This window comes from Macaca thibetana, chromosome X (genome assembly GCF_024542745.1).
Source record: "Macaca thibetana thibetana isolate TM-01 chromosome X, ASM2454274v1, whole genome shotgun sequence".
NCBI lineage: Eukaryota > Metazoa > Chordata > Mammalia > Primates > Cercopithecidae > Macaca > Macaca thibetana.
Window position 1 is genome coordinate 129,766,459 of NC_065598.1, and position 144,179 is coordinate 129,910,637.

General features: G+C 40.9%; 2 protein-coding genes and 2 non-coding genes across 21 annotated transcripts; 1 reads left to right on the plus strand and 3 right to left on the minus strand.

The window, feature by feature from the left end:
- Nucleotides 1-15,574: 15,574 nt before the first annotated feature.
- LOC126947090 (U4 spliceosomal RNA) lies at nucleotides 15,575-15,715 on the minus strand. Its single transcript, XR_007722924.1, has one exon. It is a non-coding gene; the product is annotated as a U4 spliceosomal RNA (small nuclear RNA).
- A 9,413-nt stretch (nucleotides 15,716-25,128) lies between these two features.
- On the minus strand, nucleotides 25,129-51,827 carry PABIR2 (PABIR family member 2). Of its 15 annotated transcripts, none has more exons than XM_050776723.1 (10): nucleotides 51,613-51,827; nucleotides 49,338-49,416; nucleotides 43,847-43,903; nucleotides 43,485-43,528; nucleotides 43,347-43,401; nucleotides 42,994-43,095; nucleotides 42,291-42,352; nucleotides 40,382-40,443; nucleotides 36,385-36,481; nucleotides 25,129-26,913 (listed from the first exon to the last, which is right to left on the minus strand). In XM_050776723.1, the coding sequence occupies exons 1-10, from the start codon at nucleotides 51,708-51,710 to the stop codon at nucleotides 26,844-26,846; spliced, it is 726 nt and encodes a 241-aa protein (XP_050632680.1). In that variant the 5' UTR covers nucleotides 51,711-51,827; the 3' UTR covers nucleotides 25,129-26,843. The 15 variants fall into 15 exon arrangements, with proteins under 15 accessions (XP_050632680.1, XP_050632673.1, XP_050632679.1 ...); XM_050776716.1 differs by having other exon boundaries at nucleotides 25,129-27,838; XM_050776722.1 differs by having other exon boundaries at nucleotides 40,382-40,446.
- Nucleotides 31,622-31,767, minus strand: LOC126947069 (small nucleolar RNA U109). The gene has a single exon (XR_007722913.1). It is a non-coding gene; the product is annotated as a small nucleolar RNA U109 (small nucleolar RNA).
- A 49-nt stretch (nucleotides 51,828-51,876) lies between the features above and the next one.
- PABIR3 (PABIR family member 3) lies at nucleotides 51,877-115,890 on the plus strand. Of its 4 annotated transcripts, XM_050776709.1 has the most exons (12): nucleotides 51,877-51,926; nucleotides 59,632-59,776; nucleotides 63,324-63,495; nucleotides 70,518-70,596; nucleotides 91,527-91,583; nucleotides 106,213-106,256; nucleotides 106,355-106,409; nucleotides 108,385-108,477; nucleotides 108,885-108,973; nucleotides 110,184-110,245; nucleotides 113,787-113,883; nucleotides 115,389-115,890. In XM_050776709.1, exons 2-12 carry the CDS (start codon nucleotides 59,728-59,730, stop codon nucleotides 115,513-115,515), a joined length of 924 nt encoding a protein of 307 aa, XP_050632666.1. In that variant the 5' UTR covers nucleotides 51,877-51,926; nucleotides 59,632-59,727; the 3' UTR covers nucleotides 115,516-115,890. The 4 variants fall into 4 exon arrangements, with proteins under 4 accessions (XP_050632666.1, XP_050632669.1, XP_050632667.1 ...); XM_050776710.1 differs by lacking the exons at nucleotides 51,877-51,926; nucleotides 59,632-59,776 and adding an exon at nucleotides 62,949-63,238 and having other exon boundaries at nucleotides 63,350-63,495; XM_050776711.1 differs by lacking the exons at nucleotides 51,877-51,926; nucleotides 59,632-59,776 and adding an exon at nucleotides 62,949-63,128.
- The last annotated feature ends 28,289 nt before the right edge of the window (nucleotides 115,891-144,179 follow it).

A 144,179-nucleotide genomic window follows, 5' to 3' on the forward strand; every position in this document is an offset into this window, starting at 1 on the left:
TTCCATCAGCATTCACTGAATGCTTACTATGGGCTCCACTTTCTGTATGGTGCTGTGGGGAATGTGTAGAAAGCAGAAAATACAGTCAATGCCTGAAAGAAACTTGTCCTTTTGTTGTCGGGGAGAGAAGACCTCCAAACATAAAACAATTAAAATAATTTAATTAGAAAATAAAGACGTAGTAAAGAACCAAAAGAAACATAAGTTACAGCAAAGATGTATGGTTCCGGCAAGAATGAATAATTAAACACCATAAAAATTCTGAAAACAGTAAGGAGAGGTCTGCAGGATGCAAATAAGGTAGACTCCTGGGATGTAGGGACAAGGCCAGCCAATGTCACTCTCTGAAAGAAGAAAAACTCCAGCCATTGATGCTATTAAGACTAGGGTACTATCTCAAAATCAGCAAGAGACTGAGTGGTTTCTAAAATCTCAACCATAAGGGATCAATTTAAAGGGCTAACCAATACGAAATCAGTTATCTTGATGTGGTTGTGACGAAAGTTTTTGGTAACCGAACGTGAATAGCGAATAAGGACATCTGGATTGTAAGACGTTCTCAGCAAGTGTGTGGCATTGTTTAAGGAAGAGGACGTAAGTTCTTTAGGCCATCAGAAAGATACATTTTGGGCCGGGCGCGGTGGCTCATGCCTGTAATCCCAGCACTTTGGGAGGCCGAGGCAGGTGGATCACCTGAGGACAGGAATTTGAGACCAGCCTCGCCAACATACTGAAATCCCGTCTCTACTAAAAATACAAAAATTAGCCGGGTGTGGCACACGCCTGTAATCCCAGCTACTAGGGAGGCTGAGGCAGGAGAATTGCTTGAACCAAGGGGGCGGAGGTTTCAGTGAACCAAGATCATGCCACTGCACTCCAGCCTGAGTAACATAGAGAGACTCCATCTTAAAAAATAATGAAAAAAAAAGGTATATTTTGGATGGGACCAGAGGAAACAACCTAAATGCTACTCTTCTCCCCGCTCCCTTGGTTATGATTCCTTAAAGAATAGTGGATACCCTAAAATCGTATCAGGTGACCCCGCCACTTATTACCCATGTAGCCTTGGGGATTGACTTCATTTCTCCAAGCCTCTGTTGCCACCGCTATAAAATGGGAATTATCGTAATACCTGTCCCCACTGGGTTATAGTGAGGATTCAATGAAGTAATACATGTTGAGTGCTTAGCACACGGCCAGTCACATAGCAAGGGCTCAGTATATTGTTTTTGTCAATCGGAATAACCTCCTGATTGTCACTAAAGGCTAGATAAACTACTTATGAGTTTTGGCTTTGGACTCAGATAGATCAAAGTCTACCTGTTGAGTCCCTGTGCTCTGCTGTTTATAAGCTACGTGACTTTGGGCAAACTAGGCTGTTGGTTATTATTACTTTTGCTGTTTGTTATTTTTTTACTACCAGCCTGGGTTCCTAGGTACCTTGATACTGGGATTGGAAGTTGGAGGACACAAGTATTTCAGGTCCTGGAAAGACACATCCTCCTTGTCATTGAATAAATCGGTGTTCCAGATTATAGTCTCTTCTGAGTCCAGTGTGTGTGTATCAGTCTCCCAGAGTCTCCACCGGGTGATCTGGGAGTTCCTGTCTCAGGGACAAGCCAGCCTCTCTTGTCACCATCTACCTTCCAAAATGAGGAAGCTACTGGCTCATAAAACTAGAAATCCAGAGGCACATGGCTTCAGGGCCGACATAATTCTGTGGCCTTGGTTCCTTTTCCCCACTCTTCTCTTTGTCCTGGCCTCCTACTCCAGTTGACTTTACCCTCAAGCTTGAGTGAGATGTCTGCAGCAGTTGCAGACCTCACACCCATGTATGACAACATATGGAGTGAGAGAGATCTCTTTTTTTTTTTTTTTTTTTTTTTGAGACGGAGTCTCGCTCTGTCGCCCAGGCGGGAGTGCAGTGGCCGGATCTCAGCTCACTGCAAGCTCCGCCTCCCGGGTTTACGCCATTCTCCTGCCTCAGCCTCCTGAGTAGCTGGGACTACAGGCGCCCGCCACCTCGCCCGGCTAGCTTTTTGTATTTTTTAGTAGAGACGGGGTTTCACCGTGCTAGCCAGGATGGTCTCGATCTCCTGACCTCGTGATCCGCCCGTCTCGGCCTCCCAAAGTGCTGGGATTACAGGCTTGAGCCACCGCGCCCGGCCGAGATCTCTTTCTTAACAATGAGGAAGCTTTCCTCAGAAACCCACTGCACACTTTCCTTCATCTGTCATTGATATGAATTTAGTCATATGCCCACTCCCAAGTCAATCGTTGTAGCAAGGTATAGCTGAAAAATCCAGGGACATGGCATTACCAAGATTGGCTCAGGCTAATCAGACTCCACCCACTGGAGCTGGAAGCAATCCCCAAAACTATACTTATATTAAACAATGTAAGAGGTAAAATGGATGGTGGGATATCAAACCACAATGGCTACCATCTTAAGTGTAGGAGATCTGTACTTCTTAATGTTACAGATAATGAAAAATAACCCTACCATAAAGAATTGGCCAGTCCCTGAAAGCCAGTTGAAGTTGAGGTCTATCTCAGTGACCTCTTTGGAACTATAGTCATATCCGCAGTAACAGGAATGTCACTGCCTGGAAAAACAGGGTCCTTTTCTAAAATGGGCTTTCCCTTCTGGCCAGACTCCTCGGTCCAGAACTGCAGTTGATAGGATCTTTGGGAGAGGTTTCCTTGGCCTTTTGTTTGAATATTGTGCCCCCTTTATGATTCTATACATGAAAAGGAAACCAGCCCTTTCCAGCTATGTCAGGACCCTGATTAATGCCTCAGTAGCAAGCACTACCCAAACCACAGTAAGTCCAGTTCCTTCCTTTCCCAGAAGGAAGCTAACATGCTCTCCCTTTGTTGCAAGGTGCTGGGTTAGAAAACACCAGCATTAGTTTCAGAGGGAGGTAAGTAATCCCTAAAATCTGTTCCCCTCCCCACCTCTCCCTTGTTTTTGTTGAATTTAAAATGAATCAGCTTGAGAATTGAAGATTCACCCATGCCAAGGTTGAGGATAACACACATTGACACAGGCAAAGCCAGATTACTTGCAGTGCTCAGTGTGACACTCTGTTCTGGAGGGTATACAATCAAAGGCCTGTGGCCTGAGGTTCAGTTCCCATCATCAGCTTCCTCCTTGACCTGTTTTTAATTTTTCAAAACTCCCACCCCTCTTGCAGAATAGTTTCACTTCCTTGCCTGACCTCTGCTTTGTCTTGCTGGGCAGGTTGCCTTGTTCTCCTTCAGCTGGCCAGGCTGGCTGGCTGCCTCATTGTCCCAAGAGACAGGAAGGCACCCTTTACATCTCTCTGCTGTTGGTCCATTTTTACTGCCTTTCTGGAGTTAACATCAAGGACTTTAAAAACATCTTGGTAAAGGCAGATGTAGAGGCTAGATAGGATTGTGGTCACCTTGGCCCTCATTTTTCTTGCTGCTTACAGAGTAGGAAAATTGAATGCTGTTTTTGGACTTGACCCAATACTTCTTCTGTCCAGAAAGCCCATAACTCACTCTCCAATGACTTGTTTGGCTCCACTGGCCATATCACGTATCATATATTATAGATGATATATCACAGTCATTGGCAAAGTTAACTGATGCCCAGGCTCCACTCACAGATCCCAGCGTCGAGACTGCCAGAGGTAACCATACATTAACATTAGTGAGACATGGTGGGCTGTTAAACCAATCTGTACAATTTGAGGTGAAAGGGTGGAAGTGAATAGACTTCCAAGTCTCTTGGATTAGTATCAGTATAATTTCTTTTGGACTGTAAATACTTCAAAAGATCGTATTTTCTACATTGCTTGGATTTTGTTTTTCAAATTATGTGAATATTGTTTACAGAACATTGTGCTCAATGTTCAAGGGGCTACAAGGGTTTCAGTAAGGGATACAGGCCACATGCTTTGGAAAAAATAAAAACAGCCCAAGGCAGTATATGCTAAGAGGAATGGTATAGAGTAGGCTATAAGGGTGACAGAAGCACAGAGGACTTTATCCTTAGTTGATGTGTAACAGCTTAAACTCATTTCTAAGCATTGCCCTTAGGCCTTCTCATTCAGGACAATGACATACTCTGGGAGAGGTGGGGTGGAACACCATCGACCACCTAGAGTTAAATGAAACCTCTCATTAACCCATGGCCAATCGGCACCAAGAGCAGCCTGTTTAGTTGCTTGTTTCCTGTGGCTAACGCGGGCCTATCCAGGAGGCCAAAAGAGCATATGCCCAAAGGTTTGTGTGGCAGCTTGCATTCTGATGGAGAAGAGAAGATAAATGAGGAGGGGGTGGGGAAAGTGGTGACCTGACCTCCCTGGGAAACACCCTGCTATATTTCGAGTCGCCCGGTCACTCAGCTTAATGATTTTAAAAGAAGACATTATTTTGTTCAGTGGCCTGTAGTGAAATTTGCACTCTGCCAAGGAAGAGAAAATAAATGTGTGTGGGAGTGGGGAAATAGTAGGGACCTCCTTGGGAAATTCTCTGCTAGTCACTCAGCTTATTAATTTTTAAAAGAGACATCATGGGATCAGAAAGAGAACCCTGGCCTGAGAGTCAGGAAACTTGCTGTGTGGTGGGCCTGTTAGCAGCTGCAGGGAGAATATCAGCCTCTCGGAACCCCAAAGAGGCATTCATAATGATGATAATGCCACCAACATTACAATGTACACTACTTAACACTTTTCAAAGCACTTTTGGATTCACTACCATAAAATCATAGAATATTAAGAGCCAGAAAAGGACTTTGAAATTATCCAGTATGGCTTCCCACCCTAGACAAGAAGCCCTGTGAGAAAGCCAGTTTAGCAAGTAGCACGATCTCCATTTTAAAGAAAAACAAACAGGATTTAGAGTTTAAGGCCAAGGTGATCCAGTCAGTTAGTGACAAAACTGGCCTTAGATACGCTAATCCCAGGTTCTCTCTATGCTATCACATGTCTAGGCAACATGATGAAACCCTTTCTCTACAAAAAATACAAAAAGTAGGCGGGCGTGGTGGCACCTGCCTGTAGTCCTAACTACTCGGGAGGCTGAGGCATAAGGATTGTTGAGCATGAGAGGTGGAGGCTGCAGTGAGCCAAGATCGTGACACTGCATTCCAGGCTGGGTAACAGTGTGAGACTCTGACTCAAAACAAAACAAAACAAACAAACAAAGATCAACAACAACAAACAGGCATGGTGACGTTTGCCTGTAGTCCCAGCTACTCGGGAGGCTGCAGTGGGAGGATCCCTTGAACCTGGGAGGTTGAGGCTACAGTAAGACATGTTCGTGCCACCGCACTCCAACCTGGGCGACAGAAGAAAACAAGAACCAAATGCCTACACAGAAATATCCACAGGACTGACGAGGTAGTCAAAGAGTGCACTTGTTTCTGAAGTTAAAAATTTGAGCTTGTTGAGATATTTCTATAAAAAAATCAAGATTTTAAATTGCTGCCTAATACCTGGATTTTAAAGAAAACTCTGTTCAGTTCATAATTAATTCTTTTTGTGTTATTAACATATAGAAAAATACTAGCTGATCAGTTTCCATTTCTATCTGCTCATTCCTTTAATTTTTCTCCTTTCCCACAAATAGAAGCTGTATTGCAATAAGCATATCTTGCCCCTGGCCTCCATTCCAAGAACATCTGGAAATAGTGTTAGTTAAATAGCAATGGGCTTACACAGAGCTATAATTTTTCTAGCTATAAGGAAGCCCCCACCATCCCCACTCCTATCACCAGAGAGGCGTGGGTGAGCTACCCCAAAGCTCTTTTGCTTGGAGAACAAGAGGAGAACAAGCAATGGAATCTTGCAGATAACCCTAACCAAACACCACCCAGGCAGAAGGGCCCTAACCTGTCGAGTGAGATTCCTCCAGATACATTTTATACTATCAAGGTTTAAATTCATCAGAAAAAAAACTAATGCAATTTATCAGAAAATGTTTAAGAGAGAGTAACAGAGCTGCTGGGATATACTCAAATATAACTTTCTAAGCCTAAATTGCATAATATCCTTTTTCCAGATCCTTTTAGTTTGTTTCTTATTCCAGAAAGAACCTTATATGGAACTGCACGCATTTGGCTCAGTACAAATTTGGCCCATGTTGAGCCTCTTAGACTTGGCCCACCACAAACTCATGCTGTCAACCACAGTTTGGTTCCCATCACTGCCCAGTTGTTCCTGATATACCGTATGCTGTGAATATCCCAATCTTTCTCCTCGGGCCCCCAAGTCTTCTTCCTCTCAACTCTCCCATTTTTAGTAGATGAGCTTGACAATTGGGTTGCTGAAAACATTTACGCTATGGGTCTGAACTCTCCTAGCTATTGGAGATGCGAGAGCATCTCTAATTAGATGAAGATTTTTCCTAAATACTAAGTTACTGCCTCCTACTCTGCTCTAGAATTCATTTCTTCCCACTTTCTCATTCCCACATTTATTTTCTTCTTTTAGACCTCTGCTGTTCTAGATAGTAACCTCTTGCCACGTGTGGCTATTTAAATGTAAATGAATTATGATTGGGTGCAGTGGCTGAAGCCTGTAATCCCAGCACTTTGGGGAGCCGAGGCAGGCGGATCACCTGAGGTCAGCAGTTCAAGACCAGCCTGGCCAACATGGTGAAACCCTGTCTCTAATAAAAATACAAAAAAAAAAAAAAATTGCCTGGTGTGGAGGTGCCACCTGTAGTCCCAGCTACTCAGGAGGGGGAGGCAGGAGAATCGCTTGAACCTAGGAGGCAGAGGTTACAGTGAGCCAAGACCATGCCACCGCACTCCAACCTGGGCAACACAGCAAGGCTATGTCTCAAAAAAAAAAAAAAAGAAAAGAAAAATATAAATGAATTATAATGAAATAAAACTAAAAATTTAGTTTATTGATTGTGCTAGCCACATTTCAAGTACTCAACAGCCACGTGGTGCTAGCGGCTGCTGAATGGGATGGTGCAAATGTATATAATTTCCATCGTCGTGGAAAGTTCTAGTGGACAGCACTGCTCACCAGGGACCTCTGATTTATTTCCTATCCCATGGGCTCTTCAATCTCATGCAGACAGCTGCATCACCATCAACAACAACAACATCAACAACTGCTCCACAAATGACCCTCCTACCCTTCCAGCTACCAGTCTCTAGAATGCCGCCAAACTTTTAGAATGAATGCTGCTTTCCTTTCTTGCTCCTCTGCAATCTGTCTTCTGACCTTCTCGACAGAAATAAAGCCACCAAAGACTTTTGGGGCATCTTCTACCATTTTATTTTCATTCATCACCCTCCTAAAAATGTCTCCTCTCTATCCTGTTCCTCCCATCTCTTGTCCCTGGCACGCTACCATTGCTGAAGAAGTGTTGGTTAAATAAGACAATAAGCTTCCCTCCTTGATCATTCACTCCTCCAGGATCCTTCATCCTACATCTCCCTTCTGTTGCAAAAGCCCGGTCCTCTGCTCTTCTTTTGTCAGCCCTTCTCTCATGAGCTCATCTTCTCTCACTTGCCTTTAACTATCTGCTCTGTATAAAAATGGGTCTCAGTTTCACAACTCAAGCTGTCAATTTCTCACTTCCATGACTAGCATTACTGGAGAGCACCAAGAATAAATGTTTGTATTATTAATGACTGCCCCCAGTGATGCAAGGAAATCTGCCCTCCAACCCAGTTAATTCCTATGTTCCTCGCAAAACTGTCAGGGCCAACTCTGTAAGAAGTTATCAGTGCTCTTCTGTGAGGCTGCATTGTGAGATTTCTGGGCTTGTGAAGAGTTAGGGACTCAAGGGGGCAGAAACAAAGGCTGTAAGATGAAAGACATGGGATGGCTCTGGCCAAAGGAACTTTGTCCATATAACAGTTCTGCCACAGTTTTTTCTCAGGACTAGTTTCAAAGTCTCGGGATGCTACAGAAGTTCGTTTTTCTTTTCATTTCTTCTTTTCCTTTTGTTTTATTTCAGAGGGGGAAGTAGGTTAGTGACCTCCACATTGCCTCTTCATTGAGAACTACATAATGCTGTAGATTAAAATGGAAAACCAGTCACTTTCAGAAGGGCAATATCATGCAATAAGCCTGCAGCAAATTATACCTTGGTGTTACATGAAGGAAGTTGACAGGACAACACTTTCTTTCGCTTCTCAAAATGAATGTAGAAAGTACACTGTAACCTTTACCAGCATATGATGTCTATAACTAACATGAAGGAAAGTCAGAACTTTTTTTTCTCCCCTTGGCTTTTTTTTTTTTCTTTCAACAGACACATTGCTTTGCTGATAAGAAAGCTAAGAAAGTGAGTAGGTAGAAATATACAGCTCATTCAACTAAATGAAAATTAATGTAATACAGACAACACAGTGCAGGCTGCTTGATTTTGTTACATTTAACTTAAAGACTACCAGGCCCTGACAAACATCCTTGAAATGTAAATTCAACATTCAAAACCCACAAGTCACACTAAGAGCACTGGGAAACAGGAGAAATATACACTGGACAGATGCAGGCAGTCCCAAGGCTCGGTGATCTTTTACAGCTAGAAGGTCAAGGCAGTTATTTCACAGTGATTTGTAGGAAAAGAAAAACAAATTGAAAAGAGGGCATTCATGTATATATGAGATAATTGACATGGCAAAAATAACCCCCAAAGTGAGCATTTACTAGGCAATTTAGGTTAAAATGGTATAAAAGGCAGATTGTTTGGGCCAGCACATCCGCCTTTCTTGCACTTAAAGATAATTTGTAGATGAAGAAACTGCTTTCTTTAAAAAAAGAAAGAAAGAAAAAGAAAATCCTCCTCCACAAAGCCTCCTTTCCCACAGCCTTCTCCCAAACAGATTATGTTGCTAGGTAAACATAAGCTACCAACAATTTCTGTACCAGTATATATAGCAAATTACACTTGAGAGGAAGCTTGCGAGCTTATGAAACAGATGGTAGATTTGTGTCGTGGCCCGAGAAACAATTGTGTTTTGGTAAAATGAGCCACTGCAAGTCTCCCTGACATTTTCCTAGCCTAATCGACATTGACTTTTCATGTCACGAAGTTGCATGAAAGAGCGGGATCATGTAGAAAAGCAGATAAGCATCAGAAGCAATGGCAAAGAGGATGCCCTTTTAGAGTTGGAATCATCAGTTTTAAACTTTGCGTTTAAATATACGATAACAGCAAAAAATAAACCAACACAGCTCCTAATGTATCACTCAGACCTGCCATCTGGGCTGAAGTCAAATTTAATAAGCCCAACGACATCAACTCTGCTTCTCCAACACTATAACTAATCTTAGAAAGGCTGGTTAAACAATCAAGGGCAGGAACGCGATGGTATAATCTTCTGTGAACTAGATGTAACCGGAAAATATATCCATGCTTATTTAGATTTTATAAAAAGAAATTTCAGAGACTTGAGGTCCTTACAGCTCACATTTCTCATCCAAACTAAACTGTTATTTGTTTAATAAGCAACTGGTTCACAACTGGACTTCAACTGTCCCACCACATCCTGGAACAAAGTGTTGAATCACACTCAGATCCACACTGACATCTGCAGGTAATTGAAACAGGACTTCTGTGAATTCGTTTCTCGACTCGGGAGTCTCAAACCATTCGCCACAGTAGTGTGCGAAACCATAAAACTTAAATACCCTGGATTACACAAAATATTTCTTTAAAAAATACTATCAATGTTTAAGTACTTTCACAGACTAAAATATTGCATATAGCATATGAGTTCCATCACATAGAAAACCCCACAAACGCATAGCTGTCTCTGCCTGGCGTAATTATGGTGTTTTTATTTTCACTTTAAACGTTTTTTTTCTATTTTTCATATATTCTCCAATGAGCATATGGTACTTTTACAATATGTTATGGCAAGGTTGCTACCTAAATTTTAACCTCAAACTTTCTGTTGTCCCTATCAATGTATATTCACATTAATCAAAACTTCAACAAAATCCGGCAGAATATTGTTTTATTGTAATAACTGCTGCCATGCAGCACACTTATTTATATAGGCTATCAAAACTCCTAAACATTCACAAGATAGGGAGTAGATTCAAGCTGCTTTAGTCTAATACATGCGATTCTTCTATAGTGCCTTTCCACTGAGCAAAATTTTAAAGTAACATTTATTGGATCGATCTATAATTACAGTTCTAGAAAAAAATGGAATCTGCTACCAAGAGACTCCTTCTACAATGACTGTCTGGGGGAAGCCTGTTTTTCTGGGCTTGTAAAAATCAAGTAACTCACTCAACTTCTGAGGTAAAAGTCAACACAGAAGGAAGGCTTTATTCTATATGTTGAAAATTAGATGTAATCGAAAAATCCATCAAGGATTTCTAGTGGTAGGAGAAAAAGGGGCAATTTCTTAAGGGCTCATTAACAAATTTAATCAACAAGCACTCATAAACATGCTGTCTTCCAATTTACAAATGCGCTACATTTCAAACATTTATTGTTTTATTTTATGTATTTATTTATTTTGGTGCCTACAATGCATTTTCTTGAAGAGACAAAATTATGCTGGTTAGAGTGCCAATTTGATTCACAAAAGTAAAGCTAAAATACTGTAGGTTTGCAACGAAACGGTAGGAAGCAGTTTTAGCAATAAGATAAATGTTGGAATGACTTTAACAATAAATTATTTTTCAGTTTTCTTATTTTGGTGCATGAGAAAATAATTATAGAAAGATAAGAAAGCAGGCCATTTTAAAGCACTTCAGATGCTAACATCCAATTTATCATGTAAATTTGCAACTTTTCTTATTTTTGATCTAGGCACACATTTTATGAGCATGGGCCGTGCTGAAGGTTTTACTTTAGCTAGCATGTGGAAATTAGACGGAAATTAGGGAGAAAAAAATAGGAGAGAGAGTTTGCCATGGAAAGTGGGCAAGAACTGAAAGAGAAGCAGGGAGCGAGAACTATAGAAAACAAAGATTTAGATTCAATTCCTTGCCTCCACGTTACTCATTCATTCATTCAACTATTAAGTGGTAGCTCTCATTGGTGAGTATAAGTACTCTGTAATTTGTTTGTTCGTTGATTTGACAAATGTTAATCGAGCATTTACTTTGTGCATGGAGCTGGGGATACCAGTGTGAACAAGATAGTCTGGTCACTATTCTTATACATTTGGTAACTAGTATGGAAGACAGACATTAAACAAACACTATAATTACAAGTCAGATAAGTGCCATAAAAGGTGAAGCCCAGGGAGATCAAGGAATGCCTAAACGGGAGAACTTAACCTAAGCTGGCATTGCTCCTCCTCTTCAAATAATCCAGATGGTCAAGTTGACTGTGTATTTTAAAGATATTTGCATCTCTTACTATGTGTGAAGTTGACTATCTTTTCATACACTTAAGGGTCATTTGTATACTTTCTTCTGTGAACTATGTATTCATGTTTTTGCCCATTTTCCTCCTGAGACTTTTTAGCCTTTTTTCTTTAGATTTTAAAAGTTCCTTATATGTTTGGGATATTGGCCCTTTATTTAGTATATGCATTATAAGTATTTAGGTACCTCTCGGTTTCATCTTTTTTTTTTTTTTTTTTTTTTTTTTGAGATGTAGTCTTGCTCTGTCACCAGTCTGGAGTGCTCTCGGCTTACTGCAACCTCTGGCTCCTGGGATCAAGTGATTCTTTTGTCTCAGCCTCCCAAGTAGCTGGGACTACAGGCGTCCGCCACCACACCTGGCTAATTTTTTATATTTTTAGTAGAGATGGGGTTTCACCGTGTTAGCCAGGATGGTCTCCATCTCCTGACCTCGAGATCCATCTGCCTTGGCCTCCCAAAGTGTTAGGATTACAGGTGTGAGCCACCGTACCTAGCCTTCGTCATCTTTCTTTTGACTTTGCCTATCTGATTTTTACCATGCAAAAAAAGGCTTTTACTTTAATTTTTATGTACTTGAAAATACTCATCATTTTATGGCATATGGATTTGGAGTCATATTTAAAAAGGCTTTCCCCACACCCAGATTATAAAGAAATTAATCCACGTTTTCTTCTAGTGCCTACATGGTTTTTTAAAAAAAATATTTGGACCAGCTGGTACATATATGGTTTTTTTTTTAATTTTATATGATAAGCTCCATTTGGAGCTTATTCTAGGGTACAATGTGAAGTATGGGACCAAATTACCTTTTTATCCAAATGGCTGTCCAGTTATGCCAATAGAATTTCTTTAAAAAGTCCATCTTTGCCCCAATAATTTGGATGTACCACGTTTATTAAAGATTACATTTTCATATATACTTGGGTCTATTTCTGGACTTTCTGCTTTGTTTTGTCAGTCTATTTAGACACGAGACCAATAATGGTAACAGGTTATAACACATTGATTAATTTTAAAAAAGAATTTGAAGTGACATGAAAAAAGAAGGGATTCAGCTTCCTTTACAGAAGAATGGATAGCTAATAAATGTGGAAGGAACAACAGAATTTGGAAAACATGCCTTTGTAGCCACGATGTTAAAAACTGATTCAGATAGGGATCATAATGAATGCTAAAACTATCAGATGAAAATTGCTGGGGAACAGAACATTTACACGGTCATACTTTAAAGATATTAATTGAATATTAATTACAAAGGAGGAGAATGTGCCTTTACAATGGAGAAATCTGGATTACACTACTTTGGCCAAGTGATCAAACTTGGCAATAGGACAAATTGACATTGTATACCTCCTGACGAGATGCAATGGAAACCACCTATGTGGTATCCTTGCCAAAAATGTTTAACCTGAATATATTCATGAGGGAACAATGTGACAAATCCAAATTATAGGCCATGATACAAGATAACTGCCCTAAAGTCTTTGAAATGAATATTTCATGAAAAATGAAAAAAGTGGGAAACTTTTATATGAAAGACTACTAGAGATATGACAAGTACATGAATTTGTATGACCTTTGATCCTGAATTTGGGATCCTTGATTGAAATAAACAAACAAACAAACAAAAGTTCTAAATGACATTATTGGGGCAATCGGGAAATTTGAATATGGGCTATGAATAAAATAATATTATTCTGTCAAAACTTTCTTGGGTGTGTTAACAAAATTATGATTATGTAGGTAAACATCCTTGTTTTTAGGCAATACAGGCTGAAGAAGTGTCTTGATATCTCCAAATTAATGTCAAATGGTTCATAAAATATGTATATATATATGTATGTGCTATGTAGCGTTATATATATGTATACACACAGAGAGAGAACAAATGTGGCAAAATGTTAACAAGTGTTTAATCTTCATGAAGGGTATATGGGTTTCTATTGTACTATTCTTTCAACTTTTCTGTAGGTTTGACTCTTTTAAAATAAAAAGTTGCAGGAAACAAAATCAATGTACAAAAATCATTAGCATTTCTATATGATGGCCAATAATGATCTAGCCATGAAAGAAAAGAAGGCAATCCCATTTACAATAGTTACAAAAATAAAATATGTAGGAATAATTTCAAACAAAGAGGTGAAAGATCTCTACAAGGAAAGCTACAAACACCGATAAAAGAAATTGAAGATGACATAGACAAATGGAAAAAAAAAAAACCCATGCTCATGGGTTGGAAGAATTAATCTAGTTAAAATGACCACATTGCCCAAAGCTATCTATAGATTCGATGCAGTCCTTATCAAAATACCAACATAATTCTTCACAGAACTAGAAAAAACAATCCTAAAATTCATACAAAACAAAAAAAAGAGCCCAAGTAGCCAAAACAATCCTGAGCAAAAAGAAAGCTGGAAGCATCACACATTACCTGACTTGAAAATATATTGCAAGGCTATCATAACCAAAACAGCATGGTGCTGGCAAAAAAAAACAGACACATATACCAATGGAACAGCATAGGGAACTCAGAAGTAAAGCCACATACACAGTCAACTGATTTTTGACAAAGCCAGCAAGAACTTACCTGAGGAAAGGACACTTTCTTCAACAGTGCTGGGAAAAATGAATAACCATATGCAGAATGAAATTGGACCCCTATCTCTTACCATATACAAAAATCAACTCAAAATGGATTAAACATAAGACTTGAAACTATAAAAACACTACAAGAAAACCTATGGAAAACTCTCCTGGACATTGATCTAGACAAAAAATTTATGACTAAGACCTCAAACGCACAGGCAACAAAAACAAAAATAGGCAAATTAAACTAAAAATCTTCTGCACAGTGAAAGAAACAATCAATAGAGTGAAGAAACAACCTGTTGAATGTGAGAAAATATTGTGAACTATTCATCTAATGGGGACTTAATAACCAGAATATACCAAGAACTCAGATAATAGGAAAACAACAAATATTCCCACTAAAAAATGGGAAAAGGACATGAATAGACATTTCTTAAAAGAAAACATACAAACAGCCAACAGGTATATGAAAAAATACTCTACATCACTAATCATCAGATAAATGCAGATCAAAATCACAATGAGATATCATCTTACCCCAGTCAGAATGGCTACTACTAAAAAGACAAAAAATAAGAGATGTTGGTGAGGATGCAGAGAAAAGGAACTCTTTTTTTTTTTTTTTTTTGAGACGGAGTCTTGCTCTGTCACCCAGGCTGGAGTGCGGTGGTGAGATCTGAGCTCGCTGCAACCTCCACCTCCTGAGTTCAGGTGATTCTCCTACCTCAGCCTCCTCAGTAGCTGGGACTACAGGTGTGTGCCACCACGCCTGGCTAATTTTTGTATTTTTAGTAGAGACAGGGTTTCACCATATTGGCCAGGCTGGTCTCGAACTCCTGACCTCATGATCCACCTGCCTAGGCCTCCCAAAGTGCTGGGATTACAGGCATAGCCACCACGCCCGGCCAGGAACTCTTATACATTGTTGGTGGGAATGTAAACTAGTATAGCCACTATGGAAAACAGTATGGAGATTTCTCAAAAAACTAAAAATAGAATTACCATTTGATCTAGCAGTCCCATGTATCTACCCAAAGGAAAAGAAATCAATATATCAAAGGGATACCTGCACTCCTATGTTTACTGCAACACTATTCACAATAGCAAAGATATGGAATCAACCTAAATGTCCATCAACAGATGAATGGATAAAGAAAATGTGGTACATATACACAATTGAATACTATATGGTTATACAAAAGAATGAAATCGTGTCATTTTCAGCAACATCGATGGAACTGGAAGTCGTATCTTAAGTGAAATAAGCCAGGCACAAAAAGACAAATATTGGATGTTCTCACTTATATGTGGGAGCTAAAAAACTTGATCATATGGAGATAGAGAGTGGACAGACAGATAACAGAGACTGGGAAGGGTGAGTCGGGAGTAGGGAGGAGGATGAAAAAAAGTGGGTTAAAGGGTACAAATACACAGTAAGACAGAAGGAATAAATAAGGTGTTTGACAGCACATTAGGTTGACTATACTTAACAAAAATATATTGTACTTGGGTTATGGACACCCTAAATACTATACATGTTACATTATATACATGTAACAAAATTTCACATATACCCCATCAACTTGTACAAAAAAAAATTTTTAATTATGAACTTCCATTTCTTTTTTTTTTCATTTCTATTTTTAGTTTAGTCTCCAAACAGACTGTCAAAAAATGCCGATGCCAACTATATTTCAAGCCATCATGGCGGGGTATTGGGAAAAGTTTTCAATTAGCAATAATCACTCCTTAGACAAACCTCACTGGCTCTGATGTTGCCACTGCACAAAACTGAACTTCTATTTCTTTAGAGTGGAAAAAAATTACAAAATTTTCAGTTTAATTTGGAATTCACTATCAAACATAATAAATACATATACCTTTTGACCTAGTAATTCCACCTCTAGGAATTTATCTGACATATGTTCAATGTTATTCATTGCAGCATTGTTAGGTAATAGCAAAAGACTGGAAGCAATATGTTTCCTTCAATAGGGGGCTGGCAAAATGAAATAGAATAAAAAACAAAGAAGCTCTTTGTAGACTAATATGAAGTCATTTCCAAGATACAGTGTTAGGTTAAAAAAAAAAAAAAGGTAAGGTACATAACAATACCTATAGTATTGTATTTGATAGAATAAATGGCCCCAGCTCTTCCCCTCCCTAAGCCCATACACCCTGCAATGTGACTTTGCAGCTCCTCATATTCCTTGAATCCAGGCTAGCTAGCCTGTGGGTTGCTTTGGTCGACAGAATAAGACAGTAGTTATGTTGTGCCAGAACCAAGTCTAGGCCTCCAGAGGCCTTCTGTGCTTCTGTTCTTGTGGAGTCCTGACACTACGATGAGAACAAGCCCAGACCAGACTGCTTATGGGTAAGAGACCTCATGAAGTAGAGCTGAACAAGACCAGCTGAAGCCATTCTAGACCAACCAATCCCCAACTGACCCATCAACTAACCAGCCACAATGATCTGAGCCTGGCCCTGAATAGTAAATACTCCCAGCTTACCCATAGGCTCATGAGAAAAAAACGAATAATTGTTTTAAGCCGCTTAGGTTTTTGAGGGGAAAAGGAGAGGGAGGTCATGTAGTAATCGCTCATACAAATATGCTACCATTTGTGTAAAATTTCAGAAAAAAAAAGACTATATAGATGGATTTGTTTACATATGCAAACTTTCTCCGTAAGGATGCACAAGAAACTGAAAACACAATTGCTCTAGGGGAAAGGAGCTATGGCAGCTAGGGGATGAAAGTGGGAGGCAGACGTTTTGTACCTTTTGAATTCTGAAGCACATTAATGTACTGCCAATGGATGAATGAATAAAACCTGTTCCTTTTTACTCAAATCTTTTCAGAACCCCTAAATTATCCCTGGGATCAGGGGAAAGGGAACTCTCAAATCCTATTGATGAGATTATAAATTGGTACAATCTTGATGGGGTGGTGGTAGGGCTTTAAGCAATGCCTATAACAATATGTAAATATATATGCAATGTACACACTATCTCTGTTAGAACCTGCCAGAAGCTGGTAACACTGGTTGCTTCTGAGAAAGGATCTGATGGAACTGGAGGTCAAGGGTTAAGAGGAAAACTGACTTTTCCCTATATGTCCTTTTTATTTGCTATTTCATTTTTTTACATTGAACTTGTCTTACCTTTCCAAAAAGAAAATAATAAAACGCACATGCCGTCTGACCCAACAATTTATCACTTCTAAGAATCTCTCCTGAAGAAATACATACAGAAGCAGACAAATTTAAATGAATAACAACATTTACTTGTGTATACTAATAAATTATAAAGAACCTCAATGATCATTTGAGGGTTAAATTATGGAATGTTCATACAATTGCTAAAAATGAACGCATAAACCATCACCTACCTCAGTGCAGAGCATTCGAGAATTTTTGAAGCGCCCTCTAATGCCCACTTCCAGTCATCCACTCTATGAATGATCACAAACGCAATCAACCCAAGTAACCATCACCCAGGTCCACAGAAAACATTCCAGAACTCTTGAGGTGCCCCACAATACCTACTTCCAGTCATTCACTCTATGAATGCTGAAAAAGTGAACCTAAGCAAACATCAGTCAGGTCACATAGAACATTCCAAAACTGTTGAGGCGCCCCCAAATGACCACTTCTAGTCATTCACTCTATGAATGATCACAAACTGAATCAACCCAAGTAACCATCACCCAGGTCCATAGAGAACATTCCAGAACTCTTGAGTTGCTCCCTACTGCTCATTTTCAGCCATTTACTCTGCAGGAATTATCACAAATGAATAAACCCATGTAACCATCACCCAGGTCACACAGAACATTCCCCCAGAATATCTAGTTTGTGATAGTTCATCAACCTGTACACTTTTTTGTATATACATTACATTTCAATAAAAAATGTAAAATATGCATGTGCATCTATTACAAATATGTTCACCTATGTATAGAAAAAGATAACTAGGGCCAGGCGCGGTGGCTCACACCTGTAATCCCAGCACTGTGGACTTTGGGAGGCTGAGGCGGGAGGATCACAAGGTCAGGAGTTCAAGACCAGCCTGGCCAACATGGTGAAACCCCGTCTCTACTAAAAATACAAAAATTAGCCGAGCACAGTGGCAGGCACCTGTAATCCCAGCTACTCGGGAGGCAGGAGAATCACTTGAAGCTGGGCGGCAGGGGTTGTGGTGAGCCGAGATCACGCCACTGCACTCCAGCCTGGGCGACAGAGTGAGGCACTATCTCAAAAAAAGAAAAAAAAAAAAAAAAAAAAAAAGAAAGAAAAGAAAAGAAAAAGATAATTAGGTACACAAATCAAACTATTACATTATAGATGAAAAGGCTGGAGGGGGAGTATTTTTTACTTTGCATACTTCTATGAGGTTTCAACTTATAATAAGCTTTTCTCCTCCATAATTCAAAAATAAATACAAATGAATAAAGATGACAAAACAAAGAAATTAAACCACTGTTATGAGATGTTAATTTTGTCTCTGAGGTAGAAATACACATGATGAAGATTACAAATTCTAGAATTCTTAACCCCTCACCTACAACAGCCACAGCCCCTCTTCCCTTCTTCCTCCCCACAACCCACAGGTCTCTGAGGGAGATGGATGCTTAGAGGGCAGATTCAAAGCGCTAGGGCTCTCACCCCAGACTACTTCAGTAGTCATCAGGGGAACTAGACTAAAAATTCCTTTTGGCCAAAGAAGGCAGGCCTCAGTGATCCAGACTAGAAGCTTCTTTCTCTGAGGGCTGCATGCTGACAGTAGCTCTGGAGTTCTAACCACTTTTTTAGTCAGAAGAGATAGGTAAGCAAACCAGGCCTGAAGTGCTCTTTAGCCCCACTTTACCTCAGCCACACTCCAGTTCCCCCTAGAAGCTGAAGGAGAGAGGTTCCTGACCTATCTTACCACACCTCACAGAAGAAGAAAAGTGCAGAATAGGCTGGGCGCGATGGCTTACGCCTGTAATCCCAGCACTTTGGGAGGCCGAGGGAGGGAGATCACCTGAGGTGAAGAGTTCGAGACCAGCCTGGCTAACATGGTGAAACCCTGTCTCTACTAAAAATACAAAAAATCAGCCGGGCGTGGTGACGGGTGCTTGTAATCCCAGCTACTCAGGAGGCTGAGGCAGGAGAATTGCTTGAACCCGGGAGGCGGAGGTTGCAGTGAGCCGAGACGGCGCCGCTGCACTCCAGCCCGGGCAACAAGAAAGAAACTCCGAAAAAAAAAAAAAAAAAAAGAAAGAAAGAGAAAAGAAAAGGGAAAGGAAAAGTGCAGAATCCCAAAAAAGAGGAAATCTATAAAGAACCCGGCAAGAGCATTCCACACAGATTCCACAGCTTCTAACTTCTTCATACAGACAGTTCCACACACCACTGTGACCCAATACTTTCCTGGATCAAAGTAATTATGTATATTTTAAGATTTGGGTCATATCTGGCTATGGATCATTCGTACTATCATTTACTCAAGATGTATTTAAATTATGTCACTTTTCCTTTACTATACGACTTGCCAAGTTTACTGTAATAAAAAGCTTCCTATCACTATAATAAATGGAACATCAGTATCACATGCCACAAACAGAAGGTACATATTAGGTATATATTAATAAAGATTACCAAAGGGTGGCACTCCTTGACAGACTCCTCGTGCAAGTTTTCCTCGGGAATGTCTGGAAGACAAGAAGCTTCACCCTCCTCCTAGAGGTGAGAGTGTGTGGTTAACACTTCCCCGGAGATTTACTTTCAGCTTCTCCTATAGGTTCATTCCCTAGTGATTTTCTTTCAGCTTCTCCTATAGGTTAACACTCCCTGTGGTTTTCTTTCAGCTCCCTCTATAGGTGAGAGTGACTTTCTTTTACTCCCTCTATAGGTTAGAGCGTGGGGTTACCTTGTTCAACAAAATTTTATTGAGTGACTATTCTGTTTCAGATAGGATAACGTGGGGTTACTTAGTTTAACAAAATTTTATTGAGTGACTGTTCTATTTCAGATAGGACAGCGTGGGGTTACTTAGTTCAACAAAATTTTATTGAGTGACTGTTCTATTTCAGATAGGATAGTGTGGGGTTACTTAGTTCAACAAAATTTTATTAAGTGACTGTTCTATTTCCGATAGGATAGCAAGGGGTTACTTAGTTCAACAGAATTTTATTGAGTGACTATTCCATTTCGGACAGGATGCTAGCTGCTGAGGATACAGAAGGAAAACGGGAGAGTTTGTATTATGATTGAGCAAGGGTTGGGAAAGAAAAGAAGGGAAAAAAGGAAGTTGGCAGATGGACATAGACTATAACATACCCTCCTGTCTCCATCTCCTAAGCCCCCGCTTATTTAAGCCACTGCAATTCAACTTTGGCTCCTTCAACCTCACTAACAGTACACTAATGAGAGCCTCCAGAGGATCTTCTAATTTTAAGATCTAATGGGAAAATTTCAGTCCTCATTTCAATTGACTCTGTAGACCACTCCCTCCTTATGGTTCACTGATATTGTTAGCTGCTTCATCTAGGCCATCCCTTATCTTCAGTCGGCCTCTTTTTTTTTTTTTTTTTTTTTGAGATAGAGTCTCACTCTGTCACCAGGCTGGAGTGAGGTGGCACAATCTCGGCTCACTGCAACCTCTGCCTCCCGGGTTCAAGCAATTCTCCTGCCTCAGCCTCCTGAGTAGCTGGGACTACAGGCGCACACCACCACGCCAAGCTAATCTTTGTATTTTTAATAGAGACAGGGTTTCACCATGTTGGCCAGGATGGTCTCGATCTCTTGACCTCGTGATCCGTCAGCTCTTAAATGCTGATGATTGTCAGGATTTTGTCCCTAACCTTCTTGTCTGGATGATCTCCCTGTTTACATCTACAGCTATAACTTCCACCTACATAAGCTAAAGACTCCCAAATCCCCAAAGAACAAGTAAGGTCTGTTTTCCTCTCCAGCCTCATCTCCTATATTAGCAAATTACTAGCATTTCTGTAATGGTGCTTTAGTGCTCTTCTCACCTGTATCTTATTTCCCTCTACCTAACTCCTTGACTCATGCCAAGTTTGTTCTTCAAGATTCAGCCTTAGTGTTCCCTCTTCTGGGAAGCATCGGGGGAGGGGGGGAGTTCGCCCTTGAAGCTCCCCAACACACTCTATCAGTGCTTCCAGTAATCAGTGTACCTGACTATTCTGCTCTACTGCTCTCCTTGAAGGCATGCTTTTTTTTTATTTTATTTTTTGAGACGGAGTCTCACTCTGTTGCCCAGGCTGGAGTGCAGTGGCATGATCTTGGCTCACTGCAACCTCCGCCTCCTGGGTTCCAACAATTCTCCTGCCTCAGCCTCCTGAGTAGCTGGGACTACAGGGGTATGCCACCACACCGAGCTAATTTTTGTATTTTTAGTAGTGACAGGGTTTTGCCATGTTGGCCAGGCTGGTCCCAAACTCCTGACCTCAGGTGATCCACCTACCTTAGCCTCCCAAAGTGCTGGGATTACAGGCATGAGACACTGTGCCCGGCCAAAGGCATGAAATTAATCTGCATTCGGCCGGGCGCGGTGGCTCAAGCCTGTAATCCCAGCACTTTGGGAGGCCGAGACGGGTGGATCACGAGGTCAGGAGATCAAGACCATCCTGGCTAACATGGTGAAACCCTGTCTCTACTAAAAAAATACAAAAAACTAGCCTGGCGAGGTGGCGGGCGCCTGTAGTCCCAGCTACTTGGGAGACTGAGGCTGGAGAATGGCATGAACCCGGGAGGCAGAGCTTGCAGTGAGCTGAGATCCGGCCACTGCACTCCAGCCCAGGCGGCAGAGCGAGACTCCGTCTCAAAAAAAAAAAAAAAAAGAAATTAATCTGCATTTACAGTTCACAGCACAGGGCTCAATAAATATTTGTTAAATTGATGAATGTAAGAAATTCCCAAGCTGTGAACAGTCAAGCACAGAAGATAAGGAGCTTGTGGTGGTTGGGGTGGGTGTGAACCAGGGATATTTAAAACTTGAGGACTTAGATCCTCTTTCCTTCCTTCCATCCAGGCAGCCAAGACTGGCAGACCATCAGGGTCAGAGCCAAGGAGATGGATGGGGCTGAGGAGGCAGGCTGGGTAGCCAGCTGGCAGGGTAGGAAATTGGTTACACACAGGAGAAAGGAGTAATTACACTGAGATAAACACTGGAATAAACCCTGTGGTATTGAATTGGAATCAGAGGTATAGTTTGAACTCAGAGGTATTGTTTGAACTAAACAAATATAGATGTGTATATACATTTACATGGCATATATACACGTGTGTTTTTCTCTGTGCTCTGAGGCCTTTAAACAATGATGCCCCAATAGCAATAATATACCTAGTTCCCCAACTTGATTTTTAAACACTGTTCTCTATTAAAAGGAATCAAGGGGCTACTTAGAGAAATGGCTGATCCCAGTGGCTGGGGCAAGGAAAGTATGAATCTGGGACATCTTGAGTCAGAAAAGTAAAAAACTGCTCAGAAACTGATAGGGATTTGTCCAAAGGACACAGGGATGAGTTGGAGGGGCCCTCATTTTCCAAATCTGAGGCAACTTGAATATCAAAACAATCATGGTAATGAATTAAAACTCACTAACTAAAGCGGGAGTCCATGAGTCCACACTGATGCAAAGTGGCGGAGGAGAGTGTGTTCTTCTTTACAGTAGAATGTCAACTAACAAATTAATGATGGAATTAGAGCCAGCATTAGGTAGTCATCATGATACTATCAGGCAGCCATCATGATACCATCAGACAAGAAAGATCAATGAATGCTAAAACTAGGGGGTCAAAGTTTAATGAGGAAACAGGATATTTGTAGTCTCGAAGTACACAAAATACTTTAATTTCAATGGGAAAAAGACAATAGACACCACCTTATCCAAGGGATCAAGGTTATCACTAGTAACAGGACAAAGTAACACCATGTGCCTCCTCCAGAAGAAACAGGGGTCTCTCCCCTACTGAAGTAGTCTGAATAAAATCTGTCTTGCTAACTATGTCTGGTATTGTTCCTCCTTGACAAGGGCAAGAAGATATATCTCAGAAACAGAATGAAGTCACGCTGAAGAATTACATGCAAGGAATGAAAGTAAGCAACAAGTCAAGGTTAACTCCTGGGTTCTTGGCTTGAGTAGCTGAGTGGGTGAGGGTGTCAATTACTAAGAAAGTCTCCTCCTCCTCTAGAAGAAGAAAAACTGATCTCTTCCCTTTTGCCAAAAACGGCATTATCACAACTATAGGCAAAAACTGAACGGGTCTGTAGATTAGAGGCAGTTTAAAAAAATCTTTCTATTTAAAAAAATATATAGATACAGGGTCTTGCTGTGTTGCCCAGGCTGGTCTCAAACTCATGGACTTAAGCGATCCTCTCACCTCAGCCTCCCAAAATGCTGGGATTACATGTGCGAGCCACTAATAAATGGCAGTTTTGTGTCAGTTCATTTTCTGGTTTTGATAGTTACAATGTGGTTATGTAGAATGTCTTTGTCTTTAAGAAATTTACGCTGAAGCATGTAAGGGCAATGGGGCATTGTAACTACAATTCATTCTCAGATGATTCAGAAAAAAAATGTGTGTGTGTGTGTATATATATATATACACATCCCCCCCACACAGAGACACACAGGGAGAAGCAGAATGATAGTGCATATATAGGAGAGAGACAGACAGACAAAGCAAATGTGATTAAATGTTAACAATTGAGGAAACTGGGTGAAGGATATATAGGAGTTATTTGAGCTACTCTTGCAAATTTTTTGTAAGTTTGAAATTATTTCAAATTTCAAAATGTAAAGTTGTTTTTCTTTTTGTTTGTTTTTTTGAGAGAGTCTTGCTCTGTCACCCAGGCTGGAGTGCAGTGGTGCGATCTCAGCTCACTGCAACCTCTGCCTTCCAGTTTCAAGCGTCAGCCTCCCAAGTAGCTGGGATTACAGGCGCATGCCACCATACCCAGCTAATTTTTGTAATTTTAGTAGACGAGGATTTGCCACGTTGCCCAGGCTGGTCTCAAACTCCTGGCCTGAAGCAATCCACCCGCTTTGGCCTCCCCAAGTGCTGGGATTGCATGTGTGAGCCACTGCGCCCGGCCCAAAATGTATTTTAAAATAAAGTAGTTCATGTATTTCTTAAAAACTGAAGATAGGGCCAGGCGTGGTGGCTCGCGCCTGTAATCCCAGCACCTTGGGAGGCCGAGGCAGGTAGATCACCTGAGGTCAGGAGTTTGAGACCAGCCTGGCCAATATGATGAAACCCCATCTCTACTAAAAAATACAAAAACTAGCCAAGCGTAGTGGCAGGGGCCTGTACTCCCAGCTACTCAGGAGGCTGAAGCAGGAAGAATTGCTTGAATCCAGGAGGCAGAGGTTGCAGTGGGCCAAGATTGTGCCACTGCGCTCCAGCCTGGGCAACAAGAGCAAAACTTTGCCTCAAAAAGAAATAAAAATAAAAAAGAAACTGAAGATAAAACTTAATAATCTGAATCATACATAAAAGGCTTTTTGCCTGTTTTTGTTTGTTTTTTGTTTTTTTGTTTGTTTTTTGTTTATTTTAAGACGGAGTCTCGCTCTGTCACCAGGCTGGAGTGTAGTGGCACAATCTTGACTCACTGCAACCTCAGCCTCCTGGATTCAAGCGATTCTCCTGCCTCAGCCTCCTGAGTAGCTAGGACTACAGGTGCACGCCACCATGCCCAGCTAATTTTTGTATTTTTAGTAGAGACGGGGTTTCACCATGTTGGCCAGGATGGTCTTGATCTCTTGACCTCATGATCTGCTCACCTCGGCCTCCCAAAGTGCTGGGATTACAGACGTGAGCCACCGTGCCCGGACCTTTTTGTCTGTTTATTCACCCCAATCTTGTTCTAAAAATAATTTATAGAGGCTTATCAATATGTAAAAAATTTAACAAGATAAACTAAATTGAAAACGAGGAAGAAAGATGTATGACCCTGGCAAGAACCTTCTAAATTGTCAAATTCTACAAAATACTCTTGAAAATTTGATTATGTGGAGAGGTTTCACTTCGTTTTGGCAAACAGCCCCAACTTCAACATAGCTATTAGTTCTTTTGTGTTTCTGATATCCTTTTATTCAAAGCTTGACCTGCAATTAGACACAGAGAATAAACTATTGGGATATAAGGGCAGAAAATGATTATTAATAAGAACAAAGGACAGATTTTTAAAACATTAGTAAATTTTATGCATGTATACACACTTTATTTATTCTAAGATATACACAAGACCAGCATTTCACAAAACTTCCTATTATTCCAAAAGCAGTAATCATGAAACAGTGATTATATAAGTCAATCAAGCAAAAAACATTATAGGGTTCCATCATATCATCTCTTATACCTGTTTTCAAATAGAAGCCTGAAATAAATGATATATATTAGAATAGGAAGAGAGAATTTTACTTTATAACAATCACTTTTCAAATATTAGACTTTATATAAAAATAAAGGGGTCTTATCAACAAAGTTCATCTGTGAGTTAGCATATCTCTTTATTTCAAAACAATCCCTGCAAAAACTTAACTTTCCAGTTCATTTAAACAACAAAAACTAAAAATGAAGCTTGGTTTAAATAATAAAGTGAATCATCTTGTCTCCTAGTTCTCACACCATTGGAACAATTTCCATTTCCTGACCTAATTCTATCCCACCATTGAATTTCAAAAATTAATGTAAGTACCATCATATTTCAGTTATTTCTTAACAGTGTTAAGTTCAAGTCTAAAAATGATGGCCAAGTGTCCCTTTAAGGCAAAGAAGACAGTAGGTGGATAAATCTCCTGAAAGACAAAACCATCTATTATCATTATAGAGGCAGAACATTTTGACATGATCCTTTACAAACAGAATAGATACACTGCATACCATCGAAGAATTTTTTCTTTATAATGGCATACTAGGGGACAAGCTTCATAATAGATATATTTGTTACGTTTGAAGAAGTAGACTTTTCCCAGATGAGAGCAATACAAGAAATAAAGCCATTAATGGCTGTTATGGTTACAATTTAAAATAAAGGACACATCAGATGCTATAATAGAACTACTGCACGCTAAGTGATACTCTCTTGTAATTGAAAGAGAATGGGTTTCCCTTCAAGCCATATGCTATTACTAGTCTCTGAGTGCCTTCAAAGCACATAATCTTCCTTTAAAATCCAAGGATCTTTGCCTTCAAAAGACACAAATGCAGTAGTTTTCATTTCTTACATTCACTTTAAAATGGATTATGATGATTCCAGCAGGCAAATCTGCATATTAAATATAGACAACCCAACCACAATATCTGAACATTAAAAGAAATCTATCACGACAGACATTTTACCTAGTTATAAGTAACGTAACAATAGATTACACTCAGATTTCTTAAACAGCTCACTCAGGAGTTTCCTCTTTTAAAAATTAAATAACTTATGGTACCTCACACTTACAGCATGTACACAGTTCACAGCTGAAACAGCTTCTTAAAAGCAGAACGCACAATCACATTGACTTCTTCAGCTCCTAAAAGCTTCTTTGTAGATATTAAACTGCCCTCACTACAAGGCAGCATGAACAAGAACTGGATTCTGATTCTGGCGGCAACACAATAACTATAAGGCAGTATGAACAAGAACTGGATTCTGATTCTGGCGGCAACACAATGAACTGAAACACCATTCACCACATGACAAAACAAACAAATCCAATGACAAAAAGGAATCGGAAAAAAAGCAGCAACACAAACAGTATGTGGCATTCATACACATAAGGCCCCTCTTCCACCATACCTTATGATATACATCCCTTATAGCATGACAATGTACCCCAAGGCACCTGAGGCCTCATAATGCCACCCGAGACACTGACAGCTCCATGGACGCTTTTGTACACAGTGGTTTGTGTGTAAATAACTATTCATTCATTTGTAGATGCTCCACACATCTGGTCAAGGCAGGAATTTCTTCTCCTTGATAACACCACCTAGAAATATCAACAATATTTTATATATTCCTTAGGGCAACAGGTTTGAGGAGAAATATATCAACTGTGGTAGCAAAGTCATAAGAACCTGTGGTGACTAATCCAAGCATCCTGTAAGTCCGTTTACGTTCTCAGCACTAAAATCAATGCTCACTTCACACACCCCAACAGCAAAGAAGCAATAAGGGTAATGAAAGCAACTACGTATTTCTTCCCCTCTGTGAGAAATGGCGTAAGCGGCTCAAACAGGAAAGGGAAACAAAATAATGTACTTTAAGCTGATGCAGAAAAATAAAAATTTAATATAATTAAAAGCAATTTATATATTATCATGAAATAGAGATTTGAAACTATGTAGTCAACAAAGAACAAAAAAAAAATCTCTCAAGCAAGAGAATTTCTGATCAAATCTGTCGTATCACTGCTGCGGAAAAGCACCATTAAAGGCAATACGTATCAGTGCCTTTCTTAAATGTATAAACTCAAAATAGGTGTTGAGGCACTAAGGAAAAAAGATTCCTCTAAGCAATCAAAAATGAGCAGTTGAGATTTAATCACTAAATCCAAAATGAGATCAGCAAAACCAGATTATTAGCTAAGGTCATTAGGCTCATAAAATTGAACTTTGGAGAAGAGAGATGCCAAAGAGTAATAATAGCATCAGAATGGGTGAAATCTGTAAAACTTTAATCCTCATTATGGATCAAAGTTCTCTGCGTTCCCCACTAAACATTTTATGTAGGAAACAGCAGTTAAAACGTTGAATCAGAAATGGTTAAGTCACTTGGGTGAGAGATCATCCATCAAGATGAACGAAGAGCATGAATTGGAGCATGCTACTGGAGACTCTGTGGTAGCGCTGCCTTTAGCCAGTGGGTCTGAGGATAAGCCACTGCTGCTACTACTGCCATCCAAAATATCTGAACTGAAGACAAAGCAAAAAGAATTATAAGCAAATGCAACTATCAGGGTAAACGTAACATGCAATGACACAGTTTCAAGAGCTCACAAATCAGTAGATCACTTGTAAATAATAAAAAAGCATAAAGCCACAGCAATGAACTACATAATATACTACATTATAAAGCCACAAAAATCCAAAGTAAGACTCTTCGAGGTCCTGTATCATTTGATTGTCCCCCCGGAGGCACCAGACCATCCAACCTACAATAAATGTTCCTCTTGACATGCCATGGTTTTTGGGAGGGAGGTTCCTTCACTTCACTTCAGCTCAAGAAATTTCTATCCTTATGTTTATCTTTTTATCTTCCCATCAGGCTTGAAGCAAGAGGAGTAGTTACTTACTGAGGTAACCATACTCGGACTATCAGAGGTGTTCGATCAAATACACTGCCTCATAGTTCCTCTACTCTAAAACAAAGTCGTTCAACTCCCTTAGAGTTGATCACTTCCCCACTCCCAAAGGGCCTTCAATTCAAACACATTTTTAAATGATTTCCCCCTCCAATTCTATGCCATTTATAATTCCTTACACTGTTTCCTTTCTTCTTGCTTTCAAAACCCAAAGGTCTATTTCTAGAAGAGTCCCTTTCTTTGATCCCTTTAGTTATTCTCCAGTTAAGCTTCTACAATGAATAATCTACACTCATGGTCTCAGTACCCATTGTCTGTTGCCTCTTTATCCTGACAACTGGCACCTGTTCCTATCGTTCCAGTAAAACTCCAGATCTGGACATCAAGAACCTCTATACCCAGCCCAGGGATTCCTTCCCTATCCAGCCCAGGGGCTCACTGTTCCCAACCATCAACCTGGCCTGACTCATGAATCTGGCTCCATACTTCAGCAGGGAAATGAGAGCTTTTACAGTCTGGCATCAAGCTGCCTTTCTGGCTTTGATTTCCATCAATCCAATAATAAGATCTATGCTTTATATTTGCCCTGAATTCAATCATTCACTTATTCTAATACTTACTGAGTGCCTGCCAAGTGCAGGAAGCACACTAGATATTAGAAATACAACAGTGCTTAAAACAGACGTGGTCCCAGCCCTCATTGAATTTACAGTATTGTGCAGGAGACAGACATTCAAATAACCATGCTAATAAATATGTAATTATAATTTGCAATAAAAGTGATAAAGGAAAGATACAAGGGGCTATGAGAATATACAACATGGGTAACCTAATCTAACTCGGAGGAATGAGAAAAGGTTCCCCAGAGATGATACTTGCTATCATCTGAAGGATGAGCAGGCATTAATTAGTTAAGATTTGGGAGGAAGCAAGGATAGTTCTAGGAACCAAACAAAAGCAGACTATTGTGGCTGGGGTATAGAGAGTGAAGAAAACACAGTGACAGACAAAGCGGGAGAGGTAATTGGGCAGTTTTAGAATTTACACACTTTTTATTTTTGAAAAGGAAAAAAGCACAGAATTGGAGAAGGAATTATGGAAATCAGGAAACACGGGTTCTAGTTTTAACTTTGGTCACTAACTCCTTTGAAAAAGCCCATTCCAGTCTAACATGCTGAGTCGAAAATGTTGGGAGTCTTTAATATTATCATTTTTCTGAATTTCCAAGTTAATGTATTTCTAGTGTTAAAAGTAACCTATGGTACATTAGAAAGCTTCTGGGCCCTGTACTACCCTCAATGAAATATATCACCCCCACCCTTGCTTCTCTACTCTTCTACTTTTCTTTGAAATGTCATTTCATTCTCTTGTTTGTGGACTGTTTTTAGGTGGAGACAAACTACAAATAGGCTTCAGAAAAGTAAAAGTAAAAATGGAAACAGTATATTCCACACTACTCCTACTCTACACTCACTGCTGTCAAATGCATCATTAATAATATCACTTTTAAGTAAGAAGTTTGGAAATTTTAGCTGGCTCCGATATTTTTTCAACCAAATGGCGAAATGGATCTAAAATATGAATTACTCAAACTACTGAAAGAAAGTTGCACAGATAATCCAAGACACTGGAAAATCAAAAGACCTTTCTATTTGCCTTTGGAACATATGCGATTTTTCCTCCTGCAGCTTTTTGCCTAGACTAATATTAAAATGAATTTACTTTCCTAAAGCACATATTGGCCGGGCAGCCGAAGGACACGCTCTATGCTACTTGGCAGGAAGAAATGGGCTTAGATTAACACTTGGCCACCAAGCAGATAATCTGAATATAAATAAAGAATTCTTTATTCCAACCACCAGACTTACGGTGAGTCCTGGGTTAAAAGATTCCATTTGTAATTAAGGCCTGCCTGCTTGGGTGAATCCTGTATTCATTCAAAAACACACAACAGGACTCATGCAGTGAAATTTGACTTCTAACACTGCTGATTACCTTAAGAGAAATAAGCTAATGGAGGATCAGAAAAAAAAAGCCCTGAACATTTCATTTCAGAATGTCTTCCCTATTATTAAAATATAAATGTATATAATTTTGTTCATTAACAGAAAATAGCACACTTACATTTAGTCTCCACTGCAATTTAGATTCAGAACTTGGTAAATCTTTAACCAGACATTTTCACTTAACTAAAATCTAGTTTCCGTTTGAATTAATCTGGCACAATTACTCATGGTCATGGAAGCAGAGACTTCACGTCACAAATCACTCATTGTTATTCTATCCATGTCAAGTAAGACTTACATGATTTTTTAACCCACAGCAACATCACTGCACAAAAGTAATTTTCGCAGAGTCTACTATTAACTCTTCTACCAGAGCTTCTAAAAGCAACGAGGTCTGGACTAATCTGAGTTCATCTCTTCTTTCTTTCCTAGCTTAAGCTCTGATGGAAGTGCTAATGAGCCTTACTTACACTAATGGCCGAAAGCCAGACAATAGTAAAAAAGGATCTAGACAATTCAAATTGGACACAGGAATCCCTGAATCAAAACTGAACGAATGCGTTCCAGCCACTGAATATACATATTGAGGCAATATTTGAACCACACAACCAAAAGTACTTATGACTTAAGGTAATGCCCTCTGTCTAGAAAACCTAAGGATGAAGTATGAGTGACTCATTAAAAGAGTCCAATGATAAAGTAATAACAAAGGTAGGATGTCCAGTGTGATTCATGCTATCACCCCATCTGGCTGAGCCACTTGGTGCCTTGTCTCGTCAATAAGCTGGGTCCTATCAGATTAATGACAGGCAGGTAAATGCGTTAGAAATGAGTCACAGTCCTATCAAGCCTAGCACAGATTTTGGTATAAGGTATGACTGTAGGGCATCCCCACACCCCTTGCTGTGGGTTAAACTGATATATATGGCATGTTCTCTGGTCTCTACTATCTTACCTTAAGGGTCCTAGTATCATCCTTCTGAATGACCTCTAAGTTTTTAAGATCACATATTTAAATATCAGTCCGCAGTCATGCTGAGGACAGGAGTGTTTTGTTTTGTTTTTAACTTGCTCATTTTTATGGTGAAGGTAGACAGGAGTTTTAAACTATCAGCACAGATGTCTAAGTTGCTCACATAAACATCTCTAAAGAGTGTGTGTGTGTGTGTGTATACATGTGTACTTTAGAGATGTGTACAGACATACACATTCCTATTAATGATTAAAACTTATTTTTTGTACTTGTCACATATTCATGAAATTTTGGCATGACACATATAACATTAAAAATAGTGTTAGAACCACTAAGACCCATTTAACAAAAAAACGTGTTAAAACTATCACATTAACACTGATGCACGGGGTAAGAAAATTCATAAGTTTTCCTTTCATAAAAAAGAAAGACACTATCATTTAATCGTCACTGTATGGCCAGCAGCCCTGAAAACTCCTTTATTTTATATAGTATGCTGCAGACACACACAGTCTCACTCCCAACAGAATGAAGAGCAGATTAAGAGCTCCCAACATGCAGAAAGAATCAAAGCACAGGCAAAGGTAGACTTCTGAGTGATGCTCAAATTTTGATGTCCATAAGGATTAAATGCAGAATGACATAACTCCTGCCTTATGGTTGATAATGTCCTCCAGATTTGGTTGGCAAAGATTTGGGAATTTTCATTTAGCAAAAAAAAAAAAAAGAAAGAAAAGAAAAGAAAAGAAAAGAAATAAAAAGTATGCCTAACTGGACACAAACTCCAAATGGGTCCACACTCAAATTTCAAACTTAATTTATGCTTCAAAAGATGTCAGATTTTTAAAGATTGTTATCTAGTGTATAAACTTTAAAGGCTATAAAAGCCATCTCTCCTTTTGTTGGGTGGGGCAGGGAATAAACTATAAATATTTAAATGACAAGATAACATCTAACGATCTGATCCTTTTTCTGCTCTCTAAAAGATAGAGGGCAGTTGTTTCCGTAGTTTCATTAAAATAGCAAATCATGAAAACCATCCAATGATAAAAGTAATCACAAAACTAAGATATTCGGTTTGATTCATGTTATCACCCCATCTGGCTGAACCACTGTGTGCCTTGTTCAGTCAATAAGCTGGGTTCTATCAGATTAATAGCAGGTAGGTAAATAAATAAAAAATTAGCCACAGCCCTATCAAGCCTAGCACAGATTCCTTAGTTTTGTTATCAAGTAGGTTGCCAACCTTGGTAGCAGAAACCAGAACACAGCCAGATTCCTATCTCTAGCCCCGTTTCTAAGAATATGAATGTCTGATTCTGATTAATAAAACTGCATTAAAGAGATAAAAGAGGCTGGGTGCAGTGGCTCATGCCTGTAATCCCAACACTTCGCGAGGCCAAGGCTTGCAGATCACTTGAGGGCAGTTCAAGACCAGCCTGGGCAACATGGCAAAACTCGGTCTCTACAAAAACAGAAAAATTAGCTGGGCGAGATGGTGCACACCTGTAGTCCCAGCTATTCGGGAGGTTGAGGTGGGTGGATGGCTTGAGCCCGGGAAACAGAGGTTGCAGTGAGCCATGATCACACTACTGTACTCCAGTCTGGGCAATAGACCAGATCTTGTATCAACAACAGAAAAAAAAGACCAGGTATGGTGGCTCACGCCTGTAATCCCAGCACTTTGGGAGGCCAAAGCGGGTGGATCACCTGGGGTTGGGAGTTCGACACCAGCCTGACCAACATGAAGAAACCCCATCTCTACTAAAAATACAAAATTAGCCGGGTGTGGTGGTGCATGCCTGTAATCCCAGCTACTCGGGAGGCTGAGGCAGGAGAATCATTTCAACCCGGGAGGCAGAGGTTGCAGTGAGTGGAGATTGCACCATTGCACTCCAGCCTGGGTAACAAGAGTAAGACTACGTCTCAAAAAAAAGTTTCCGCAAAAGCAGGATCCAGATTTTTTTTTTTTTTTTTTTTTGAGATGGAGTCTCGCTCTGTTGCCCAGGCTGGATGGAGTCCAGTGGTGCGATCCTGGCTCACTGCAACCTCTGCCTCTCGGGTTCAAGCAATTCTCCTGTCTCAGCCTCCAGAGTAGCTGGGATTGCAGGAATGCGCTACCACGCCCGGTTAGTTTTTGTGTTTTTAGTAGAGAAGGTGTTTCACCATGTCGTCCAGGCTGGTCTTGAACTCCCGACCTCAAGTGATCCGCCCACCTCGGCCTCCCAAAGTGTTGGAATTACAGGTGTGAGCCACCATGCCTGGCCAGGATCCAGTTTTTATATAAAAGAAATAAATCATATTTAAAAATCTCTTAATTATAGGCAAAAATGTCAGCACCATTAATATATAAGGTGTTCCCAAAGTCTCAGCACAATTTTAAGCTTTAATAACCTCAGAAGTACAATTGCTGCAAACTGACTAAAAACATCATCTGGAAGTTTAATTAATGACTTAACTATCTTTGACACTTAGTTTTGTGAATTTTGAGTAACAGATTTCTTTTGCAGATTACTTGAACCACACTTGGCTTGTTGACACTCTATGAGTGGCTGTGAATAAAGCAAGTGTCTCTTGTGTGAAGCAACAACTTTTTTTTTTTTTTTTTTTGAGACGGAGTCTCGCTTTGTCACCCAGGCTGGAGAGCAGTGGCGCGGTCTCCGCTCACTGCAAGATCCGCCTCCCGGGTTCACGCCATTCTCCTGCCTCAGCCTCCTGAGTGGCTGGGACTATAGACACCTGCCACCATGCCCGGCTAATTTTTTTGTATTTTTAGTAGAGACGAGGTTTCACCGTGTTAACCAGGATGGTCTTGATCTCCTGACCTCCTGATCTGCCTGCCTCGGCCTCCCAAAGTGCTGGGATTACAGGCATGAGCCACCGCACCACAACAGCTTTTTATGTTTAAGAATCAAAAGTTGGCCAGGCACAGTGGCTCACGCCTGTAATCCCAACACTTTGGGAGGCCAGGGTGGGTGGGTCACCTGAGGTCAGGAATTCAAGACCAACCTGGACAACATGGAGAAACTCCATATCTACTAAAAATACAAAAATTAGCCAGGTGTGGTGCACGTACCTGTAATCCAAGTTACTCAGGAGGCTGAGACAGAAGAATCGCTTGAACCCGGGAGGCGGAGGTTGCAGTGAGTCAAGATTGCACTGCTGCACTCCAGCCTGGGCAACAGAGCGAGACTCTGTCTCAAAACAATTAAAATAAAATAAAAGTTTCCTTCATCACCAATGTTGACGTTTCCAGGGCTCTCCTAGCCATTTATGGGTCTATGGGATAGGGGAGTAGTGACAAGGAAATAGAAGCCTCACAATAGCTACTGCTAGAGATGGTTTAGGTTGTGCTGCTCAGAGGAATAAATGTCTGGACAATGAGAGAAGACCCTTCGTAAATACTGCACCTTCTCTTTCCTTTCTTACTTACTTGCATGAACCTGTTTTACACATCCTGCACTGTCAGCCAAAGACAATATAAAAATAAGTCACCTCACCCTGTATGTTTTCAGCTTGGTAAAATGCTGTCATATATTTTACTTAACTTGGTCACTTGGTTAGTAACTAGGTAAGCAAACCTATTTATAGTCATGTGCCTATATTAAAACACTTTGCCATAAAAGTGATATGCACTTTCCACTAAGGATAGAGTTTCACCCAATAGTCCTCTTGACAAGCTTCAGAAGTTTTCTCTTTTCCATCATCTACATACCTGGAAAGGCACTCTGTACCAAAATTAGCACACTGAAGTAGCAAGGACATATAGAGATGAGAGGAAAAAAGAGACCATGGGGTTGAAAATAGCTAGAACAATTCTAAAAGGCATCTATCTGTTCCAAGGTTAGAATAGTACTGATCAAAAAGACTAACAAACTAGAATAATCTGTGACTTCTTGGTCAACTAGAAGTACAGGTTATTTCACATGGAACAATGAATAAGTGATTTGGGAAGAAGGGATCGTCCATCTTTATAGCTTACAAGTGGCTTATACACTTTTTCCATTTAGAGGGTATGATCTTGCTATTTTTAAAGTGAGTGCCCTCGTGGGCTTTTTAAAAAGACCTTCAGGCCAGGCACGGTGGCTTACACCTGTAATACCAGCACTTTGGGAGGCCGAGGTGAGGGGGATCACCTGAGGTCAGCAGTTCGAGACCAGCCTGGCCAACATGGCGAAACCCCATCTCCACTAAAAATACAAAAAAAAAAAAAAAAATAGCTAGGCATGGTGGCCCGTGCCTGTAGTCCCAGCTACTCGGGAGGCTGAGGCAGGAGAATCTCTTGAAGCTGGGAGGCAGAGGCTGCAGTGAGCCGAGATCACACCACTGCACTCCAGACTGGGCAACAGAGCAAGTCTATCTCAAAAAAAAAAAAAAAAAAAAATCCTCAGCTGTAAAACTCAGGGAACAAAACAAATTCTGAAAAACAGTACACAATTGATTACACAAGTATTCAGTGAGTTGATCAGAACATACTGAAAGATTTCAAAATATTACCTGGTCACTGCTACTTATTCCTTCCCCTTCCTTCCAACATGTACATAAGCACTCAAGTGCTCAACTTCAGGTATAGGAAAAGAAGTTAACGTTCTCATGAAAACACTGAAGGCCCTTAAAGACCTAAACTAGGATGAGTAAGATTTAAAAAACATGTGTGTGACTAGACCGTAGGAATCAGGAAATGTTATTATAAAAATGAAACCTTAGCACTGTGACAAAATATTTCATAATTTTCAAAAAGATAACAATGGATAATGCTAATCAGAGAATACTATGCTTAAGAGAATCCTACTATTCTCTGCTAAGCTGAAAGGACTGGATACAAAATGCAGGCAGAGCAGCTACAATCAGTACACATTACCCACAGCCACCCAGAGACTCTTTCTCACACCAGCCAGCAGTTGGCACTGCCACACCATTGGCAACTAATGACAGGCTGACCTAACAGGAGCTGGGAACGAAAGCGAAGGTGTCAGAAAGACATATACATTTCCAAACGAAATACTCTTGACTTTAAAATAATCTGTTTTTTCACATTATCCTCCACAGAGATTTCCCCTTCGTGGGAGCATGGATAAGAAGTTGAAAATATTTTAAATTATCCCAATATACTTTCCATGTGGCTCTTTTAAAATGGATTATACTCTAATATACTTTTCATTTTATTTCCTTTTTTACCATGAACTGAGATCAGACAATTGCGCGGCATCTGGAGATAACATATTGGTAGTGCCTTGGAAGAGTCTCTTGGGCTGACTTTCTGTCTCCATTTCACCTAAAACAGAAAGAGATGATGCTACTATAAAACAATTTTACAAATACAGGCGTGGTGCTAAAATAGGATGACCTTTGTTTAACCAAAGCTCAGAATACTTCTTCAAACCACTGCTTAAAACTATTTTCCCATGTGCTTTAACGTGGAAGAAATATGCTTCCACATAAACTCAACCAAAAAGTCGGCAGCCCTAAAAAGCTTCTCACTCATTATCCACAGCGTGCTATGGACATATTCACATTAATAGGACAGTAGAACACTGACTGCATCAGGCAAAATGAAGCAAGGCTGACCACAGTAGAGATAAAGAATTCCCAAATAGCGGACACTCACAGTGAATATTGTATGCTACATGGTTAGCAAGGCCTATTGGTTTTATACATTTTGATATCTGAACATTTCCTAAGATGGTGTCAAACTGGTTAAAAAATGATAAGTAGTGTATAAGTAAAAAGTTGCTTTCACACTATTTAATGAAAATGAAGATTAAAAAGATAAGTTTGAAAATACATCTGTAATCAAAAGCAAATCTTACTCAATTCACAAAATTTTTATTGTACTGACCACCTCAATCCTACAGATTTTCTCGGAATTGCTAATAGAAAAACTTTGCACCAACAGGGATACTGCCTAACATTTTGCTACCAGGAGTACAAAAAGTAAAACCCTAAGTTAGAATAATCTCCTTTAAAATCAGGCTCTGATGTTATTTAAAACATATATATTCCTTGGTTCTGAAGCTCTTCATCTGAGCTTGAAAACGGAATGTTCAAGACAATTTAATTCATGAGCCTGTCTATACTCCAGTAGAAAATTAGTAACTTTGAACTTAAAACTGTGTAAGATTCTTAGAATGAAAAAAGATTAAGCAAGAACAAACGCAACATTCATTTTGTCCATGTTATCAATTAGTTATCTTTCCTCTAGGACTATTCTGAAAATTGCTGAAAATCTGCAAAAGTTGTTATTTTCCATGCTTTAATATGCAGCTTTTAAAAGTTGCTGCTGGGCTTTTGAGTTTGCCTCACTAGTAAAAGCCTTTAGCTCTTTTGAGCAAAGAATTCCTCCATCTGCTGGTGTATTTTGGAATAGCTGTAAAACTAAACTACCATGCTAATTCCTTCAACTTCCTGCAACAAATTTTAAGTTAGTAATAATAACAACAATAATAGCTTTATTTCCAACTGTTATTTTCACTTACTAGCTACTGAGAACATTCCTAGGACTACAAATAACTCCCTACAAGATTGAGGAAAAACTGTTTATAAAGATAAAATGTATATATTAAATACAAATATTGTCACCATATCAGGAACTATTTTCCAGAGCACAAGATCTTTAAGTTGTTTGAAACGCAGCACTTTTGGAATCTGTATATGATCCTATGACTGGAAAGTTTTCAAAGCCACAAATACCTGTACCCCTAACATTAGAAAAGTTGGTCTGTTTATTGGCCCTGAAGGTGATCTGCACAAAGAAACCACTTGCTGAATTGCTTTTAAAAGTACAGTTGGCCAGGCGCGGTTGGCTCATGCTTGTAATCCCAGCATTTTGGGAAGCCGAAGCGGGTGGATCACCTAAAGTCAGGAGTTTGAGACCAGCCTGGCCAACATGGCAAAAACCCCATCTCTACTAAAAATACAAAAATTATCTGGGCGTGGTGGTGCACATCTGTAATCCCAGCTATTTGGGAGGCTGAGGCAGAAGAATAACTTGAACCCAGGAAGCGGAGGTTGCAGTGAGCCAAGATCGCACCACTGCACTCCAGCCTGGGTGACAAAGCAAGACTCCGTCTCAATTAAAAAAAAAAAAAAAAGTTATTGTTAATGGCTGGGCGTGGTGGCTCATACCTGTGTAATCCCTGCACTTTGGGAAGCCCAGGCAGGTGGATCACTTGAGACTAGGAGCTCAAGGAGAGCGTTGCCAACATGGCGAAACCCTGTCTCTACTAAAAATACAAAAATTAGCTGGGCATGGTGGCGCACTCCTGTAATCCCAGGTACTTGGGAGGCTGAGGCAGGAGAATCGCTTAAACCCAGGAGGCAGAGGTTGCGGTGAGCTGAGATCACACCACTGCACTCCAGCATGAGAGACAGAGCGAGATCTTGCCTCAAAAAAAAAAAAAAAAAAGTTATTGTTAAGACTCGTTTAAAATGACACCTGACACTTGCAATCGTGTAGTCATATCCCCAGGAATAATGAATAAACCTGTGTTGCCAGCTGGGTGTGGTGGGGTAATCCCAGCACTTTGGAAGGCCGAGGCAGGTGGATCACCTGAGGACAGGAGTTCAAGACCAGACTGGCCAATATGGTGAAACTCTGTCTCTATTAAAAATACAGAAAATTAGCCAGGCATGGTGGTGGGTACTTCTAGTCCCAGCTACTCGGGAGGCTGAGGCAGGAGAATCGCTGAGCCCAGGAGGTGGAGGTTGCAGTCAGCCAAGCTCACGCCACTACACTCCCGTCTGGGCAACAAGAGTGAAATTTGGTCTCAAAAAACAGACAAAAACCTGCGTTGCTTTTTTTTGAGACAGGGTATCACTCTGTGGCCCAGGCTGTGATCTCGACTCACTGCAACCTCTGCTTCCTGGGCTCAAGGAATTCTCCAGACTCAGCCTCCCAAGTAGCTGTGACAACAGGCACAAGCCACCAACGCCTGCTTAATTTCTGTATTTTTTGTAGAGATGTGGTTTTGTCATGTTGCCCAGGCTGATCTCAAACTCCTGAGCTCAAAGCAATTCACCTGCCTCAGCCTCCCAAAGTGCTGGGATTACAGACCTGTGTTGCCTTTTTAAAGAGATGCCATCAGGTGCCCTTTATAAGCATCTAGCACTAGTGTTGATTGATACTAAACTATTTTAGCCTACTGCTTTGTGGTTCAAAACAAGGTAACTGAGAGCACCCTGTTATACAAAAAACTACAGAATTGAATATAAGGCAATTCTTGCTTTGATGAGGCATAATTTGATGAGGGGGTAAACCTCACCTTATATTTGAGTATATAGCACATTTATGGATGTTTGATACAGCATTAGCATATATTTCTGCAGTTTATAAACTATGCATCTCTTTCATATTTAGATAACTGAGAGGCAATTTTTTGAATATATAATGATAATGAATATATGAATAAAACTTATGAAGTATAAGAAAATACAGATGTATCAAATAACTCATTTACAAAATTGAAAATCAGTAGAGCAAACATTCGGAAGAATACTTTTGAGTTTCCCTAAAACACAAGAGAGCAATGCTGTTAGCTCATTTCAGACGGGAGTTCTAGTTTTTAATTCAAGCTTGGCTAGGTTTAAGACCAGAAGCGTGATGCTTATCTTTTTCTTTTCCCCCCCGGCTTTACTGAGGTATAAATGACAAACAAATTTACATATATTCAAGGTATACAATGTGATGATCTGATGTATGTACATAATGTGAAATGATGATCACAGTCAAGGTTTTTTTGTTTTTTTTTTTGAGATGGAGTCTCACTCTGTTGCCCAGGCTGGAGTGCAGTGGCGCAGTATTAGCTGACCGCAACCTCCGCCTCCCAGGTTCAAGTGATTCTCCTGCCTCAGCCTCCTGAGTAGCTGGGATTACAGGTACCTACCACCACGCCCAGCAAATTTTTGTATTTTTAGTAGAGACAGGGTTTCGCCACATTGGCCAGGCCGGTCTTGAACTCCTGACCTGAGGTGATCCACCTGCTTTGGCCTCCCAAAGTATTGGGATTACAGGCATGAGCCACTGTGCCCAGCCCACAGTCAAGTTTTTAACACATCTTTTGCTTCACCTAGTTACCTTTTATATGTGTGTGGTAAAAACACTTAAGATCTACTTTCTTAGCAAATTTCAAGTATATGACACAGTAGCACTAACTATAGTCACCATGCTGCTACATACCTTTTCTTTTAAGAGGACCGAGAACACTGGGTCTAATGCACTTGACTGGACTCTGACTTCTCCTGCTTTGATGAAAAAACAAACAGGATAATGTGAAGAACATCCAAGATGCAAGATAAAACAGCAGTCCAGCCCAACAAATACATAAATAAAATGGACAATCATATCAATGACTGAAATGGAAAATTCTTGTGTAACTGAATAACTGAAATGCCAATACATGATTTCACCCAGCATATGGCAACCTGGAATAATACAACAGCATTTTAAGCCATTTAAAAAATATGCCATATGACAAAATACCCACAACAGTTTAAAGAAAAAAAGATACCTTATTTAAAAAGTATTTTGGGGCTGGGCGCCGTAACTCATGCCTGTAATCCCAGCACTTTGAGAGGCCGAGGTAAGCAGATCATCTGAGGTCAGGAGTTTGAGACCAGCCTGACCAACATGGTGAAACACTATCTCTATTAAAAACACAAAAAATTAGCCAAGTGTGGTGGTGCATGCCTGTGATCCCAGCTACCTAGGAGGCTGAGACAGAACAATCACTTGAACCCAGGAGGCAGAGGTTGCAGTGAGCTGAGATTGCACCACTGCACTCCAGCCTGGGAAACAGGAGCGAAACTGGATTTGACTGGTCTATGAACTTTAACATTTTTTCCTTATTCTTAAAAAGGATTATTGGCCGGGCGCGGTGGCTCAAGCCTGTAATCCCAGCACTTTGGGAGGCCGAGACGGGCGGATCACGAGTTCAGGAGATCGAGACCATCCTGGCTAACACGGTGAAACCCCGTCTCTACTAAAATACAAAAAAAATTAGCCGGGCGAGGTGGCGGGCGCCTGTACTCCCAGCTACTCGGGAGGCTGAGGCAGGAGAATGGCGTGAACCCGGGAGGCGGGGCTTGCAGTGAGCTGAGATCCGGCCATTGCACTCCAGCCTGGGCAACAGAGCTAGACTCCGTCTCAAAAAAAAAAAAAAAAAAAAAAAAGGATTATTGTGGTGTGCGTGCGTGCGTGTGTGTGTGTGTGTCCCCACTAAATATAAATCAGCATTAAATCCCCCCTAAAAAAAAAAACTCTGGGGCCAGGCGCTGTGGCTCATGTCTTTAATCCCAATACTTTGGGAGGCCAAGGCGGGCGGATCACGAGGTCAAGAGATTAAGACGATCCTGGCCAACATGGTGAAACCCCATCTCTACTAAAACAAAAATTAACCGAGTGTGGTGGTGCATGGCTGTAATCCCAGCTACTTGGGAGGCTGAGGCAGGAGAATTGCTTAAACCCGGGAGGCAGTGGTTTCAGTGAGCTGAGTTCGCGCTACTGCACTCTAGCCTGGTGACACAGCGAGATTCCGTCTCAAATTAAAAAGAAAAAAAAAAAGAAAAAACTCTGGTAAAATGTTAATGGTAGATTATAGGCAGTGGGTATATGGGTGTTCACTGTAGATTATAGGCAGTGGGTATATGGGTGTTCACTGTGAAATTCCTTCACTTTTGATGTCTGAAAATTTCACAGTGAAATATTGGGAAAAATAATTTTTTTTTTTTTTTTTTGAGACAATTTTTGCTCTGTTGCCCAGGCTGGAGTACAATGGTGCAATCTCAGCTCACTGCAACCTCTGCCTGCTTGGTTCAAGCGATTCTCCTGCCTCAGCCTCCCGAGTAACTGGGATTACAGGCGCCTGCCACCAGGCGCAGCTAATTTTTCTATTTTTAGTAGAGACGAGGTTTCACCATGTTGGCCAAGATGGTCTTGAACTCTGGACCTCAGGTGATCCACCAGCCTCAGCCTTCCAAAGTGCTAGGATTACAGGCATGAGTCATCGTGCCCAGCCACAAAAAGCTAATCTGAGAGATAAATGTAATGAATGGTACTTCAACCACATTTAAAATTCAAGTTTGCTTACCTTGAAAATCGTCTTGAACTGGGAACTGGACTTGGTGGCAACCCACTGCTGCTCACAAACATCTGTAAGAATGGTGAGAAACATTACTAGAAAAAAACATATTCAATATTAAAATAGTTCTAGCACTCCAGTTTTCTTTCTTCCTGTTTTTTTTTTTTTCTTAGAGACAGGGTCTCTTTTTTGCTCAAGCTGGAGTGCAGGGATGCGACCATAGCTTACTGCAGCCTCAAACTCCTGGGCTCAAGCCATCTTCCTGCTCCACCTTCCTGATGAGCTAGGACTATAGGTGTGCACCACCATGCCCGACTAATTTTTTTGTACCTTTTTTTTTTTTAAATGTAGAGATGAGGTCTCGCCATGGTGCCCAGGCTGCTCTTGACCTCCTGAGCTCAAGTGATCCTTCCGCCTTGGCCTCCCAAAGAATTGGGATTACAGGTACAAGCCACCATACCAGACCCACAGTCATTTTCAAAAGGTTCTTTTCAAAATGACAGAAACAATTTCCTTAGAATTGCTTGGCTGTTTGTGTGTCTCATAACTAAATTACATATATATATATGTATATTTTCCAAATTACTGCCATAGATTTTCATTGATTTTCCTTCAAGGCATTGGATACTTTAAAAGTGGTGTGATTTGTGTGCGTTTTAGAGTAAACAGCTCAGTTTGTGAAATAGACTTAATATCCTTTCAATTATCCTACCTTTCCAAATCCCCTGGTGGGTGAAGGTGCTGGAGAAACTGGAGTGAAGTCAATTCTCTTAGGAGAATATAATTTCTCCGGCTTGTCAAAATCACTGTCACTCTGTAAACATAGTGTCATATCCTCATAATAAATTCAGCACATCACAGCTCTTATTTACTACTATAACACACCCAGATTTTCCAAAGAGAAAGGTACAGACTCTAATATTCTGCTGGAAAAGCAGAGATCAAAAAACAAGTATCAATTTGGAAGCAGAAGGGGACAGAAGCGTGCGAAAAACTTAATGAAGCCAGTGAACAACATAAAAGTTTCTAGAAAATGAAAACCAAACAGACATGAGCAAACTTTACCAGGCTCAAGCTCTCATCCCATGATTGGCTTATCTGCATTGCCGTTTGCATTTCCCTAAAATAAACAAAGGGAAGGGCCATCAGTGTTTACAAACAAGACAGTTATTAGGCTAGGCCCTGCTCTTGCAAAGCACTAACCTTTCATGTGCAGTTTCTCTGTTCATCATATCCAGGCCTTCTTCCTGCAAAGACAAACATATGTGCTAAAAAGGTAGGATCACTGACAAAATATTAACTCTTCCACATACTGTAATTTTTATCCACATAGTTCTCGGCTTCAAATAAAATAAAAAGACTTTTCTACCTCATTGACATAATCACAGTAGAGTAGAATATTCATGCCGCTTGTATATTTTATCTGCACACTCCAGAAGAATTATAATCTGTCTCCAACTAACCAGAGTTGCATCCCAACTCATTTTAATATCTAAATCTTTAAAATAAAAATAAAAATGTAAAATCCAAAAAATTTCCAATCTGAGCTAGTAAGTAAAATTTACCCTTTTGATCTGATGCAGTCTGCTACTAGGAATACGATTAGGTGAGGATGACAGCAACTGGAAAGAAAAAGTAAACATTTACTATTTTCCGAATCACAAAGCAGCAGTCTGCTGTCAGTACTGGTGTACAACCTCTTCCAAGGTAAGTTTTCATATTCTTCTTCGAAATTTAGCTCTTTAGATCACTGAACATTCATGCACTAGAGGCAGTATATTTAGTCTTCAAAAAGTACACCAGGTGTCCGACCTCAAAGCACCATCTGTTGCTAGACAGACACTGACCTCAGCACTTTTCCCAAATGAATGTGAAGCTACGTAAATTTAGAGAAATAAAGACTATGGGCCTTAGACATATCCATTATCCCAGTTATCTAAAATAGAGAACTACATAAGAAGGGAAAGGAAAAAAAAACACCAAAGCTATTAATTCTTATTACCAATGCAGCAATGGGGGAAGAGAGGCTAATAAGTCTAGTACATAGTATTTTGTCTATGATTGATGTTTTTCAAAAACACTTTACAACTGCAATGAGGAGGCTTTGCTTTCACGATCCAAATCCATTCTAAAATCTCATCACATGCTATCACTACAAATCTTACTAGTTAACAAAAAACAATTTGGGGCTGGGCCCGGTGGCTCACGCCTGTAATCCCAGCACTTTGTAATCCACCACCGAGGCGGGCAGATCACGAGGTCAGGAGATCGAGACCATCCTGGCTAACACAGTGAAACCCTGTCTCTACTAAAATTACAAAAAATTAGCCGGGCGTGGTGGCAGGCGCCTATAGACCCAGCTACTCGGGAGGCTGAGGCAGGAGAATGGCGTGAACCTGGGAGGCGGAGCTTGCAGTGAGCCGAGATCACACCACTGCACTCCAGCCTGGGTGACAGAGTGAGAAGAGACTCCGTCTCAAAAAAAAAAAAAAAAAAAAAAAAACCAATTTGGAAAGACAAGGTGTATCTTTAAAATAACTGATGCTTTCCCTTAGATCATCATTTTTTTAATAACACAAAGCAGAAATGATTTGGAGGCCAAATTATGTTCCTTCACAATAATTACAAGCTGGTCACAAACTGTAAGACACAATTCATATCAACAGGTCTTAGAGAGTTCTAGTGGTCGTAATATAAACAACTACTGGCCGGGCGTGGTGGCTTACACCTGTAATCCCAGCACTTTGGGAGGCTGAGGCAGGCAGATCACGAGGTCAGGAAATCGAGACCATCCTGGCTAACACGGTGAAACCCCATCTCTACTAAAAATACAAAGTTAGCTGGGCGTGGTGGTGGGCGCATGTAGTCCCAGCTACTCGGGAGGCTGAGGCAGGAGAATGGCGTGAACCCGGGGGGTGGAGCTTGCAGTGAGCGGAGATCGCGCCACTGCACTCCAGTCTGGGAGACAGAGCAAGACTCCGTCTCAAAAACAAAAAACAAAAAACAAAAACTACTACTATTTATTCTATAACAAAATACAAATGAACTTGTAATACTATAAAACCAAATAACAATCACCCTGTTTAAGAGGCCCCATGCTATTAAAACTTTTTTGAATACTAATGCAGTGAGCAGTATAAAATAGTAATAAAATGCTCTAAGTTTCTTTTTATTTTTTTTGAGACAGAGTTTCGCTCTTGTTGCCAGGCTGGAGTGCAATGGCATGATCTCTGCTCACCGCAAGCTCCACCCCCCGGGTTCACGCCATTCTCCTGCCTCAGCCTCCCGAGTAGCTGGGACTACAGGCACACACCACCACGCCCAGCTAATTTTTACAACCATTAAGGGAGACTGGAGCATAAGATAAATGTATGTTAGTACAGACAGGGTTTCACCATGTTGGCTAGGATGATCTCGATCTTCTGACCTCGTGATCCACCCGTCTTGGCCCCCCAAAGTGGCTTACAGGTGTGAGCCACTGTGCCCGGCCACTGGCGAACTCTTAATAAGATCACTTAGAAAACAGTAAGCTACAAGGTGAGCAAATACAGCAGGAAGACTCTCCAACAGGAGACTGTGGAAGAGAGCACAGATGTGTCAGTTAGGGAAACCCAAGAAACTGAAGAAGCAGTGAAACGATCAGGAAAGCTGACATGAGGATGGCCAAAAACTAACTGGGGAGAAAGTCAGAAATTTACATGCTACATTTACATAATACACAACTTGACAATTTTAGACAAAACCGGAAAGTAGACCAGAAAGAACAGAGCAAAGTTGTGTGTAGTACCAGAAACAACAGGGCAATGTATCGGCTAAAAAAAAACACACACAAAAAGAGCCAGAACTCCAAGGAGGTGCTAGCTAACGGGGTTAAATAAAGCAAAGAGCTCAAGGGGGATAAGAAATGAGGCCCCTGACATTGGCAGTTAAGTGGGCACTGGTGACTTTTGCAAGAACAGTTTTTTAATGGAGTTGTGGTAGAAGCAGCATGATTACAAACTGGCCAGAAACGAGGAGACAAGGAATTAGAGGCAGTGGAGTGTAGATTATGCTTTGAAAGAGCTTGGAGAGGGGAAGGAAAAGGGAAGGAGAGACCTACGAAAAAGAAAACAGTTTGTTTTCCCCCATCAGATGCATGAGTCTGGAGAAGGTGGAAAGAAGAGAGCTCGTGAGGAATAGGGAAAAGATACAAGATAGAGAGGAGATGATAGACCGAGCAAAGCAACAGGAGAGTCAAAAGCATATGAACCATTGGGGAGAAATGCCATACATGAAGCTAAAGACATTTCAAGGCAAAGAAAGCTGACATTTACACAAGATAGGTGTCTGTCTTCTTTGTAAAGTAAGAAGGGTCATCTGCTCAAAGTAAAAAGTGGTGACACTGGAAGCAGACAGAATCTTTTTAAAAAGGGAGAATACTGCTTTGAAGAATATCATGGGGCCAGAGGCACCTTAAATCCAATTATGTCCCAAAGAATTCATCTTCTTCCCCTTCAAACTACCAATCATCTCAATTTCTCTACTCCTACGCAGCGCCAATCCCCGGTCACCAACACACAAAATTTCCATCACTTGGAGTCTTCCTTCTCTTAGTCCTTATATCTAATCAGCTGGTGAGCCATGAAGATCCTACATCTGCATATCCAGTCCATTTCATTTGTCAACACCTTACTCATCACAGGTTACCATGGGACACAGATAAATGTATTAAGATTTATAGCACATCCTGTGATAGAGTGTATATAGTGTAATTAATATTATGATAGTTGTGGAAGCCTGCCCAGAGGAGATATAAGGATTAAACTGAGTTTTGGAAGACCAAAATGCTAGAAAGGAGAGGGGCAGGAATGAAAAGATGCATCAGGATCAACAAAGAGCAGTGAGTCACCATGGCCCTTTCAGAAAACTAGGTATTTCAGTGAGAGAAGAACCTAGACCACTGTTGATAAGAATCTTCTCATCTTACAAAAGAGGTAAGTGAAGTGTAGAGAGGCAAATTCACTTTCCCTTCTTTGCTATGCTACTGTTATCAGGAGCATGGCTGTGTAACATGTATAAACATTTTTCATATATCCAGCAAAAATAAGTAATATTTTCCAGTATCCTCAGAGAAGAAGGTAAAATGAATCAAGCCTCCAGATAGCTAACATTTCCCCCTGTAAGTATTTTCAGTCATTTCAGTTGGAAATCTTTCTAAAATGTGTTCTAGTTCTCCCTTTCTTAAACAAATTATACCAAACAGAATGGCACTGGGAGATCTCTATTCTTTTTTTTTTTTTTTTTTTTGAGACGGAGTCTCCGTCTGTCGCCCAGGCTGGAGTGCAGTGGCCGGATCTCAGCTCACTGCAAGCTCCGCCTCCCGGGTTCACGCCATTCTCCTGCCTCAGCCTCCCGAGTAGCTGGGACTACAGGCGCCCGCCGCCTCGCCCGGCTAGTTTTTTGTATTTTTTAGTAGAGACGGGGTTTCACTGGGTTAGCCAGGATGGTCTTGATCTCCTGAACTCGTGATCCGCCGGTCTCGGCCTCCCAAAGTGCTGGGATTACAGGCTTGAGCCACCGCGCCCGGCCGGAGATCGCTATTCTATTCCCAGTTCTAACAGTTACTAATTGTGCGATTCTGAGCAAGTCACTTCTAACGTCTTGAGTTTTAGCTGCTGCTTCTTTTAATTGGGAAAAATATCTTTGCCCTCCCTAAATAGGGGTTGTTATGACAATTAAATATGTGAAAGTACTTTGTAATGGGTAAAATACTATACAAGTGTAGGTATTACTAGAATTTATGAATAAGTTAATGACCCAGGTATCCTTAAGAACATAAATTATTATATGATTCTACACCAATGACATGCTTGGGGTGTACTAACAGGCTCTTAGCCCTTATACTAATTAGCCACAAACAAATTTTTTTTTTTTTTTTTTTGAGACGGAGTCTAGCTCTGTTGCCCAGGCTGGAGTACAGTGGCCGGATCTCAGCTCACTGCAAGCCCCGCCTCCCGGGTTCACGCCATTCTCCTGCCTCAGCCTCCCGAGTAGCTGGGAGTACAGGCGCCCGCCACCTCGCCCGGCTAATTTTTTTTGTATTTTAGTAGAGACGGGGTTTCACCGTGTTAGCCAGGATGGTCTCGATCTCCTGAACTCGTGATCCGCCCGTCTCGGCCTCCCAAAGTGCTGGGATTACAGGCTTGAGCCACCGCGCCCAGCCACAAATTTTTTAAAAATGTCTGTTTTTCAGTTTTTCCCTCTCCTCCCTTGCTAGCAGCTATTAGTATACTTTTAACTAAAATGCATCCCTTCTAATTTGCTGCTTCTCACACACTATTGGATTGGAAGCTTATTATAATTGTGCATACATTTTAGATGATTCAGAGGTCAGAGGCTCTCCTATAAATAAACCGATGAACTTCTGCGCACAGACTATGGAAATCTAGTTCTGCCATTTAGGGATCTGTCTTCTTTCATTTCAGATGTCTTCCAGAGAATTGAAGCTGCTGGATAAGTGAGTTCCACATGTGAACTGCTACCATATAAAAAACCTCATCATAATTTATCCCAATGTGACCAACTAACAAAGCAATCCCTGACAGTTCTGGCTACAGAGATCAGTCACAATCAGTAACTCTTCAGAGAATATAAATACAAGCATTTTAAAAGGAGTCTTCATTTCGGAAAACCAGCATTGTTTAACAGGTACGTGTCAGAAACAAACACTCTGCTACCTTTAAGTGATGTGTGCATCCTAGGACAAATGAAGACCACTGTTCTCAGCTATAATTAGAAGTTAATCCTGACTTACCTCACAAGCCTGATGCAAGTAGTGACAAATAATAATGAACAATTTTAAAAAATACAAAGTCCCACAGCAAAGAAAAATTTTTAACCATGTATCCTTTTTGTACCAAAAGCTGAATGGCCATAGCATAAGCAGTAAACAAGATAGGTAAAATCAATCTTTTCTTTCTTAAAAAGTTGTGCATAGCACATCATTTTAAGAAAGAACTCCATTTCAAAGTATTTTCCCCAATCTAAATCACTTCAGATACTTACTTCTATACTTACCAGGCTGTGACGGCTCATAATTGTTGTACTATTCCTCCGAGTTCTAAGTGTGTAAGGTTGAAAAACCTGTGAAAGGTCACTGAAAAAAACAAAAACAAACAAAAAAACAAAATTAGTAATTTTTCTAATGGAAGATCTCTTTCAAATACATTAACATCAGTTCTCTAGTTAACAACGAAATCTTCCATGGCTCCTCATTTCATACAGAGAATGAACTCCTCGCCGTCCTCTCTGCAGAGCTTCCCAAGTGGTGTGCTGTGGATTACAGGTTTGCAGAGATACTGATCTCAGTGGTTGGGGGCAGCTGGGAGAAGTGGTGCAGGCGGAGCTCCAGACTGGTTGACTCTAGCTGCTTCTGGTCAGAGCTACGCCCCCAAACCGGTTACCACCAGACCTGAGCAGCCTCATCTGTTTACCCCAGAGAAGCAATGAGTACTGTTTTCTGTGTTTGCCATGATGCGAAAAGGGGCGAGGAGCATTGTTCTACAATACGAGGTGGATCAAGACATCTCCCCCTTCACCCTAAGCATGTGTCCTACCTTTGAACTCTGCTGTTGGATGGAATAAACATAGCAGAGATTGTTGCCCCTTCTGCCTCAAATGCTCCGCCTCCTGCCACCATCTATTAAAATCCTTCCTCTCCTTCCACATCCATCTTGAATGCCATACCCTTCAGTGAAGGCATGGCACAAACCTCTCTTCAATCCACAAACGGAATGCAATCACTCTCTCCTTTGAACCCAAAGAGTACACTGGGAGATGAGCTGCTTCTTGAGACACCTACTTTGTCTCTTAATAAAGAGAAATGTGGATGTGTCTTAAACCCACTGGTAGAGAGGTGTTTTATTCATGTTTTATAATATCCCTGCAGTGCCTAGCAGAGGGCAATGCCACAATAAGGATGAGAATTCCAGAAGGATTTTTCAGAAATGAACTGCACTGGGCTTTCGGGGCCCACTGAGATCACCTAATTCAGCTCTCTTAATTTTCAAATGAGAAAACAGACTCAGAAAGGTTAAATGACTCATTCATGATCATAGCTAGTTAGTGAAAACTGGGACCAGACCTGGTCTCCTCGCCCCTTCTTGTGTCACATCATGCTATGTTACTTAAATCATGATTCAAAAAACAGTATGTTTTTGCTACAATAGTCTAAATGCAGGTCAATAGAATTGCTGAAGTCCCTAGCAATTGCTTGCTTACGAGATTTCAAAAGACAATCAGAAAAAGACCAGTTTATTGTTATAGTAACCAAAATAAATTCAGGGCCAAGGACAGCAACAGGAAAGCAAAAAGTCACTCCTACATTCCCTCAGTTTCAAAATTATATTTAATAAATGAAAAAGTCAACCTGTTTTTTCCCCAAAATATGGATGTTATAATCAGTTCAACAGCAAGGATTATCTCTTTCTTTGCCTTCACTGTGCTTGATTAATATGTTTTTGGCTAATTGTACTCTCATCTCCTTTTTTGGACTAATGCCATTTCTACCGGGTCTCGCAAATTGGCTCTCTACCTAAGATGAATTGTCTCCTTATAAAAGTGAAATACAATAGGCTCAGGAGATGAACCAACCTAACCTTCACTATTACAAGATGCTACCTTAAAATAGACCCTCGATGACTTATTCACATTAAAACACAAGACCCTACCACCGAAATTGAAGAGTCGATTCTCTCCACCGTTTTCTAAAACGTGCCTTTTCACTGACCCTAAGCTACAGACCACCCTTCTTTTTTATTCACTGCAATGCATTTCAGGCAGTTTTGGAACCTGAAAACATTAGAGCAAATCCAAATCACGTACTGTGATGTGAACATACCACTTAATTACAAGTTATTAGATAAAGTGTGATTTATTAAAGTAAACCTCTGTTAATACCAGGATTCCTAAACTAAGCTTAGAAATAGCAGCTCTGAGAGACAGGTGTCAAGTTGCACATCTAGTTCCAGCGGTTTCGATCTGACATTCCCTGGTGTAAGTTAGTCGGGCAAGCAACCTGTCAGAAGAGCCAGAAGCTTTCTGCAGTTCCTTTTACAGTGGGACAACATGGCCCCAGGTGGAGGGGGAACCGTTTCCTCCACACTGCCCAAAGTTGGAGATTGAACTTTCACTCCACCTTGGGACCCAAGTCACTATCAAGCAAACGAGTCGCCACCCCCTCAGGTTGAAGAGCCCAAATGAGCTCAAACGTGCACTTTAAGGAAGGAAGATTGCTCGCACGGGGGCAAGGAGCCCCTGAACCCTGTACTCCATCCTCCCCAACCCTGCTCACCTGAGCCCATGGATTAGGGGAGCGCTGCTGGATCTCCTCAGGGTTCCCCCGTAAGATGTATCAGGCTCAAGGTCCAGCTCCATTTTCTCCTGAGCCATGTCAGACTTGCAGGCAGGCACAGCGGGCAGTGCTCAGCTCCTGGTGCTTAGCTATGGACTCCCAAGACTCTCACTGCAGGACTGAGCTGCTGGGGACTGGCAGCTGGGGGCGGGGGCTAAGGGGCGGAGGCTTGGGGACGAGGGCGGGGGCTGGGGGCGGAGAAAAGTAGGAGAGGAGGAGGGAAGGAGGATGATGATGAGGAAGGGAGGATGATGGTGAGGCGGGGAGGAGGATGCAGAGGTAGTGGTGGAAGGCGACAGAATGAAGGAAAAGGATGCAGGAAAGAAGAGGGATGGAGGGAAAACAAGGATGGAGGGAGGAAGGAAGAGGGAGGGAAAAGGATAGATGGAAAAGCAGGAGGACAGAGAGGATAAGAGGAGGAGGGCAGAGGGTGAAAAGGGAGAGGAAGAGGGCGGGGGAGGGAGGGGAAGGGAGAGGGCAGAGGGAAGGGAGGAGGACAGAGGGGAAGGGAAAAGAGGAGCGCAGGGGCGGGAAAGGAGGTGGTCTGGGGAAGAGGAGAGAGGACGGAGAAGAGGAGGGGGAGGAAACTAGGCAGCGGCGGAACTCATGCTGCTATCTTTCCGGCTGAGGACCACAAGCGGGGCCGGGCTACAGATGCTGCGGCTGCCCGGGCAGCGCTAGCACCGAGGACCTGACAGTCGGGTAGGACCCGGCCGGGCAGCCTTGGCGACTCCAGCTCCCCATGCTCGGGGACTCGGTCCAGCCCCCCATGCTCCCGGACCTGGTCCCGGAGGCTCCTCAGCCCTGGGATCGGTGCTTCTCCCCTCCCTGCCCCCCTCCCGCCTCGAGGACAGGTTGGGGGTTCGGCCTCAGCCGCCGCCGCGATGCCTCCTCTTCCTCTCTTGGGTTCTAATGGTCTGGGGGAACACGCTGGGGCCAAGACCAAAATCTACAACCTGCAGTCTCTTCCGCCTCCCACGCTTCAGAAGCGGGAACCTCCGCGGGGCCAGTTCTTCCGCGTCCGGGCACCCATCGGGTCCTGCGCACGCGTCCAGCGGCCACTCCAATGGGCCCGCGGGCACGGAGCGTGCGTGGCAGCCCCGCCTCGAAATCCTCCTCCAAAGGGGAGGAGCGTTTCCAGGGGGCCCGGCGCCTTCCTCGATGGCATTGGCCTGGGGACCCTGGCGCCCAATTTTGAAAAGAACCAATAGTTGGGAAATGCTGGAGCATCGGCTTTCAGGAGGAGTTTGGGCCAATATTCATGGGAAACAGAGAAAAACATGGGATTTCCACGTTATTTCACTCCTAATTTGTACGCTCCGACTTCTGTGATCCCCACTCATGCCTTAAATCCCTCGATTTTGTTGGTCTTTGTCTGGAGGGGCTGATTTCTTTTTCAGATCATCCATTTGGATGCACTAGACAAAAGAGAAGTGGGAAAACAAACGCAATGGATAAAAATAAAGCGAATATCATGACAGTTCGTATAGCTAATGAGAAACTCAGTTCCATTTTGCAAGCATCTTTAGATTCAACAAAACTGGGAAAAGTCCGAAGAACAGGTAGCAAGCAGAACCAAATGTTTTCTCTTACTAGGAATTACGGAGTCCCGAACAATCATGACTCAGCGTGTGTGAGATCTGGATTTTTTTTTTTTTTTAAAGAGTCTCGCTCTGTCGCCCAGGCTGGAGGGCAGTGGCGCGATCTTGGCTCACTGCAACCTCTGCCTCCCCTCCCGGGTTCAAGCGATTCTCCTGCCTCAGCCTCCTGAGTAGCTGGAATTACAAGCGCCCGCCACCACGCCTGGCTAACTTTTTTGTATTTTTAGTAGAGACAGGGTTTTGCCATGTTGGCTAGGCTGGTCTCGAACTCCTGGCCTCAGGTGATCCACCCGCCTCCGCCTCCCAAAGTGCTGGGATTACAGGCACGAGCCACCACGCCCAGCCGAGATTTGGATTTTTTATTTAACTAACACCTACATAAAACTTGTTATGTGCTAGGCACTATTCTAAGAGTTTTAGAAATATTAACTCTGTCTTGGTTGTGACTGGCCAGTGGTGCAGGTGCTAAAGAAATTTACGGAGACAGTCATAGGTAACGAAAGGCAGATTTGTTAGAGAAGATATGAAAATACGTTGCAAGGATGCAATGGGCAGCACTACAGAGGAGGAGCTGTCTGCAAAGAAGCAGGGACTGGAGGGAAGTTTTGTAGGGTCATGCTGGAGGGGGGTAAGTGCAGAAAGAGGTCATGCTGCTGGGGCCACTGTGTGGAAGGTGTGCCCTCTGGTTGTTTGTGCTCATTGTTCTTCCCCACCTGGGGCCCACCTGGCCCCTTTCTCATTGTTGCTTATTTCTCAGGACTCTGCATCCCACCCCCCCGTAACACCCCTCAGAACAACAATGACAAATCTTTGGAATTGGGGGTGAGGTCTCATCTTCCAACTGCTTCCTACTGACCAGGGGTATAGAGTTGACCCTATCTATGGTTGTTGGTCTGTCAGGAGACCCTGTGGGTCATTGTCCCAGACTGTGGGACCTAGGATATTGAATCTTGCTGGAGGAAGGGACTCATCACAGAGTGGGAGTATGTCAAGGCAAAACTGGTGACCAGCTGAATCCAGGGGAGACTCATAAAGGTAGCAGGCATCATCGGGGAGAGACTGATATCCCATTCACAGCATTACTTGAAAGTGAAACTGCTGAATTCTAGAAGATAAAAGTTTGTTTCTTAAGCCAGTTACTGAAAAGGCAAACAAAAAACCCCACAACCATTTGTAGTGTGACTGTTTTTCCTTATTGGAAGCCCATTTAGATAGCCTGGAAGTTAAACTCAAAGAAAAAGTGTTTAAATATAATTAGACACAAGAAGAGTGTATTCAGGGTTATGAGTATAGCAGGTGAATACATGACTCTTAGGAAAAGTGTGAAAAGGTTTTTTTAAATTACATTGATAATTTAGACATATTTTTTAAAAGGGCACAGAATTAAGTTATATTAGAGGAAAACATTGCTTCGTTGTTTTTTTTGTGTTTTTTTTTTTTCAAGATGAAACATTTTAGCATTAGGCCATAATAACAGAATTGGAGGAAAAAGTTACAGAAGCTGACAAAAAATGAAGGAGAGAGTTATTATCTTTGGCATTCTCCGGGGAGAAAAAGCTGAAAGCAGCAAGGCACAGCAAAAGTTGAACTGAGATATTATTCTGTGAAGCTTTAACTTCTTACAATTATATTAAGAGCAGATTAATATCTTAAGAAAATCTTGTTTTTAACATAGGGGACTGATGTTAGATTATCCTAAATTATTCCCTTTCAGTTATAACCAACTTAAACACATACAAAATTCCTTTCATAACTTCTCCTTTGTAAACCTTCTCACGACTTACACAGACTGTATGGACTTTCTGACTTGGACATCAGGGCTTTCTGACTTGTCCTAAACACCCCTTTCTTAAACAACAGGTCATTTTACTTTAGGACAAAAATTTGTCATAAAAGATCCTTTCTTGGCTGGGCGCAATGGCTCATGCCTGTAATCCCAGCAGTTTGGGAGGCCAAGGCAGGCAGATGACTTGAAGTCAGGAGTTCAAGACCAGTCTGGCCAACATAACATGGTGAAACCCTGTCTCTACTAAAAATACAGAAATTAGCCGGGTGTGGTGGTTGGCACCTGTAATCCCAGCTACTCCGAAGGCTGAGGCAGGAGAATCACTTGAAGCTGGGAGGCCGAGGTTGCAGTGAGCCGAGGTTGCACCACTGCACTCCAGCCTGGGCAGACTTGGTGTCAAAAACAAAAAAAAAAATCCTTTCTCATACAAAATTTTTATTTAAAACCTTCCTTACCGGCTGGTCGCAGTGACTCATGCCTGTAATCCCAGCACTTTGGGAGGCCGAGGTGGGCGGATCACGAGGTCAGGAGTTCGAGACCAGCCTGGTCAATATGGTGAAACCCTGTCTATACTAAAAATACAAAAAAAATTAGCTGGGCATGGTGGCAGGTGCCTGTAGTCCCAGCTACTCGGGGGGCTGAGGCAGGAGCATCGCTTGAACCCAGGAGGCAGAGGCGGAGGTTGCAGTGAGTTGAGATCATGCCACGGCACTCCAGCCTGGGCAACAGAGCAAGACTCCATCTCAAAAAAAAATAGCCGGGCATGGTGGCATGCGCCTGTAATCCCAGCTACTCTGGTGGCTGAGGTGGGAGAATTGTTTGAACCTGGGAGGCGGAGGTTGTAGTGAGAGATCATGCCACTGCACTCAGCCTGGGCAACAGAGTCAATATTTCTGGTTTTCGAACCTTTTACTAAAGGTAACCTCCTATGTGAAATTAAGAAGCGTTGGCTGGGCGTGGTGGCTCACACCTGTAATCCCAGCACTTTGGGAGGCCGAGGCGGGCGGATCACGAGTTCAAGAGATCGAGACCATCCTGGCCAACATGGTGAAACCCCATCTCTACTAAAAATGCAAAACTTAGCAGGGCATGGTGGCGCTCGCCTATAGTCCCAGCTACTCAGGAGGCTGAGGCAGGAGAATCGCTTGAACCTGGGAGGTGGAGGTTGTAGTGAGCCAAGAACACACCACTATACTCCAGCCTGGCGACAGAGCGAGACTCCGTCTGAAAAAATAAAAAAGAAGCCTTAACTGAGGGGATGATTTAAATATGAGGTGTCTCCAAAGAGATGGCAAGCCATTTATAAGATCTAGAACTGCTCCAAAGGTAACTCAGAGAAAAGAAAATTTCAAGACAGGAAATCAGAAGCTGTCCATGGAGGGAAAAATAATCAATACATGGCAAAAGTACCACAAGTATTAAACCACAAAGGAGTGACTTTCAAATCCAGGAATTCAACCCAGGTGCCATTGTGATAGGGCAAAGCCTTAGCAACTGACCTACAGCACAAGGTGACTACTGTTGTTTTACCACGAGTTCAGAGCATTTTCAAGCTTGCAAAAAGTTTTAACTGCTCAAGAGAATTTTCTAAGACTAGCTATGTTATTATTATGCATCCTTCTTTTAATGTAACCATTTTCTTTTCATGGTGTTCTCAATTCCAATAGTGACTCAATCTAAATAAAAGCCTGTTAAAGTCCAGATAGTAATTTTCCAGGTTTTTACCACATAAGCAAAAGGTATTTCCAGAAAGGGGTAGAGGAGGCATCTCCATGGCAGGCAGCTTTTTAAATCAAAAGGGAAGTTTATGATTTTACTTGCCACCTCCAGAGTTGCCCTTGGCTTTGTTTTATTGATGACTCATGTTTGATCTGGAAGCTAGCCAAAGCAGAAAGCCCCCCTTCAGTTTAAGGCCTGATGATCATCAAGGGTTGGGATTATGTCCCAGGGGCCCTTTGGCCCTCCAGGGCAGTCCCATTTCCGGTGGCCGAGCTTGTGGCAGAGGGGGCAAGCCATGCGGGGGTTTTTCGTCATTCATCCCATAGGACCAGTTTGCCTTCCAGTGGCCTGGGCTTCTGCACTGATGGCAGTTATCTGGAGGAGTATCCTTAGGGCAACCTGGAATGGAGGCTAGGGACTTGCAAAGCAGCCAACAGTTGACCCTGCTTCTTGTCCCTGCGTTCTTCTTTCTCCTTAGCCCTGTCCTTATCCTGCTCTTGGTTATAAAAGACTGAGGAGACTAATTTGAGGTTTTCTGCATAGAGGCCATGCTGTATTACAAAAGAAAATTGGACATTTTTCATTTTTTTTTTATTAATCTCAGGGTTACATTTGTCTCAACGTTTTGGGATGCAACCCAGAGGTTAGTCTGACGGAATAGAGGAAGTTTGTCCCACGGTGGGACTGGAAAACGATGAGCTGCTGGGGGCTAATGTCTGCTGCGGACATGAAGCACACTCTCTCGCCGCAAACCGCCCCCTCACTGCCCCACCGGGAAGAGGACTCAGCTCACATCTGCTGAGGAATTCCAGTGCACTTTTCTTTTCTTTTCTTTCTTTCTTTCTTTTTGTGTTTTTTTCTTTGAGATGCAGTCTCGTTTTGTCACCCAGGCTGGAGTGCAGTGGTGGGATCTTGGCTCACTGCAACCTCCACCTCCCAGGTTCAAGCAATTCTCCTCTCTTAGCCTCCCAAGTAGCTGGGGTTACAGGCATGCACCACTACGTCCAGCTAATTGTTTGCATTTTTAGTAGAGACGGAGTTTCCCCATGTTGGCCAGGCTGGTCTTGAACTCCTGACCTCAGGTGATCCTCCCACCTCGGCCTCCCAAAGTGCTGGGATTACAAGCATGAGCCACTGAGCCTGGCCTCGAGTGCACTTTCTAAAGGGGCATCCCACCTACTGGAAAGGACATCTCAGCGCTGGGGCCTTACGCTGGATGGTTAGCCCAGGTGCGAGGAAAAAGGGTAAAGGAAAAACTCAGCCTGGTCCCATCCCAGGAGAGAGGACCAGAATGGGGAGACTCACTGCTCTGAGGCTGCTTGCGATCACCTAATTTGGGAACGTCCAGAGCAGGAGGTCTGGCTGTTTTCGCAGGACTATTTCGAGTAAGAAAGAGGGGCTCTGAGCTCCCCAAAACATATGTGCCAATTGCACCACAAAGGGATTGTAGACCTTTTCGCCAGAAGGGATAGGAGGGGGCCTTCTTCCCTTCTGGGCAAGGCAGCCAAACCTGTTCACAACCCGCTGGCCTTCAGGCCACACCAGGAAATGGCCCTGACCAGTTGCCATCAATTGCCAGAGGGATACTAGAATTTGTCGGCTGGAAGACTGAAAAGTAAAGCAAATTCTGAACTCTCACGGGATCGTGGGGCAGCAGTCTGATGTCTTTCCACCGGGACCTCCTGGTTCCCTGGGGAGCAGCCCTGGCCAGGGACTTTAAATTATCTCAGGGTTTTGACGCTGTCCAACGAGAGGTTGGAATTGGAGGAAAGGAAGAGAGTAGGGGAGAGGCCCATACGGGCCACCAAAATGTTGCACGTGCAACTGGCCAGTGGCGCGGGTGGTAAAGGAATTTACCAAGACAGTCATAGGTAAAGAAAGGCAGATTTATTAGAGAAGTCATGAAAAATATGTTGCAAGGAGGCAAAGGACAGCACTGCAGAGGAGGAGCTATCTGCAAAGAGGCAGGCGCTGGAGGGAGCTGGAGGGGGCTGCATGTGGAAACGAGTCATGCTGCTGGACCCACACGTGGAACGAGGTCGTTGTGCCCTAGGTCTCTCTGAACAATTTTGCATCGTTCTTCCCCACCTGGGGCGCTTTGCTCATTGTTTCTTACTTATCTTATCAGGACTCCGGGAACTCTTAATCCTCACCACTTGAATGGCCCTGGGGAAGAGAAGGCCATTGCATTGAAATGTAATAGTTATGAAATTGCTTTCAAAATTCAGCCAGAAATAATAATTTTGCCTGCCTCTTTTCAATTATCCCATACTAAACTTGCCAAGGCCAATTGTCATTATATTCCTCACTGTTTATGCTTTCTGCCTGCAGTATGAGGGATTTGTAAGTACTTTTAGATGGTTTCCTTTAAATTGCCTGTATTTTTCTCCCAGCTAGATTAGAAACAACAACCTCTGTTTTTGAGCAACTTAGGTATCTCTTTTTATCTCAAGGTCTCAGCAACCCTTTAGGCCAGCCCCACCTCCTACTCCCTGCTCAAAAGAAATTATAATACATTCTTTTGTTCACAATAGCTACTAAACAATCATTTGTTGAGGAGGCACATGCACTGACCCCAGGAGCTTAACAATTTAGGAGAACAAGACGAGAAGAATGCTACTTTGGCTATCATTTCTAGGTTTTATTCACATCATTCTTGCCTGCTAGTTTTTTTTTTACCTTTCATGTAAATCTTTTGGGAAGGTTTGGGGTGTTTGTGATTTGTAGATTTGGGTTCCACTTGTATTTGACTTGCTCTTGTGGTAACTAAAGGTTACAACGTAGCTTCAAGGTTGTCATGACAACTGGTAAAATAAAGAGCTGATTATCACGTTTGTTACTTCCCTTTTATAGGTGAGGGCCTGGGACACAGGGCAGCAGACTGGGATATGCAGAGAAGAGTAGCCTAATTGTCAAGTCTAGATCTAACAAAAACAGTGTCCCAAGATCATGGCATATTTCCCTGGAACTGGAAGAACTGATCAAGAAACACAGCTAGGTTGGTATAATAATGTGTGGGTAGAAATGGGGAGAAGTGAAAACAATTTCTTTAATGTTGTGTTTGCCATTGTAGCATATAGAATTCTTGCTGTTTTTGTATTACTTGTTCCTTTTGATGTTCCAATTTGTGTATGTACTATGAGTCCTATTTATATCTTTACAGGTTTGGGGTTCCTGACATGTAGCTGTTCTTTAGTAAAAGAGAGCTCTTTCTCTTTGATAATAGCTGTAAATTTACTACCATCTCATATATTTAGTTATTTCATATTACTAACTCCTTTTCTTAGAAACACAATCCATTAGTCACTCTTTCCTTGTCATTTTATTATACCTGTTTTCTTAGTGTTGTACTTATTTAAAAATTAGATACTTGTAAGGCTTAGGCAGGATGAAATTTTGTCTATTTATTCCAAATATACATATGAAATCTTATTACCTGCCAAGAATACTAGCAAACGTTGAAAATTAAAATGAACAGAATGGAGGTAAGATTCCCTTGTTCACTGGCCTGCTTCATATTTTTCTGTTATTCAGGCAATTTGTTTTTTTACTCTGTTCTGTCTTTAATCACTGCTTCTGCATTCACCCTGAATTTACTCAGCTTTAACCACCATCTTTTATAAACTTTCAGGTACCCTGCGAATTTTAACAGTGGCTTTTAGGACATCTTGATACTAGCCTGAATTCTGCTGCTATCTAATTATGTGCCATTAATCTCTTTGGAATTTTATCCAACTGTAAAACAGAAATGATTTACCTACTTTACAAGATAACTATGAAAGATAGGCTATTTAAACCTGCATTTATTCATAAAATAATTTCATAAGTATTTATCAAGTGCTTATGAGTACAGAAATTGTGTCCAGGGAGATATTCTGAGGCACCTCATTTTTTTTTTTACTTAAACAGAAGGGCAGAGGAATCTTGGCTTTGCCACTTAGTAGTTGTAACTTGAGTAACCCCTCTGGGCTTTGGTTTCCCCCTGTGAAAAATGGGCATTGTGATGGTGCCTACCTCAAAGAATTATTGTAAACTTTAAATGCAATCACCTATTTAAAGTGATTAGGACAGTACCTGGCACATAGTAAGTGTCCAAGAAACAGTAGCTATTATTAATCTGTCTTATATCAGGAATGGGGACTCCACATCATCTTCATGTCTGGGATTTAAGTAATCTGATTCTGCCTAATATAATCAAGTTTGTCTTATTCTATTCCCAGAATGAACAAAATACATATTTATTATCTTACATGTCATAACTTGTCACGAACTATCTCAAGACTGTCCCATTATTTTAAGTTCACCACTGGGTAGCTGAGCAGGGTTAATGATTGAACCAATCCAGATAAGTATGTAAAAACAGGCCGGGCGCGGTGGCTCAAGCCTGTAATCCCAGCACTTTGGGAGGCCGAGACGGGCGGATCACGAGGTCAGGAGATCGAGACCATCCTGGCTAACATGGTGAAACCCCGTCTCTACTAAAAAATACAAAAAACTAGCCGGGCGAGGTGGCAGGCGCCTGTAGTCCCAGCTACGCGGGAGGCTGAGCCAGGAGAATGGCGTGAACCTGGGAGGCGGAGCTTGCAGTGAGCTGAGATCCGGCCACTGCACTCTAGCCTGGGTGACAAAGCAAGACTCCGTCTCAAAAAAAAAAAAAGTATGTAAAAACATTTTGTAGGCCAGGTGCAGAGGCTCACACCTGTAATCCCAGCACTTTGGGAGGCCGAGGCGGGTGGATCACCTGAGGTCGGGAGTTGGAGACCAGAATGACCAACACGGAGAAACCCCATCTCTACTAAAAATACAAAATTAGCTGGGAGTGGTGGCACATGCCTGTAATCCCAGCTACTCTGGAGGCTGAGTCAGGAGAATAGCTTGAACCCGGGAGGTGGAGGTTGCGATGAGCCAAGATTGCGCCATTGCACTCCAACCTGGGCAACAAGAGCAAAACTCTGTCTCAAAAAAAAAAAAAAAATTGTTATCTATAAAGTGTTATGATTATTTTAATTAACAACTCCCATTTCACTAGGTTTATTTGCCTTCTCAGCCAGTTCTCTATATGGTTACTAAAATGTGTGGTTTTACAAAATTATTAGCATGGAGTTAAGATTTTAGTACTTAGTGTGGCTCATTAAGTGATGGTTAAAATTTCTAAAACAGCAGTTCTTAAAATGATATGAGCCATGGCAGCATTCTTAGAATGTATGTAGCTTCTAATACTACCTGAAATGAAAACACTGATTTGCATAGATACTAAATTCTGAGATATTTGTTTTTTAAAAAGCCTCACTGCTTTAACTCAAATCTTTGTAAATTAGTTGAGGTCTTTTTTATATGAATAGCTGTGAGGAGCCAGATTATATATAATGTAAAAACACACACCGAGGCAGGCGCGGTGGCTCACGCCTGTAATCCCAGCACTTTGGGAGGACGAGGCAGGCGGATCACCTTCGGTCCAGGAGTTCGAGACCGGCCTGGCCAACATGGTGAAACCCCATCTCTACTAAAATACAAAAATTAGCCAGGCGTGGTGGCGAGCGCCTGTAATCCCAGCTACTCGGGAGGCTGAGGCAGGAGAATCGCTTGAACCTGGGAGGTGGAGGCTGCAGTGAGCCGAGATCACAGCCAGAGCGAAATTCCATCTCAAAAAACAAAAAAACTGTACAATTATGGTTTAAAATAGAAAGAAACCACACTGAAAACAGTAATTCATTTGCCAAATGAACTCAGTTAGGTTAGCACCTTAGCAAGACCCTTTGGGAACAAGTGGCCTCTAAGTACTTCGGTAGCAGTATCTTTTTTTTTTTCTTTTCAGACTTTTGCTTTTCTAAAATTACAAAGGTGTAGTGTGTCTGCTGTTACAGGATGGAAAATGATCATAGGAGGTTGGAAGCTTGTTGGCCTCAGTCATAAAGGGATAAGAAAATTGAGAATTAGGCATAGGGCAGAAAGGACCTCACCCCTCCCAACGCTTTCATTTCTAAATAATGCTTAAGGAAACCATGCCAGGGTTTGTAAAAGAGTAGAGGCACAACCACGGGGAGTGGGCACTGGGGAAGGAGGAAGGAGGTGACGACGTGGGGATAAAGCGGCTTCTTAACTGCGCCTGCGCCCCTGGCAAAGCTGACAGAGGAGCGTGAAGTGACGTCATTGCCTGCGTCACAATACGCGTCGTCTGACTGGAAGCGTATCGCAGGCTCTGAGGGGCGGAACCCAACGGATGGTCAAAGGCGGCAGATTGTAGTTTTTGTTTTGGCCGGAAAGGCTTACCATGAGTTGCCAGGGCTGAGATGGAGAAGGATTCGCGGCGGTGACAGATTAAATTCCCCAGTTACATTATAGACTTGGAGGTGGGGGATCTTCTCATCGTTAGAGGCCCCGATCATGGGAGATAGGCGGTTCGGAGCCAGTCCTGCCTAACTTTGTGTTCACTGATGTTAGGGATGCTAGGGCTGCAAAGGTGGGCACCCCTACTCGTCTAAGAGCTTTCTCCTCTCTTCTCTTTTTCCCCTTTGCCTCTCTCCTTACATCACCTGCCCACTAAGTCGACTTGTCCTTGTGTGAACGGCAGCCGGAAAGCCTTGAGAACTTATTCCTCGACCCGGACATGGCACAGGAGAAAATGGAAGTAGGTTTCGAATCGCTGCCGAGTTCCACTACCGCAGACAGCAACATTCCGAGAAGAGTCAACAGTGCCCCTTTGATCAATGGACTTGGGTGAGCCAGGTTGAGATACTGAAGGAGGCAAGCGGGTGGGGAGGAGGTGTTCGGGAAAGTGATTTCCTATAGAATTCCCGTCCCTTTATTTGTTGAGGTTCTGCAGGTATCTCCCTTGTTCCTGGTGTCCTGAGATCCCACCCTCAACCTTGGGTGGGGGTAGTGGGACGGGCTGACCTGAGGGAGAGCGCGCACCCACCCTGAGGTTGACAGACATCTGAATCTGAACATCCTCCCCTGATAGTCCACCCGGACCCGAATGCAGCAGCCAATTGGTGTGGAGCACGGCTTTTTTCTAACTTCACCCCATTTCTTACCCATTCCTTTGAAGAAACTTAGCATCCTCCCCCACTCACCCCCAGATCTTCTGCCATGACTGTAATATTTGTCATTTCAGCTGCTTTATCACCTCTGACCTTCACCTCCAGCCACTTGAATGGAAATGGTTGTCAAGCAAATAAACTTTGGACTTTTTTTACACCTTTTTTTTTTTTTTTTTTTTTTTTTTTTTTGAAACAGAGTCTTGCTCTGTCGCCCAGGCTGGAGTGCAGTGGCACGATCTCAGCTTACTGTAACCTCCGCCTCCTGGGTTCAAGCAATTCTCGTGCCTCAGCCTCCCTGGTAGCTGGGATTACAGGCGCCTGCCACCACACCCGGTAATTTTTTGTATTTTTAGTAGAGACGGTTTCACCATGTTGGCCAGGCTGGTCTCGAACTCCTGGCCTCAGGTGATCCGCCCGCCTCAGCCTACCAAAGTGCTGGGATTACAGATGTGAGCCACTGCTCCTGTCCTACACCTATTTTTTGTTGGCGCAAAAAGTTTTGGTACCACAGAAGCTTGATCTCCTAAATTACACATTCTCACTGGGTGATACTTCCCCCAAGTGGGGAGAAAATAGTTCTTAGGGGAGTGTGAAAAATTTTTACTCTTTTTATGTATAAAGCACAGATATACATACAGTCTGTACACAGATATATAGTATATATGTGTTATTAAAATTTCACGGAGGGGAAGCAATTAGGGGAAAAAAGGTCTAAAAAGGCTTTTTAGAGGGTCAATAATGAAAAAATAATTTAGAAACACTGCACTAAATGATGGTTAACTGTATTTCTGAAGATCTGGGATTACTAAATCTTGTTTCCTTTTTTTGTTTTTTAAGACGGAGTCTCACTGTGTCGCCCAGGCTGGAGTGCAGTGGCGTGATCTCGGCTCACTGCAACCTCCGCCTCCCGGGTTCAAGCGATTCTCCTGCCTCAGCCTACCGAGTAGCTGGGACTTCAGGCACCCGCCACCACGCCCGCCTAATTTTTTGTATTTTTAGTGGAGACGGGGTTTCACCGTGTTAGCCAGGATGGTCTCGATCTCCTGACCTTGTGATCTGCCCGCCTCGGCCTCCCAAAGTGTTGGGATTACAGGCATGAGCCATCGCGCCCGGCCTAAATCTTACTTAAATTAGACTTTTAAAATGATATTTTGGATCTCACATTTCAGTATTATAAGGTTTTCTAGATATCATAAAAATGTCTGAAAAATGCATTCACTACATACATTGCTAACTTTGCTCCTCACCTTTTGTGGCATACTGATTGATAGTTGTAATTCACAGTACTATAGACTTCTCAGGAAGGGATTCAGAGACCAGCTTTACCCTCCTTGTTTAACATATGAGGAAACTGAGGCCCATAAATCTCCAAAATGACATGTTTAGTGGCAGAGCCAGTACTAGGAACCTCTGTTTCCTGACTCCTAAATGACTGTTCTGGCCACTACTAATGAATAACTAAGTTGATTAACTAAATAAATGCAGCTTTTGGGTCATTTGAGGTAGGAGAGAATATACTGTTCACAAAATGAAAAGCAAACTAAGATTGACCAAAAAAAAAAAAAAAAAATACATTACCTTTTTAAAATAGGCAGGTAGAAAAACATAGAAGGGGGACTCTGCATGTTGTGCTGAGAACAAGAACATTTTATTCACTCAGGATTTTGCTCTAATCCTGTTGTGGAAATAAAGGAATTATGGGACCCACTCTACTAGTAGAAGAGAGCAGTAGGGAGAATGTTGGGTTTATTGAAGACAATATAAAAAGAAGAAATAGACTGCAAATAGACGATGGAGGATGTGTACTTGAAAGAACCTGTGGATCCTCTTTAATGTATTAAATATGCCAGAGAAGGAGTGGACCCTTCCCTAATCCTCAAAGCCTTGGAAACAGAGAGATCTCAGTTATCCCTTCATATCTTGCTTTGTTCTGCAAAGGATTTTTTTTGTTTTGTTTGTTTTTTGCTTTTATCATATTAGAGCATAGCTATAGTGTTAAATTCCATAGCTAAAGATCCTAATGCATGAAGTAAAATTTTTACAGAAAGGTAAGGGTCACTAGCATATTTCTCTAGTAGGAGTTTAAAGATATAGAAACCACAAAGTGGACGGAGTCCAGGGACTCTAGTCCATCAGAAAGAAGTAACATAGGAATGATGTGTGACATCCCTGAGATTGGGGAACTTGCCTAGATGATCTGAGGGCATATTTTGTGCTGTTGTAGAAAATGTAGGGCATGGTCAGAGAAGTTATTCTGAAGCAAGAAAAATTTAGAGTAAGATTACACTGAGCCTTAGTTGAATTCATTTTCACCTCATTTCTTATTTGCATATGCATACTGCTCACTTTTCTCCTTTTTTTTTTCTTCCTTGGCCCTCTAATACTTGTGTACTTCCCCTTTCTAAACTATACCTGGCAGTAAAGCATTCTCTTCAGAAAGTGAGAATCACTAGCATATTTCTTTAGTAGGAGTTATAGAAACCACAAAGTGGACAGAGTTCACGGACTCCGGTCCATCAGAAAGAAGTAACATAGGAATGATGTGTGACATGCCTGAGGTCAGGGAACTTGCCCAAATGATCTGAGGGGATGTTTTGTGCTGTTGTAGAGAATATTTAGCTTGGTAAACATTGTTGCACCTCTTTCAAGTCATTTTCGAACTTTGCTCCATGTTTCTTCTATATAAAGACCCTCTTGCACCAGCATTTGCAGAATTAAATTCCTTACATTGGTTTCTTTTATATCAATTCTTTAATACAGTATTACTGTTTTAAAGAAGTATCTGCACTGTTTTATGTATATCTTGAACTAATAAAAATTCCAACGTCAAAAGTTTTGAACCTCTTGGTTCTTTATACTCTTTATCCCTGTAGTTGGCTGACTTTATTACTAGTGTCAATAACTATGTTTAAAGCTAGGAGTTTTTTTCTTCTCATTCTCTGACCCTTATGCAAAGACTCAGAGATTAGGTTCTTGTATTCCTGCCAGTGCCTCCCTACCTTAAAAACCTCTACCTTGACCCTGCATTTAAACTGTTACTGCCTCAATTATTATTATTATTTTCCTGAGATGGAGTCTTGAGGCTGGAGTGCAGTGGTTCAATCTTGGCTTACTGCAACCTCTGCCTCCTGGGCTCAAGCGATTCTCCTGCCTCAGCCTCCCGAGTAGCTGGGACTACAGGCATGCACCACCATGCCTGGCTAATTTTTGTATTTTTAGTAGAGACGGGTTTCACTATGTTGGCCAGGCTGGTCTCGAACTCCTGACCTCATGATCTGCCCACCTTGGCCTCCCAAAGTGCTGCTATTACAGGCATGAGCCACTGCCCCTGACCCTCAATTCTATTTGAAAGGCAAATTACTGCCCCAGACCCAAATGCAGCCCACCACCTGGATTTGCAAATAAAATTTTATTGGAATGGAACCATCCCCATTTGTTTAGTTATTTTCTATGGCTACTTTCCCACTGCAGTGGCAGAACTGAGGAGTTGCAACAGATACTGTATGGCCCACAAATCCTCAAATGTTTACTCTCTGGCCCTTTGCAGAAAAAGTTTGCCCATCCTCTGGTTTATTGAACTCTTACGAACGTGGAAGAATAGCAGCCATGAAAAATGATTACTTTGGGAATATAAGTGACATAAATCTATTATAGTTTAGACAGAGCTGTTATTGATCATTTGATGTGGAACATTGAACTTCATCCAGTTATACTACCTTTGCTTTTTCCGAGTTAGAAGTAGCACTTAACTCAGTTCAGATATCACCTAGGGTTTTATAAATTCATGTTGAATAATGCATATCAGTTGAAGTATATATTGCCTGAATTCTTTCTTTCAGTTATAGTCTTACTAAAATTGGCGAACAAATTTAGGGTAGAATATATCATTGCTAGCCCTAAGAATTAAGCCCCCTACACATGTAAACAAAAAAGAGTGGAAAGAAATAGCCCATTAGTGTCCCTCCAATTTTCTTATAAGTGACTGCCAGAACATATTCCTATTCTCACAAAGAAAATGACTGGGAAAGGAAGTAAACTTAGATACATCCATATACCTTCCATTCATAAAATAGTAAGTTACCACCTGTTATATGCAAATTATGATGTTGCAAAGACATATCTCAGGGCTCAATAAACTTTAATAGGGACTGTAAATACTTGAAGGACTTAAATGTGTGGTAGAGTAAGATAAGTGCGTAGGGAGCTAAAGAAAGTGCTAGGGGAATTCAAAGAAGGAAGGGAGAAATTACAGCGGGACTGGTGAGGGAGAAGGACAAGTTTATGAAGAAGGTGACAATTGAGATGGGCCTTCATGGATTGATAGGATACACCCTGGAAAAGAGGGAGACCAATGCTTGGGATTGTATTTTAAGTATTATATACAGAACAGACTTGAAGGCAGAAAAGCATAGATGTATTCCAGAGAACTGAATGGTCCACTTTGCCTGAACCCCTGACTCCCAAATGTTCATCTGCCGATCAGTGCTGATCTCAGGTGAAGTTTTTACCAATCCATGCCTTTAAAAAAGTTAAGTACAGCATAATTAAAGATGTCATTATGTAGTTGCTAATTATCCTTCCTGGGCAGGACTGTACTGTACTCTGAGATTTGTTATTCTCTTATTTTCTTAATACCAAAGTATCATTTTACAAATGAAATGATGGTGTTGGTCAATGGTGGGATTTTTTAAAAAATGACTTATTGGCCAGGCGCGGTGGCTCAAGCCTGTAATCCCAGCACTTTGGGAGGCCGAGGCGGGTGGATCACGAGGTCAGGAGATCGAGACTATCCTGGCTAACATGGTGAAACCCCGTCTCTACTAAAAATACAAAAAACTAGCCGGGCGTGGTGGCGGGCGCCTGTAGTCTCAGCTACTTGGGAGGCTGAGGCGGGAGAATGGCGTGAACCCGGGAGGCGGAGCTTGCAGTGAGCCGAGATCACGCCACTGCACTCCAGCCTGGGAGACACAGGGAGACTCCGTCTCAAAAAAAAAAAAAAAAAAAAAAAAATGACTTGACTTGGTAAAAGAAAGAGGTGGCAACTATGTTTCTGCCTAGATTTTGTTTTGAAATTGTACTAGTCCATGAAATTGAAGAGTCTGGAGCCAAACTGTGGAGGGCTTTGAATGTCATAGTAAAGAACATAACTGAATTTGACAGGCACTGAAGAGAGTCATTGAAAGTTGTGAGCAAACTGTTCTTTAGGAAGGTGCCCCTGGTAGTCTGTTAGATAGCCTAGAGAAGGGAAAGAAGAGAGGCAAGGAGCCCAGTTAGACTATGGCAGTCTGTGGAAAAGGAAAAAGACCTTGAATTAGTTTTTGGCAAGGAGCATGAAAAGAATCGGGTGGATATCAGAGAGAGAGAGTATAGAGGTAAAATCTAAAATACTGGCAGTTGACTGGATATAGGCAGCTAAAACAAAAGTGTTATAGATGATTTCTCACATTGGAGGAACCTGGATGAAGGGTACATGCGAACCATCTGTATTCTTTTTGCAACTTCTGGTGAGTCTTAAACCGTTTCAAAATAAGAAGTTATAATAAAAAGGAAAACATGCCAGACACAGCTGGGATCTGTAGTCCTAGCTATTTGAGAGGCTGAGGCAGGAGCATCGTTGAGCCTAGGAGTTTGAGGGCAGCCTAGGCAACATATAGCGGGGCTGACCACATCTCTGAAAAAACAATGAAATGATTTCTTCAGGATTACAAGGTCAAATAGGACCGAGTTCACTTGGTGGGCAACCATCAAAGCTGAGGACACAGACCTAACTTCAGTGGGCAGCAGCTGCACAACTTCAGTCCATTGTTATCATGGGAATGTGGCCCAGTGTTGCAAAATCTTGCAACTTTTCAATAGAAGCCAGAAAGTTGGAATCTGGGTGTTGTTTTTTTTTGTTTGTTTGTTTTTGTTTTTTTTAATGTGAAATCTCACAGTGTACAAAACAAATTCAAAAACATTGTTGACACTGTGTAGGCCAAACCAAACACATCTGTGGAAAATCCGAGTTCCATCAACCCCTGCTATTGTTATTCCTCTTATTCATGTGAAACTTTGGGAAAATTGAGAGGGAATTGATATTTGCACCTTGTAGCTCTGATCATAAATTTAAATCATTTACAGGTTTAAACTGAAAATGATGTATTTCCAAGTTCACAATAAATTATATTCATTCTCCGTAGCATAATTAGGAGTAAAGTAGGGTGCTTGAGAATTCCTTACCTTATATGGAGACTTGTTTAGGCTCAGCCAACCAAGGCTGTATGTGTGTGTGTGTTTTAATTTCTACCTTTGCACAGCTTGCCTTTACCCTTGCTGTTTAGGTATTTGAAATCTTCTTTAAAAGAATTTTGTGGCCGGGCATGGTGGCTCACGCCTGTAATCCCAGCACTTTGAGGGGGACAAGGCGGGTGGATCACCTGAGGTCAGGAGTTCGAGACCAGCCAGACCAACATGGTGAAACCTCGTCTCTACTAAAAACACAAAAATCAGCTGGGCATAGTGGTGCATGCCTGTAATCGCAGCTACTAGGGGGGCTGAGGTAGGAGGATTGCTTGAACCTGGGAGGCAGAGGTCGCAGTGAGCTGAGATCGTGCCACTGCACTCCAGCCTGGGCAACAGAACAGAGCGAGACTCTGTCTCAAAAAAAAATTTTTTTTTTGTAATGGATTTTATAACAAATGTTTTTCTTTTTCTTTTTAGTTTTAATTCACAGGTGTTGCAAGCTGACATGTTAAGAATTAGGACAAACAGAGCAACGTTTAAGAATCGACGCTGTCTGGTAAGAAAATGCTTATAATGGCCTCCCTGTCCAACACTTGTGCTTATTGGTCTTAACCAATGGTCTTCAAACTTGAGCATTCACAGGGAGGGCTTATTAAAACACAGATGGCCAGCGGGAGTCTCACCCCCAGGGTTTCTGATTAAGTAGATGGGGGTGGAGCATGAGAATTTGCATTTCTAACAAGTTCCCACTTTGAGAAACACTGCTCTAAACATTACTGAAGGAAAAATAAACACATTGACTACAGTTATGATTGCTGCAGCTGCAACAGAATTAATTTTTAAATCCCATATGGATTTAATATTGAGATTTTATGTATAAGACCATCTGGTTTCCAATTTTTTTTTTAAAGAAAATTGTAACTTTGAGAGGAAAATTTGCAGACTCTCCTAAAAGTAATTTTTAGGCTTTTAGTTAGACTTTTATCTCACATTTATCTTGAATTATAAATAAGATTTGCTTTTCATGGTATTATCATGCAATCTCTAAATTATAACTCTTTTCTACTAATTATCCTGTAAACATAGAGAATATACTTGTAGATCAGTAAGCCAAGGTGAATACATGATTCATTATATGATTTTTTTATTGAGATGAAATTCACATAACATTCAATTAACTATTTTAAAGTATACAGTTCAATAGCATTTAGTGCATTCACAATGTTGTTCAACCACTACCGCTCTCTAGTTTCTTTTTTTTTTTTTTATTGTGCTTTAAGTTCTAGGGTACATGTGCACAACGTGCAGGTTTGTTACATATGTATACATGTGCCATGTTGGTGTGCTGCACCCGCTAACTCATCGTTTACATTAGGTATATCTCCTAATGCTATCCCTCCTCTCTCCCCCCTCCCCACAATGGGACCCAATGTGTGATGTTCCCCTTCCCGAGTCCAAGTGATCTCATTGTTCAGTTCCCACCTATGAGTGAGAACATGCGGTGTTTGGTTTTCTGTTCTTGTGATAGTTTGCTAAGAATGATGGTTTCCAGCTGCATCCATGTCCCTACAAAGGACACAAACTCATCCTTTTTTATGGCTGCATAGTATTCCATGGTGTATATGTGCCACATTTTCTTAATCCGGTCTGTCACTGATGGACATTTGGGTTGATTCCAAGTCTTTGCTATTGTGAATAGTGCCGCAATAAACATACGTGTGCATGTGTCTTTATAGCAGCATGACTTATAATCCTTTGGGTATATACCCAGTAATGGGATGGCTGGGTCATATGGTACGTCTAGTTCTAGATCCTTGAGGAATCGCCATACTGTTTTCCATAATGGTTGAACTAGTTTACAATCCCACCAACAGTGTAAAAGTGTTCCTATTTCTCCACATCCTCTCCAGCACCTGTTGTTTCCTGACTTTTTAATGATCGCCATTCTAAGGCTACAGTAACCAAAACAGCATGGTACTGGTACCAAAACAGAGATATAGACCAATGGAACAGAACAGAGTCCTCAGAAATAATACCACACATCTACAGCCATCTGATCTTTGACAAACCTGAGAGAAACAAGAAATGGGGAAAGGATTCCCTATTTAATAAATGGTGCTGGGAAAATTGGCTAGCCATAAGTAGAAAGCTGAAACTGGATCCTTTCCTTACTCCTTATACAAAAATTAATTCAAGATGGATTAGAGACTTAAATGTTAGACCTAATACCATAAAAACCCTAGAGGAAAACCTAGGTAGTACCATTCAGGACATAGGCATGGGCAAAGACTTCATGTCTAAAACACCAAAAGCAGCAGCAGCAAAAGCCAAAATTGACAAATGGGATCTAATCAAACTAAAGAGCTTCTGCACAGCAAAAGAAACTACCATCAGAGTGAACAGGCAACCTACAGAATGGGAGAAAATTTTTGCAATCTACTCATCTGACAAAGGGCTAATATCCAGAACCTACAAAGAACTCAAACAAATTTACAAGAAAAAAACAAACAACCCCATCAAAAAGTGGGCAAAGGATATGAACAGACATTTCTCAAAAGAAGACATTCATACAGCCAACAGACACATGAAAAAATGCTCATCATCACTGGCCATCAGAGAAATGCAAATCAAAACCACAATGTGATGGTAGTTTCTTTTGCTGTGCAGAAGCTCTTTAGTTTAATTAGATCCCATTTGCCAATTTTGGCTTTTGTTGCCGTTGCTTTTGGTGTTTTAGACATGAAGTCCTTGCCCATGCCTATGTCCTGAATGGTATTACCTAGGTTTTCTTCTAGAGTTTTTATGGTTTTAGGTCTAACATTTAAGTCTCTAATCCATCTTGAATTAATTTTCGTATAAGGAGTAAGGAAAGGATCCAGTTTCAGCTTTCTACTTATGGCTAGCCAATTTTCCCAGCACCATTCATTAAATAGGGAATCCTTTCCCCATTTCTGGTTTTTGTCAGGTTTGTCAAAGATCAGATGGCTGTAGATGTGTGGTATTATTTCTGAGGGCTCTGTTCTGTTCCATTGGTCTGTATCTCTGTTTTGGTACCAGTACTCTGCTGTTTTGGTTACTGTAGCCTTGTAGTATAGTTTGAAGTCGGGTAGCGTGATGCCTCCATCTTTGTTCTTTTGGCTAAGGATTGTCTTGGCAATGTGGGGTCTTTTTTGGTTCCATATGAGCTTTAAAGTAGTTTTTTCCAATTCTGTGAAGAAAGTCATTGGTAGCTTAATGGAGATGGCATTGAATCTATAAATTACCTTGGGCAGTATGGCCATTTTCACAATATTGATTCTTCCTATCCATGAGCATGGTATGTTCTTCCATTTGTTTGTGTCCTCTTTTATTTCACTGAGCAGTGGTTTGTAGTTCTCCTTGAAGAAGTCCTTTACATCCCTTGTAAGTTGGATTCCTAGGTATTTTATTCTCTTTGAAGCTATTGCGAATTGGAGTTCATTCATGATTTGGCTCTCTGTTACTGGTGTATAAGAATGCTTGTGATATTTGCACATTGATTTTGTATCCTGAGACTCTGCTGAAGTTGCTTATCAGCTTAAAGAGATTTTGGGCTGAGACAATGGGGTTTTCTAAATATACAATCATGTCATCTGCAAACAGGGACAATTTGACTTCTTCTTTTCCTAACTGAATACCTTGATTTCTTTCTCTTGCCTGATTGCCCTAGCCAGAATTTCCAACACTATGTTGAATAGGAGTGGTGAGAGAGGGCATCCCTGTCTTGTGCCAGTTTTCAAAGGGAATGCTTCCAGTTTTTGCCCATTCAGTATGATATTGGCTGTGGGTTTGTCATAAATAGCTCTTATTATTTTGAGAAACGTTCCATTAATACCGAATTTATTGAGAGTTTTTAGCATGAAGGGCTGCTGAATTTTGTCAAAGGCCTTTTCTGCACTCTATTGAGATAATCATGTGGTTTTTGTCTTTGGTTCTGTTTATATGATGGATTACGTTTATTGATTTGCCTATGTTGAACCAGCCTTGCATCCCAGGGATGAAGCCCACTTGATCATGGTGGATAAGCTTTTTGATGTGCTGCTGGATTCGGTTTGCCAGTATTTTATTGAAGATTTTTACATCGATGTTCATCAGGGATATTGGCCTAAAATTCTCTTTTTTTGTTGTATCTCTGCCAGGCTTTGGTATCAGGATGATGTTGGCCTCGTAAAATGAGTTAGGGAGGATTCCCTCTTTTTCTATTGATTGGAATAGTTTCAGAAGGAATGGTACCAGCTCCTCCTTGTACCTCTGGTAGAGTTCGGCTGTGAATCCCTCCGGTCCTGGACTTTTTTTGGTTGGTAGGCTATTAATTATTGCCTCAATTTCAGAGCCTACTATTGGTCTATTCAGGGATTCAACTTCTTCCTGGTTAAGTCTTGGGAGAGTGTAAGTGTCCAGGAAATTATCCATTTCTTCTAGGTTTTCTAGTTTATTTGCATACAGGTGTTTATAGTATTCTCTGATGGTAGTTTGTATTTCTGTGGGGTCGGTGGTGATATCCCCCTTATCATTTTTTATTACATCTATTTGATTCTTCTCTCTTTTCTTCTTTATTAGTCTTGCTAGCAGTCTATCAATTTTGTTGATCTTTTCAAAAAACCAGATCCTGGATTCATTGATTTTTTTGGAGGGTTTTTTGTGTCTCTATCTCCTTCAGTTCTGCTCTGATCTTAGTTATTTCTTACCTCCTGCTAGCTTTTGAATGCGTTTGCTCTTGCTTCTCTAGTTCTTTTAATTGTGATGTTAGGGTGTCAATTTTAGATCTTTCCTGCTTTCTTTTGTGGGCATTTAGTGCTATAAATTTCCCTCTACACACTGCTTTAAATGTGTCCCAGAGATTCTGGTATGTTGTGTCTTTGTTCTCCTTGGTTTCAAAGAACATCTTGATTTCTGCCTTCATTTTGTTATGTACCCAGTAGTCATTCAGGAGCAGGTTGTTCAGTTTCCATGTAGTTGAGTGGTTTTGATTGAGTTTCTTAGTCCTGAGTTCTAGTTTGATTGCACTGTGGTCTGAGAGACAGTTTATTATAATTTCTGTTCTTTTACATTTGCTGAGGAGTACTTTACTTCCAACTATGTGGTCAATTTTGGAATAAGTGTGATGTGGTGCTGAGAAGAATGTATATTCTGTTGATTTGGGGTGGAGAGTTCTGTAGATGTCTATTAGGTCCGCTTGATGCAGAGTTGCGTTCAATTCCTGGATATCCTTGTTAACTTTCTGTCTTGTTGATCTGTCTAATGTTGACAGTGGGGTGTTAAAGTCTCCGATTATTATTGTATGGGAGTCTAAGTCTTTTTGTAAGTCTCTAAGGACTTGCTTTATGAATCTGGGTGCTCCTGTATTGGGCGCATATATATTTAGGATAGTTAGCTCTTCCTGATGAATTGATCGCTTTACCGTTATGTAATGGCCTTCTTTGTCTCTTTTGATCTTTGGTGGTTTAAAGTCTGTTTTATCAGAGACTAGGATTGCAACCCCAGCTTTTTTTTTGTTTTCCATTTGCTTGGTAGATCTTCTTCCATCCCTTTATTTTGAGCCTATGTGTGTCTCTGCATGTGAGATGGGTCTCCTGAATACAGCATACTGATGGGTCTTGACTCTTTATCCAATTTGCCAGTCTGTGTCTTTTAATTGCAGCATTTAGTCCATTTACATTTAAGGTTAATATTGTTATGTGTGAACTTGATCCTGTCATTATGATATTAGCTGATTATTTTGCTCGCTAGTTGATGCAGTTTCTTCCTAGCATTGATGGACTTTACATTTTGACATGTTTTTGCAATGGCTGGTACCAGTTGTTCCTTTCCATGTTTAGTGCTTCCTTCAGGATCTCTTGTAGGGCAGGCCTGGTGGTGACAAAATCTCTAAGCATTTGCTTGTCTGTAAAGGATTTTATTTCTCCTTCACTTATGAAACTTAGTTTGGCTGGATATGAAATTCTGGGTTGAAATTATTTTCTTTAAGAATGTTGAATATTGGCCCCCACTCTCTTCTGGCTTGGAGAGTTTCTGCCGAGAGAGCTGCTGTTAGTCTGATGGGCTTCCCTTTGTGTGTATCCCGACCTTTCTCTCTGGCTGCCCTTAACATATTTTCCTTCATTTCAACTTTGGTGAATCTGACAATTATGTGTCTTGGAGTTGCTCTTCTTGAGGAGTATCTTTGTGGCGTTCTCTGTATTTCCTGAATTTGAATGTTGGCCTGCCTTACTAGGTTGGGGAAGTTCTCCTGGATGATATCCTGAAGAGTGTTTTCCAACTTGGTTCCATTTTCCCCGTCACTTTCAGGCACTCCAATCAGACATAGATTTGGTACTCTTTCTTCCAGTTGATCGAGTCAGTTACTAAAGCTTGTGCATTTGTCACGTAGTTCTCGTGTTATGGTTTTCAGCTCTTATCAATTCTTTTAAGGACTTCTCTACATTGGTTATTCTAGTTAGCCATTCGTCAAATCTTTTTTCAAGGTTTTTAGTTTGTTTGCGCTGGTTACGTAGGTCCTCCCTTAGCTCTGAGAAGTTTGATTGACCGAAGCCGCCTTCTCTCGACTCGTCAAAGTCATTCTCCATCCAGCTTTGTTCCGTTGCTGGCGATGAGCTGCGTTCCTTTGGAGGGGAAGATGCGCTCTGATTTTTTGAATTTCCAGCTTTTCTGCACTGCTTTTTCCCCATCTTTGGGTTTTTATCTGCCTTTGGTCTTTGATGATGGTGACGTGCTGATGGGGTTTTGGTGTGGGTGTCCTTTCTGTTTGTTAGTTTTCCTTCTAACGGTCAGGACCCTCAGCTGTAGGTCTGTTGGAGTTTGCTCGAGGTCCTCTCCAGACCCTGTTTGCCTGGGTATCAGCAGCAGAGGCTGCAGAAGATAGAATATTGCTGAACAGCGAGTGTTGCTGTCCGATTCTTGCTCTGGAAGGTTCGTCTCAGGGGTGTACCCCACTGTGTGTGGTGTGAGGTGTCAGTCTGCCCCTAGTGGGGGATGTCTCCCAGTTAGGCTGCTAATTGGGTCAGGGACCCACTTGAGCAGGCAGTCTGTCCGTTCTCAGATCTCAACCTCCGTGCTGGGAGATCCACTGCTCTCTTCAAAGCTGTCAGACAGGGGCGTTTACCTCTGCTGAGGTTTCTGCTGCTTTCTGTTTAGCTATCCGCTCTCTAGTTTCTTAATTGTATACATATCCTTGTCTTGTTCCTCATCTAAGTGGGGAAGCTTTCAGTCCTTCACCATTGAATATGACTTTAGCTGTGAGTTTTTGGTAAATGTCCTTTATCATGTCAAGGAAATTTCCTTCTACTCCTACTTGCTGAGTATTTTTCTTTTTTTTTTTCTTTTTTTTTTCTTTTTGAGACAGAGTCTCACTTTGTCACCCAGGCTGGAGTGCAGTGACATGATCTCAGCTTGGTGCAACCTCCACCTCCTGGGTTCAAGCTATTCTCCTGCCTCAGCCTCCAGAGTAGCTGGGATTACAGGCACACACCACCACGCCCAGCTAATGTTTTTTGTATTTTTAGTAGAGACGGGGTTTCACCATGTTGACCAGGCTGGTCTCGAACTCTTGACCTCAAGTGATCCGCCCACCTCCACCTCCCAAAGTGCTGGGATTACAGGTGTGAGCCACCGAACCCAGCCTTATTGAGTATTTTTATCATGAAAGTGTGTTGAATTGTTTCAAGTGCTTTTTCTGCATCTCTTGGGATGATCATGTGTTTCCCCACCTTGGTAGATTCATATGGTATATTACGTTTATTTTTTCCATGTTGAACTACCCTTGCATTCCTGTGATAAATCTTTTTGCATGTGTATTCATGAGATATTGGCCTGTTGTTTTCTTGTGGTATCTTTTGCTAGCTTTGGTATCAGGGTAATGCTGGCCTCATAGAATGTATTAGGAGGTATTCCTTCATCTTCCACTTTTGGAAGAGTTTGAGTAGGATTTTATGTTGATTCTTGTTTTTTGTTTGTTTGTTTTTGTCTTTGTCTTTTTGAGATGGAGTTTTGCTCTTGTTGCCCAGGCTGGAGCACAGTGGCACGATCTTGACTCACTGCAATCTCTGCCTCCCGGGTTCAAGCGATTCTCCTGCCTCAGCCTCCTGAGTAGCTGGTATTACAGGCACCCGCCACCACGCCCAGCTAATTTTCTGTATTTTTAGTAGAGACAGGGTTTCATCATGCTGGCCAGGCTAGTCTCAAACTTCTGACCTCAGATGATCCACCTGCCTCGGCCTCCCAAAGTGCAGGGATTACAGGTGTGAGCCACTGTTCCTGGCCTGGTGTTGTTAATTCTTTGAATATTTGGTAGAGTTCAGCGTTGAAACCATCTGGTCCTGGATGTTTCTTTGTTGGGAGGTTTTTGATTACAAATTCTATCTCTTGTTATAGGTTTGTTGAGATTTTCTTTTTCTTCTTGAATCAGTTTGATAATTTATGTGTTATGTGTTGTGTATTATAGATTTCTCTTATAATATGATTTTTAATGTGATAGAATCTATAGAATACATTTTAGTGAAATGTTATAGCTTGATACCAATTTAAAAATATTGCTTGTGGCCAGGCGTGGTGGCTTACACCTGTAATCCTAACACTCTGGGAGGCCGAGGCAGGAGGATCATGTGAGGTCAGGAGTTCGAGACCAGCCTGGCCAACATGGTGAAACCCCATCTCTACCAAAAATACAAAATTAGTCGGTTGTGGTGGTGCATGCCTGTAATCCCAGCTACTGGGGAGGCTGAGCCAGGAGAATCGCTTGAACCCAGGAGTTGGAGGTTGTGGTGAGACGAGATCACGCCACTGCACTCCAGCCTGGCGACAGAGTGAGACTCTCTCTCAAAACAAAAAACAAACAAACAAACAAAAAATATTGCTTGCTAATCTTAAAAGTGGACATTTTCCTCCTCATAGAATGATATTCAATATTATTCCCACAATATAGTGGGAGAAATTATAACTCTTCATTAAATAAATATTTCTTCTTTCCACTCATTTACTCATTCATTCAATGATATTTATTGAGCACCTGTTTGCCTCTCAAAGCCTTCCATACCTATCCAGTCTTCTACTCAGCAAAACCAACGTAGTGGTTTAGGACCCACTACGTATTAGGCCCTGATCTAGTTGCCAGGGTTGATCTAACCGAGTTTGGGGAGGAGATAACATCTTAGTTGAGATCTTACTGATGTGAGGGGGTTAGCTAGTTTGGGATATTGATGACAGGGGTAGACAATATTCCTTGTAGAAAACAGTATGCTTGAAGTCCTGGAAAAGGAAGTATGCTGTATAGATAAAAGAGTGTGTATAAAATTTGAAAGAAGTGCATATTAGCTACAGTGAAAGTAAATATACAGTAGTGAGAGATGTGGTTGAAGAAGTAGACTAGTGCAAGATCTTGTAGGGCCTTCAAGTCATGTTAAGTATTTTGCACTTTATCCTAGGGTCAATGAGAAGCCATTGAAGAGTTTTGAGCCAATGATTGACATGATCAGATTTGTTAAAAGATTGCCCTGGCTGCAGAGTGGAAAGTGGATTGGAAGAGGGCAAACGTATATGCAAGAAGATCAGATAGGCTACTGCAATCACCCTGGCAAAGAGCTGATGGTAGCTTGGACTAGTGTGATGGTAGTGGAAATGGAGAAAAGTTCCAGATTCAGAAGAAATTTCAAAGATGGAATCAATGGATGTTGGGAAACAGTGGAGGCAAACATGACTCCTAGGTCTCTAGCTTGGGCAGCTGATGGGATGGTGGTGCCACAGAATAAGAAGGGACCACTGCAAGAAGAGTAGATTTACAAAGGAGGATGAGTTTAGCTTTGCACATGTTACATTTGAGGTTCTCTTGGACATGTAAACTAGTGATGTTCGATGTACTAGTTTGAAGCTCAGGAGTGAGATCTGGGCTAGAGATAACCATTTGGGAATCATCAGTAGATTGTTATTTAAAGCTGTGGGAATGAATGATATTACCTACAAAGAGAGTATAGAAAGAGCAGAGAAGAAGTTGCAGGACAAAACTTTAAAAATCACCAACACTTAAAAATCAATCAGAAGAGGAGTGATGGACTAAGTAGAGAGGCAGGAGGAGGCTTCAGAAGAGAGTAGTATCATGAAAAAACAAGGAAAAGTTGTAAGTCATATGCTGTCAAGCAGTCAAACAGACTGAAAAGTGTCCTTTAAATTATCAAAATAGAGATTACTCATGAATTCTTACATTTGAGAGCACTTTCCATAGAAGGAGGAGTGGGGTAAGATGAAGCCAGATTTGATTTTGAAGAATAACTGAGAGCCAAGGACCTATAAATGACACTGTACATCCAAGCTCAGTTATTTGGGGGGCGGGGGGGCAAATTCCTCATCTGTAAAATGGGAATGTAAGAGTAACTGCTTTATAGGTTTGTTGTGGATTACCTTGATCAGTATAAAGCACTCAGCACAGCACTGACACATACTAAATGCTCAATAAATATGTGGTTTTTTAAAATCAGTAATAGTACATATAGTCAGCAACCAGTGTACCTGGCTTTTTAAAAATTATAATTTTAAAATCTTTTTTTCTAGTACCAAACACTTAAAGGATACTTTTCCTTTATTTATTTATTTATTTTTGAGATGGATCTCTTGCCCAGGCTGGAGTGCAGTGACGTGATCTTGGCTCACTGCAACCTCCGCCTCCCAGGTTCAAGCGATTCTTCTGCCTCAGCCTCCTGAGTAGCTGGGACTACAGGCGTGCGCCACCACACTTGGCTAATGTGCACATTTTTAGTAGAGATGGGATTTCACCATATTGGCCAGGCTGGTCTCAAACTCTTGACATCGTGATCCACCTGCCTTGCCCTCCCAAAGTGCTGGGATTATAGGCGTAAGCCACTGTGCCCGGCAATACTTGGCATTTTAAAAATGCATAACATTCCTTAGGAATTCTAGGCTCTTAATTTGCATAATGTTCAGTTTAATATAATGTATATTTAAAATAAACCATCTTATATAACAGATTGTGTTTGGCAGAATTGAAGTCATTTTAACTTATTGGATGATGGGGATTTCAAGGCTTGTTGGTTTAGCTTGCTATAACAATACTATGCATATGGTTTTATTGTGTCAAAGTATCACTTCATTATTATTATAAGACATATGTAAGTATATACTTACCTTTAGTATAGAACTGCTGAATTATCTAGGAGAATGACATGAATTAGAATGCTTTTGGCAAAAGCAGTAAAATCTAATTCGAAGAGACTTAAACAGCCTGGGCAAAGTGGCTTATGCCTGTAATCCCAGCACTTTGGGAGGCCAAGGTGGGCAGATCACCTGAGGTTGGGAGTTCAGGACCAGCCTGGCCAACATGGTAAAATCCCGTCTCTCCTAAAAATACAAAAATTAGCCAGGCATGATGGCATGCGCCTGTAATCCCAGCTACTCAGTAGGCTGAGGCAGGAAAATCGCTTGAACCCGGGAGGTGGAGTTTGCAGTGAGCCGAGATCACGCCACTGCACTCCAACCTGGGTGACAGAGTAAGACTCTGTCTCAAAAAAAACACAAACAAACAAACAAAAAACAGAGAGACTTAAACAATAAGGAACATTTATTATCTCAAATAATAAGAAACCCCAAGAAAAGGAGGTTCTAGGCCGGGTTAGTTCAGTGGCCAAATGACATCATCAGAGACTCAGGTTCCTTCTATCTCTCCACCCTACCATCTTCAGCAGCCACAGTTAATTATGTACCTAGTAATTAGACCCAGGGTTCAAAATCAATGGATAGCAAGCTCTTATATATATTTACAGATGTCGAGAAGGATATCTATCAACCTATCTTTAGTATATATCTCTGGAGCCTGGCGTTATAGGCAGAATTTTATTTTTACTTTATGCATTTCTATACTAGTTGGGTGTTTTTCACAAAGCATGAGCAATACCGGTGTTTTCATTTCTAATAGATATTATATTACAAAATGGAAACATTATTCTTGAAAAAATACAAATATTATTGAATGATATCATAAACTATAAGTTTAATGGTTATATCCTATACTGGCCTATCCTTAAAATTGGTGCCACAGGCATCTAAAGTAGCCAAATTCAAAGAGACAGAAGGTAGAATGGTGGTTGCTAGGGTCTGGGAGGAGGAAGGAATGGGGAGTTGTAGTTTAAAGGATACAGTTTTGCAAGGGTACAGTTTTAAAGGGTTTCAGTTTTGCATGATGAAAAGAGTCTAGAGATTGGCTGCACAACGATGTGAATGTACGTAATACTGCTGAACTGTATGCTTCAAAATGGTTGAGATGGTAAGTTTCATGTTAGTGTATTTTACCATTATTTTAAAAATTGGTGCTACTTTTCATGTATTTAAATATAAGTAAAACAGGCTGGGCGCAGTAGCTCACACCTGTAATCCCAGCACTTTCAGAGGCCCAGGCGGGCGGATTACTTGAGGTCAGGAGTTTGAGACTAGCCTGGCCAACATAGTGAAATCCCATCTCTACTAAAAATACAAAAAATTAGCCAGGTGTGGTGGCACGTGCCTGTAATCCCTGTTACTTGGGAGGCTGAGGCAGGAGAATCTCTTGAACCCAGGGGGTGGAGCTTGCAGTGAGCCAAGATCCCACCACTGCACTCCAGCCTGGGCGACAGAGACAGACTCCATATGAAAAAATATATATATATATACACACACACACACACACACCATATATACCATATATACATATATATGGTGTGTATATATATATGGGGGGTGTGTGTATACATACATATATAGGTAAAACTGTTTTAGAAACAAATCACTGTGACAGAGGGCATTGAAGAGCCATGGGTTTCATTCAACACAAAAATAAAGATGTATATTTTCCAAGCATTGTATAAAAAAAAAAAAAAAAAAAAAGCTGTTCCCTCACAATTATTTTGTTTAATTAAGTGCGAATATTTTCTTCACTTCTCTCGGGAAATCACTTCACCCACTTCTGTTGAATAGAAGCCCGAAGACCTCTTCTGACATTGAGACTATGCCTTCTCCCAAATCACCTCTTTGCTTTATCTCCTAAGAACTCTGAAGTTGACATGCCTGTGCCTTTCTCTCCCACCAGGAATTCTGGCCCTTCTCAATCTGGGTGTCACTGCGTCACTTCTCCATCCCCACCCCCTCCTCTTCCAAAGGAAGCAGGGGAAATGTCTCATCTTCCTAAGAGAAAAGGTTGTGCTTTTCTTGAGCAATTCCTCTGTTCTAATTTTAGGCCTACTGACATCTGTCTCATTAGGTTTTGCTTTTCATATTGGCAACCACAAACCCCAAATCTAGTGTATGGCCCACAAAGTCGCAAGCATGTAATACATTCCTGATCCTACTTTATGCCCTGTGCATCTAGCCCATGTTCAGTTCATGTTGAGTAGCATTATAAACCATCTTAAATCATTTCTGAAACTAAGCAGAGACATTTATAAACATAGTGTACAACCCTCTGTTTAGGATTTTCTGAGCATTTTATCTGTAGTTACTATAGTAGGAAATGGCTTAAAAACAGCAAACCTAGGAAAATGAAACATAATTTTTAAAAATCTTAATGTCTTTACAATATTAATTTTCTGTGATCTCTCTTAAATGGAACTAAGCTTGGTTTTTCCTCCTATCTTAATCCCGTCACTGGAAATAATTCTTAGGAATTAGCTTCACCCAGCACCCTCCCTAACCTCCCCCTACTTCTACTCCCAGCCACCTTCACACCATGACATCATTCCTTGGTGCTGATACTCTTGGTTCCTTCCAAGGACTTTTTTCCTGGAACGTGAGAAAAAGGCACAGTGGGAAATTTACACAGAAGATACCAGTGATGTTTATTACATCTCAGTAAACTCATTATTTCTATTTTAATACTTTGTTTCATGTGGAAAAATTATCCAAGGTAATTCCTTTGCAAACACCACTTGTAGTACTTAATTTGGGGAGAATTCTCTTCCAGAAGCCTTGTTTTCTGCAATTAATTTCTCACATTATTACTAAAAGAATCAGCCAATACAATATTTGATCCACATTTTGTCCAATTAAAACATTCTTGTAGCTTATGATTCTGTAGCTCAAGTTCAAATCCTACCTACCTCAGACATTTCACACTATCTCCCTGCTGGTGTCAACAATTTCAGTCAATCTTCTCATGATTTCCTGGATAAAGTTTTTCAATGGGAAATCCTAAGCCTTTACCTGAACCTAAACTGGTTCCTTCCCATTCCTTACATATAAATTAAAAATAATCTCTTCTAGGAAGTCTTCCATCATTATTTTATGAAACAAATTTGCCATACCATGTTTTCTCACTTATAAGTGGGAGCTAAATGATAAAAACTTATGAACATAAGGAAACAACAGACACTAGGGTCTACTTGAGCGGGGAGGATATGAGGAGGGAAGCAGAAAAGATAACTAGTAGGTACTGGGCTTACTACCTGGATGATGAAATTGTATGTACAACAGGCCAGGGACGGTGGCTCACACCTGTAATCCCAGCACTTTGGGAGGCCAAGGCAGGCAGATCACCTGAGGTCAGGAGTTTGAGACCAGCCTGGTCAACATGGTGAAACCCCATTTCTACTAAAAATACAAAAAAATTAGCCGGGCATAATGGTACGTGCCTGTAGTCCCAACTATTTAGGAGGCTAAGACAGGAGAATTGCTTGAACCTGGGAGATGGAGGTTGCAGTGAGCCGAGATTGCACCACTGCACCCCAGCCTGGGTGACAGAGCGAGACTCCATCTCAAAAAAAAAAAAAAAAGAAAAAGAAAGAAAAAAAGAAAAGGAATAATATGTACAACAAATCCTAGTGACACGTGTTTACCTATGTAACAAACCTTCACATGTAACCCCAAACCTAAAATAAAAGTTAAATAAATAAAAAATTAATAAAAAGTAATTGTCGGCCGGGCGCGGTGGCTCAAGCCTGTAATCCCAGCACTTTGGGAGGCCGAGGCGGGCGGATCACGAGGTCAGGAGATCGAGACCATCCTGGCTGACACGGTGAAACCCCGTCTCTACTAAAAAATACAAAAAAAAACTAGCCGGGCGAGGTGACGGGCGCCTGTAGTCCCAGCTACTGGGGAGGCTGAGGCAGTAGAATGGCGTGAACCCGGGAGGCGGAGCTTGCAGTGAGCTGAGATCCGGCCACTGCACTCCAGCCTGGGCGGCAGAGCGAGACTCCGTCTCAAAAAAAAAAAAAAAAAAAAAAAAAGTAATTGTCTTATTTATGACATGTAATTTTAATATAGCCAAAGTGTCACAATTTCTATAGAAAATATATGTATACATTTAAGTTCAGGTTATATATCTTTTTCATTAGATTATAAACTTTATAAACCATAGTGTTTCATGTTATATATTGTGAATTTTCTGGGCATTTGATCAATGAAGATGTGAACCTTAGTAGCATGAATTAAATGTATTAAAATTCTACTTCTTCAAAGGTGTGTGTGTTTGTGTGTATGTATATGTGTGTATATGTATGTATATTTGTATACATGTATTCTATGTACATGTATACATATATACATACATGTATACATGTATATGCATATACACAATATATACATGCACACATATATATCCATGTATAGATGAGATTTTTTTCAGAAAAACCTTAATTTTTCGGATTCTGTTCATGCCACTGCACAACTTCTCAATTAGTGTTACTAAAGGGAAATACTGAGGAAGAATCTCCCAAACGGTATAAATCACAGTGTTTTCTGCTTGCTTTGAAAATTTGATTATTTTTATAGTATGCCTTAAGAATGGGAATGTAAATATTTTTAAAATTAGCAATATTAGGGGTTCAAGTAAAAAAGAAAAAAGGTCACAGTATCTAATGTTGAGAGGGTACAAGGAAATAGGTATTCTAATACACTACTGGGAAATAAATTTGCGTAAGTTTTCTGGAGGGCAGCTTGGCGATCTGTATCAACAACCTTGCAACCCAGAAATTCCAGCTCTATGAACTGATCCTAAAGAATTAAGGATGTGCACAAACATTAGCTTAAAAGATATTATTACAACATTATTTACAAGAGCTAGCAAAAAATATGGCAGCAGTCTGAATGTCTAACAACAGGGAATAGGTCAATCGAAAGAGCCTTCATTACCTGTATTTGAATTCCAGTTCTAGCAATGACTGAATAACTCCTTGGGCAAGTTACTTAATCACTGTAGCCCTCAATTTTTCTGAGGCAAAATGGGGGTGATAATAATGCATACCTCATGGGGTTGCTGTGAGAATTGAATGAGATAAAACATGTGTGGCACATAATAAAAGTGCTGCTTATTATTATGGTACATCCTTACAGTATAATACTCAGCACTTAAAATGGCGTTGCAGATGAATTTTAACATGGAAAGACTCAGAATGTATAAAATTATATATATTAAATATATATGCTTTATAATGAGAAAAAAATGTGAGCCAATTTCTGTTAAAAACGAAAAGATCAGGGACAGGCCTGGTGGCTCATGCCTGTAATCCCAGCACTTTGGGAGGCCAAGGTGGGTGGATCACTTGAAGCCAGGAGTTCGAGATCAGCCTGGCCAACATGGAGAAATCCTGTCTCTACTAAAAATATAAAAATTAGCCGGGCATGGTGGCCCACGCCCATAATCCCAGCTACTCGGAAGGCTGAGGCAGGAGAATTGCTTAAACTCAGGAGGTGGAGGTTGCAGTGAGCCAAGATTGGGCCACTGCACTTTAGCCTGGGTGATAGACTGAGACTCCTTCTCAAAAAAAAAAAAAAAAGAAGACGGAGAAGGAGAAGGGGAGAAGGAGAAGAAGAAGAAAACAGATCAGGACAAACGGCAGAGCATAGAGGAATTTTAGGGCAGTGAAACTACTCTGTAGCATACTATAATGATGGATGCATGTCATACAAAACCCTTAGCATATCCAACACCAGGAGTGAACCTAAATGTAAACTATGAACTTTGGGTGGTAATGATGTGCCAATGTGGCTTCATTGGTTGTAAAAAATGCACCATTCTGGTGAGGGATGTTGATAGTGGGAGAGGCTGCACCTGTGTGAGGGCTGGGGGGTATGTGGGAACTCTTTATAATTTCTGTTCAATTTCACTGTGAACCGAAGAGTGCTCTAAAAAATAAAATCTGTTAAAAATAAATAAATAAAAGATCAAATAGGAAAAGACTGGAAACTGCTGGGTAACAGGGGACAGATAGCCTAGTTTTATAAATACTCAGCATATAATCCAAATTGTTTATGTATCATTAAATGATGTATTTTAGGGTGTTTGACGATGATAGTAATAATGGTGGTAGTAGTAATAGTTACCATTTATTTAGCACATACTGTGTGCCAGGTGCTGTGCTAAACACATTACATGCATTATCACCATTATCACATTTAATATAAGTAGATGCTTGAAACGGCAACTCTGGCATGTTGTTCTTAACACTATTGCCTATAGCAACAAATTATATATTCAATGTATCCCTTTAATATAAGTTTTATCCAGAAAAGATTTCTGACTTTTGTTAGAAGGGGCAACTAATAGCATTATTGGTTTGAATTACAAATTTCCTTAGAATATCAACCCTGGAACATGATTAATACAGACCAGTCTGAGTTACGCACCAGTCAAGAGTCCACAACTGTCAGATTTTTATTATTATTATTATTATTATTTGAGTCAGTCTTGCTCTGTCATCCAGGCTGGAGTGCAGTGGTGCGATCTTGGCTGGCTGCAACCTCCGCCTCCCAGGTTCAAGTGATTTCTCCTGTGGCAGCCTCCAGAGTAGCTGAGATTATAGGCGCCTGCCACCACACCTGGCTTTTTTTTTTTTTTTTTTGTAGAGATAGGGTTTCACCATGTTGGCCAGGCTAGTCTTGAACTCCTGACCTCAAGTGATCTGCCCGCCTTGGCCTCCCAAAGTGCTAGGATTACAGGTGTGAGCCACCACGTGCAGCGTGACATGTTTATACCCATTCTCTGGATAGCAATAGAACCAGGCTCAGGGCTGATGATATCTGAGTATGTCTATTCCAAAGTTAAATAGATGGTGCCATTAGGTGTAACCTGCTCTTCTCCTATGTATAACAGAGTAGATCATTTTTCCACAGTTCAAACTCTTTGAGCATGACATTTAAAGCTTTCTAGCATCTTCACGCTTTTGGCCTCAGAGTCCTTTCTCCCTCCATGAACTCTTGGTGTTCCACTCACACAGGGCCAATATCCCATCTTAACACATGCCAAGCACTTTCACTTTTCTGTTGCTTTTGCTGGCAAACTCCTTGTCCTAAAGGTCCAACTGAAATACCACCTTATGCCTTTCTTATTTGTCTTCCACCTCCCACCCCCTACACACACCCACTTCATCTTTGCTTTTTATTCCCACCCTACTTTGCTTTCATTTGACGTGCACTTCCTTGTCTCTTATATAAAATCTGCTTCCAAGACTGGTTTCTTCAGTGGATTGTAAGGTCTCTGAGTAATAACTGAGAGTAATAGCAACAGCTTATTAGCTGTCTTTTTTTTTTTTTTAAAGAAAACAATTCTCTCATTCCCCTCTGAGCAGAAAAATAGCTCATTAAACATAGCAAGTATTCAAAAAATAGTGAAATACTTAACAGCTAGCCATATTTTGACAATAGCGAATTAGTGTGGTGAAGTAGTTGTTGCTAATTGTCAAATAAAATTTATTTGTAGTAAATTTTCAGTTACCCACATACCAATTTTCTATTGTTATTTTTACAACCTTGGCTGTTTCTTCTACTTCATAGCAAATGATTTGAAAAAAAACAAACTGATTTTAATACTTTAAGCAACATATAATGAGTGAGGTAATATATTCCTTAAAAAGCAATATGATACATTTTAAAACCCAACAAAAATTCAGACTATGTGCTTCATAGAAACATTTATTTATCCAACACATACTTTATTTTAATTAATTAATTAATTTATTTAGAGATGGGGTCTTGCTCTGTTGCCTAGGCTGGAGTGCAGTGGCACAATCTCAGCTCACTGTAAGCTCTGCCTCCTGGGTTCAAGCGATTCTTCTGCCTCAGCCTCCTGAGTAGCTGGGGTTCCAGTCACCTGCCACCATGCCTGGCTAATTTTTGTATTTTTGGGAGAGACAGGGTTTCACTATATTGACCAGGCTGGTCTCGAACTCCTGACCTCAAGTGATCCACCCGCCTCCACCTCCTCCTCCCAAAGTGCTGGAATTACAGGCATGAGCCACCACACCTGGCCCAACACATACTTTTTGAACACTCATCTTGCCTCCACTCACTCACTCACTCCTCTTACTGCCTTTCATGGCCACACTCCATCTGTTGGTTTCTACTGGGAACCTTAGCAACCTCTTCTTCAGCCTTCTGGTCATTTCTCTAATCTACCTCCTTCTCTTCACTCTCCGTTTTTCATTTAGACCCTCGCCATCTGTGACCTGGCCTGTGACCCTGCGTCTAGTCCGTCTTCCATCCACCATCAATGTGTTCTGCATGATGTTGCTCGGGTTACCTTTCTAAAGTAGATATGATCTTGTTTAAACAACCTTTGAGGTTTAAGAACTCAGAGGAATCTATGCTCTGGGTTTCCTATTGTGCTCAAAGGCTAAAGTCCAAAAACTACAATCTGATTTTAGTCTAATTTCCCTAAATTTGTTTCCTGCTGCACCCTCGCAAGTACTAAGTTTCAGCCACCCTGAACCTCTCTGTTCCCTGAACATTCCTCTCTGCCTGAGTGTTTCCTCTCACTCCTTGAAATGTCCTCCCTCCTCTTCTCTATCTAATGAATTGCTACTCCTCTGTGAAGACTTCTCCAAGACCCACACAGAGTTCTCTGTCCTTTGAACTCTGTCTCTTGAACCCAAATCATAACTCTGTTCTGCCATTTGACTGTGACCTAGTTTCCCCTAATTAGACTTTGACTTGCTCAAGGACAGGAAAATGTCTTATTTATCTTTGGATCTTCAGGGCCTAGCTCAGTGCGCTCTCTCTCTCTTTCTCTCTCTCTCTCTCTCTCTCTCTCTATATATATATATATAAACACACACACACACACTCTCCAGCCTAGGCAACACAGCAAGACACCATCTCTAAAAAAATAAATAAATAAAAAAAATAAAGTATGTGTTAGATAAATAAATGTTTCTATGAAGCAGATAGTCTGAATTTCTATTGAGTTTTAAAATGTATCATATTGCTTTTTAAGGAATATATTACCTCACTCATTATATGTTGCTTAAAGTATTAATATATATTATATACACTATATATATGTACACTATACTATGTACACTATATATATACTATATACACCATACACACACATACACACACACACACACACACACATATGTGGGTTTTTGCCATCTTGTGCAGGCTGGTCTTGAACTCCTGGCCTCAAGTGATCCTCTCAAAGTGCCAGGATAATAGGCATGAGTCCCCCGTGCCTGGCCTCCAGGTCCTTTCTTTTCTTTTTCTTAAAAATCCCAAGTAGCTGGGATTAGAGGCATGTGCCACCACGCTCGGCTAATTTTTGTATTTTTAGTAGAGACGGGGTTTCACCATGTTGGCCAGGCTGGTCTCGAACTCCTGGCCTCAAGTGATCTGCCTGCTTTGGCCTCCCAAATTGCTGGGAATACAGGCATGAGCCACCGCGCCCGACTTCATTCAATATTTTGAATGTACAACTCAATGTGCTCTTAAGATAGAATTTGAAACTAAGATATGGTAAACACATTATCTGGCATTTTAAGAAATAACCACGGTACAGAAAGAGTTTACAAATGAATTCTGAAGACAATTTTCAAGCCTCATTTTCACACTTAGCTTTAAATGCCTCCATTCTTTCATTCCCCTCTTGTGTGGGTCCTCATAAGCTTTGAGAGAAGACTGAAAAGGAAAAAGTAGCCCCAAAAAAGAGAAAGGACCTAGACAAGAAGTATCTGAGCAACCAAGAGTAAAATATGCTAAATGACTTGAAAGTGATTACCTTAAAGTCATTCCATATTATGAAAGTTTGGTTTCCCAGCTAGATTCCAGGATATTTGATGTAGTTATTCTGTTTATGATTTTTGGGCAGTATGCTTGGCAAGCTAGCTACTGATTCAATGACTGTTTCAGCTTTTTGTTCTGGGTAATACCTCTCACTAAGCTTTAATGATGGGCTAAAACTGGCAAGAAAAATGAGGCAATTTTAAGATCTAGTGCTTTAGGAAAGAAAAGGTAGCGACAAACAAAATCCTCTATTGATGTTCTGCTCTGTATTTATTATGATAACAGTTATTTTCTTCTGTTTTGGAAAGTGTTGATTTTTGATTAGTATAATTTTCAGTCAAGATTCAGTTGGATCTTTTTTTAACTTTGAACCTAACTGATACTGTTGCTGGCATGCGTAAGACACTAAATAATTATTTTAGGTAATTCAACATTGACTTAATGTTTAGATATAATTAATCAGAAACGTTAAAGCAAGCTTGACATCTACATTTTAAATTTCAGTTGTTGCCACCTTCTCCCTTTCATGGTTCCATCAGCCGCCTTCATCAAATCAAACAGGTAAGAAGACTTTCCAAACTGACAACTGGTCATTTAAAAAAGTAAATTTTATTTTTCTTTGTGAAAATACTTATGTTTCAGTAATTCTAAGTGAGGTCACATGTAATTAAGTTTTTATTTCTAGGAATGATTTCTTTAAAAAAAGACAAAACAAAGAAGCCCTTTATTTGGCTTATTAACTGTTTTAATTAATAATTTCTGGAAATACTACATACTCTTATACCTTGAGTCTAGCTTCGTTCTTCCAGGGATCTGAAAGTGGAATGTTATACACAAAAATTAATTTTCAGCTTCATAATAACTGTAGTTATCATTATTTTTTTAACCCTCAGATGAGTTTTTTGACAGATAAAATGGGCTTCATGCTATTGTTTTGTGTTAACTTCTTAGTGATCTGAGTTCAGGGACACATTGTACCTCACTGGTTTATATTTTGTGCCCGTGTACACGCATGCGCATCTCTGTGTGCGTGTGTGTTTGTGTTTGTGTGTGTGGTTGGGAGGGTGTATGAGGGTGGGTGAGTGTGCACTCATGTGCACATGCATGCTTAATAGCACAAGCATAATACAGAATTCAACCTTTTAATTATCCAAGGATTAGCCACAGAACTCAAAAGATCAAATCACCACTATGCCACAGGTGATATTTTTTTTTTGACCCAGTTACAAGCAGACATTTTTCCCCCCAAGAGAGGCTTATTATTCACTTAGCACTAATAGGTACTTTCCATTTGTGGTCTCATTTTATCTTGCAACAACTTTATAAGGTCAGAAACTAAAAAGGGGAGAAATTTAGCAATTTACCCAATGTCCAGAGTTGGTGAATGTCAGAGCCAAGATTTGGCCCCAAATTACTGGATTATTTTCCAGCTCCCCTTTCCCTGTTTCAGTGCACAAAGCCCATAATACCGTCTTGTAATCCTAGTTGTTAGTCCTCCAACTCTTGCTTCCTTTCCCTCTCTCCCTTCCACCCCTGTGACATGGCTTCCCTAAGGTCAGCTTATCCACTAGCAGGAAAGTATGGTAAAAACGGTTTTTTTTTTTTTTTTTTTTTTTTTTTTTTTTGAGACAGAGTTTTGCTCTGTTGCACAGACTGGAGTGCAGTGGCTCCATCTTGGCTCACTGCAACCTCCACCTCCCGGGTTCAAGTGATTCTCCTGCCTAAGCCTCCCGAGTAGCTGGGATTACAGGCGCCTGCCACCATGCCCGGCTAATTTTTGTATTTTTAGTAGAGACAGGGTTTCATCATGTTGGCCAGACTGGTCTCAAACTCCTGACCTCAGGTGATCTGACCACCTCGGCCTCCCAAATTGCAGGGATTACAGGTGTGAGCCAACGCGCCAGGCCTTTTTTTTACTTTTTAGTAGGTAAAAGTTGCTTTTACTCCTGTCTTTCTTTGTAGCCATTTTAGAAATTCTTAAGGAATGAAACAAGTTCAAAGAAGTAGTAAAGCGACCTCTGGTTTATCTGTGCAATATGTTTCTTTGCTTTTCCTAAATCAAACCAAATATTTGAAAATGGGTTACGTGTTGCTATTTGCTGACGAAGCTTGATATAAATACTAATTTACACTGGTTAGGAATATAAGTTTAATGCAGTTTATTTCCCTAGTAACATAATATATATTATAAACATTTAAAAATGAAATATAAGTAGAAAATGAATGAGATGGGAAAACAGAAAAACATTAATTTTCAATCTGGATACTGATTGAATGGAAAATTAAGACTTATTTTCAGCAGTTTAATGGTCTGATAGATATCTTAAGTTGCATATTTCTTTTTTTTTCTTTTTTTTTTTTGAGACGGAGTCTTACTCTGTCGCCCAGGTGGGAGTGCAGTGGCACTATCTCAGCTCACTACAATCTCCACCTCCTGGGTTCAAGGGATTCTCCTGCCTCAGCCTCCCGAGTAGCTGGGATCACAGGTGCATGCCACCACACCCGGCTAATTTTTTTGTATTTTTAGTAGAGATGGGATTTCACCATGTTGGTCAGGCTGGTCTCGAACTTCTGACCTCAAGTGATCTGCCCACCTCAGCCTCCAGCCTCCCAAAGTACTGGGATTACAGGGGTGAGCCACTGTGCCTGGCATAGGTTGCATATTTCTTTACATGCATTCTTTGACTGACTTCTTTGTCCCTATTAAACTTAACCCTTTAAGTGCAAAACGGAAATGTGTGGTTCTCTCCCCATTACCTTCTGAACTTTCACTTTAACAACATTAATAAGGGCATTGATTTTATCAAAACGGGGGGAATAATATTGGCTATCTCATAGAATCGTTTTTGAGGATGAAAAGAATTACAACTGACCCTTCAACAACCTGGGTTTTTAAAAAGTAATTAATTTAATTTTTATGGGTGCCACGGGGTACATGAGATACTTTGATATAGGCATGCAACATGTAATAATCACATCAGGGTAAATGGAGTATCCATCCCTTCAAGCATTTATCCTTTGTGTTACAAACAATTCAACTATACTTTTAGTTATGTTTAAATGTACAATTAAATTATTATTGACTAGAGTCACCCTGTTGTGCTAGCAAATACTGAGTCTTACTTGTTCTTTCTAACTATATTTTTGTACCCATTAACCATCCCACTTCCTCGCCACCCCTCATTTACCCTTCCCAGCCTTGTAACCATCCTTCTAATCTCTATCTCCATGAGTTCAAGTGTTTTAATTTTTACCTCCCACAAATAAGCAAGAACATGAGGCTGGGCGCGGTGGCTCACGCCTGTAATTCCAGCACTTTGGGAGGCTGAGGGGGGCAGATCACTTGAGGTCAGGAGTTCAAGACCAGCCTGGCCAACATGGTGAAACCCGTCTCTACTAAAAATACAAAAATTAGCCATGTGTGGTGGTGGGCGCCTGTCATCTCAGCTATTCAGGAGGCTGAGACTAGAGAATCACTTGAACCTGGCAGGTGGAGGTTGCAGTGAGCTGAGATCATGCCACTGCACTCCAGCCTAGGTGACAGAGTGAGACTCCGTCTCAAAAAACAGAAAAAAGAAGATAAGTTAAAACAGGAGATGTTTGTCTTTCTGTGCCTGGCTTATTTCACTTAACATAATGACCTCCAGTTTCATCCATGTTGCTGCAAATGACTGGATCTCCTTTTTTTTTTTTTTTTTTTTTTTTTTTTTGAGACAGTCTCGTTCTATCACCCAGGCTGGAGTACAGTGGCGCCATCTCAGCTCACTGCAACCTCTGCCTCCCAGGTTCAAGTGATTCTCCTGCCTCAGCCTCCTGAGTAGCTGGGATTATAGGCCCACGCCACTGCGACAGACTAATTTTTGTATTTTTTGTAGAGACAGGGTTTTGCCATGTTGCCCAGGCTAGTCTCAAACTCCTGACCTCAGGTGATCCTGCCTGCCTCGGTCTCCCAAAGTGCTGGGATTATAGGTGTGAGCCACCGTGCCCAGCCTGGATCTCATTCTTTTTATGGCTGAATAGTACTCCACTGTTCATATGTACCACATTTTCTTTATCCATTCATCTGTTGATGAACACTTAGGCTGCTTCCAATTCTTAGCTATTGTAAACAGTGCTGCAATAAACATGGGAGTGTAGATATTTCTTCCATATACTGATTTCCTTTTTGGTGGGTGATATACCTTGGAGTGAGATTGCTGGATCATATGGTAACTCTATTTTTCATTTTTTGAGGAACTTCCAAACTTGAACAACATGGATTTGAATGGCGTGGGTGCACTTATACACAGATAATGGAGATCAAAAATACAGTATTGTTGTGATGTGAAACCCTCCTATATGTATGGCTGACTTTTTGTATCCTTGGGTTCCAGAAGGCCCCCTGTGGACTTGAGGATGTGTGGATTTTGGTATATGCCGGGGGGTGGCGGGGTGAGGGGTGGTGCTGGAACCAATTCCCTACATATACCAAAGGACGACTGTAAGTAATTATGCGTAGTGCCAAGAGTACTGCATTAAAAAAATCTTTTTAAATGGAAAATTTAAAACATAGAATGTAGAATCTCCATATACCTAACACACAGCTTTAACAATTATCCACATTTTGTATATCCTTTTTCATCTATCTGCTTCTCTTTTAGGGGTGGGAGAGAGTGCTTTAAAGTAAATTTCTGACATATCTTTTTACCCAAGTTTATGGGCATGAGAAGGACTTTTTTTCCCCATAATCACAATGCCATAATTATGCGTAACAAATTATCTTATTCCGTAATGTCATCTAAATCCACATTATATTTTTCCTAATTCTCAAAAATGCACTTTTAACTGATCCAAACAATCCAAATATGACATTTAGTTGATATATATTGATATATATCTCTTAGATCTCTTTTATTTAAAAAAGCATTTTTATTTTATTTTATTTTATTTTATTTTACTTAAGTTCCAAGATACATGGGCAGAATGTGCAGGTTTGTTACATAGGTATACGTGTGCCATGGTGGTTTGCTGCACCTATTGATCTGTCATCTAGGTTCCCTCCCCTCGCCACCCACCCCCCCAACAGGCCCTGATGTGTGTTGTTCCCCTCCCTGTGTCCATGTGTTCTCATTGTTCAACTCCCACTTATGAGTGAGAACATGCAGTGTTTGGTTTTCTGTTCCTGTGTTAGTTTGCTGAGGATGATGGCTTCCAGCTTCATCCATGTCCCTGAAAAGGATATGCTCTCATTCCTTTTTATGGCTGCATAGTATTCCATGGTGTATATGTACCAAATTTTCTTTATCCAGTCTATCATTGATGGGCATTCAGGTTGGTTCCATGTCTTTGCTATTGTAAATAGTGCTGCAGTAAGCATGCATGTGCATGTGTCTATAGTAGAATGATTTATATTCCTTTGGATATATACTCAGTAATGGGATTTCTGGGTCAAATGATATTTCTGGTTCTAGATCCTTGAGGAATTGCCACACCGTCTTCCACAATGGTTGAACTAATTTGCATTCCCACCAACAGTATAAAAGCATTCCTATTTCTCCACAGCCTTGCCAGCATCTATTGTTTCTTGACTTTTTAATCATCGCCATTCTGACTGGCATGAGATGGTATGTCATTGTGGTTTTGATTTGCATTTCTCTAATGATCAGTGATGTTGAACTTTTTTTTGTATGTTTGTTGGCCATATAAATGTCTTCTTTTGAGAAGTGTCTGTTCATATCTTTTGCCCACTTTTTGATGGGGTTGTTTTTTCTTGTTTCAGTTCCTTGTAGATTCTGGATATTAGACCTTTGTCAGATGGGTGGATTGCAAAACTTATCTCCTATGCTGTAGGTTGCCTGTTCACTCTGATGATAATTTCTTTTGCTGTGCAGAAGTTCTTTAGTTTAATTAGATCCTATTTGTCAATTTTCGCTTTTGTTGGAATTGCTTTTGGCATTTTTGTCATGAAGTCTTTGCCCATGCCTATGTCCTGAATGGTATTGCCTAGGTTTTCTTCTAGGGTTTTTATGGTTTTGGGTTTTACATTTAAATCTTTAATCCATCTTGAGTTAATTTTTGTGTAAAGTACAAGGAAGGGTCCAGTTTCAGTTTTCTGCATATGGCTAGTCAGTTTTCCCAGCACCATTTATTGAATAGGAAATCCTTTCCCTATTGCTTGTTTTGTCAGGTTTGTTGAAGAGCAGATGGTTGTAGATGTGTGATGTTATTTCTGAGGTCTCTGTTCTGTTCCATTGGTCTATATGTCTGTTTTGGTACCAGTACCATGCTGTAAAACAGCATTTTCTGCCTGTTTTTTGTTCCATGCCTCTTATTTATTGAACAAACCAGGGAGGCCATTTGTCCTGTATAATGTCCCACATTCTGATTTTGCTTCCATGTGGTGTTAATATGTTCTTTTATCCTCTGTATTTCCTGTAAAATAGTGTTTTTTTTTTGTTTTTGTTTTTAGACAGAGTCTTACTCTGTCGCCCAGGCTGGAGTGCAGTGGTGCAATCTCGGCTCACTGCAACGTCTGCCTCCCTGGTTCAAGCGATTCTCTAGCCTCAGCCTCCCGAGTAGCTGGGATTACAGGCGCCCACTACCCCACCCAGCTATTTTTTTTTTTTTAAAGTAGACAGGGGGTTTCACCATGTTGGCCAGGCTGGTCTCAAACTCCTGACCTCAAGTGATCCGCCCATCTTGGCCTCTCAAAGTGCTGGGATTACAGGCATGAGCCACCACACCTGGCCTCCTGTAAAATAGTATGATGAAATTTGCTTTTAATTTTAAATGAGCACACAGCCCCAAGTCAATGTTAGGTTCTGGGCCAATATTTGGTTTATGTTACACCTTTCTTATTAAGCAATTAGGACAATTTCTTCTCAACTGTTATTATTAGCTGCTTTCTAAGTATTAAAGAGACTGAGACCATCAAGCTAGAAGTTAATTTTCTAAACACAGTTATTATTCCTAAATAGGAATTATTTTGTGTAATTTTCCTTTCCTAATAAAAATTTTATTTTATTTATTTTTTAGACAGGGTCTTGCTCTGTTGCCTAGACTGGAGTATAGTGACATGATCATAGCTCACTGCAGCCTCGAACTACTGGGTTAAAGTGATCCTCTTGCCTTAGCCTCCCGACTAGCTAGGACTACAGGTGCACACCACCATGCCTGGATAATTTTTTATTTTATTTATTTATTTATTTATTTATTGAGACAGAGTCTCGCTGTGTCGTCTAGGCTGGAGTGCAGTGGCATGATCTTGGCTCACTGCAACCTTTGCCTCCCAGGTTCAAGCAATTCTCCTGTCTCAGTCTCCCGACTAGCTGGGACTACAGGCACCCACCACCACGCCTGGCTAACTTTTGTATTTTTAGTAGAGATGGGATTTCACCATATTGGTCTGACTGGAGTCACCACCACGCCTGGCTAACTTTTATATTTTTAGTAGAGATGGGATTTCACCATATTGGTCTGACTGGTCTAGAACTCCTGACCTCAGGTGATCCACCCGCCTCAGCATCCCAAAGTGCTGGGATTACAGGCGTAAGCCAACACGCCTGGCCAATTTTTTAAATTTTTTGTAGAGATGACATCTCCCTGTGGTGCCCTGGCTGGTCCTGAAATCCTGGCCTCAAGTGGTACTCCTGCATCAGTCTCCCGAGGTACTGGCATTACAGGCGTGAGCCACCACGTGTGGCCCCTAATAAAAATTGAGCTCGTATTCCAAAAGATCTGAATGCATTCAGTCTGTAGTTCCCTGTTTCCCAAAGCTCTAAACATAAATAAGTGCCATGCAGAAACAGTTTGTATATTAGTTTGCTCAGGCTGCCATAACAAAGTATCACAAACTGGGTGGCTTAAACAACAGAAATATATTGTTTCACATTTCTTAGGGCTAGAAGTCTGAGATAAAGGTGTCAGGAGGGTTGATTCCTTCTGAGGTCTGTGAGGGAGGATCTGCTCCAGGCCTCTGCCCTTGGCTTGTTGATGGCTATCTTCATGTTCACATAGTGTTCTCCTTGCACATGTGTTTGTTTCTAAGTTTCTCCTTTTCATGAAGGACGGCAGTCATATTGGATTAGGGCCCACCCTAATGACCTCATCCTAACCTGCTTGCTTCTGAAAATATTCTGTCTCTAAATAAGGTCACATCCTGAGGCACTGGGGATTAGGACTTCAACATAGGAATTTGTTGGGACACAATTCAACCCATAACAGTTTGCTCACAGTTTTTTATTATATAGCTTTATATTTAATTCCTGATTTGTTAAACAGGGTATGAGTCATTGGCACCCAATAACAACTTGACTTTCTCTATAGTGTCTTAAGTAAAAATCAATAAAAAGAAATTGAGCTGGGCGTGGTGGCTCGTGCCTGTAATTTCAGTGACTTGAGAGGCCGAAGCAGGAGGATCACTTGAGGCCAGGAGTTCAAGACCAGCCTGGGCAACATAACAAGACTCCGTCTTTTAAAAAAAATTTTTTTTAACTTGCTGGCCAGGCACGGTGGCTCATGCCTGTAATCCCAGCACTTTGGAAGGCCGAGGCAGGTGGATCACCTGAGGTCGGGAGTTCGAGATCAGCCTGATCAACATGGAGAAACCGGCGGGCGCGGTGGCTCAAGCCTGTAATCCCAGCACTTTGGGAGGCCGAGACGGGCGGATCACGAGGTCAGGAGATCGAGACCATCCTGGCTAACACGGTGAAACCCCGTCTCTACTAAAAAAATACAAAAACTAGCCGGGCGAGGTGGCGGGCGCCTGTAGTCCCAGCTACTCTGGAGGCTGAGGCAGGAGAATGGCGTGAACCCGGGAGGCGGAGCTTGCAGTGAGCTGAGATCCGGCCACTGCACTCCAGCCTGGGCGACAGAGCGAGACTCCGTCTCAAAAAAAACCCTGTCTCTACTAAATATATAAAAATTAGCCAGGCCTGGTGAGGCACACCTGTAATCCCAGTTGCTTGGGAGGCTGAGGCAGAAGAATCACTTGAACCCGGGAGCCAGAGGTTGCAGTGAGCTGAGATTGTACCATGCACTCACTCCAGCCTGGGTGACAAAGTGAGACTCCTTTTCAAAAAAAAAAAAGAAAAAAATTTAATTTGATCTTAGTTTACAGATTGTTTCATTCTTTCAACAAGCCTTCATTGGGTACTGTGCAGGCACTCAGCAACTAAAATCTTTCAGATGTTGTCTCCTCGGAGAGCAAAAGTTGGTAACTTACAGTTCCCATTTTTACCATGTATCCTGAAAAATGGAAAGCTAACTTTAACATCCAAGTATAATAACTGTCCTTAAACTAGATTTCCAGTATACTGTACTCTGCTTCTTACAGTTATAATGCATGGCTCTTGACCTTTTATACTTACTTTAACAATCTTATTTTATTATAAGCCATCACAAATCCATTTTGGAAATAGGCAAGACGTAAATGAAAAAAAGTCAACACTCTTCTCCTAACAGCCTTCAATAGCTGATTTTGGCTAATGCTCCAGCTTTCAGTGGGAGGAATATTAAGTAGAATTCTATCTCAATTTCACAGAACTACCTGCTCTTTACTTGTTGACCGAATGAACTACCAAATACTTTGAGCTTCACACTAGAGGAGAATATCTATATAATATTAAATCGAAGAACTATACTAACAGTTACATTTTGCTGAGTTTACTGTTATTCCATTGTTTTTAAAAGACTAATTATCTTCTTAAATTACCTTCTCCAATCCACTCATTTTCTGTACCTCATTGTATGGTATCAAAATAGTCACAGTTTTAAGACTCAAAGCTCTCAATTTGATACCTCATTGTATAGTATCAAAATAGTCACAGTTTTAAGACTTGAAGCTCTTGATTTATCTTCACTTCTTCCTTATTTTTCTACCGTATCCAATTAGGCCTCTAATCCTACGAATTCTTCCTTGACAATGTCCTCTTTGTTGTCACTGCCACTTCCTTCTTCTGTCCCTCGGGTCTAGATTACTGAAATAATATCCCAATAGATTTTTCTGTCTCTCCCAGTTGAATCCAACTTCCACAATCAAGACCAAGATAAATTTTTATTTTTTTGAGACAGAGTCTCACTCTGTCGCCCAGGCTGGAGTGCAGTGGCACGATCTCGGCTCACTGCAACCTCTGCCTTCCAGGTTCACGCCATTCTCCTGCCTTAGCCTCCCGAGTAGCTGGGACTACAGGCACCCGCCACCACGTCCGGCTACTTTTTGTATTTTTAGTAGAAACGGGGTTTCACCATGTTAGCCAGGATGGTCTCAATCTCCTGACCTCGTGATCCACCCACCTCAGCCTCCCAAAGTGCTGGGATTACAGGCATGAGCCTCTGCACCTGGCCAACTTTTTTTTTTTTTTTTTAAATATCATTTTCACTTTCTTCCCCTCATACAAAATGTCACAATGGCTTCCCATTACCTATTGAATAATAGTAAAAATAGCTAATATGTCTTAAGCACTGAACTGTTTGCCAGGCAGTGTGGTGAGAACTGTACAGCCACCTCATCATCCTCATTCTTATGGTCATCTTCATATGGATGAAGAAACTGACGCTCAGGTGACGTCACCTGCCTAAGTTTGCACAGGTAGTAGGTTATAGAGCTGGGATTTGACTCAGTTCTGTTTGTCTCCAAAGCCTGTGGTCCTGACAACAACGTGATTCTGGCCAAATTCTTTAAATTCAAACTCTTTGATTATTTAAGAACCTGTAAATCTGGCCCTGTCTTACCTCTCCTGTTTTCTGTCTTATTACTTTGTAGCACAAACTCAGTTTCAGCCAAGGTAGTCTCACTATCTCTAAATCTGTTGTATTTTTTCCCTCTCCTAAACTTTTGTTCATATGGGTTCTTCTGCTTGGAATACCCTTCCCTCTACTCACTGCTTGTTCGTATTTTATACATCTTTGAAGGACTAGGTCAAATCTTTATTTATGTATATATTTGTTTATTGAGACAGAGTCTCATATTATTCCAGGCTGGAGTGCAGTGGCACAATTGTGGCTCACTGCAGCCTCAATCTCCCAGGCTCAAGAGATCCTCCCACTTCAGCCTCCTGAGTAGCTAGGTCTACTGACATGAGTACCACATGTGCCCGGCTAATTTTTTTTTCTTTTAGTAGAAATGAGGTCTTGTTATATTACCCAGGCTGATCTCAAACTCGTGAGCTCAAGGATTCCTCCTGCCTTGGCCTCCCAAAGTTCTGGGATTACAGGCATGAGCCACCGTGTGTGGCCAAATTTTAATTCTTTCACACAACTCACACCACTCCTCTATTATGGACTACCCCAAACATGTATTATTTATACTATAGACAACAATCTTTAAACTCTTTCGATCACATATCACATCAGGAGAAAATGTTTGAGCACATGCCTCCAACATAAGTATACTGCATTTACTTATACATTTTGGACATATACCACTTTACTATTATATATCATGTGAATCATAGAATATATATATAAAGTAGAAATATAAAAAAAGGATGAGATAAGAATGAAATGATGTTTTTAGAAAATTTAAAAATTTGGCCCGGTGCAGTGGCCTGTAATCCCAGCACTTTGGGAGGCCGAGGTGGGTGGATCATCTGAGGTCAAGAGTTCGAGACCAGCTGGCCAGCATGGTGAAACCCCATCTCTACTAAAAATACAAAAATTAACTGAGTGTGGTGGCATGCACCTGTAATTCCAGCTACTCAAGAGGCTGAGGCAGTAGAATTGCTTGAACCTGGGAGGCAGAGGTTGTACTGAGACAAGATTGTGCCACTGCACCCCAGCCTGGGCAACAGAGTGAGACTCTGTCACAAATTTAAATAAATAAATAAATAAATAAATAAATAAATAAATAATAAAAAACCCAGTTACTTAGGAAACTGAGACACAAGAATTACTTAAACCTGAGAGGCAGAGGTTTCAGTGAGCTGAGATTGCATCACTGCACTCCAGCCTGTGTGACAGAGTGAGATCTTGTCTCAAAAAATAAATAAATAAATAAATAAATAAATAACTATCCTAATGGGGGGAAAGTGGCATCTCATTGTGGTTTTGGTTTGCATTTCCATAATGACAAATGATGTTGAGCATCTTTTCGTGTACTTTTTGGTCATTTGTAGGTATTCTTTGGAGAAACATTCAGTCTCTTTACTCATATTTTAATTGGGTTGGTTTTTGTTGTCACTGTGTTGTAGGAGTTTTGTATATATTTTGGATATTCATTCCTTTTCAGATATGTGATTTGCAAGCATATTATCCAATTCTCCAGTTGTCTTTTCACACTCTTGATAGTGTCATTTGATGCACAAAAGTTTTTTTAATTTTGCTGGGTGCGGTGGCTCACCCCTGCAATCCCAGCATTTTCGGAGGCTGAGGCAGGCGGATCACTAAGTCAGGAGATCGAGACCATCCTGGCTAACATGGTGAAACCCCGTCTCTACTAAAAATACAAAAAATTAGCCAGGCGTGGTGGTGGACACCTGTAGTCCCAGCTACTCGGGAGGCTGAGGCAGGAGAATGGCGTGAACCCAGGAGGTGGGGCTTGCAGTGAGCCGAGATGGCGCCGCTGCATTCCAGCCTAGGCAACAGAGGGGAGACTCCATCTCAAAAAAAAAAAAAAAAAAAAAAACGAGTGCAGTGGCTCAGCCTGTAATCCCAGCACTTTGGGAGGCTGAGGCGGGAGTTCAAAACTAGCCTGGCCAACATGGTGAAACCCCGTCTCTACTTAAAATACAAAAATTAGCTGGGTGTGGTGGCAGGTGCCTGTAATCCCAGCTGCTCAGGAGGCTGAGGCAGGAGAATCGCTTGAACCCAGGAGGTGGAAGTTGCAGTGAGCTGAGATCGTGCCATTGCACTCCAGCCTGGGCAATAGGAGCAAAACTCTGTCTCAAAAAAATAAATAAATAAAATAAAAAGCATTAATTTGGCCAGGCGCAGTGGCTCACGCCTGTAATCTCAGCACTTTGGGAGGCCAAGGCAGGCGGATCACGAGGTCAGGAGTTCAAGACCATCCTGACCAACATGATGAAACCCCATCTCTACTAAAAATACAAAAATTAGCTGGGCCTGGTGGTGTGTGCCTGTAATCCTAGCTACTCGGGATGCTGAGACAGGAGAATTGCTTGAACACAGGAGGCGGAGGTTGTAGGAGCTGAGATTGCGCCATTGCACTCCAGCCTGGGCAACAGAGTGAGACTCCATCTTAAAAAAAAAAAAAAAAAAAAGTTTTTTAATTTTGATGAAGACCAGTTTATCTATTTTTTTCTCTTGTTGCCTGTGCCTTTGGTATCATATCCAAGAAATCATTGTGAAATCCAGTGTCATGAAGATTGACCCTCATGTTGTCTTCTAAGAGATTTAGAGTTTTATCTTTTAAGTTAAAGTCTTTAATTCATTTCGAGTGAATTTTTACATAGGGTAAAAAAAAAGGATTAAACTTCATTCTTTTGCATGTAGAGCTCCAGTTTTCTCAACATCATTTGTTGAAAAGATTGTCCTTTCCCCATTGAATGGTCTTGACATCACTTTGAAAATCATTTGACCATATATTATGTGAGGGCTTATTTCTGTGCTCTCTATTCTGTTCCATTGCTATATGAATGTTATTTTTATTTTATTTTTTTTTAGACAGAATCTTGCTCTCTGTCATTCAGGCTGTAGTGCAGTGGTGCAGTTTCAGCTCACTGCAACCTTTCCCTCCAGGGTTCAAGCAATTCTTGTGCCTCAGCCCCCTGAGTAGCTGGGATTACAGGCGTGTGCCAGCACACCCAGCTACATTTTGTAGTTTTGGTAGAGACAAGGTTTCACCGTGTTTGCCAGGCTGGTCTCAAACTCCCGACCTCAGGTGATCCGCCCACCTCGGACTCACAAAGTGCTGGTATGCATCTGTTCTTATGCCAGAACTACACTGTTTTGACTATGTAGTTTTGTAGGAAGTTTTGAAATCAGGAAGTATGAGTCCTCCGGCTTTGTTCTTCTTTTCAAAGATTGCTTTGGCTATTTGGGGTCCTTTGATATTCCATATGAATTTTCAGATGGATTTTTCTGTTTCTGTATAAAACGTGATAGGGACTTTGGTAAGGGTCGCATTGCATCTGTAGATCATTTTGGGTAGAATTGTCATCTAAACATTGTCCCAATCCATGAACATGGATGTCTTTCTATAGGTGGGTTATTTAAAAAAAACAAAACTACTTATGTGAAAATGATACTTGCATATTAATAAAAAGTCAAATAATATAGTAATGTGCAAAGGAAGAAAGAACACATTACTGCAGATCTCACTACTCACTGATAACCACTGTTAAGTTTCTGGTGAACATCTTTCTGAGCACCTCTGTTACAATTTTATATAAATAGGATCCATTTGTCTCCCATTTAATATGTAATAGTTGTTTTTTGATGTCAACGACTAGATTTAAATTATGTTTGTCTCATCATTTACTTAAGCAAACTTATCCTGATAGGCATTTAATTTGTTGTCTGTGTACTGTGAGTAATTTTTATTAATATCATTGTATTAATGGCTATCCATAGCTATTGTGGACTAGTTTCTTCTCTGTCCTAGTAGACCTTTAAAAAGTTCAGAGAAAGCTGTAAATTTTGAATGCTTAATGTTTTTGCTTTTGAATAAAGAAAAGTACAAAGTTTTGACTGGGCGTGGTGGCTCACGCCTGTAATCCCAGCACTTTGGAAGGCCGAGGCGGGTGGATCACGAGGTCAGGAGATCAAGACCATCCTGGCTAACACGGTGAAACCCTGTCTCTACTAAAAATACAAAAAATTAGCCCGGCGTGGTGGCGGGCGCCTGTAGTCCCAGCTACTTGGGAGACTGAGGCAGGATAATGGCGTGAACCCGGGAGGCGGAGCTTGCAGTGAGCAGAAATCGTGCCATTGCACTCCAGCCTGGGCGACAGACCGAGACTCCATCTCAAAAAAAAAAAAAAATAAATAAATAGAAAAAAGAAAAATACAAAGTTTTTCATCTAATCAGTTCCTGCATATCTGATGTACTGTAATGCACAAGTAATAGATCTTTGGTGTGATAATTTGTGACGCAATAAAGGGTAGAGAACCAGATACTTGTTTAGAGATTTGTTTATTCTCTAGTTCTTCTATAGCCCAGTGAATAAAAATAATGGTGCATCCAGATGAAATCAAATTTTATAAAACCATAGGAATGGGTATTCAGTTTATTCTCATTTTCCTACCTTTACAGGAAGAAGCCATGAATTTAATAACTAGAGAAACAATGTATGAATGGTGAGTACTGTACTTTGAATTACTATTCTCATAATTTGTGTATTTAATTATATCTTTTATTTCAGATAGGCAAACTGCAGTTTTTATTTCTTTTGTAGGAAAATACAAACTGAGATACAGATAAGTCAATCTTGGGAAAAAGGCTTGAAACTGGTATGGTATTATAACTTCAGTTTTGTAGAAAATTTCAAATTTTTACTGACTTGCGGTGTTGGCATATCTAGTTTTGCTGTAATTTCTAGAAATCTAAGCTCTAGTTTGAAACAAAAATTGTATCTGTTGCATAAATAATTTTTGAGTGCTCTTTTTAATTTTTTTTTTTTGTTTTGAGACAAGTTCTCACTATGCTGTCCAGGCTGGTCTTGAACTCCTGAGCTCAATGGATCCTCCTGCCTCAGCCTCCCAAAATGCTAGGATTACAGGCTTGAGCCATTGCACCTAGCCCTTGATTGCTCTTGAGAAATACTTCATGATTTACTCATAAAAATAGCAACCATTATTTGAAAGTGGAGTTCAAAGTAAACAGTTTTGTGACACAAAACCATAGCTGCTGTGGACCAGTTTCTTCTCTGTCCTAGCAGGCCAAAAAAAAGTTCAGTCGCACTAGTTAAAGTGCTTAGATAACAAAACAATAAAAGATTTCACTCCCTTCTCAATAATTTATGAACTATATATTAGAGACCACAGACAATAGACTTACTAGAAAAATATTGCATTTTTATGCCTGTGTATTAGTCCGTTCTCACGTTGCTATAACGAAATACCCGAGACTGTGTAATTTATAAAGGAAAGAGGTTTAATTGACTCACAGTTTTGCATGGCTGAGGAGGCCTCAGGAAATTTACGATTATGGCAGAAGGCACTTCTTCACAGGGTGGCAGGAGACAGAATGAGTGCCAGCAGGGGAAATTCCAGATGCTTATAAAGCCATCAGATCTCGTGAGAACTCACTCACTATCACGAGAACAGCACTGGGGAATTCACCCCCATGATTCAATTACCTCCTACCAGGTTCCTCCCACAACACGTGGGGATTATGGGGATTACAGTTCAAGATGAGATTTGAATGGGGACATAGCCACACCATATCAGCCTGTAACACATTCTCCCACTACCATTTTAATATAAAACCTTTAATTTAAACATACTTAGAATTTAGTTTCATCTCTTGTTAACATTTTTAAATGTCTGTGTGCACATTGTGGTTACCTAGTTGTGGTAGCTGAATGATATTTAGTGTTCTTTTCTATGGACATCCCAGATAGTGACAAAACAAGTACTGAGCTGAAATTTGAATAGGAGAGATTCTAACTAATGTCAATCTTCAGATTTGGGAGTTATTCGATACAGAAATGGATTGTCAACAGAAGCAATGGCATCTTATTTTCCTTTGAGCCCTGAGTACCTTACATGGGCAGTTATCCCTGATTTTGGAGTAGGTCTGGGAGAATGAGTAGATAATCTCTGGAGCCTGTCACTGTTCATGTTTTGGTGCTAATACAATGGATTGATACTGCTGGAGTCCTTTGGCCCAATTCTAATTACTTTAGGTACTGGCATGGATGAGTAAGAGAATCTGTAAGTGTGTTAGGAAGAGGAAGGGTACATGCAATACACACTTGGCTTGTTTTAGAAAGAAAAGGGCAGATTTTAAAATCCTGAATTATGAAGTACTGATTTTGTCTATGCAAAATCTAGAGACAGTTTCCATAAATGTAGTTATTCCTGCTGTCTCATTTGCATCTTAGTTCCAGTCAAAACCTTTTTGGTCCTTTCCTGGACGTAGCATTACAGTTTTCAATAACAAAGCACAGGTCGAAGCAAAGAGAAGAGCTTAAATTTAGGATTTGTGTTTATAGTATTGAGCACTCACATTCTAGGACTTTCTGGCATGCTGGGAAGCCCCTCAATCACCATATAGCTCTCATTCCCAAAAGAGAAAAGGGTACCTTTGCTTATTGAAGTGAATTTTGGGTTCCCTGATTGCTTTAGGATGGTGAGAGCTCTTTACCATGGTGCAGCCAGTGACTCAGTAGTAAGGACTCACTTCCCTGTGCAACAGGTATCTCAAGTATTTGGTTAATAAACAATTGGTGCTACAATTGTACACTGCTTTCTGCTTACACAGAATGACAATGGCTCACAGAAATCATCCTCTCTAAAGTGCATTGATTTAACACCAGTATCCTCAATGGCTTCTTCCATCAAGAAGACTGGGAAGGTAAGAAAGGAATACCTAAAAGTCTATGTCCCTTGAAATATTTAGGAAATATTTAGGAACATTAATGGTCACCAACAAAAATCTTTTGGGAGATATATTTTGTCACAGTACATCTGATTCTAACTAACAGTTTTCCCTCCTTTTTCATTTCTTCAAATATTACTTATATGTAATAAAATTCACCAACTTTAAAGTATAGGGTTAGATTAATTTTGGTAATTGTGTACAATCCTGTAGCCACAACCATAATCAAGATATCAAACAGTTCCCACCCTCAAAACAATTTCCTAATGATCTTTTGTACCCCAGTCTCCCTCCCCACCATCCCTGCCCCTCCCTAGGAAACCAATGATCTGCTTTCTGAGAAAAGTGGCAGTTTTAAAACCTCTGTTCCAATTTGATTTTAGCAGTGTTTCTCTCCATCATTACAAACTTGTGTGAGTTGCACTGGTTCTCCTTCAAGTCACATTCCCAGTCCTACGCAACAATACATCATGTAAGTTTATGTTGTATGAAAATACCAAATTGCTTATAAAACAAGAATTATAGAAACTTAAAAGAAAGAATAGCTCCAAGTTTTGTGCCAACCAAAGAAGTGACTTCTTTTTAGGGAAATTAAAATGTCATTGTTTCGGCCGGGCACGGTGGCTCATGCCTGTAATCCTAGCACTTTGGGAGGCCAAGGCGGGCGGATTACCTGAGGTCAGGAGTTCAAGACCAGCCTGAGCAACATGGAGAAACCCCGTCTCTACTAAAAATACAAAATTAGCCGGGCGTGGTGGCTCATGTCTGTAATCCCAGCTACTCGGGAGGCTGAGGCAGGAGAATTGCTTGAACCCAGGAGGCAGAGGTTTGCGGTGAGCCAAGATCACACCATTGCACTCCAGCCTGGGCAACAAGAGCAAAACTCCATCTCAAAAACAAACAAACAAAAAAAAAGTCACTGTTTCAGTTTATCATTTTGTATATTGAAAAAGTCAGGTGACTAAGAACATAAGAAGAATTTAGTAATTCCTTCACCCTGCTAATGCATAATCTTTCTCTAACCAAGTTTGTTAATAAGGATCAGAGCTATCTTTAGAACTTTAAACAACTTCAACCGTGATTCTCACCTTCATTCAAGGCAAGTCCCAGCCAGGACTGTAGGTTTTTGTAGACTCTAGGATTCAAAATCCTGAATCCTTGAGAATTAGAAGATAGTTTGCTCCTAAGGCATTCCTGTTTTTACCCATATGTAAAGAAAAGCAGTAAAATGGCTGGGCGTGGTGGCTCATACCTGTAATCCCAACATTTTGGAAGGCCTAGGTGGGTGGATCACCAAAGGTCAGGAGTTCGATACCAGCCTGGCCAACATGGTGAAACCCCGTGTCTACTAAAACAATACAAAATTAGCTGAGTGTGGTGGTGCATGCCTGTAATCCCAGCTACTTGGGAGGCTGAGGCAGGACAATCACTTGAACCCAGGAGGCGGAGGCTGCAGTGAGCTGAGATTGCACCACTTCTCTCCAGCCTGGGTGATAAGAGCGAAACTCCATCTCAGGAAAAAAATAAAAATAAAAAACAAAGAAAAGCAGTAAAATGATGTAATGCCATGTCCTATACAGAGTCCCGTTTTTGTGTATGTCCTTAGATCTGTTATAATGAAATAGTCATGCTGATTTTGTTAAAAAATATTTCTTATAATGATCATGATGATTTTATTTTAGAAGAAGTCAAAATCCTACCAACATTATTAGACCAACTATCCTTGGACCATTAAAAAGAAAAGGTACTTTTATCTACCAGCAGAAATAAATATAAGTTATTTTATAAAATATCTAAAATAAAATGTTATACAAAAATTTATTTTTAAAGGCTTTATTTATTTAAAATATATTTAATAAGCTATTAGAGGCCTTTCATTTTATGCAACTAGAAATATGTATAAGGATATTTTGAAAACTCTAAAATGCTACATAAATGTGAAGTGAGAAATTTAATTCCAATTTAGTTGGCTATTATGATTTTCAATATAATTCACCAAGCTAGCTATCTTCATTACTTTCTAAAACAAGGTAGAGAATAAATGGAAGAATGAACAAATAGAGTGAGTCAGTCATCAAGTATTTTGCTGAATGTCAACCCCTGCCTCACTGCCACACACACACACATTGCTATCATATGAATAAGTTGACACAAATTAGATCCACTTACAACACTAAAAATATATATGAAGGTGTATGTTCTTTGGTGTTTAGTTTCTTTATGGGAGTTATTTTTGGTTAAATATATGGAAAGTGACCCACCTACTCAGTAATAAAAGGGCAGTGGAAAGAACAGAAGGGTTTTTTAAAAACTCCTACGATCCTGGATCCCACTTCTCAATGGTACCTCACTAAATTATGCTCTTCTTCCTTTTTTTTCTTTTTTTTTTTTTCTTGAGACAGAGTCTTGCTCTGTCACCTGGGCTAAAGTGCAGTGGCACAGTGTTGGCTCACTGCAACCTCATCCTCCCGAGTTCAAGCAATTCACCTGCCTCAGCCTCACCAGTAGCTGGGATTACAGGTGCCTGCCACCATACCCGGCTATTTTTTTTTTTTGTATTTTTAGTAGAGACAGGGTTTCACCATGTTGGCCAGGCTAGTCTCGAACTCCTGACCTCAGGTGATCTGCCCACCTCGGCCTGCCAAAGTGCTGGGATTACAAGCATAAGCCTGTATATTTAGTACAATGTTTAACTACCATGGGGAGGGGAAATGGTTTTGTGAAAAATCTATTAAGAAAGAGGAGTAAGAAGAATAAGAATAGGAAAGAAACTGAAATATGCTTTAATGTCCTTTGTGTATTTTGGATTAATTAATGGCAGTCTTCCTAACAACACAACATAACTAACTCAGCATGTACTTTTTGTATTCTAAGATCAAGGGCTAGATAAATTCTGGAAAACACTCTTTTCCAAAGTAAGCACATTGTTTTATGAAGATGCTTCAGTTACTAAGCTTAGGGGTCTTTTACCTGTGCTGTGAAATTTGGGCTAGTGTTGAAAAAGTATTCAAATATATCAGGAGTTTAAGAGCTGTTAGAAGTCGAGGGTCAATTGAGTATTTAAAATAAAGTACGCTTAAATTGAGGAATGTTTTACCAGATTAAAATAGTTCTCCTTTTGAGACATGTATACATAAATATGTTATCACATGAAAAGCATCTGGAGTTTTCTTAGAATTTATGATTTAAAAATGATTTTTATAGATCAATTTTGACATAAAAGATGTGGTTTCTGCCCAGTGTCTTCGGAGATGTGACCTGTCTCACACTTGGTTTTCAGCTGCTCTGAAAGAGGACTGCCTTATTTCTTTGAGGTATCCCTGACGGAACTCCAAAGCGAATTCTGTATATACCACCTAGTCCATATTTTAAGTCATACCCCACCCTCCAAAGCATGCCCTATACAAATGTGCTGAAAATTCATTTGGCCATTTTTGGCCAGATACAATAACAGATAAACAGAAATTGAAATTTATTCATATATTTTGGAATATGCATATTCATTTGGGAAACAACAAACTATATCCTATTTGGACCCCATTAATACAAATGAAATGTAGGAGAAAGATAGCATAAAAATAAAAGAGGTCCTGAGGCAGGGGGCGGGGGAACTAAAAAGAATGAGGATTCTGTGAAGTGAGATCAAGATTAGCATCTCCAAAGCATATGAAGTCATATTTTATGGTGAGAAGCAGCAGTTACTTCCATCAGGAATAAGCGAGAACATGGGCCGGGCGCAGTGGCTTATGCCTGTAATCCCAGCACTTTGGGAGGCTGAGGCGGGAGGATGACTTGAGGTCGGGAATTCAAGACCAGCCTGGCCAACATGACAAAACCCTGTGTCTACTAAAAATACAAAAATTAGCCGAGGGTGGTGGTGCGTGCCTGTAATCCCAGCTACTCAGGAGACTGAGGCAGGAGAATCGCCTGAATCCAGGAGGCAGAGGTTGCAGTGAGCCGAGATCACACCACTGCACTCCAGCCTGGACAACAGAGTAAGACTCTGTCTGAGAAAAAAAAAGGAATAAGCGAGAGTAAATAAGCCTTCATATCGGAATACTGCAGAAATTGGGCAGCTATAAATATCGTTTGACAAGTAATGCTGGTTTTAGCAAAGAAAGACCTAATTTTCTTTTACGAGGAATTTGTTTTGATTTGTCATGTTTTCAATGTTAAACCAAAAAGGAGAGCTGAGTAGTTTTTCTATAGTGACATAAGTGTAATCTGGCAAGGCACAGGACACCAGACTTCTTTTAAACTTTATGAGCCATAATTACACTTCTGTGGAAGGTCTATGCAATATCTTAATGGTGACCTTAGTGTTTTATCATTCCAATAGAAGTTATGGGCTTAAATGTCAGTTTTGCTCAGGTCCAGAAATGGTTATCATATGAATGTGAAACACTGTGCAGATTTTAGCATTTACTTCAAGGCAAAGATTACAGAAATGCAGTTTTTTTTTGTTTTTTTTGTTTTGCGATTAGATGTTCTACCTTAGTCTCTAAAGATACACTTATTTTGTTCCTTGTGTGCTATAAAAGAACTTACCTATTTACTTCATTGTGTACATTTAGCAAAATAAAGATAGCAACAATCTAAAGTTTTAAAATAAGGAATGACATTAAACTCATTAAACAGCCTTACTACATAGCTATATCAAATCATCTTGCAGGGCCGGGCACAGTGGCTCACGCCTGTAATCCCAGCATTTTGGGAGGCTGAGGTGGGTGGATCACTTGAGGCCAGGAATTTGAGACCAGCCTGCCAACATGGTGAAACCCCATATCTACTAAAAATATAAAAATTAGCTGGGCATGGTGGTTTGCGCCTGTAATCCCAGCTGTTCTGGAGGCGGAGGCACAAGAACCACTGGAACCTGGGAGGCGGAGGTTGAAGTGAGCCCAGATCGTGCCACTGCACTTCAGCCTGGGTGACAGAGCGACTTCTTCTCAAAATAATAATAATAATAATAATTAATAATATCATCTTATAGAATTTAGTTAATAATATAATAAAATTATAATCACTGAAAACAAAAAGTAAATCTAAAAATATTATATACAGTACAAACCCAATTTTATTTAAAAAACAATCGTGTATACAACGTATTCAAAAATTACTAAAGAATGGTTATGTCTGAACAATGGTTACTTAAAATTGTTTTCTTTGTGCTTTTCTGTATTTTATAAATTAATTGCAGTGAATAACTATTACTTTTGCAATTAAAATCATAATAAACATGTTAAATACAACATAATCTACCTTGATCTACTATATTGTCATAGGTGAAATGGCATTTCAATATCAACCAAAAAGGATTTTCCAAGGCACAACCAACATACTTTCTTCTGATACTTCCCAACTGTCAGAAAATAATGGGTGGTAAGTACTAACATGAGATTTTAAACATTCATTGACCATTTTTACTTGTTTTTTAAGTCTACTTTGGCTATTGTATGTATTCAGAAGTATGGTATATTATTAACTATTCTTAGAAGTTTTAAAACTAATATTCCAGGCCAGGCGCAGTGGCTCACGCCTGTAATCCCAGCACTTTGGGAGGCCAAGGCGGGTGGATCATGAGGTCAGGAGATCGAGACTATCCTGGCCAACATGGTAAAACCCCGTCTCTACTAAAAATACAAAAATTAGCTGGGCGTGGTGGTGTGTGCCTGTAATCCCAGCTACTCGGGAGGCTGAGGCAGGAGAATCGCTTGAACCAGGGAGGCAGAGGTTGCAGTGAACGGAAATTGTGCCACTGCACTCTAGCCTGGCGACAAAGTGAGACTCTGTCTCGAAAAACAAACAAACAAACAAACAAAACTAATATTCCAAATGGATGCTATAAACTTGAGTTATTTTATTTTCTTTTTTTCTTTTTCTGAGACAGGGTCTCACTCTGTCACCCAAGCTGGGAGTGCAGTGGCACAATCTTGGCTCACTGCAACCTCCCCCTCCCAGGCTCAAGCAGTCCTCCCACCTCAGCCTCCTGAATAGCTGGGACCACAGGTGTGCACCACCATGCCTAGCTAATTTTTGTATTTTTTATAGAGATAGGGTTTTTCCATGTTGCCCAGGCTGGTCTCAAGCTCCTGAACTCAAGCAATCCACCTGCCTTGACCTCCTAAAGCGCTGGGATTACAGGTGTGAGTCACGTTACCTGGCGGAGTGTTTTTCTTATGAGATGTATGTGATACTAATATATGGTGGATACATTTTTAGAAGTGAGATTTTGGCATTAGATGAAGAGATACTAGAGAAATACATAAAAATGCATCATTGGAAAAAGTCATCTGCCTGTCTTTTCTTCCTTGGATTTTTGTCTACCTTGTTGGGTTGAGAGTATTATTGAAAAGCATGCCTAAGAAAGCATGTTTTAGTGATAAAAACAGGAAATACCAGAATGGATTTCTTTTTCTTTCCTTTTTTTTTTTTTTTAGACGGAGTCTCGCTCTGTCTCCTAGGCTGGAGTGCAATGGTGCCATCTCAGTTTACTGCAACCTCCACCTCCTGGGTTCAAGCGATTCTCCTGCCTTAGCCTCCTGAGTAGCTGGGACTACAGGTGTGTGCCACCACACCTAGGTAATTTTTGTATTTTTAGTAGAGACCGGGTTTCACCCTATTGGTCAGGACAGTCTTGAACTCCTGATCTTGTGATCCACCTGCCTTGCCCTCCCAAAGTGCTTGGATTACAGGCATGAGCCACCGCACCTGGCCATGGATTTCCATTTATTGTTACTGGTGGTTTCATTGTATGACTCTTACAGAACTTTGCCTGTGACAAGTGCCAGTTGTTAGTCATGTATTTTGCACTCATGTGTAGAAAAAGCAGAGTATGCAGACAGATCTCTTGAGTTCTGCTATCAACGAGTGGCATTTTCTTCTAGTCTATTTCCAGCTACTTTTGATGGAAACAACAGCAATGCTGGGTCTTTTGGTAATTCATCAACTGAAATCGGCACTGTCACAAACTCTCCTTTGTCACCTTCTGATACTGGTTCTCATTTGTTCTAGTAGTTGAACTTTCAACTAAATGGTTCACCCATCCCAAGACTTTCTCACCAATGGAGAAACACACACATCAAGCAAACCAAGTCAGAGCAATGAGAATTGTACTTTATAATTTAAACTATCTCCTATTTATCTTTTTTCCTCAATTTCCTAAAATTCTATTTATCTACAGAACTTGTGTGTACAATTTTTGTGTATGTCCTTAAATTCAATGTAATAATATTTTCAAAGATGTTTTCCAAATAAGAACTACATTGAAGATACAAGCATAAATTGTTATGCTGCTATTGTCTAGAAAATGCTGTACCTTGACTTTTTAAAATAATCTTATGAAACATAATTCTGAGAAAATATAATTGTTCAATTAACAAAGTAAAATGATGTTTGACAGTTATGTACTTAATGGTCCATGCTAGTCTTTAAAGCTATTTTCAGTAACTACTAGCTTCCACTTGGTAAAGAAAAGTCACATATCAAAGGCAATTTTTATGACTGAGTTGTACCATACTGATCCAAGGATAGCTTATTTTGCACATGAATCCTTAGATATTCAATTTTTTGGGAAGCAGTAGGTAGAAGAGCAAGATGAATTAAAGTTAACTGAATAGAAAGAAAATAATATGTAATTGAGGCTTCACTCAATTTGTACTCAACCCGATTAACCCTGACTAATTTCGTATTCTAATTAAGTGTGGAAAAATGTTGACAAATTGTAGTCTTTTACATTTTTATCATTTACGTTTTATTCATCATCATGACTACTGGTTTGATTAAACACAGGCTTAATATGTTAGGGCTTTTCTGCCAAAATCGTGCTTTCAGTTGTCTCCTAAGGGCTGTAAATGTTTGTTTAAACCCTGATTTTCATTTGAAAGTCTTAAGGGTTGTTTTTTTCTTTTTTTAAATAGGAAAAATTGTGTGTTAAAAATTTTAAATTAATGTGCTGTAAGTAATTGGAGGTAGTATTAGCATTTTGAAAAACAGAAACATATTCTCGAGAAATGAAGCTGAGAATGGTTTAAATTGCCTCAGCTAATAAGACAGGAACAATTATCTAAAATACATATAAAAGACTTTTTTTTCTTTTTGTCAGAAAGAATCAGAATGATAGAAATCTGATGTGGGTATGCTGCCATATGGGAAAAAGACTGTGGCACTAACAATTTTTTGACACTGACCCTGATGGAACTAATCAGAATTGATACATAAGTGGGAGAAGATTCTATTCAATTATGAATAGATGAAACCAACTATTTATAAAATGACTAGGATCATGATGGTCTCTTGAAACTGGGACAGGATTCTATAAATTGGCTAAGAACAAGAAAACTATAAATATTGCCTTTGTTACTTGCTTCTTTACTTGCCAGCTATTTAGTGGACCAGTTATGAGAGGGGCCCCTCATGGAATGAGGTGTGGTGTGGTTGCAGTGATGTTTCTTGCTGAAACTGTAGATCATTGACAGACAAAGGTTCACATGTACTATTGGCACCTTAGCCAAAGAGAATTTCACAGAATGTTCAAGCACAAGAACTAAGGATGCAGAAAGTAACTAATGGGGATAAGACTACCACTCAGTTGTATGAGGAACTTTTATCAGCAAATCTCGGTAATCTTGACTATCTCAATATACTTTTCTCAACTCAGACAATTCCTTTCCCTCTATTCAGTTACTTTTTTTGAGACGGAGTCTCGCTCTATTGCCCAGGCTGGAGTGCAGTGGCATGATCTCGGCTCACTGCAACCTCCGCCTGCCAGGTTCAAGCAATTGTCCTGCCTCAACCTCTGGAGTAGCTGGGATTACAGGCACATGCCACCATGCCCGGCTAATTTTTGTATTTGTAGTAGAGATGGGGTTTCGCCATGTTGCCCAGGCTGGTCTTGAACTCCCGGCCTCAGGTGATCCACCCACCTTGGCTTCCCAAAGTGCTGAGATTACAGGCATGAGCCACCCAACTCAGCCCTATTCAGTTAGTTTGTATTGATTTAGCTGTACACTAGGATGCCACAACTCACTATAATATGCTCAGACTCAAGGATTCCATAGTTGGTTCTTCATTCTGTTGGCTTTTGAGCTTGTGTATTGAGATGATCCATTTCTAAAACGATTTTCCACTTATTGTTGATTTTTAGACCAAAATGATTGTAACTTTTACTTGCTATTCTGTGTTTGATTTTTTAAAATTATGGTGAGGCGGCCAGGCACAGTGGCTTACGCCTGTAATCCCAGCACTTTGGGAGGCCGAAGTGGGTGGGTCACCTGATTTCAGGAGTTCAAGACCAGCCTGGCCAACATGGCAAAACCCTATCTCTACTAAAAATACAAGATACTAGCTGAGCGTGGTGGCAGACACCTGTAATCCCAGCTACTCAGGAGGCTTAGGCAGGAGAATCGCTGGAACCCGGGAGGCAGAGGTTGCAGTGAGCTGAGATCACGCCACTGCACTCTAGCCTGGGTGACAGAGTGAGACTCTGCTCAAAGAAAAAAAATTATGGTAAGGCTATATTTTGTCTTTCTAAACATGCCAAAGAATTATCATATCAGTTTTCTATAGTGAAGGACATATATTAGTTTCCCAGCGCTGCCATAACAAAACATCACAAACTGAGTGGCTTAAACAATGGAGATTTATTGTTTCACAGTTCTGGAGGCTACCAACCTAAGATCAAGGAGTCAGCTGGGTTGGTTGCCTCTCGAAGCTCTGAGGGAGAATCTGTTCCATGCCTCTCTCCTTGCTTTTGGTGATTGCTGGCAATCCTTGGCTTACAGATACATCACTCCAATCTCTGCCTCAAAGAGAATCACAGGATTCTCTCTGTGTCCTGTGTCGTCATATGGCCTTCTTATAAAGACAACCAGTCGTTGGATTTAAGGCCCACCCTAATCCAATATGACCTCATCTTAATTCCATTATATCTGCAAAGACCCTGTTTCCAGATAAGGTCAAATTCACAGGTCCTGGGGATTAGAATTTCAAGATATTTTTTTGAGGACATAATTTAACACACAATGGTATAATTTTAGAATTTTGATTTTGCTTGTTTCATCTTTCCCAAATTAGTTTTTTAAAATTGTCTCTCCTATAACTCATCTTAAAAATGTGAGAACAAGAGGTGACTATAAAGCATCATTATTAAGCCTTAAATATGTGTTCAATAAAGTATTTGTATTTTACTTACAATCTTATAAAAGAGCAATGCTCCAAATTTACCCTAATGATTCACTGATATTCAACATGAAAACTCACTGTAGTAATGAGTTAGGTTCTCAGATCGGGAAAAAATATATATGGTTTGTAAAATTTATAATTACCAAATCAACCAATAACATTTATAATTTTAAGTATATTCAATAAATATCTAATGAATACTTTCTATGTACAGGAAACTGTACTAAAACTTTTATGATATATGAGGATGAGTGAGATACCTTATCTGTCTTCAAGCAGGATAACTAAATACAAAAATAATGATACAAGACAGTCTATGATAACATGACTATAGATACACATAAGAAAAGACACTTTTACTGTAAAAATAAGATATAAAGCTAATACTGAGATAATGTAATCTTAGTATTCAGGGATTTTAGAAGTCTTTGAATCTACCTCTCAATGCAGAAATCCTTTTAAGAATTCCAGACAGATGGCCGGCCGCGGTGGCTCACGCCTGTAATCCCAGCACTTTGGGAGGCCGAGGTGGGTGGATCACAAGGTCAGGAGATCGAGACTATCCTGGCCAACATGGTGAAACCCTGTCTCTACTAAAAATACAAAAATTAGCTAGGTGTGGTGGCACATGCCTATAATCCCAGCTACTCAGAAGGCTGAGGCAGGAGGATTGCTTGAACCAGGGAGTCAGGGGTTGCGGTAAGCCATGATCATGCCAGTACACTCCAGCCTGGCAACAGAGTGAGACTCCATTTCAAAATAATAATAATAATAATAATTCCAGACAGATTATTTTTTAGCCTTAGTTTGAAATCTTGTAGGAATGAATGGACTCTGTCACAAGACAGTTCATTGTATTGTTGGACAGCTCTCATATTTAGAAATCTCTTACATTAAAAGGGGGGATGAGTGTAGAGTTTGTATTTAGGTGGCCTGTTTCATTGGCTCTTTAGAATTGAGACAAATCAAATGAGCTATTAAAAGCACATGAGTTAAGGTTCTAATTCTGCATTAATCTTTGTCCCTGCTCCTTGAATTATTAGTACTCCCACTACAGGATATATTTAATCTCATCTCCTAAATGAATTTTTAAAATTCACCTAGAAACAACGATATATAAATATCCAAGATGAAAATGCATGTATGATACTTTAGGTATCTATGGGGAAAACTAATTACAATTTGCCTGAAGTGTTTTTAAATATTTTAGATCTTAAAAGTTGAGCTTGAAAAATCTATCTTATAGGTAGACTTCACTGTCAGATAGTTAAAATTGTGCATTTAGAAAAGGTCAGGGAACCATAAGTACCCCAGCAAATACGTAACTTTGTTTTTCTGAAATTCCATAATGTCTCGCAGATTTCTTACAATGTAGTTCTTAACCCGAGGGTAAACAAGATTGATTTCCACAAGTGTCTATAACGTATAGGTGGAGAGAATCATACGTCATATAGGAATCTTGGAAACTTGCTCAACCCCCTTACTAAAGGGAGACCTGATGACCATGGTCTCTCAGAAGAAATGCATTAAATGAATGCAGTCATTAACTAAATCCTATAAGTTGACCAACAGCTACATATGTGCAATTGGAGATTTCTGTGGCTTTACTGACAGCAAAGTAAATCAGTAACATAAATGCTCATGTCAGCCTTTTGGGAGAGTGACCAAAGTACATTCTTAGTAAGTATAGGAGTCAGGAGATCTGACTTGTAGCTCCAGTTCTGCCACTAGCTATGTGGGTCTTTGGGCAGGTCACTTCACCACTCTGGGCTTCAGGAATCCAATATGTAAAACAGATCAGACTAGTTATTTATAAGGTCCCTTCTGCCTCTTAAAATTTTATGGATTCTGTGAAAACATGTGCCTTCATCTTTGCTAGTATGACAGTAAAAGTCATGGTGGCATTTAAAATATTTAAGAAATTAGAGAGCTTTATACCTAATATTTTTATTCTTTCTGGCAACAAGAAACTCATTTTACTCAGCTTCATCAATAGTTTCCTCTCTTTCTGAATTATGCATGATTTATGATGAAATGTGGAAAGCTAATTTCCCCCTGGTTTCTTGTTTTGTGTGAATAAATGATCCTCTCAGGATTTCCATATTAATAACAAGTTCCTACTGACACAGCACTCACCATAAAATTTTCATTGTACTGTAACAACAACTTGAGACAAAACAAAGATATACTTGGTATGTTTGTTTCAGAGAAGCAAGAGAGACATGGCCAAAAGCTACATCAAGTATAAAAATACCATCCCAATACAAATTCAGAAGTGCTCAACTCACACTACAAAGCACACTATCAGTAAAAGAACTTTTTCTTTTTCCTTGATAATTATTATATGGCAATAAGAAAAGCCTTCTGATGTTAAGTTGGTACGTTAAGTTGGTTTATTTCTTGGCATGGCTCTTGTGCTTGGTAACTCTGCAATGAACACCAACAAAAAAGGACAAACTTGAAAGTTGCAAGTAGCTTGCTTGTGACTTTGTTCTGAGAAAGGAAATACTTTAAAATTACATTATCCAGCAGAGGAACCTAATTATACTTTCCATTTCTAGTCTCCCTCCTCTAAGAGGAAGGGTTTAAGTTTGTTTCCTTAACTTGACGTATATTAAACTCTAAGAGTGGGGTCTTTGGAAAGGATGGTACTGAGGCCAGCATGGCAGGGCTGTGAAGGAAGAAGGAAGTTCAGCTAAAACTCCAACTTTTTTTTTTTTTTTTTTGACAGAGTCTAGCTGTGTCACCCAGGCTGGAGTGCAGTGGTGTTGTTTTGGCTTACTGCACCCTCCACCTCCCAGTTCAAGTGATTCTTGTGCTTCAGTCTTCTGAGTAGCTGGGACTACAGACGCATGCCACCATGCCTAGCTCATTTATTCTTTTGTATTTTTAGTAGAGACAGGGTTTCTTCATGTTAGCCAGGCTGGTTTCAAACTCCTGGCCTCATGCGATCTGCCTGCCTTGGCCTCCCAAAGTGCTGGAATTACAGGCTGGAGCCACCACACCTGGACCCTTCAACTTGATTTGGAATACGCCCATGCCACACTGATTAGCAGAAATTTTTAAAATTTTAAATAATATACAAGGTTGTTGAGAGTGGGGAAAGTGGTGTTTGAATTTACTGTGGTGGAGTCCTATTGTCCTTTAATGAGGAAGTGTGGTAGTGTGTATCAAAAGCCTTCAAAAAGTGCATCTCTTTGGGGATAGCAATTATAGGAATTTTTCTTAGAGAAAAATACAGGACAGGTTGAAAAAGATATTGTAATGTTATTTGTAAGTGGGAAAAAATCAATTATGAAAAAACTTACTGTCTTCAACAAGTGGTGCTGGGGCAACTGAGTAGCCACGTGTCAAACAATGAAGTTGGGCCATGAGAAGGAATGAAGTCCTGACACATGCTGCAACATGCATGAATCACGAAACATTAGCCTAAGTAAAATAAGTCTGACACACAAACAGGATAAATATTATTTCACTTATATGAAATATTTAGAATAGACAAATTCATAAGGACAGAAAATAGATTACGGGTTACTAGGGACTAGAGGGAGGGAGGAATGGGGATTTATTAACAGGTACAGAGTTTCTGTTTGGGGTGATTTTAAAAAAAAGGTTTGGGCCGGGTGCGGTGGCTCACGCCTGTAATCCCAGCACTTTGGGAGGACGAGGCGGGCAGATCACAAGGTCAGGAGTTGGAGACCAGTGTGGCCAACGTGGTAAAACCCTCTCTACTAAAACTACAAAAAATTAGCCGGGTGTGGTGGCGGGTGCCTATAGTCCACCAGCTACTCAGGAGGCTGAGGCAGGATAATCGCTTGAACCCGGGAGGCAGAGGTTGCAGTGAGTCGAGATGGCACCACTGCACTCCAGCCTGGGCAACAGAGTGAGAACCTGTCTCAAAAAAGAAAAAAAAAAGGTTTGGAAATAGATAGTAGTGATGGCTGCACAACATTGTGAATGTAATTAAGGCTACTGAATTGTATACCTAAAAATGGTTAAAATAGTAAGTTTTATGTTAAAAAACCAACAACTAATGTTTAGTCACACTAAGATCAGTTAAATTCACATTTCTCAGGGTGCTTTATATTAGGTTGGTGCAAAAGTAATTGCGGTTTTTGTGGGTTTTTTTTTTTTTTTTAAATGGCAAAAACCACAATTACTTTTGCACCAACCTGATAAAATGTGAGTAAGTAAATGTCCTGAAGAATTGAAGAGGAAGTCCAGGGGGAGTCCATGGTTAAGTAAGTTTGGAAAATTCAGTTGACTTGTTTCTTTAACATTCTGAAAGCCCAAGAAAGAGGATGTGGTATGAAGCATTTTCAAACTGTTTAACCCATGTTATCTTGTTAAGGGATAGCTTGTGGGATTGATGTTATATAGAATACCCTTTGGGAAACATTGGGTTAAAATAGATTGCAGTACATTCATTCCATGGAAATCTTGGCACCAATGAAGAATGATGGCATGGTCATATATCACTTGACATGGAAAGATGTTTGTACTAGATTGTAAAGTTAAAAAGCAGTGTGATTAATGGGATCTCATTTTTGGTTTTTTTTGGTTTTTGTTTTTTGTTTTTTTGAGACGGAGTTTCACCCTTGTCACCCAGGCTGGAGTGCAATGGCACAATCTCAGCTCACTGCAACCTCTGCCTCTCGAGTTCAAGTAATTCTCCTACCTCAGCCTCCTGAGTAGGTAGGACTGCAGGCGCCCCCCACCACACTCGGCTAATTTTTATATTTTTAGTAGAGATAGGGTTTCACCATGTTGGCCACGCTGGTCTCCAACTCCTGACTTCAGGTGATCCACCCACCTCGGCCTCCCAAAATGCTGGGATTACAGGCTTGAGCCACCACACACTGCCTCGTTTTTGTTTTTTAAGAAGTATATGTATCTATATATTTTATATAGATATGTAACAGAAAAAAAAATCTGTAAGCTTATATGCCAAAAACTAAGTTTCTAGGAAGTAGGAAGATTGATGGTTTTTATTTTTATTTGCTTTTCTCTTTGCCTTGTCTGTACTTTCAGATTTTTCCACATGGACTATCTATTACTTGTATAATCAAGAAACAATAGAAGTTAAATATATTTTAGAAACTCATATGCAGTTATTAATTTTGTGAGAGAAGGGGTGAGAGGATCCAGAATCCTGCCTCTATCTGAGCTTTTATTGAAGTAGAGTATAAGAGTCTTTCAACTGTTGGAAAGTTCTACTCATTTAAACATTCTTTCTGATATGGAACCAAAATCTACCTTCCATCTTTTGGTCCCAATTTGTCCTAGGGAATGCCACAAAATAAGCAAAACCCATCTCCTCTCCAATAGATGGACTTTCAGATATTTGGCAATGGCTATCATGTCTCTACAAATCTTTTTTCCTCTAGATTTTCCATTCCAGTGTTTTTTTCTTTGAGATAGTTTCCAGACCTTGATACTATCCTGACCATTGGCTTCTGAACATTTTCCAGTTTATCAGTGTTTAAAGTGTGACACTCAGAAATTTCCACAACACTACACACCTTTTCTACATTTCATTCTCAGTTTCTATAAATTGTGGTATTAGGGTTCTCTGACTTAAAAAGTAATTTCAGAATACTTCCCAGTTTAGTGTGACTGTACTCTGAATCCTATCCTAAGATTATGCAGAAGGAGCAGGATTGAAATAATTAAAAAGAAAGAAAAATAATAATGAAAAAATTAAGATTATATGAGAGACACTCAATTATCTATCCCCCATCTTTTAATTTCTAAGGTTATATAGATGGATAAAGCGTTCCAGATCAATTTCTCATCCAGCCTCCTGCAATTATTAAAACACTAGTAGAACTTTTTACCAAACATTGAAAAAAAAAATGAGAGAGCTTCTCTACCAATGGGGAAGGCAAAGGATTCTCTGTAGCTTGGACAAGGAATTTGAAGAATCTGTTGTCCTATACCATTTTCTACTCTTTGTCCCAGTCATTGGTACCAGTTTTTCTGGCTTTTGATCAACATTAGAGCTGAGTTAGACAAGGTCAAGCTGTATGTAGATTGATTGGCCTCTCAACTGAGAGTCACTCCACAAGATGATAGTGAAAGACCAGGATTCATGGTGATGTGTAGAATATCATTTCCTGTCCTTGGCATGTTCTCAGCTCTCCTGCTAAATCCAGTGTACACCCTGGTCTTCTTTCCAGCCTAATGAGTCCTTTGCTTTTTATTCTTTTTGCCATTCCTCCTACATAGTAGGCACTTGTTACTAAAGCGTGATAAATATATGCACCAGCTCCAAATAACACTGAGCTCAATGACTTCCACCATGCATATGGGCCTGTGTGCTTAGTTTTTCAGAAGAGTACTTGCTTAATTGTAGGTACTGCATCGTCATACACAGGATGCTTTATATTTCATGCTTGCTAGGCAGAAATAACTTTAAATCTTCAACTTTTGAAGTTTCGTATTTATGCAGCTTTTATTTTATTTTTATTTTTATTTTTTATTTTTGAGACAGAGTCTCACTCACTCTGTTGCCCAGGCTCGAGTGCATTAGCATGATCTCAGCTCACTGCAACCTCTGCCTCCTGGGTTCAAGCGATTCTCCTGCCTCAGCTTCCCAAGTAGCTGGAATTAATTTTTGTATTTTTTAGAAGAGACAGGGTTTCACATGTTGGCCAGGCTGGTCTTGGACTCCTGAGCTCAAGTGATCCTCCCGCCTTACCCTCCCAAAGTTCTGGGATTACAGGGGTGAGCCATTGTACATGGCCTTACGCAGCTTTTAAAATCAATTTTATTGAGGTATAATTTACATATTACAAATTGCACCCACTTTAAGATTACAATCAAGATACAGACCATTTCCTTTGCCACAGAAAATGTCCACTGCCCCTTTGCAGTTAATCTTCCTCCACACTCACTACTGGCTCCAGGCTACACTGATCTACTTTTCATCACTGTAGATTAGATTTTCTTTTTATAGAACTTACATATATATGTAATCACACAATATGTACTCTTTTGTGTCTGGTTATTTTTGCCTGGAATAATGTCTTTGAGATCCATCTGTGTTGCTTCCTCTATCAGTAGTTCATTACTTTTTATTGCCAAATCGTATTTCACTGTATATATGGTACAATTTGTTTATCCATTCATGTGTTGATGGACATTTTGGTTATTTCCATTTGAGAGTTGTTACTAATAAAGCTGCTATCAACATTTGTGTTTAAGCCTTTGTGTCAACATATATTTTAATTTATCTTGAGTAAATACCTACTAGAATTGCTTTATTATATAGTGAATGCATGCTTAGCTTTGTAAGAAATTAGCAGCCTGTTTTCCCAAGTGATATTACTATTTATATAAAATATTTTATATTTTACCGGCAGTGCATGTTCATTTATGTAGTTCATATATGTAGCTCTTTTAAACAATGTTTTGATTTTGAGATCCTGGTTTTCAAAATAATTTGCTGTGTTAAACGTTGCTTGACAAAAGAAAGACGTCAATGAGCATGAGGGAATATGTTTAAATATGTCTATTTTATTTAAAATGTTGATCTAATTTTTTTTTTTTTTTTGAGATGGAGTCTTGCTCTGTCACTCAGGCTGGAGTGTAGTGGCACAATCTTGGCTCACTGCAACCTCCGCTTCCTGGGTTCGAGCGATTCTCCTGCCTCAGCCTCCCGAGTAGCTGGGAATATGGGTGCGTGGCACCACACCTGGCTGATTTTTGTATTTTTAGTAGAGACGGGGTTTCACTGTGTTGGCCAGGCTGGTCTCAAACTCCTGACCTCAGGTGATCCACCCGCCTCGACCTCCCAAAGTGCTAGGATTACAGGCATGAGCCACCACACCCGGCCAGATTATTTTTGTTTTTAAAGAATTTAATTTATAGATCTTGGGCCTTCGTATTTAACCAGACACAATTATTCATTACTGTTTAAAATGATCAGCTACACGGCATACTTCCTTCAAAAGAAAATCTAATGTGATTTAAAGAATAAACTGACCTGACTTTCTCTAGAGTCTCCTAAAATTCTTAGGAATAGCTTCATATGACTTTCTACTTCTTTTGTTTAACTTAGAAACTCATGATAAAGCATGTTCAATTAAAGAAAGGCTGTGACTTGCTAAAGTTCCTGTGATCAGTGACATACTATATGTCTAAGTGGCCTCCTGAACTCCCCCACTTACTGACAGGAAGAGAATCTGATTTCAGATACTTGCCAGTGTCCTGTTGGTTAGGGGTGGTGGATATCTGGAAAGCCACAAAGCATGGTATCATCCTTTGGATCTTGGTGACAAGAAATGAATAAAAAAGCAAAGCTAAATAAAATAATAGATGTACTTGGTCTATTTCATCATACCAAGATCTAAGGGTTTATAAGAGCACATTGTTACCAAGCAACAAGCTTTTTGCTAATCCCACTTTACCAAATTGAAACTCCAGCATAAGGGCCAGGGTTGTCTGAATCTTGTCTGCGGCTCCCCAAATGTGGGCAGGAGAAGGAAGGCATTTGTGTAGTAGATAATGTAGTTCCCCCATTCAACAGGGTGTCAACGAAAGAAATCTGATGTTTCCTTTCCTGAACTGTGAAATCAGGGGTAATGTGCTTGCCTTTGGGGATTTCTATCCTCTCATAGATGGTCCACACCGAACAGATCCAACATTGTGTTCCTTTGTGGCACAGGGCCTACATAACCCATCACATCTGTGGGCTATAGGGGGCTATGAGGGGTCATTAGGCAGTGCCGGCCCTACACCATAGATGTAACCCCTTCTGCTCTTAGCTTTCTAGTTTCCATGAGAAGCTTTTCTTTCCTCTCCAATTTCTTCTAAGCAACTTAAAAATATTTATTCTACACATGGGTTCATCTACTCCAATGCTCACATTCCTGGGTTACTGCATTATATTGACTTTTTCTTGATTGTAAGTAAGCCTTTCAGGGAATGTGGGTTCATCTGTGTGACTTTATGGAATTCTCATTATTCAATGAAAACTAAAACCAGGGAAAGACATAGCTCTGGTTCAAAGTCTTCTTTTTTTTTTTTTTTTTTGAGACAGGATCTCACTTTGTCACCCAGGCTGGAATACAGTGGTGTGATCTTGGCTCACTGCTGCCTCGACCTCCTAGGTTCAAGTGATCCTCCCACCTCAGCCCCCAAAGTAACTGGGACTACAGGTGCATGCCACCACTCCTGGCTAAATTGTTATTTTTTGTAGAGACGGGGTTGCACCATGTTGCCCAGGCTGGTCTTGAACTCCTGAGCTCAAGCGAGCCCTCGGCCTCCCAGAGTGCTAGGATTACCAGTGTGAGCCACTGCACCTGGCCTGGCTCAAAGTCTTTGAGTAGTTCAGAATCCAATATTATTTCCTATGAATGAAAATGACTTTTTTTTAAAGATACAAGGATGACTTCTCAGGAAGTCGAATAGCAGTAGTATACTTTGAGAGACTAAGCAGGTTAACAGGACCAAGGTGCTGTCTCTCTAATGATGTATTATTTATTGTCAGTTAGATTCTGCTTCCTCCCCAAAAGGACTTGAATTAGAGACAGCTGAAGCTGATAGAGTTCGTCTTTAGTTTCTTTCCACCTTGCTTTCTGCTGCTTCTTTCCCTCCAGCTCCCACCCCCAACCCCTCAGTATCTACCCTGCTCTGATCTCTTCCAAAAAAGGGCCTATGCTCCCAAGGCACATCATCTTCCCCTCTTCTAATCAAAACCTCCCATCCTAGCAAGGCTGAAATCAATTTGGACATTCTGATTAAAGTTCTTCATAGGAAAATTAAAGTGACTAATAAATTTAACTCTGGGGAGAGGTGTTTTAAAGCAGTAATTTAGTTCTAATCTCAATTGTTGGCATTGGGAAGGCAGTCAGGGAATGCTGCAGCTGGGAGCCACTGTCCCCTTCCTGTCCCCTCTCCAACTCTCCCCTAAGCATGACATGAAGTGGGGAGAAGCCAATGGGCTCTTCTCTCCTGTGTTGCCATTATTGTCCCCATTTATGTAGGAGGAAACTGAGATGTGGGAAGGTTAGTCACTTTACCCAGGTTTCTTCCTAAACCAGTGGAGACAATAATGGTACCTACCTCATAGGGTCATCGTGAAGATGAAATTATTTGCTGCACATAAAACCCTAAGCTACCTGGAAAATAAGTACATAGTGTAGTAAGTGCTTGTTGTTGCTGTTATTTAATAACTGACCTACAAAAGGAAGGGAAGAAGCCAGCGCTAGGTACTCTCCAGTTTCCCTTTCTATGTATTTTATTTATTTATTTATTTATTTATTTATTTATTATTTCTTGAGATGGAGTCTTGCTCTGTTGCCCAGGCTGGAGTGCAGTGGTGTGATCTCAGCTCACTGCAACCTCTGCCTCCTGGGTTCAAGCAATTCTCCTGCCTCATCCTCGCAAGTAGCTGGAATTACAGGAGTGTGCCGCCACACCCAGCTAATTTTTGTATTTTTTTTAAGTAGAGATGGTTTTTCGCCATGTTGGCCAGGCTAGTCTTGAAGTTCTGACCTCACGTGATCCACCCACCTCAGTCTCCCAAAGTGCTGGGATTACATGCGTGAGCCACCGCACCCGGTCTCACTCTGCCGTCCAGGCTGGAGTGAAGTGGCACAGTCACGGCTCACTTCAGCCTTGACTTCGGGGGCTCAAATGACCCTCCCACCTCAGCCTCCCAAGTAGCTGGGACCACAGGCTCATGCCACCATGCCTGGCTAATTTAAAAAAAAATGTGTTTGCATAGAGATGGGGTCTCCCTATGTTGCCCAGGTTGGTCTTGAATTTCTGGGCTCAAGTGATCCTCTTGCCTCAGCCCCCTCTAGAAAGGTCTTCCCTTTCTAGACCTGTATGACAGCAATCCTGGGTTTCCATTTATGCTAGTGTTGTGAAGTTTCCTTTGAAATAAATCGAAGTAGGGGAGGTAAGCTGATTTAAAGAGAATAGTTAGGTTATCAGGCATGTGGATGTGGCAGGTTGGTGATAAATGTAAGTGATGCCTAATTCTTCATTGTAGAGTACGTTCAAAGTCCACAATGGGGTAGCCACTGTATTTCATATCACAACTCTCAGCACTCCTGATCCCCTTTGGCCTGCTGTGCTTTTCCTTTTCTCTATAGAACTTATCACCTTCTAACATTCCATATATTGTTTGCCACTCTCTGCCAGAACATAAGTTCCCCCAGGGTAGGAATCTTCTGTTTTTGTTCAGTAAGTGAACAAAGTATCTAAAACGGTACCTGGTCTGTATTAGGTGGTCAATAAATATTTGGTGACTGACTGACTGAATGAATGACAGTGACATTCACGGTCCTTCATGATTTGGTCCCACTATGTTTTCCTCAACTCTTGCCATTCTCAGCTCTGTTAGTCATCAATACTAGCAGTTTCCCATGCACATCATTTGAGCCTCCACCTCTGTGCCCTTATTCATACTCTTTCCTCTTCCCTGGATACATAATCGTGGATCTATGCAAAGATCCAGTTATAAGAATGTTCTTCATGGTCTGGGTTTGTATCAGTTAAAAATGTGAAACAGCCTCATTACTTCTTTATAAGTTAAAGAAATCATGGTAACTAGCACTTGATGGAGGCAATTTGAACATATCTATCAAAATTACAAATGCACATAGCCTTTGACCCAGAAATTCTGCTTTTAGGAGTTTATCCCACAGATATACTTGCTCTTATGCCAAGTGAATGTGTGTTGGTGAGTCACTGCAGTGCTTTAGTCACTCCTATTAGACACTGCAGTGACAGAACTCATTACATTCTCATGTAGAGCTATATTTGTTGACGTGGGAAGATCGTAATAGCTAACATTAATTCAACTTGCTATGTGTCACTGTGATAAGTGTTTTTCTATATTTTTATCTTGAGTAATCCTCATAACAACCCTGTGAGGTAGTTACTATAATAGTCCTCACTTTACACAGGAGGAAATGGACTCACTCAAAGAAGTGCATTTACTTAATCAGTATTTATACTATGGTCCAATTTTGTAAAAAATACGTAAATGTATATATATATATATATATATATATGCATATAAAAAGATTGAAAAGAAATACATGAATATGTCAATAGTTGGATGATGGCATTGTGGATAATTTTGATTTTCTCCTTTTCACTTGTCAATATTTCTGATTTTTCTATTAAATTTGGGGAGGAAATTTACAACATGGAAGGAGGAAGTGAAGCCAAGAGGCACATGAATTGCTGAATTTTAAAAGTCCAGGCCAGGCGAGGTGGCTCACGCCTGTAATCCCAGCACTTTGGGAGGCTGAGGTGGGCAGATCACCTGAGGTTGGGAGTTCAAAACCAGCCTGACCAACATGGAGAAACCCCGTCTCTACCGGGCGTGGTGGCACATGTCTGTAATCCCAGCTACTCAGGAGGCTGAGGAAGGAGAATTGCTTGAACCCGGGAGGCGGAGGTTGTGGTGAGCTGAGATCACGCCATTGCACTCCAGCCTGGGCAACGAGAGCGAAACTCCATCTGAAAAAAAAAGTCTGGTGGTGATGTGGAACAATGACACAGATATGAGGGAAGTGTTTTTAGGCTGAGAGGAAAAAACTAATGAGGAGGAAGAGCTTGCCCAAAGGGAAAGAGGATGGCTTCTGGGGCCAAGCGTAGGAGAAAGCAAGAGAATCTAGTGCCAAGGACACAACTGGAAGGGGTAACCTTGAGGAGGAAGCACCTCCTTCCCGTGAAGGTGGTGTGGGTGGATGAACAGGCATGGGTGAATGTGCAGAGAAGTGGGGAAGGTGAGGTGAAGAGGGGGACATTGAGGGAGTGCCTGCTTGATAACCTATGTCCTGTCATTGAAATCCAAAGCCAGGCCCAGTACCAAGGGGTCTGGCACAAGGATGGAGTAGGGGATATGAGGAGAGGGAGAGGAGTTGGAACAATTGCTGAGAGAAATTTGATATATAAAAGGACTGCCTTGCAGCCCTTGGGGCCCAGCTGAGGCTGGCTGGCCTGGCTTTGTAGTGGAGCCAACTTCATGACCTTCTCCAGCAATAGCTAGCCGCCTGGGAGCAGGCAATGAAGAGAATGCATGGTGGGGCTTTCACAGGGCCAGGGATTGGCAGAGCAGGTGCTGCCGAAGGTCACGGGGAGAGTGAGTCCGGGGGATCAACTCTAGCAGAGCTAAAATGGCCAATGGTAGGGCTGACTTGGAAAGAGGAGAGGAAGCCAGGAGGATGCTGATGGCCTCTGGAAAAAAAGAGAGGAGGAAGGATAGGCTGGTAGGTGTGGGGCCCAAAATGTGCTTGAAGGAGACCAACAGGAGGCTGAGGTCGGAGGGGCTTTTCTAAGTTTGAGATGTGGAAGTGGTCCCTTGACCCTGGGAGTAAGAGGAAAGGAGCAACAAGGAAACTATGCATGATGAAAGGGTAGGGTGCAGACAGCATTCAAACAGCTCTTACGTTTTGGAGGCCACTGGGCAACTGCTATCAGAATTACAAATGCACATCCCCTTCTATCCAGCAATTCCATTCGGGAGAATTTTTCCTACAGATATACTTACTTGCTTTTGTGCAAGATGAATGTGTAAGGCAAATCACTGCAGTATTTTCTGTAATGGCAACAGGTCGGAAACTGCCTAAAAGTCCATCAGTAGTAATTTGATTAGTTAAATAAATTATGCTTCATAAAATGGAATGCTAGGTAGCTGTTAAAAAGGAGAAAGATCTTTATGTATTGATATGGAATAATCTCCAGAATATATTGTTAAGTGGAAGAAGCAAGGTGCAGAACACTGTGAGTAGTTTACAATCTCTTTACTAGCATATGCATAAAACATCTCTGGAATGATCCATAAAAAACTGTTGCTGGGTGCAGTGGCTCACGCCTGTAATACAAGGGCACTGGAGGTGGGAGGCTGAGGTGGGAGGATTGCTTGAGACCAGGAGTTCAAGACCAGCCTGGGAAACATAATAAGACTTCATTTCTACCAAAAGAAAATTTTTTAAATAGCTGGACATAGAGGTAGATGCCTGTAATCCCAGCTACTTGGGAGGCTGAGGCGGGAGGATCTCTTGAGCCCAGGAGTTCAAGGATATAGTGAACTATGATCATACCACTGCACTCCAGCCTGGGAAACAGAGCAAGACCTTGTTTTTAAACAAAATAATAAAACTGTTACTATTCATTGCCCTTGAGGAGAGACAACTGTTGGCAAGTGGGAAAGGGTTGGAAGGGAATTTTCACGTACCCTGGTTTTTTTGTACCTTTTGAATTGTGAACCATCTGGATGTATTACTTACTGAAAAAAATAATTAACTAAAAACATATCTACACATAATTGGAATCTCTTAATTTTAATATTATGTGTACATATGTAATTTGAGTCTCTTTTATAGATATTAAATCATTAAAACAAAAGCACAACAAAAACTTCCACCAGAGGTTTCCTTTATATCAGTCAGTTTATCAGAATAATGGTTGGAGATTTAGAGGAAATGAAATTGACCATGTGTCAATAATTGCTGAAGCTGAGTGGTGGGTATTGGGAGTTTGTTTTCATTTAAAACACAAAATTGCCATGTTTGTAGATCAAAAATCGTCAAATTTTGGCAATTTCATGTGGCTTAAACTAATGCTGTTGTCATTATTTTTGTAAATTTTTCATAGCACAAAAGTTTAAAAAGAAAATAAAACTCCCACTAGGTCCTTGCTAAGAACATCGGTGTACTTTCTCATCCTGGCTCTTGTATCTCATAATTGAATGGAAATTCCCATTCCCACATCAACTTCTGAAACAGCAGTACTGCCTCCCTGATTTCCCTTTATTACGGAACCTGGTACTGTCCTCAGGATTTTTTCTATTAACAACAATCTCTCCCCATCCTGTTTTGTGTTAATTGGCTACTACCTTATCCTTATTGCTGGTAAAGCTCATCCTGTTCTCAAAAAATCACTTCTTATGATCGCTTGACATTCTCTTCCTGCCGTGACGTTTATTATTAGCAACTTAAGCTAATTGGAGGCCATGCCCTTATCCAGGTTACTTGTATTTATCAATCTGGGGCTGATACCTCTCGGGCATCCATTATACATCACCGCAAAGGTCATCAGTAAACACACTTGTGTTCAACCTTTCAGCCCCAAGCTGTTTTGCTGATGTCTGCGCTTCTTATGTTACGTTAGAGGCTGTAACAACCTCAGCCTGGCCTCTGACACCTGCTAATCTGTGCTTTGTTGTCTGTCCTCAGGAGGCAGGTGACTTCCTCTTGCTACTTAGAGGTCCAGGCTTGGCTTCTTCCCCCCAACTTCTTGCATGTATCACTGGCACCCCAAGCTGAATAAGTTATCCCAACTCTACCTCTTTCCCTCCTCTGTAGAGAGCCCCACTGACTCCCTTGCTTGAGAAGTCTGGGTTTAGCGTACCTCCTCTGTGTGCTCACAGCATCCTTCATCACACAGAATTGTGCTTGCCGCTTTGTCTCCCTGCTTCAGACTGTGAGCTAAAGGTAAAGATCATGTCTTGTTCTCCCTTGAATGCCTCACACCCAGCACAGCATCAGGCACATAGTTAAATGCTCAAAATAATATATTTTTAAATTTTTAATTTGAAGTACTTTCAACTTACAGAAAATAGTATGCAAAAACAGTAAAAAGAACTTTCACATACCCTTTATCAAGATACATCTCTTGTAAGCATCTTGTTACAACTTCTTTATCATTCTCTCTTTCTACTCATACACACACAGACACACATATTTTTTCTAAAACACTTGAGAATAAATTATAGATGTCATGTTCCTCTTCTCCTTAATACTTCAAATTGTGTTTCCTAAGAACAAAGACAATCTGTTATATAAACACAGTAGAGTTATCAAATACAGGAAATATAGCATTATTGCAGTATGCTAATATATAATCTGCCATTCATATTCAAATTTTAATTGTCTCAATAATGTCCTGCATAGCTTTTTTTTCATCCATGATCCAGTCTAGGATCACACATTGTATTTAGTTTTTATGTCTCTTAATCTCTTAAGCCTTCTTAAATCTGGAACAGTCCTCAACCTTTCTTTGTCTATTGTGACATCAACACTTTGGAAGAGTACAGGCCAATTATTTTGTAGAATGTCCCTCAACTTGGGTTTGCCTGATGTGTCCTCATGATGAGAGCTAGGTTACACATTTTTGGTGGGGGTGAAACATAAAAAGGCATGCGATGGTTGGTGATGTTAACCTTGATTCCTTGGTTAAGATGATGTCCACCAGATTTTTCCACTGTAAAGATACTATTTTGGTTTTTTTTTTGTTGTTGTTGTTTTTTTTTTTTTTTTTTTTTTTTGAGACGGAGTCTTGCTGTGTTGCCCAGGCTGGAGTGCAGTGGCCGGATCTCAGCTCATTGCAAGCTCCGCCTCCCGGGTTTTTACGCCATTCTCCTGCCTCAGCCTCCCGAGTAGCTGGGACTACAGGCGCCCACCACCTCGCCCGGCTAGTTTTTTGTATTTTTTAGTAGAGACGGGGTTTCACCGTGTTAGCCAGGATGGTCTCGAACTCCTGACGTCGTGATCTGCCCGTCTCGGCCTCCCAAAGTGCTGGGATTACAGGCTTGAGCCACCGCGCCCGGCCACTATTTTGTTTTTATGCTTAATAACTAACATATGGGGAGATACTTTGAGACTATGTAAATATCATGTTTCTCATAAAAATTTCACTCACTAGTTTAAGGATCTGTTGATGACTCTTGCCTGAATCAGCTATTGCTTTGGTGGTTGCCAAATAGTAATTTTTCAAAATAAGACACATGCACTGATTAAATGAATCACCTGTCTGTCCTATAGAAGGGATACCTCCTTTGCTAGGATGGCAGCCTCTGGTTGGTTGCAAGAGTAGAGGAGTCTAGGTAAGACAAGCTGTCAGCCTGGCTCTGAAGCACATGATACAGTATAGCTGGGTATATTAGTCCATTCTTACGCTGCTAATAAGGACATACATACCCAAGACTGGGCAATTTATAAAGGAAAGAGGTTTAATTGACTCACAGTTCAGCATGGCTGGGGAGGCGTCAGGAAACTTACCATTATGGCAGAAGGGGAAGCAAACATGCCCTTCTTCACATGGTGGCAGGAAGAAGAAGAACGAGCAAAAGGGGGAAAAGCCCCTTATGAAACCATCAGCTCTCATGAGAACTCACTCACTATCACGAAAACAGCAGCATGGGGGTAATTACCTCCCACCAGGTCCCTCCCACAACACGTGGGAATTACAATTCAAGATGAAATTTGTTGGGGAGACGCAGCGAAACCATATCACAGCGGTATTCAATCTTTTGGCTTCCCTGGGCTACACTGGAAGAACTGTCTTGGGCCACACATATAATACGCTAACACTAATGATAGCTCATAATGTTTTAAGAAAGTTGCTAATTTGTGTTGGGCCACAAAGCTGTCCTAGACCACATGTGGCCTGCGGGCCACAGGTTGGACAAGCTTGCAGTATAGTTCCTGGAAATCTTAAATGAGGCCGGTTCTCCTGCAAGCCCCTGGGCTTTATCAGGGCCCAGAATGGGCCCTCTGAATTTCCCAAGATAGTCTCTATACTGAGAGCTAGCAGCAGAAGCTGTTTACTCAGTAGTTCTCATGCCTGTGGGTCTCATGCCTGCCTGCTCTTGCTATTTTCCATCAAATTTGAGAACAGAAAGGGTAAAGGAGGGCAACCTTGGCTTCTACGTTAACTTATTTGAAAAATGTGCAATGGCTGGGCACGGTGGCCCACGCCTGTAATCCCAGCACTTTGGGAGGCTGAGGCGGGTAGATCACTTGAGGTCAGGAGTTTGAGACCAGCCTGACCAATATGGTGCAACCTCGTCTCTACTAAAAATACAAAATTAGCTGGGTGTGGTGGCAGTCGCCTGTAGTCCCAGCTACTAGGGAGGCTGAGACAGGAGAAATGCTTGAATCTGGGAGGCAGAGGTTGCATTGAGCTGAGATCAGCCTGGGCAACAGAGTGAGACTCCATTTCAAAAAAAAAGAAAAATGTGCAATGAAATTCAGAATTCCATGCAAGCTCTTCTGCCATTCTGGAGACCCACATTTTGAGGCTCTTATATCAAGGCATTGTTTATTATGTGGATTCAAGTACAGAAAAGGAAGAGGCATCTGACCACCTGGAGAACGGAGGGAAGGGCTGTGTCTGTTTCGGAACTATACTGGTTTCCTGGGGCTGCCGTAACACAGTGCCACAAACTGGGGGGCTTACAACACGAAAATCTATTCTCTCACAAGTCCAGAAGCTAGGACTATGAAATCAAGGTGTTGGCAGGGCCGTACTCCCTCTGAAGCTTGTAGAGGAGGATCCTTCCTTGCTTCTTCCAGTTTCTGATAGCCCCAAGCATTCCTTGACTTGTGGCTGCACAACTCCACTCTCTGACTCCATCTTCACATGGCCGCCGCCTCTGTGTGTCTGTGTGTGTCTTCACATGGCAGTCTCCTTTCACTGTGTCTGTGTCCAGATTTACCTGTTGTAAGGACACAAGTCATATCAGGCTAGGGCTGACCCTTATGATCTTAACTGGATTACATCTGCAAAAACCCTATTTACAAATATGGTCAAATTCACAGGTACTGGAGGTTAGGACTTCAACTACATTTGCAGGAACGTGGTTCATTTCATAACGGGACCTTATCTGAAATCCAACCCACTTGAGAACACAAAGTGGAGTGCTATTCTCTGTAACGCATAGCCCGGCACAGCATAACTCTCTTTGTTTCTCCTGCTCACTCTGGTTTTGGTTGGCTTGACAACATGTAAGGAAGGAAAATGAGACAGGCAGAACATGTTCAGCCCCCTTGAAATAGACTTAGGACATAATTTTCAAGTGATCACAAGCTATTCATGTAACCATTACATAGAGGACAATAATAGAGAACAAGCATAGTCTGCAGAGCTCTCGCCCCTGCATTCCCTCATATAATTCTAATAATTACTTTATGATATAAATATATCTGTCGCCATTTGGCAGATGGGGAGCATGAGACCCAGAGAGGTGAAGTGATTCCCGCAGGTCACACAGCTACAAACTTAGTAAATTCCATGTGGGGCAGGATCAGATCTGTGATGCATAGAGCCTAGCCCCATGGTAGGCATTCAGTAAATGTTTGTTGGCTGAATGAGTGAATCTGGGACTCCACCTCTGGTCTTCATTTCCTGATCCATTACTCTTTCCACTGGACCTCACAAATGACTACAGACTGAGGTATGGTCCCAAGACAGTGATTAGGTATAGATGTAACAGGGTCAATTTCAGATTCTCATGTTAGATTTGATAACCTTCTGAATTCTATGGCAATAAGCATGTCAGTCTGTAATTGCTTCTTGTTCCTACTTCACATCTGCAAAACAGATCAAGAAGTGATTTTGTCAAGATACTTAAACCATTGGCTTCTAATTTTACTTGAGCTGCATAACTGGTGTCTAAAATTATGTTTGCACTAAAGGCAGGACTTAGCACATGAGTTTTGAAGTAAAGAATTCAGCATGTTGGCCTGGTGCGGTGGCTCATGCCTGTAATCCCAGCACTTTGGGATGCTGAGGCGGGTGGATCACATGAGGTCAGGAGTTTAAGACCAGCCTGGTCAACATGGTGAAACCCCATCTCTATTAAATAATACAAAAAATTAGCTGGGCATGGTGGTGGGTGCCTGTAATCCCAGCTACTTGGGAGGCTGAGGCAAGAGAATCGCTTGAACCTGGGAGGCAGAGGTTGCAGTGAGCCAAGATCGCGCCATTGCACTCCAGCCTGGGCAACAGAGCGAGACTCCATCTCAAAGAAAAAAAAAAGAATTCAACATGTTACCCTCATATCATTAAAATGGAATGTTGGCTTTCCCTTATGTTCATTTCAGGTCCCCATCAGCATTACTGAGACAGCCAGGAAAAGTCCATTTAGCCTAGCCAATGAGGAGTCATGAACAAGTTCTTGTGTGCCCAACCCTAGGCTAGGTACTGGGGGAGAAAGAAGGGAGGGAAGCTCCATGAAGAAGCTTACAATCTAGTGAGCGATGTGCCATTCACATAGGAAACAACGAGCAGAGAAAGGAAAAAGCTAATATATGCTGAGCACCTGTTAGGTGCCAGGCACCTTACGAACCCTGTAAAGCAGGTTTTGCCCCCATTTAACAGGTAAGCAAACTGAGGGGCAAAAACATTTAGACAACTTCCCCAAGATCACATAACTAGTAAGTGGTAGAACTGGGATTTGAACTTAGGCTCCTCTAACTCAAAATAAGAGAATACTGTGAGATGACTTATTGTCAAGTGCTAGGTTGCATGGGCCAGAGAAGATGGAATGGAATAAATGTAGGAAGGCCAAGATGGGGCCTCTGGGAGATAGGGTGTGTCAGGAATGGGGCAGCCTGCAGCAGATGCTCCATCCCAAATCCCTTTATGACCTGTGCCCATTACAACCACCTGTTCCCACCGAAGGGCTCAGGCTTTGTTCATCTCCTCTTCTGGTGTAGTTGGGGAGGCTGGGAGGGAAAGCTGGTTCAGATTTCTACATTCAACTCAAATGGCTCCCCTCTCTGAGGCTGGCTTTCAAGTGCCTGATGTCCTGGGCCAATTTCTCTGTGTGTCTCAACCCCAAAAACACAGCTCCTCCTGAGCTGAGAGAAGCCCCTCTGCTTTGTGTGGTGGCCTGGTGCTTCTCATTTCAGAACCACAAGACCCCACACCCTCCTAGCCTGCCCCTCCTTCCTTCCTACCCTTATGCTTCTATTCACATCGAAGGGATGAAAGGAATTTAACATATTTCTGCTTTTATTCCATGGCAGTAAGAAGAGCTGGCTTAGCTGACTATAGAAGCTTCCCAGTCTGCTCAAGCCATTACTAGTGGAATAGCTCCATCGGAAACATCAGATCCATAGATAAAATAAAAGAAGGGCACATATGTTCTCTGACTTTTTTTTTTTCTCCCAGTGGAGAAATTAAGATGGAAAAGTTTGTTTCTAAGTCTGTAGTTCTAGTTCTCAAGAGTCATATGTATATGGGGTAGGGGTGGGATGGGCTTCTCTTGAAAGAAAAATTGAATAAAGGAAGGATTCTGTAGGACCCTTAAAAGAAATGCAAGATTGGTCGGGCATGGTGGCTCACGCTTGTAATCCCAGCACTTTGGGAGGCTGAGGTGGGTGGATCACCTGAGGTGAGGAGTTTGAGACCAGCCTGACAAACATAGTAAAACCCCATCTCTACTAAAAATACAAAATTAGCTGGGTGTGGTGGCGCATGCCTATAATCCTAGCTACTTGGGAGGCCGAGGTGGGAGAATCACTTAAACCCAGGAGGCGGAGGTTGCAGTGAGCTGAGATGGCACCATTGGACTCCAATGATTCCATCTCACATAATTATAGTACAATATAAACGCCAGAAAATTTGACATAGGTACAATGTGTGTGGGGGAGTTCTATGCCATTTTTGTTTGTTTGGTTTTTGTTTTGCACTAACTGTTCTTCTGTATGCCATTTTATTACATGTATGTATTCGTGGCACCACCATTGCACTCAAGATGCAAAACACTTCCATCACCACAAAGATCTCTCCCATGTACCCATTTATAATCATACCCCTGTCCCCCACCATCCCGAACCTCTGGTAACCATTGATTTGTTCTCTCTCTCTACGATTTTGTACTTTAAAAGGTACCGTTTCTTTAATAAAATACATTGGCACCTCTAGTTTTCACAGAATCTCAGGCTTGAAGAAGTGGCTTCTCCAGCCCAGACTTGTGTCCCATACCCAAATTCCCTCCACAATATCCCTGCCAAGTGTCCATCCAGACCCTACCATGTGCAAACCAGAACCTCCTATGGGATTTTAGGAGTATTGAAGAATTTGATATAAACATTTAGAGCAAGGACATTGTTTCCTTCCATAAACCCTAATTCCTTCCATAGTTAGTGAAATTCTTACTTTTAGATTAACTACTACAAAATGCCTTCTCACGTGCTGATTTCCCCATCACATACTGTTCTGTCCCAAACAAGTATCTACTTTCTTCTGTTCCTTTTACCTAACGAGAGGAATGAGGTTCAGGAAGCCTGGAAGGCTCACAGAAAATTCCAGAAATCCCCTCCTAATTACAGAATAAATAGCCTGGCCTCTAGCAGTAGGCACCCTTCAAATAAATGTGGTTCATGTGTGGAGTTTCATTCCGGACTGATTATGAATGTGTTATCTAAACGATATCTATAGTTATTGATCCATGAGATCATTTGAACTGGACCCCAACTCCCCAGGACTCTTTTGTGGTTAGGAGAGCTATACTGGACACTCTATTGTCCATTGCAACATCAGAAAGTACTGTCAACAAATATAAAGCCAATCCCTCCAGATGGATCCCAAGTGACTAAATTTTTAATGGAATCAAGTAGCCATCTGCTGACTAGAGGTCAGAAAACCCACACTTCTATTTAACTTTGGGACTTTCAGAGCTTCCCTGAAGCAACCAATCAGAGCTCACCTGTAGCAACCAGTCAGGGCTCATCTGTATCAACTAATCAGATCTCAGCTGTGTTGACAAATGAGAACTAATCAAATTTGAATCCTTCCTTTGCATAAAAGGAACCTGATTGAGAACCTGAACAGGAAGTTTTGCTATAAAACCTGGACCTTCCCTTTATTAGAAGGCTGTGTTTCCTCTCCACCCTCTGCCTCCCGCCAGTTTATTCACTGGAATAAAGTCTCTTCTTCCAAATTCCTTATGACAGAACTTTTGTTCACAGTAATGACTCAAAGTCGTGTTAAGACTGCAAGAGGCTAGCAGAAGTGAAGCCATGGTGATGCCACAGGTAGGATCAATTTGGATCCCCCACCCCCTCTCCCCTGGCCTCTTGACATCTTTTCACTTTGCACAAACTTCACTTGCTCTTCACTTCAGGAAGAGCACCGTGGTCTCCTCAGCTGTGTAGCAGCCCATACACAAAGCCAGGCTCAGATCCATTAGGATGTGGTGCTCTTTAGAAGAAGTGACTTCAGGCTGGGCGCGGTGGCTCACGCCTGTAATCCCAGCACTTTGGGAGGCCGAGGCAGGTGGATCACCTGAGGTCAGAAGTTGGAGACCAGCCTGGCCCCATATCTACTAAAAATACAAAAATTAGCCAGGCTTGGTGGCAGGCACCTGTAAACCCAGCTACTTGGGAGGCTGAGGCAGGAGAATCACTTGAACCCAGAAGGCAGAAGTTGCAGTGAGCCAAGATCGTGCCATTGCATTCCAGCCTGGGTGACAAGAGAGAGACTCCATCTCAAAAACAAAAAAAAAAAGTGACTTCAAACTAATGACTCCTTCCACAGCCAGCCCCAGAGGCAGCGATCAGGGCAGGCATCTGCCTTTGATCCAGGAGACACTGCAGTTCAGGAAACAAGGCCCCCATTCCCTATTTTTTGAGTAGAGACCCCTGTTTTCCAGAATACTCCTCACTTCCCCTTAGGTGAGGAGAAGATGAGCAGTGAGGGAGGGAAGGAGAGGATGAAGCTGGCTCTGTGCCCCGCTCCAAGGGCCACGGCTCTGGGTCTACATCACAGCCCACAACCAAAGGCAATCATAAGCACAATGAGTGCAGCTTCTTATGTCTCAAGTTTTCCGCCCCACCAAATAACCCATAAGGTGTAATTTGTAATTTCCAAAGAGAAAAGGTATTTTCAACTAACTTAGTAAACGTGACATGTTCTCAGTTGCCTTGGTTTTTGTAGGAGGTCATTTCTGTGGCTACTGTCATGCTGTCTTTTTCTTCAACTTATGGGAAGTGGAAAGAATGAAGGGCTGGCACGTGATCTGCGTGCTGGTCTTGGCTCTGCATCTTACTCACTGGGAGGCCTTTTTACGGAGGGCAAGTGACTTCAACTTTCAGAGTCTCAGTTTTCTCAGTTGTGAAGGAGGGATAATAACTGCCCTTCCAATCTTACAATGGTGATCATTGAAATAAAATTATGGCTTAGAAAAGTCTTGTGAAGCTTTGGAGGGAAAACACACTGATTAATACATTATCAAAATACAGTGTTAATAGTACCCTATTTTAAAATGTTCTTTAGTGTTTTAGAAAAACGTTCTTAGAATAACTCTTAAAGTCTTATCTATTTTACCCTATATGTTTTTTGGTTTTGTTTTTGCTTATGTTGACTCTATTAATATTGTTCATTATATTTTTTAGTATAAGGGCAAGGTTGGCCCTGAAATATTAAATTCATTAGAATGTGGGATAGAATGACCCAAATGGTTATTTACATGGCAGGGGAGATACACTAAGAATTTGATCTCATGTATAAAGACAATTAGCTTTGTTGAGCCAGTAGGTTTACTACTTTTCCATAGTATATTCCTGTTTCACAACAGCACATTATGTTCAGGTCATTTGGTTATAAAGTAGAAAGTCAATCATAACCCCATGGCAACCTATCATCAGGCCAGTTTGTGGGCCTCTTCACCTGGTCTTCTTGATTATGAGAGCAGATTGCCCTGAACTGGATCCCTGGAGCTTTGAGCTAAGAACTTCATCAGATCCCTGCTAGAGGCTAATTAATCATCAAATCAGCTCATTGCAAAACCAAGTAGCCATGCTGATCCATTAATGCAAGTCCCCAGAGTCATTAGGGCAACGAAAGAGAAGGAAATGGCCTAATCTCCTCCCAGGATTAGAAGGGAGAAGTTCCTGAGGTCTAATGAGTTCCTGCTAAACTGGGGGTTGTGCTCCAAGAATTATGCTTTTTCTACCTTTTCCAGTAATATTCCTTTCAAAAAGCTACCCAGAAACAAAAGCGCCTATTGTATTGCCCAGCAGTGCTCAAGCATTTAAGGTTCTCTTCTTGGTGTAAGCAATTCAATACTCATGCAGAGCTACAGGCTAAGGTCACCCAGCGGGTTAGAAAGAGAAATAGCAATCAACTACCTGCCCTTTCTGCCTACATGAAGTCAGACCGATCTGACTGATTTTCTTAAATATCTTTACCAGTTATTTGGGACTATAACAAATCTTCTCTTTGTTCTGGAAGAGCATGTGGTTTGCAATTTGCTTCCTATTTGGGTTAACAGTCACTGACAAGAGAGAATAACTTCAATAATTGCTCTAGGTTTTTTCTGATTGCTCTGAAACATTTAGCTGTCCAACATGACACCATAATAACTGGCTGAAATGTGAAAAGCCTTCTAGTGAAGTAAGTAGCATGCAAGTAGCTTGCATGGTAGCAGTTTGGTTTTCTGCTGTTGTTGCTGAGATGACTGGTTGCTTTGGTGTTGTATATGCACATACCATCCTGGTTTCTTTTTTTCATTGAGTTGCCCTAAAAGTAAGCTCCTTTATTTTATTTATTTATTTTTTTCGAGACGGAGTTTTGCTGTTTTTGCCCAGTCTGGAGTGCAGTGGTGCAATCTCAGCTCACCGCATCCTCCTTCTCATGAGTTCAAGTGATTCTCCTGCCTCAGCCTCCCTAGTAGTTGGGATTACAGGTATGTGCCACCACGCCCGGCTAATTTTTGTATTTTTAGTACAGACAGGGTT

What these genes read in the sequence shown, in the direction of transcription:
- PABIR2 (XM_050776713.1), bottom strand. Translation starts at nt 51,710, where the DNA reads ATGGCTCAGGAGAAAATGGAGCTGGACCTTGAGCCTGATACATCTTAC. An exon ending in CGGTCCTCTTAAAAGAAAAG is followed by an intron (nt 36,482 to 40,381) that starts GTATGTAGCAGC and finishes TTTCTGTTTTAG; the next exon opens with GTGAAATGGAGACAGAAAGT. An exon ending in TTGTCTGATCTCAGTTCATG is followed by an intron (nt 27,839 to 36,384) that starts GTAAAAAAGGAA and finishes CTTTGTCTTCAG; the next exon opens with TTCAGATATTTTGGATGGCA.
- PABIR3 (XM_050776709.1), top strand. Translation starts at nt 59,728, where the DNA reads ATGGCATATTTCCCTGGAACTGGAAGAACTGATCAAGAAACACAGCTA. An exon ending in TTAAGAATCGACGCTGTCTG is followed by an intron (nt 70,597 to 91,526) that starts GTAAGAAAATGC and finishes TTTAAATTTCAG; the next exon opens with TTGTTGCCACCTTCTCCCTT. An exon ending in CCTACGCAACAATACATCAT is followed by an intron (nt 108,974 to 110,183) that starts GTAAGTTTATGT and finishes ATTTTATTTTAG; the next exon opens with AAGAAGTCAAAATCCTACCA.